The sequence below is a fragment of the Micrasema longulum genome, unplaced genomic scaffold (genome assembly GCF_059751315.1).
Source record: "Micrasema longulum isolate JH-2025_06_02 unplaced genomic scaffold, ASM5975131v1 h1tg001113l, whole genome shotgun sequence".
Lineage (NCBI taxonomy): Eukaryota > Metazoa > Arthropoda > Insecta > Trichoptera > Brachycentridae > Micrasema > Micrasema longulum.
In genome coordinates, this window is record NW_028278301.1 from 23653 (window position 1) to 167831 (window position 144179).

The following is a 144179-nucleotide window of genomic DNA, read 5'->3' on the forward strand; positions in this document are numbered from 1 at the left end:
AAATGTTTGTAGACAAAATACTGGTTTTTACCTCCTCGGGAGTCATAAAGTTCAACAAGTTACAACTACAGTGTGTGAAATAATTCAGTCAGGTGAATCTCTTCACAACAATTAAGGTTTAAGCTCTTTAACTTCACTAAAATCAACAGATACAAGAATTGAAGAAATATGGATGTTCAAACATAGGCAATATGGTAAATGTTACATACTGTGTTTAATGGTCACTTTAACTAGCTAATGACAGGTCATATGCCTTGTAAATGCCTAGACATTCATATCCCCTTATTTAAGGTATTTTCTGTCCCTGTTGTAATTTGTTAAATATAATATTACAAAATTTGTGCATATCATATTGATTAAAACGTTTTAATCAAACAAATTAATTAAATTCACTTAACAACACGCTAAATTGCTTTTATTGAAAGTAAAATCCGTTCTGTCTTGCCCTTGAACCTTTATTTCTTCAGGTGCAAGTTATCATAAATAAGGTTTGCTAAATTATTTTATTTATTTACTCTGATTTATTGTTCTAATAATAATAATAATAATAATTTTCATTCAAACACTCAACAAGTCATATAACCATTACAAAGTATAAATAATCAGAAGAAAAAAAACAAGATAAAGGATAGCATAATTCAGATAAGAGTTACACAAATAAAAACAATATAAAACAAACAAAATATTTAAGTTTACCAAAAAAGATTTAAAGATAAAATAACCAAAATGAAAAAAACAACAAATAAAGTACAATCAGCAACATAATTAAGAAGAACGGCAGCTAAGCGTCCAGCTCCAATACTGCTACAACCTCGATTCCCAGCAATGTTCCACCAATTGGCTGATTATGATGTTAGGGCTTTTCCCCAGTCGTTCCCTGAGGCCTGATATCCGATGCCGCAGAAGTCCATCCCAGCGGAGAAGTCTAGCAGTAGCAAACATTCCACTTACGCTACAATGTCGGGAAAGCTTGTTAAGGGCTTAGTGTTTATTGTTATAGCACAGTATAAAACTGGATATTGAGTATGTTTAATATGTATTTCATATAAAACTAACGGACCCGACAGACTTTGTCCTGCTCAAACGTTTGCTTGCCTGCTATAAGCTGGTTCAGCAAACGTTTTTTTTCGTAAATAAAGACACACGTTATTCTTTTTTACCTTTTTTGAGCCATTTATATATTTGTTATAAGGGTTTGTTTTTCGTTTTATCTCCAATTGGCTAAGAGGTTTCGTCGTGCTCAAATCAAAATTGTGCGAAAATCCTTACTCTAGTGCCATAATTCATGGAAAAATACAGGAATACGTGTCAGACCGCGTATTACCCTAAACATTCATAAATTATGACACTCAACTAATGTTCAACGCGAATCATGTCATTGTTTAACCGCCAGTCAAGTTTCATCGTGATCTTGACATTTAATTTGCAACCAAAAGAAAAGAAAAATAATTTTGTCGTAAATCCGTTCAAAAACTGTCCGGATAAAAGTAAAAAGAATTTTCATTGATAAATAGGTACCTTGGTACTTGTCCATGATCGAATTCAAAAAGTTAAAGTTATGAATATCTTAATATTTTATTTAATTAGGTATCTAATTACTTGTTTATGGTTGAATTAAAAAAAAAAAAACAATCCTTTTATCGTTTAATAATTTTATATAAAAAAATTCATACTTACAATTTACCCAAATATTACATTTAAGAGGCTATTTTTAACGAGTTGTAAATAACTCACCATTAGAAAATGAGAATCAAGTTGTAGTAGAGGGGAGTTTGAACCTCAGACCTCTGATTCCCTGAGACCACGTCACTATTCACAGAACTATAGTATTTAGTTATTATTGTTTTTTTGTTATTTTTTGTGTGTTTATAATATTTTTTTTGCACCTCAACAGGCTAGGAGGCCAATTAGACCGGTAAATAAAAGCACAGAATACCAGACATATATATATATATTCAAATGAACAATTGCCCCGAAATTCAAGTATAGCTTTTTTATGATAAATCCGAATATTTGAAGTTTTGGACAATTTTCAACGAATTTTGAATAACTAACCATTAAAAAATGGAAACCAAGTAAGAAAAGAGCAGGGTTTGAACTCGAACCTTTTATGAGTGAATTAACAACACCAGCCACGGGACTTTAACCCGACTGTTGTATGGTTTATGTGATGTTGAACCGTATGTAATGCATGTAAAAGTACTATTTTTTCTTTCTAGCCACAGCACCCAAATTCGAGTAAAACATGCCTTAATTTACCAAAATTATTGTAACAATATTAACGAAAAAGTTGACAATATTTATCGGGTAGATCACAAGTAAACAACTTATCGAACAGGACAGAACAATATAAAAAGTGCTAATGCACGTTGAATATGTATTTGTTCATGCATGTACATAAATTAAACATTCGTTTTTATTTTCTTAATAATTTCTGGATATTTATTTTATTTAATATCCGGTAACTATTTGGTATCTGGCCTAATTGTTGTATTCGGCCGGATACCGGCTAATAGTTTAATATCCAGCGGATATTATATTTTTATTTATTCATTCATATTTTTTTCCATTATTAACAATGATTATTAATAAAAATTATATGACCTCACTGAGATTACCCGTGCCGAGAACACTTAACAATATCCTTTTTTTTTAATAACTTTACATTTGAGAATGAAAAACCTTATAAACAGAGATAATTAACAAAATGTTTATATATTTATTAAACTTTAAAATTTCATGAAATCATCGGCACTAAATTGTTTCTTTGATATCAACCGTGTTTGGGAAAGGGTGTAACCCTAATTGAAAAATTTACTAAGTATGCATTAAAACATGTTTCAGCATTAATCTCTGATAAAGAAAATGTTTAATATTATTTTCTATTAACTAAAATGGTATTTTTATATTTTATACAAAAGAATATGTTTACTAAAAAAAATAAAAAATTTCACAAACAATAAATCCTGATGATAGACCCTGTTATGCTACTAATTATATATTATATATGTGATTATATATATATTATTTTTCTGTTGATTTCAGTGATACTCTTTTTTGTTTTTTTTTAATACTACTATATTTTACTATTATTTTGTTGATACCCTTATTTTGTATATTTGATTATGTGTTATTCTCAATTTTTTATAATTTATGTTTAAAAAATTATTTCTTATTATCTTTTTTGCATTGTATTCTTAAGAATTTTATCATTTATTACAGCTTATAGATATGATGTACTTGTATAATATTATTCACAATAATGTTGATTCAGTGTTTTGTGTTCAAAATGTGTCATTGTACATTCCCCGTAGGCGTCTGATATTACCTGATTCATTTTACCTTCCATTTTTTACAAACAATATGGCACATTTTAACCCTCTTGCAAGACTCTAAAACAAAATGGAAAAAAAGTTAACATTGACATTTATCATGATAGAGCAAATAATTATAAAAAAACATTACTTTTTATCTTATATCAAATGCCTTATCCTTATTTTCGTGCATGTAAATTAATTTAAGTCTGTTTTGTTTTTAATTTCTTATATGTTTTTAATTTCTCTTTTCTTTTCTTAAAAAAAAAAAGTAGATTTTTATGTTAAACTCAGTTTTATTTCTTTAACTCAATCTTTATTTTTATCTTTTATTTGATTTATGAAAGATGATGGAGTTCTATAATTGAAAATATATATAAAGAACGTTAGTAATGCTTACTTAAAAAATGTATGTATTTATGTATTCTTGTTGAACTTCCAAATAAATGAAAAATTTAAAAAATTACATTTGCCTTTTTTTATAGATTGTTATTCTTTGTCATTATAATTTGATCTAATTAATTTTACTACGTATTTTTATTGTTATTTATTGTGGCTTAACACGGACATAGCCTAAAAAGCCTTAATAAGTTCATTAATATTTAAACTAATGTAATTTTGAATGAATAAATAAATGCGATTTGAAACGTTGGAAAAGAGTGCGAATGACACACGGCATAGACCCCCATAAATAAAATTATTTAAACAAATTCAACAATTTGTTGGTGCCCATAATTAATAGACACAGCTTTAGAAAAACCACCATTAAACGAAATAAAAGAAGAGAGAAAACCGAAAAATATTAAACTACTAATATGGGTTTGTGATGTTTCCAAATGTGTAGAGGGTTGAATATGATAAAAAAAATCCTAATTTTATTTTGGAATCCATGAGTCTTATTTATATGAATATCCCCGGAGAGCATACAAACGTTTTGAAGTATTTCTTCTGATACATTATTCAATACAAGTGTCCTTCGTTATTGAATTTCCAAATAAATAAATACCCAATAGACAGATTGAAGCATACAGTATATAAATGATTTAACAGCTAGTACATTTAAATTAAAATAATAAAAATACTTCATAGTTTTATTCCACTTTTATTTATAAGTGACCAGTGACTGGGTTTCGTCGTGACCGACATCATCAGACTGGTGGGAGACTTAAAAAAATTATATGTTATATACAAGTGCAAGCAGGGGTTTAAAATCTTGTATATTATTATTATTATTTATTTTTTTTTTTTTTTTTTGCACCACAACAGGCCAGGAGGCCCAATTACAGTGGTGAATTACTTGACAGAACACCCAGGCTTGAGAAAATACACACTTTAATTTTTGTGTTCTCACTGGGAATCGAACCCGGAACCTTTCGTGTGTGAGTCAAGCGTCTTGACCACTACACCACGGAGGCCGCCATATAACATAGAAATAATCTTACTTGTATATAACATAGAAATATGTTTAGTCTCCCACCAGTCTGACGATGTCGGTCACAACGAAACCCGGTCACTGGTAAAAAAAATATAAAATAATTATAAATAAAAGTGGAATAAAACTATAAAGTATTTTTATTATTATAATTGAAATGCAGTTCCAACAAGAAATGTCAGTAGAAAAACTTAATATATTAAGCTAGTATATTTATTTATTAATGCTTTATTTGATAATTTGTTTATTTATTTATATACCACAGACAGAACACAGCTTGAATGATAAACTCTGTCACATCCGAAACTACAACGATCAGTGTGAGCAAGATGACATATTTAAAAAAATCATTTAGAAACGTTTCAAAACATTTTTCCTTAACTGTTTGATTACTTTTGCAGAGCGCAGAGTTGGCTAATTCCTCCACATCCTTATTTTCTCCACTTCAAAAGCAACCATTCAAAAAATATATGCTTATTATTTTGTAATCTAAAAATGATTCTAAATATCATACTGATCATTTTGGTTTTGACTGTGACAGGATTTATTTTATACGTTTTATGCAAAATTATAAACCCGTATTCTATTAATTATTATTTTTGAAGTTGGATAATTTATATTCCAACATTTTCGCGAAAATCACCAAAAGGGCGTTGTTCAATAAACAAATATCTCAGCACGTTTTGCAGCTACAGAGCGCATGGACGATTGGGATTCTAGTTTCTTGTTTCCAATTATGATTAATTTCAATTATAACAGATAGTAGCTAAATTACAGCATGTCTTGCAGGTTATCTAGACCTCATTTACATTACATTTTTATTTGATAGTTAAGTTTTGTTTTTGAAAGATATCAAAATAATTAAAAAACTTTTTTTTAAATAGGAGTTAGATTATGACAATTTTTGCAGCTACTGATCGTATAGACCGTTGAAATTCAACATCCCATTTACAAAATTAAAATATTTTATGACTGACAACTTTTTCCATTTTAAAGCAAGATAGCCATTTGGCTTGCAGCTACAACGCGCATTGACGAGTCGAATTCTAGCAAAATTAATTTATATCAAAAAAATTACAAAAAATAATAACTTAAGAACCAAGAATAATTCAAACAAGATACCAATACGTTGCAGCAAAAAAAATATATGCACGTATTTGCAAAATGTGTAAACATGAACTAACATGAGTAAATAAAAAAAATTAAAGTTTCTATTTTAAAATAAATTTGTATATTATATTAAAATATATGTGTGTAATATGTAACTACGTATAACTTTTTTTTAAAGTTATTTAATTGTTTATTCATGTAAAAATACATATTGCTCAAAAATGATAACGTTTCCCTAACTCTATGAGGCCAAAATTTATATGGGTAAGTATAAATAGATTATCTGTCAATAAAGTTACAATTGTTAAAAAATTTAAAGAAAGTTTTTTTCCTTGCTTTCCATGTCAGTCACCTATATTCTACTTCCGTAATTCCAGTTCATTGCTAATGTTAACTTATATTGACAACATTAAACGTCAAAAGTTGTCGACAACTTTTCCTTAAAGGCTTTCCATTTTGTTTACTGGTTACTCACTCAAGTAGCTGACGCATATTCATGTAAATATTTTTTTCAATTAAAAATTAAGATTATTTGATTTCAACAGAATAGGGCAATTAGAATAAAATACAAAGAAAAAATATTATCAATATATTACAACGGAGATAAAAAACATTCAAAGGAAGGAATAAAGAAGTCTGGGCATTGACAAAGCTTATGACCTGTCATTGGCTGGCTTTTAAAAATGTTTTTAAAATGGAAACATTTGCGTTCTTATTATTTACCCAATTATTTCTATTTTGGAGCCATTTTCAACAAGTCCGCAATACTAGCCACGGGACCACAACCCGATTTGGTTTAAATGGCTAACACTCACCATTTTGTATTTGAACATCTATATTCCTTTAATTTTTCCATCTGATTTCGGGGAAGTAAAAGAGCTTTAGCTATTATTAATTACTCCAAATTTATTAATATCATTTATTTTTATTATTTTTCCACTTTCAATAGTTTTATTTTATTTGTATCTTTGCAGTTACTGAAATTCCACCAAGCCGTTTTCTGTGGCTTGTTGGTGGAGATTTGTGTATGTACGAACTTTTATAATATTACCTTAATTTATAAAAACAATGAATTTAAGGAAACAATAAACAGCCGAAAAGAGCAGTTACGAATTAACTGTTTATTTTTTCAAATCCAAAAAAATACAAAAAAATTTACGAATACGCTAGTTTAATAGCTACTCATTCATCAAGTTGCCACTCTCTTATTTTGCTCTTGTTACATTGTGTGTCAATTTTTTGGGAAACTTTATCACTGCTTTATCCGTAAATCTCTGCTGGTACTATTATCTTATCAATAACTCGTATATTAAAAAAACTAAAACTAATATAAAACCATTTATTAATATTAATAACTCCCAAAGGGCTTATATCCAGTTCATATCAAAAAAAAATTGGACAAACTCAAAATATGATTAGTAAAACTAACTGGTTCAAGGAGCAATAAAGATTTCGGCATTTCAACTTTATGAAAATTTACAGATGAAAAAATCAAAGAAACAATGTAGATATTCAAATATGAAAGACCAACGTCTATGTTTAAACACCCGTTTGAAAGATTTAAAATTAAAGACTCCCTACATAATGAAATCGGAACTTCGTCTAACATTCAAACATTCGGATAAACGCAAAATATTGTTGATAAACTAAATATTGATTATAATTTTAAAGTTGTAATAAACCAACTTAATCATGCATAGTTACAACTTTGATTCATATTTAGCTTTAAAAATGGCAAATGTGTTTTTAAATTCACCAAAACTTTCCGTTTTCATGTGACGTAAAGAGAATTCACAGTCCAGTTTTTCAACTCTTTATTCCTTCTCTCCCCACCTCCTCGCCACTCCACCGCCCTCTCCGTGACCACCCTTAGACAGGATCCATCAGTGGGACCATAAATCACTCTCCACTCTGGCATATGATGTCTACAAGATTTGGGTGGTGCGTACCAATCCGGCCCTGCCCAGCGTTTATCTCCGAATAATATCTAGCTTTACTATTCCCGAAAGTGAACTGAACGAATCGCCTTTTTAGCATTTCAGAAATGGCAATAAATACAAGTGTAAAAAAGGCGCATCACTTTCCTGGATAACGTGAAAAACCTTTTTTTTAATATAGTATTATGCTTTTTATTACATTTACAAATAGACGTATATATTTTCAAACTGGGTCGTGGTCTTGTGGTAGAATTGTGAACTCGTGGACTAAAGGTCCGAGGTTCCAATCCCCCTCAATAACAACTCTATTTCCATTTTTCTACCAAGTTATATACGACTTTTAGGAAATGGTCTGAAAATTGAATAAGAACTTAAAAAAAAAATATCCGTATACACGGAGCCCTGACCTCAGTTGGAGATGTCAAAATGAAACGACATTATGTTTTTACGTATATTTATCAACAAATTACAACAGGGATGGAGAATACCTCAAATAAGGGAATATGGAATACAAGGCATTCACAGGGCTTATGACCTGTCATTGGCTGGTTTAAATGGCCATTTTACACACTGTGTAACAGTCGTATTCATTCGTATTTATTACATCTCGAATAATATTAAACAGAGTCGGTAATGGAGCGCGAGAATTAAGGACTAAACTAAGCAATTGCTGGGACCTCAGGTTCAACTGCTGATATGGTAATTGTCCGTAGTGTTTTAATCACTTTTTAGTGAGGAATTGGGGTAATTTTCTATTTCCCTGTCAGCAATTTGACATCCGCTCTAGGTTATCAGCAATTTGGTCTTTTTTATTATTTATTGTGTGCAAACTGGAAATGTGTGATTTCCTCCTGCCCTACCCTTAAGGCGATAGTCGGTCAAATGACAGTGAGCATTAATTTCTGGGTGAGTGACATCTTTATATATATAACTTCTCTATACGTGTGATGTCACTGAACTCCTCCTAAATGGCTTAACTGATTTACGTGCCGTTTTCAGAGAAACATAGATTTTTGCGCTGTGCGTGTTCGTAGATATTAAAATATTTAATCTTATATGTAAAAAAGAAGTAAGGAGCATAAATGTCTTATTCATCGATCTACCACGGTTGCATTCGAGGAGACTGCATTTACAAAAAAAATGGAAAGATGTTGTTTTTTGTGTATAAAAACGTTTGTTTTTGAATGCATACATACAAGATTTGTTTTTTGTGGATCTCAATCAGATTCATTCCTTATAATTTCTACCCATTTATTTCTTTTTACTGGATTTTTGAAAATACTAAAATAATATTAAATTTAATACATTTTAAAAAATCGTATTCCCACATAAGTACACCCTTCTGTTGGTTAGAAGACCGGAGTTTGACGTTTTCAAAAAGATTGCCATATTTGAAAAAATATTTAATTAATGTTTTGGAATTCAACCATAAACAAGTACTTAGGTACCTACTTATTAAATTAAAGTCTTTTTCCAAGCTAACAGCAAGCCAACCAACATTTGGGAAGGACCACATCCATCAGGTCCGCTAGTATATGTATATATTTTGATAGACGCTTTCGAAATATAGTGCTAGCGTAGAATGATGCGGATACCATAGATAGCCTATGAGACAAATTTTTCCATAATTCCAGAATTAGGTATTGAACAGTGTCTTTTTTCTGCCGTGCAAATCCGTGTTCTCAGGTACTTTTGCCACGTTACGAGGTAAAGATATATCATAGAATAATTGGTGGTACACGGACAAGTAGAAAAAATTCAACCTCGTGGAAGAAGTTCTTCAAATGGACATACTTGGTGACAGAAACACTAATAGCGTATAATTCAAATTTTGAGGAAAGTTGATCTGAAAATAACATTTTGTCAGTTGATTTTACCTCTTCACAATTTACCGTTAATAAATTCAACTCTAACGAAGTGACATGGAGGCGAATTCTAACGCTAACTTGACCATGACTGTTCAACCAAACAACTAAGAAGACAGAAGAAGAATTACACCCTTGTCCACAGCAGATGGATGAAGAATACATTGTTTGATATTTTATGTGCACAAATTATTTCAGATTCTTTTTACGTTTAAAGGCATGAGCCATTGTGAATTCTTTTTTGAATTATTTTCAATGTTACTGTTTCTTTACTATTTTTATTCCTTGTAAATTTATTGTTTAACTTGTTTATTTTTATCAAAATGTCACAAACAAATAATAAAGGCATCTTTTTTTTTTTGTTGTGATTTTTTCGACATCTATTTATTGTATTGACAATATATTTATGAAATATTAAATAGCGAAACAAATTTTTACTCCATGGAATTAAAGTTCTGTGTTGAGTTGGGACAAATATATGTATTAAACTTTAACAATCAATATCACCATATATATTGTACCGAACAAAAGCATCATTAAATATACATGGCATATCAACATTTAAAAGAAACATGCAATAAAAAAAAGATTTGAAGTACATAAAATTTTTATAATATTACTTTATATAGCAAACAAACATTTAATAAAAAATAATAAAAATTTTCAGAGTTTTCACTGTATTTTTGAGGTAGAAACGTTATTATTTATTATGTTCGTACCAATTATTTTGTAATTTTAAACTTGTTTTTTTCAAGATTTTTTAATAAATATAATGAAAACAATAGCCAGTGCGTGGGGATACATGATTTTATCAGTTTTACATTACAGCACGTATACAATAAAAATACACAGTATCAAAATTTAACATCAGAAACAAAAAATAAACCCAAAAAATAAACAAAAAATCTATGTGTCCAAAAAAACAGTATCTGTAATGAATTATTGTAATTTTTATATAAAAACTTTACTATCTAGATATGGTAGACGAGCTATAGTGAGGGTTGTACATATTTTTTTATTTTAGTAAAACGGGTTGTATATATTTTTTCATTTTTCGGCATTGGGTTTTTTTTAAACTTTACTTTTTAAGACAATACTGCGGTCACTTTTTACTTCATGTCAACCCTTTTCAACTCAAAATGAGAGATAAGATAAATCTGTAGTTTTTTGCATCCGGAGGCCCAAGACTAAAAATCAAAAGTTTCAGTGGAAAAAATGACTTTTTGTGACCTCTCAGTTTTCATAAGTTTTTCCCTTTGCCGATTGAAAGTTCTATTTTACTTGTTGGAAAAGCTTTATATTTTTACACTTTAACAACCTAAAAGCTCGTCTTTATTTGAAAAGCAGTAAAATTTATAGACAATTTACTTGGAATACAAATATTTTACAGAAAATGAAGAATTCATGACCGTTTTCGCCAAATCAAATGTTATTTTATCTAAAAAAAATGGAAAAATTTAAAAATGATTTGTTTTTGTCTTTTCACCAAAAATTCATTTTCAGTTGACTTCAAATATTTATTTAACTTTTATTTGAAATCATTAAATTATCGCCTTAAATAAATGATTATGTATTTTTAATATACATAATAACTACGTAGATGTCATAAATTTAGTAACTTCCTTTCATATCCTTTCTTTCCCAACTGCTGACAAGCTTTTGAAGTATACGATTATCAAATTATCGTTTTTAAAATATAAATTATGTATTATTGTTTTCAAAATATAAAATATATATTATTTTATAAATATATGTAATAATGTATGTATGAGACTTTTGAGTAGGAAACAATTATATTTGTAGGCCAGTCTTCAATATTTTATTTTGAAAAATGGTGACAAATAAAAGCATTAAATTACAAATGGTTTGTACACACATAATTAATTATAAAGTTTTTACCTCTGAAATAAAGTGTTTATATTATTTTCATAGTATTTTAGTTTATTTTAACTACATCAAATGTTTTTATCCGTTTGTTCTTTTGATATTGATGTGCCATGTGTAATTTTAAACGTTATGTTTTAACATCGGACTTTGATCCTATGGAGTTGGGACTTATTTCTCAATAACTGAAAATTTATTTATCGATTTTAATTTTTAAAAAAACACAGTATTGAACTAGTCGATAAATTGTAATTAACTGGATTTTTTTAAATGTATCTCCATTTTCGTAATAAAACAAAAAACAATGCGAATTCTTGATGGTTAATTTTTTATCGTAATGACAAAAGAAATTCTTAGCTAGTCAGAACCAGTAATGTATTTACTATGAATCCAAAAAATATCAATATGTATGTAAATTAACACAAATTTATTTATTTACTAGACGTTATTTCTCTAAAAATACTTATTTGATGCATTACTCTTAAGGCGATTCGTTTGAAATTTTTAATTTATTAATTACTCATTTGAAATTATCTCAATCGGAAATTGTCGAATTACGATCATTGGGCTTCCTATATGCCGACTTAACCAATCTGCATGCTTATTCTGTCACAATTTCGTCTCGTAAGTGTGTTCGTTCGTCATATATCCATCTCACTCTGACAAAATCGAAACCGAGTCTCGTTCTCGTTCTCTATCATACGATACAAATGGATTTGCGGAACGAATTATTTACAGAATAAGACCACATCTCTGACGGTCAAGTATCGCGGACACATTACTTCATTATTTGTTGTTTTGTTTAGTTCCATATTTTTTAATCAGCATCCGTAAACATGGTTAATTCTTATTTAATAATACTCCCAGTTCTTCATAATGAGCTAAAACACTTTCAATATTTATTTATTTAAAAAACCTTTTTTATTCCCAAAAATGTATTTTTCTTTTCTCTGATATCATTCTCTTTTTATAAACTGAACGATTCTTACCCCATACCGAATAGTTAATATTAAATTGTAAGTTAAGTCCTTTTTTGTGATCGTATAGTTTATACACTGATACATGTCTGTTTTTTTCACAACAATTTTTGATATCATGAGCCTCAGCACATTTGTAACATAAGTAGGTAGTTATTATTGCAAAACTAAAATAATTCATTAAAAAGTCAACGTTTTTACCTGCCACATTGTAAATGTATGTGACTTTTAAATATTTTTTTGTAATATTAATTGCCTAAAATACTTAAATATTGAAGCACGAAATGGATAAATAATTATGTGTTTCAAGAATTTCGATACGTAGCTGATACTGAAATAAATGGAAAATAAATAATTTAAAATCTCTATTCGATCTCTCGTAAAATGAAGTGTGATTTATGTAAGTCGGTCCTAAATAGTATTATTTACGTAAAGTAGAAACGTGTCAAGTGTACGAATTTGCTCTGCAATATAAGGTAGTATATGTTTGTAGTTTTACGAAGGGATGTTTACCCAGAAATCTATAAATAATACAACCTGCGGGTGGTATCTCACATTTATATACTTATAATTTTTTTTTCAAAACTTTTTTTGGTAAAAAAAAAACGTACCTTTTTCTAAGAGATAAAAATCTACAAAATTTTGAAAATCTGGATTACTTAAGGTTTATCGTTTAAAAAGTCAGACAATATTTTGGATTGCATAACTTTACATTAATACTTACAAAAAAGTGTCTTTTTTTTACTGTTTTTTGTATGCTTCATAAACAGTTTTATATAGTTTTGCACTAATATTTTGAATATTTAACTTTTATAAATTATGCCAAATAATTTCGTTTTTATTGTTCCAACTATTAAGTTATCGCAACGTCAATAACTGTAACACTAACAATAAAAAAATAGTTTTTTCACAACATTTTTTCCCAAAATTATTTTTTAACACTTAAGTTTCCATTGAATTAATTCAACTAAACGGTATTAAATATTTGTATTTCGAATTTGATAATCGAATATTTTTATGTGTAAAAGTTTTTATTAAATATAATTTATACTTGAAGCATTGACTTTGTGGTCACACATTTTATTAAATGTCATTAAATATTTATATATGACCACTTACCTACTTTTCTATGTCTACCGGTTTTGAAACGTACCCGTCTTTTCGTTAGGACACCGATTCCCCTACCTTTATCCCCTTCCTCATTTGTAACAATTTCTCTCACAACATCAAACTTTTTTCAAATTTTCTTTTTTTCAAATCAGTGTATATAAGGGTTACCAATAAGAAGTATGGCTCGTTCATTTCATATTTCTGTGCTACAACTATGGTAAAGGCGTTTCATATGTTTTGCATGTTGGTTTAATTGGTGCCCGGACTAAGGAAAGGGTATGTCCCGAAACCGGTAGACATTGAAAAATCGGTATGTGGTTATATTCAAATATTTAATAACATTTAAGATCAACAAAATACAACAGGGATGTAAAACATTTTAGAGAAGAGAATATGGAAGTCTAGGCATTTACAGGGCTTATGATTTGTCATTAGAAGAATCTTTTCATCATTATAAAGGTTTCAGTTCTTTTATTTACAAATACTATTAGTAAATCAACAGAAGAAGAATTGAAGAAATATGAATTTTCAAACATAAGCAAAATGGTGAAAATTACACAATGTGTAAAATGGCTACTTAAACCAGCCAATGACAACTCATAAGCCCTGTGAGTGCATAGACTTCCATATTTCCCGCTCTTAAATGTTCTACATTCCTTTTGTAATTTGTTAATCTTAATGACTCCCTAGGGTGTGAAATCCAATATTTTGTCTACAAACATTTGGACAAACTCAAAATATGGTAATTTCATTTAATATAAAACTTCGGTAGTAAAAATAATATTCTTATTACAGTAAAAACACAAAACAAAAATTTTGAATTTCGTGAGAGGTAAGAATTTGACCAAAGACATGTATTCGTCGGCAGCGCTAAAGTAAAACTCAATACAAAAGGAGATTATTCTTCTTTTTGTTTAAACTTCGTCTAGCGTCAGAGTATTGAGTTTGCGCCTTCCGAGTAGAGAAATGTAATATAAGGCCATATCAGGGTGAGGAGAACTTTCTTATTGATAAGGGTAGTGTTCTTGTATCGAGGATGTGACCCTTAGTCCGAGGGAAAAATATAAGGGCCTCGGGGTTCAAATAGGCAGCGGTGTTTAGGAAAGGGAAGGCAGGTAGGATTTATTGACTCGTTGGGTATTTATTACCAGAAAGATGTTCAATTTAGTATCAGAAAAAAAAAGATCCGAATTTTGAGACGCCTTATATATATTAAAAAATTCCAAATCGTCAAAAATGTATATCATCAAAATACTTTAAATGGACATGGTGGAAAAAATACGTAGCATATGAGTAATTTGAAACAAAAATTATTTGCATATTATTTGTTTTTAACCTCGCGAATTGAAACTATTTTATTTTAATACTATTGTAAGTACATAAACAAAACTCTTTTGACACGTTTCTAATTGTGTAAAAAAAATATTTAAAAAAATAACGTAGCTTGATGGGCTATCTATCGGGCTATGGGCAACTGGTATATAAAATGCAATGTACAAATGTGTGTCCTCGATGAACTGAATAATTACTGGACTGATTTACGTTCGGTTTTCAGTGAACTGTAGATCTTCGCTACGAGCATATTTATATTTATTAAAATCTTTTTTTGCGTATATGCGTATATATACTAGTAATTCGCGTAAAATTATTATTACTTATTAATTCACAATATTGTGGACAATGCGCGCGTAAACACACTTCACGGCACTTGAGGAAATATCTGATTATACACATTAAATACATTTAAAAATAAGTATTTCCGTAGAATTTACGGAGTTTGAAATTGTCAATCTGTTTAACATATCCGGACGTACGCACGATATTATTAGCGGGAAAGTACTCGAAAATCTGCCCAAAAATCTGAGTACAATTTTAAGTTATTCATTATTATGTGAACAGAGTAATAATTTTAGCACGACAAAAGGTGTGGTAAGAAAAAACGTTAAAATTAATTAAGCACGTGTAATCAAGGACTTTGCGACTGGCAACTGATATCTTAGATACTTATTCGTCGTAATATCTAAATCTAATGCATAACGGAAAGTTTTGAAAGAAAACACTTGTTCTGATCTCAACGGATTTTAACAATACTAAGGTCGTTCAAATATTATGTCTCTTCTAAAAAATATAGAGGTTCAGGATAATAATATATATTATAGTTACAAATAGTTAGGTACCAGCCTAGTAAGTTAAAGAGCGCTGAAAAATAAAAAATAGTATGACTATGTTACTATTACGCATTGTTGAATTAATATTTAAATATTTTTTATTATATTATTTTTCTACCATGTTATTTCGGAACTTTTAAGAAAGATGTTCCGGTGTATTTGCAATACTTAATATATTTTCAACGGGAAATTAAATTTATAAAAAAAATAATTTCCCGTTTAAAATATAAAAATACATTATTGAGTTTCCTCTTTTTATTTGATAATTTTCAGAAGCGATAAAAACAGAACTTCAATTTTTATATTAACATTTATGTGTGAATATAGTTGGTTTAATAATGTTTTTAATAAGTGTTTTTTCAAGAATAATTTGGGATAAGTCATTACATACTTAAACCCATAGAATTAAGAATAGTCCAGAAACCGCATACGCACATCAAACAGAAGGCGACTAAACTACTCATAAATTAGTAGGTTTACGTTTTGACCCATTAGCATAGACTTAAGAGTAGTACAGAAAACGCATACGCACATCAAACAGAAGGGAATTAAACTACTCATAAATTAGTAGGTTTACGTTTTGACCCATTGGCATAGAATTAAGAATAGTTCAGACACCACATACGCACATCAAACAATAATGCTAGGATCATAAAGAAACAGGATGCAATCACATTTCATGTGTAATTAGCAAATAAATGTGTATGTAACAAATGCATTACTTAAAAATTAAATTATTTTTCCATCTGTCGGATGGTCGAAAAAACAAAATGAACACTTCGTTAGTGTTGACAGGGTAGGAAATTTTCATGCCCTACTTTACTCATCTTATGAGAGAACTAATGAAATTTGATCTCGGATTAAACAACTCTATCGTGGACATTATTTAACCGACATTATCTTTAAAACATAAAATATTATTTAACATGATATAAAAATATCCGTTTTATGTAAAAAAAATAAATTGTTTTATATTTTTAGTTTAAAGTTGATTATTTAAATTACTCTTATTAAGTGACCCTTTACTGATCTACTTTGTTGTGTCAATTAATAGTTCCGCGTGCACAATAAAACTTTAGAGAAATGAACAGATTAGTTTTTTTTTTGCCTTACATTTGTGTTATAATTACATTTTTTCCCATCGTGCAACATTACGCGGTGGCATCATGAATGCGCGCGGCGTACTCAAGGCATAATGGGGGAATTATTGGACACAGTTTGATGTATTCAAACACGATTCTACGCTTCTTCTGGACTATTCTTAATTCTATTCTTAAACCATACGTTGTTATTACAATTACAATTACAATTTACACTTTTAATTGCGCGTTTTCATTCCATATTAAAAATAATGATTTTACTAAAATATTTGTTATTTATGAGATGTATTCATCCATATATAGATGGCGTAACGGAAGTATTTCGTATTTTTAATAACTTTTGGATAATCGTTTTTCTGTAAATAATTTATTAAGTTATGCTCTGTGTGTATAAATATCATAGACTTATTTTTGCTCCAGAGAAAAATGTCGGTTTATATTTAATATATTTATTGGAATCCCGCCGAATTTTGCTCAGAAATGTATCGTAGAAACCGTTTTTTGCCAATACGTAAAAGCAGTTGGCTACCTGTGATAGTTGTTATTACTTACGTGAACAGCGTTGAAAACGGAAAAAGGGAAAATACATTTCGTGACCTTAAGACCTCCATGAATAGGACAAACGTGACGTATAGATTTACTGCCGCCATTTTTTATGTCGTTTCTACCATTCCGCCACGACCATAGACAATGGGAAGCCTAGGGAATGTCTAGGAATGTCTAGAAATCATGCCTGGGGAAGTTGCTTGGAAATATTTTTTGGTTCCTGTAAAATAAACTGGTCTTAAAAATTTGAGAAAAAAAACACTTTAATCGTAAAGATTTACTTTATAAAATGAGTTAAAATATATATTAGAAGTTAACATAAGTTGTGTCCATTTAGTCCTAAATTTAAAAATGAATATCAAAAACGTTTAATGTTAAAAGTTATTCCAAAGAAATTTTTTAACTCTTCCGTACATTGATTTTAGTTATACGGGGTATTAATTAAACCCCTGTCACATCCGAAACCACGATGATCAGTATGAGCAAGATGACGTATTGGCACATTAAAATATATTTTTTAGAACGAACAAAATTTTTAAAAATAAAATATCAAAAAAAGCAAATGGTTGTTTCTTCTGCTGCGGAAAAACGAAGAGGGGGGAAAAGGAAGTCTGATACTGCGCCGCGCTCCCCTTACTTTTTCCCTGCAGAAGTAAGCAACCATTTGTATTTTTAAATAATTTTATTTAATTTTTTTTTCTTTGTTCTAAATATTTTTATAAATATGCTTATATGTCTTATTGCCCATACTGATCATCGTAGTTTTGGATGTGAAAGGTTTCAATAACATCTTCTATATGTTAGATTTAATGTTTTATTTTATCACAATTCTTCAAAATCTAATGTCAAAGAGACAAAATTGTTAATTTTCAACACATCCTTTTGTTCGCGTTTAATTAAGGGAGTTAAGCTGCCAAAGTTTCTGGTGATATTTGCGCAGTGAACGGTGAAGATGCTTTGAATTATTGAGTATTTTTTTGATAAAATAATGCACCAGAATACATTATTAACTAATTGTAAGTAATGCACTTTTTAACGCAGTTTTTTTTTTGATTTTTTGGCTTATACTATTCACTTGGCAAAAATTTTTTGTCACATATTTCTGAAAGTGACTGACCTGTACACTATTTTATTGAAAGCAATTTTTCCATATTACAACAGGGAAGAAGAACGTTTAAGAGAAGCGAATGTAGAAGTCTTGGCATCCACAGGGCTTATGACCTGTCATTGGCTGGTTAGAGTGGTCACATTACACAATGTGTAACATTTACCATTCTGCCTATATTTAAACATTCATATTCCTTCAATTCATCCATCTATTGACGTTTGTGGAGTTAAAAAGCTGAAACCTTTATTGTGGTGGGTTCTCTAAAATGTTCTTCATCTCTGTTTTTATATGGTAATATTAACAGATCACTAAGAGGTTGAATCCAGTTCTTGTCTACAGAAATTTGGACAAACTCAAAACATTGTTGAAAGCTATGTTATTTGGAAATATGTACATTATGTTTTAAGTAAAATAATGTGAGTGGGGAAATTTTTTTTTCGCATATTCAAACGCATAACCCCTAATTTTTTCTAACTACTTTAGCTTATGTATAAAAAAAAAATTGTCCCTTAAGCGCTTTTTAACCTGTGCGTTTTTGTTTTTACAGTTTTTATAAAGTGCTTATTTTTTTTTTTTTTTCATAATATAATAAGTTACTTTATCGTTGTAATTTTTTGTAATAAAAACAATTTAAAATTGTATTTAAATACACTAAAAATCTTAAATTATAAAAAATCAGTAAAGATACATTTTTTCCATGGTCTATTTTTGTTTAACTGAAAACAGTTTTCTATAAAAACTTATAATATTAGAAAACAAACACTGATTTGAGTCTACTGAACACTTTATTTTATTTTTTAAAATATAAATAATATGAAAACAAAAATTTCGTGACAATTGTTTCGTTGACATTCGTTTGAAAATGCCCTAACAAGGCGAAACAATTGTCACGAAATTTTTGTTTTTAAATTTGTAAAAATAAAATAAAGTGTTAAGTAAACTCAAATCAGTGTTCGATTTGTAATATTATAAGTTTAAATATGGGGTTCTACGAAATAAACACCAAATCAATAAATACAGTTTTCTTTGTTTTTGCGCACAAAGTTAAAGTAACTGCTTTTTTGTATTTCCAGTAATTAACCTATAAAAGTCTTGCTTGAGTTTAAGAGACCTTTTATCTGTAAAAAAAATATTGAACCTTTCGTTAGGTTTAGACGAAATCAACTTTTTCTTCCGGCGAAGTAACGCTTTCCTGAACAAGTCAGTTTTTTAATTTTATACCAAAAAAACAGATGTTTGCTCTTCTTGAACATGAAATCAGTTCAAGTTTTCTGAAAAACAATAATGAGCTTCATTCTTCAATAAGATAAAATCAAAATACAAAACTAAGTAATTAATTTTACGTACATTACAAAGAGCTGGAAATTATTTATTTTGGTGGAACATAATATCTTGAGATGAACTCTCCGTTTAAAAGTTTGCTAGAATTTTCATCTTAGTTTATTCGTTGACCAAATGACCTAATAGTGCTAATATAGCCGTTTTCTCAGATAAATGCAACAAGCGTTGGAAAAATTTGCTCGAAGCTGCTAAAAATATAATTTTAATAACATGACATAAACTGTTGCATTAAGCAAGCGTACTCGTATTTCTTTTAAAGCTGATTTCTCCTTAGTGCTCATTTTGAATAGGGAGCACGATATTTTTCAGTAGCAGTTTCCGCAGGCTAACTTCATATTGTTTTTTCTCTTTATCTCCTTCCAAAAATATTTTCAATAACTTGATTATTTCACTGTTGTAATCTCTCATCATAGATTTATGCAGTTTCGTCAAATCGTTCAATACCAGTCAAATAATGATTTCAAAAATCAGTGATCATTTGTATATTTGTAGAATCCATGTTTTTCTGAGAGTCTTAAATAGCAAAATATCTGGGCTTCATATAAAGTAACTTAATGAATTTCAATATCAAACACATTTTCAAGAAGTAGTTCGTAAATATGATGGTAAAAAGGAGTAAAAGTTCTTTATCTTTTTAATTTATTTTTATTTATTCGGGATATCAACAGTAATACATGTAACAAAAATATAACAAATAAAATATACAAAGAATAAAACCAATAACAGATATCCATAGAAATACATTAAATACACGTTCAATACATACTTGTGTGTTTGTGTGAGTTTAAGTGTGTGAGAGGGTGAGTGAGTGGGTGTTATATTGGAAAATATTTTCTAGCTTTTGTTATAAAAACACACCTGCTCCATTCAAGCAGGCTGTATTTGAGCTGTGTTTTCACAACACAACACATTTTTGGCATATTTTCATCGAGGCCCCAACTAAGGAGTGTGTTTAAAAAGACTTTGGCTTGGTCTTTGCTAGTTTCCAGTATTGGTACTGCAAAAACTTGTTTCTTATATTCAAATGAAATTAGAATCGGTAGTCACGGTTCTATTGAAATTTTGACGTTCAATCCAGGTAAATAATATGCTATCCCAAAAAAGGAAGTTTATTCATCAAGATTATCCCGAAAATCAGATCATAATTAAAACTTTAACACTTTTAATGTGCATTTATATGTATATATATATATATATATATACTAATGTAAAACTTAACCAAGGTTTTTTTTTATGTCCAAATCCTTAACATACAGAAAAGTCACATTTTCTTGCGAATGTAATATTCAATCACATTGCACTTATTAATATTTCATCTCTTTAATTATGTGTATTTGTTTATGACATTTCTATTCATCCAATTTGAAAAAAACATGTTCATTTATTGTTTAAGTATATTATTTTAGTGTTTATGTTCTAAAAATATTGTTTATGACCTAGTTCCAGAGTGCATTAAATTGATGAAGTTTCCATAATTTTGTGGTAAATGTTATACCGAAAATGTAATAACTTTTGAACTAAACGTGTTAGCTTAATAACGTCACATTTCCAGGAGAGTTAATTGTTTGAAGAGCTATGAAGATACCACATATGTTTATTACTTTTGGTTACGTCATTTTTCAAAGAAATCAACACTCTAAAACATATCCAAAAAATCACGCATTTACAACATATCTATCAATGCGACTAGCAAATAGTGCAAACAAACTTTTGTATGTCATACTTTGTCTTGTAACCGTTGATTTCAATATTTTGGTAGTGTATGAAATGCAATCAAAAGTTTTTCAAAACTGAAAATAAACCTGTCTACTAAGAATTTTACTTTTAAATATATATCACAAATTAAACAAAAAACATGAAAAATTTCATTCTTTTTTTGTTGTGACGATTTTTTACTTCCCAAAATCTAAAAAAAAAAGAAATATGGCTTAATTTTCCTTGAATAATCAATGGCCTAATAAAATGGCTCAATCTACCCACTTACGTAAGAACTGAATAATTACAGTTGGAAGATAATCGAAGATTTCATTATTAATAATTCCGTCTGTATGATGAAATTATTTGCACATGTATTCTGGTGCCCAATTCTCAGACTTGATTTATTTACTAAGCCACTTGGTAGCGAAATATCTCGTAACGGGTTGGATTCCCGCTTGGTTATATTATTCTACGTACAGTATGTAATCGTAGCTACGTACTGCAATAATTTTCGATGTCTCTTTGGTACAACTGCGAGCTTAGTATTTGTTGAAACTATCTAGTGCAGAAACTGGCATGCATTACGTCATGCAATCTGGAAATAAGTCACCCTGAGATTTGAGTACACTATGTTATATATTATATAACAAAAGCTTGCAACTATTCGGTGACAATATTTTGTTTTTTGTTTATTTTTACTATCTTATTATCATATTTCAACTTGCAGAGAATATTAGGTGGATCGATTTTATAACTTACAATTTAGTCCGAAAAAGTACTCAGCAGCCTCCTATAGCGGCGTTTGGGGGGTGTGGCGGTGGATCTGGTATGAACACGTGCCAAGAGCCTTAAACCATGTGTCATTTTCTTTACACCTTTGTATTTATTTATTTTTTTATTAACAGTTACTAATACGTGTACAATTTATATACATACTCGTATAAGGGCGGGCATATTGCGTTACGGTTTTTTCTTTCTTCCTATTCAAACTATTCAATTTGAGGAAATGAAATAACAAAGACATGAACATATACTAGATGCAGAAACACACACCGAATTTTATATTTTTTTACGAAATTTAAACCAAAAATTAACCAAAAATTAATATTATACTACCTCTGTTAATAAAAATTAAAAATAAAATGCATACTGCAAATAAATCCTGTTTTCATAATATCAGCATATGTAAGATTCAGACTTATTTATTTATTACAGAATACAAGGTTTTTAAACTTCACATATTACATTACATTACATATTTTATTTGTACGAAATATTCCCAATCAGCAAAAGTGCTGGTATGAGGGTCGATTTTGTTTTTCTTTTCTTTTTCTTTTCTTTTCTTTTCTTTTCTATTTATGGTCATGTCATATTTATATGCTATGAACGTATTAATAATTAAAAAAGGAAAAGCCCACGCTCAGACGCTGAAGTCTTTGTATATTAATAAATTTTATCCTTTTTATGTTATCGCTTAACTTCAAGGTGTATTTTTTAAATTTGTATTTTTGTAATAAAAATTCTATGTATAGAAAAACAAACAAATAAAAAAAGAAAAAAAAGAATTAAAAAAAGAAAAGGAAATAAAAAAAAGAGTGGAATGGGGATGGGAAAGAAAGAAGAAATAGAAAGGAACAACTGAATTTGTGACATTTCAATATTGATTCAATTTCAACCTTCAGGATTGCAGGAAGTTATAGGATAAACCTATATGTAAATAAAATTTACTTAGCAGGATATAAATGTTACTTTTGCAGAGCATTGTCTTTCTCGCAAAAATAAATAGTCATTCATTTAATTATGCAATTGTGAAATCTTTATCTTTACTGATTTTATATAAATACATTTCGTTTTAAGGTTAAGATACATGCCTAGAAGACGTGAAAGCGATAAAACCAGGTTATTCCAAATTTGTTAATTCAAGTCTCACCAGTCTTTTGTTCCTTTGATAAATCGAACTTTCTAATTACACAATATGTTTTTAGACAAAAACCGTATCGCTTAATGAAATCGACAAAAGAGGTGAATATATAAAAAGCTCCGATAGCTTTTAGTTCACCTTACAATTTTCAAAAGATTTAAAAACAATTATAAGGTAAAGAAGCTTCTAGAATATCAAACATTTACTTCACACTTTAAATTTTCTTTTAAGGGCATAGATAAAATGGGTTGAAATCGAAAATATTTTCGTCATTTTAAAAAGGGGATCACTTACTTAAAGTAGCTTAAAGTTTCATTTAAAGCTCATTTTTACATTAAGCATTCTGGAATAAAAACTAAAAGAAGAATTAAAATCAATATCAGTATTCAGCAGTTTTCTTATTAAACCTGTTTTCAAATGAGGTAGTCGTTTTATTATCAATTAGTAAGGTTGCTTTAGTGGAAAATAAAAATACTCATTCATACGAAAATTTCAAATTCAAGCCATTAAAGAAATTATTAATTTACACAAAAAGTTTTGTTTTTTTACAATTTTTTGTCAATCTTCAGTTCAATTAACTATCGGAATAAAATACATCTCATTCCTTTTCCGTACGCAGTGGTGTATAGGGCACTCGATTGTTAAACCAAATCCATCATATTTTGATCATCTGTTGCATAAAAGTAATGTGCTCAGTTCTACACTTTAGGTGCCAGTCCAAGAACAGTAAAATTTTGAGTTTAAACAAACTTCAAAACCAATATCTCAAGTTTACCCTGCTAGGAATCGAACATCAGAACATCAAAAATGGTATATAAACACGCAAACCTTTATTTAATGGGGTGGACTTATCTTCACGATTTCCTCGTTCAGGATTTTAACTTGAGAGCAGCCAGCAAGTCAAAAACACTCGTCCAGAATTCAAGTTCTGTTACACACACTGAAAAATATTTTTTATCCATGTTGACGTAAAAAATGATAGTTTTCTTGAAATTATAAATATTTTTTTTCATCGAACCCAGTTTATTCACCAATTTTAATATTTAATTTTTAATGAAACCTTATAACTTCAGTATAAAATTAGATAAAGATGTATACATTGTATACATAGCTCGTACGCCTTAAACGGATTTCATTTCTAAGAAAGTTTTGTAATAAATACCCTTATACAACGTAACTGTCTGCTTCAGAACATAATTCCATTTATTCTCCTTCATACCTGAAGATTCTGAAAAACAAATGTTTATTACATTAATTATTTTACAAAACAGACTTAACGTTTTTCGTAACCAAACTTGATTCAAAACCTGTTATCATAGGTTACAAAATATATATACATACATATTACAAAAGAGATGAAGAACATTGAAAAATGGATTAAGAGTCTAGGCATCGCGGAAATTATGACCTATCATTGGCTCATTTGTGTGGCCACTTTCAAATTAAATTTATTTATTTTCCTAAATAACATAACAAATAACAACAATATTTTGAGTTTGTCCACATTTTTGTAGACAAGGACTGGATTCAACTCCCTGGGGAGCTGTTTATATTAACATATTACAACAAAGATGAAGAACACTTAAGAGAAGGTAGTTTAAAAGTCTAGGCATCTACAAGGCTTATGACCTGTCAATGGCTGGTTTAAGTGGCCATTTTACACACTGTGTAACATTCACCATTCTGCCTATATTTGAACATCTATATTCCTTCAATTCTTTCATCTGTTGATGTTTGTGAAGTTAAAGAGCTGAAACCTTTCAATTAGATGAATCTCAACCGCATAAATAAAGGTTTCAGCTCTTTAACTTCACAAACATCAACAGATGAAAGAATTGAAGGAATATAGATGTTCAAATATAGGCAAAATGGTGAATGTTACACAGTGTGGAAAGTGGCCACTTAAACCAGCCATTGACAGGTCATAAGCCCTGTAGATGCCTAGACTTTAAACTACCTTATCTTAAATGTTTTTTATCTTTGTTGTAATATGTTAACAAATAACAACATTTTTAAGCCGTTATATGAGGAAAATATATCAAACCAGGAACCCTTGAGCAATAATTTAACATTATTCAGGTATAATATTTTTCAATGGCAAAAGTATTTGCCTGTGATGTAAAATGTGTCCATCTCCAAAGTGATAAAGTTCAGCTGCCCGGCTGCTCTTCTAATCGCCATAAGCAGCGACAGGTTAATTCTGGAAGCCAGGAGGAAAAACAGTCTGTGCTGACACTGTCGGAGATAACCACCATTCAAAATTGATACTGATATATCTCTAAAGTTGATATATCTCTAAAATGGCTGAGTTCTTGACAAAATCACTTGTCAGTCTGAAAAAATGAGTCAGTGTAAACCCATCTCTTCTTAGTTGCAAACTTTACTCAATTTAACATTCTTCTTCTTCTTCTTCTTTTTTTTCGTCTGCATTTAATTCGTGCATCTTTTGATTTTTGTAAAGTGTTTGTTTACAATGCACTTTGTATTTTTTTTTTCATGAAAAAAAACAATAATACCCCAAATATACACATATATTTATGGTGACGTTTTCCATTACGTAAAGGAAAAAAAACATTTTTGCATAAGTAAAGGGGAGAGACGTCTTACAATAGCGTGTTTTCATAATTTTATTAGTTGATATTTTCGATCAGAAATATGAATTACAAAAAATATATATCTATGAATGTTACATAAATGTTCACGTCGTTAAAAACACTTATTCCTTCGTAAGTATGATGATGTTATGCTAATATTTTCTTTTAAATTAAGATGTTACCAATATTGTTCTCTTCTTATTCTTAGAGGTGAGAGTCAGTGCTATTCAAGCTTCTAACGTCACTGCGACCTGTGAAGATCTAAAGTGATAATGTTGTTCTAGATCTTGTACATACGTTTTGTGACGAAAAAACACTACTGTGTATGCTATCCCAATAGATTTATAGTAAACAATTCTTTTTAAACGATGATTTTATATCTAGAACCATATATATAGAACATAAGGCGTGCATATTGTCTAAATGCAATTTCTGCCAACCTACTTAAACCGTTAATAAGTAGTAGGCAAATGGATTAATTCTTGGTATATTAGTACTGAATTACAATTTTAATATAAAGTTTAATATTATCTGACATGTCTTAAATATGCATAGACTAATAAACGTTTTACTTAATATAATAAGTGCACATATTATTTATATTTTTGTGTTACATTACTTTATATAGGGACGAGATTGTCAATTTTGTACAGTTCGAGGTAAGCAATTATTAAAAATTTACAAATCTGGTTTCATTCCATACTTTTACTTTTATTTCCTTTTTATATATCTTGATATTTGTATGTTTTTTCATGTATTTTTGTATTATTTATTGAAGTTCTTATTTGGCATATTATTTATTACTCCCATTTCTTATATTTCTTACTAAAGTATCGAGTGAGTTTCAAGAAAACATTTCTTTGAATTGTGTTTTTATATATATGTATATTTATTTTCTATTGATTTCAACGATACTATTATTTTGTTTTTTTTCAATACTCCTATATTTTACTTTAATTTCGTTAATTGTAATGATACCATTAAAATTATTTTGTATATTTGATTATGTGTGAATCTAAAATTGTATAATTTATATTTTAAAAATTATTTCTGATTATCTTTTTTTGCATTGTATTCTTTGTAATTTTATTATTTATTATTAATACATTTACATATATTATTTTATCATTTATGTTTAAGAGACATTTTGTTTTCCTAATACATACATATATTTTATGCTGTCCATATTTAATTAGTTGTGCATAAATAATGAAGTAATTTTAGTTTTTTTGTTGTGGTTGTTATTGTTGTATTATTATAGACCTATTTATAATTTCAAACATAAAAAATATTGATCTTAAGACAGGTTGCGCCATACAATATGGAGACTTCCAATCAGAGGATGCTCAGTATTAATTTTCTAATTCACTAGTTTTATATAGATTCCGTGGTATTAAATATGTATACTTATTTATAAAATTATAAATAAAATTAATATATCATGTGCTTTTTAGATAGAAATAAAAAGTAATTGTAAGTAAATTCATACTGTTATTTAAATAATGAAGAAGAGAGGACAGGGAATGGTAAGAAAAGAAGATAAAGGAGACTTGACACCTCAATTGATGCGGGTGACAACTATCCGACTGAAATATTTCATAAACTAGAAATGCCTGAAAATATTTCTTGATTTTTGTACTTCTCCTTGAACCAGTTGCACTAATCAACAATAATTTGAGTTTGTCAACAATTTTACTTTATTTCCCTCTTAAAAAACTCTTTATCTCTCGATATATTTATCGAGCTTTCTAAATGTTCTATAGGGTAAAATTTCAGTAACTTTTAAGCAGGTTCTCATTACCTACGCATACTTCAACAATTTCTGCCTTAATTACGTCTTAACCCATTCAACCCTGAAGATCCTCAGAATAGATCTAGGAACACAATCTTAAATATTATTTAACTAGTCAACCGTTAACTACTCTAGTCCCATAAAGCTCTCTTCCTTAAACAAAGCCCGTCCTTCAGGTGTTAGGAGCTTACAGCAATAAGCTTTCATGCGAACACAAATGTGTGTTTATGTATATGCCGATGTATGTGTAAAGGTGTTTCTAGAACCTATATTACAGATTCGGATTAAGCCCCCATTAGCATGACAACCAATTCGGTTTAAGAGGAATACAGTATGTCTCGAATCCAGTGGCGTATTCGTAATAATTATATTAATCCCTTTTAATACATCACGTAAATGCATAAACTTACTAGTCCACTAGACTCAGGCATATTTTATAAATTTAAATAATAATGATTATAAAATCTGTGAATGATATTTGTTCAGGTGGATAAAAAATATAATCCTGGATGTTAAATAGAACTGGAACCCTCGACAAGCGATTTCGACTCGATAATGCCTCTTAACATGGGAACTACTGTGCACAAATAATAAAAGAGGCCATCGAAATACACTTACCCAGATAATATAAATAAAGATAAGGGCTTTAAATTAAACGCAACATAGTTTCCAGCACTACACCTGACAAAAATTACACTGAATGTACCTATTGTCGACTGAAATACGGTACAAATTACTAATATGTCAACACATATATTTTTCTACATTCCTGCATGTTGTCAACCCTAAAGATACCTCCTGCAATGGTAGTCGAAATAAATCCAATCTACACGGGATTTTTAAAAAAGACAAAACATATTGGTGACCATGAAAATTTACGCACCTAAAAAGACCTCATTTCATTGCTGAAATGTAGTAAAACTGAAGTTAGTTCCAATTTCTCGTTTTTGAGTATTAAATGCAAAACAATTTGATTTGTCAAAAGATTTAAAGTGTAAAGGGAAAGTATATTTAAATTCAAACATTTAAAAAAGTAATTAAACACTCCTTAAAAACCAAATTTTTTCAAGCAATGTGAGGTTTCAAACTCCCTAAACTGTATTTTTACTAACTACTATTTTACACTCAGAGCGATTAATGTAAACTTCGTGACATATGAAAAAAGTTACTTTTAGATAAGATATTCTTATGTCCATTTAATTGAACATATGAACCTTGTTAATATATCTTTGGTGGGTGCACAGATGGGCAATTTCAAAAGTTGATACCTTAAATAATTAAATGTTTAATAAATACTCATAAATAATATAATATTATTAATAATGTTTTATGTTTAGGATTTTATTTGTTAATTTAAATCCTTGTTTTAAGTATACATCGGGGGTTAAGGGTCATAAGGGCGAAACTACAAAAACACAGTTTTGAGATAAATGATAAAATAGTTTTCAAAAAATAATACTGTCTTTTAAGGGTAACAAATAAAGAAAATAAAAAATACAGTTAATAGAGCATAAAATGTTGTAGAGACAAAAATATGAAACTACGCTTTCGTCTATATGACCCTAACTTGCGCTTACATTATTGAATTAACAAAATGATGTAAAAGGTGTTTTATTCTTCTGACTTTAAACAAAACGCTTCATTTGTAATTTCACACAAATTTATCTAGGTAACTACTTATCGGATGAGTTTCATATTTTTGTCACTAACAGGAAATTTTGTTTGGATATCAGATTAGTACTTAACACAAAACAGCATTTTTTGTAGTTTCGTCCTTATGACCCTAAGCTCCCGTCATCACAATGTCACAAATTAAAGTTATATAATTTTACAATGAATATCGACAGCCATTTAAGCTTTCCAAATTCTGTAGTGCAACAGAAATGTCTAGGTAAGGTAACGTTCTTTCTTGAGATTTTTCACAGAAATGCATGCACTGTAAGTTTTACGCAAGATTCGGATAAACAAGGAACCTAATGAATTTCGCAGTCCAACTACACATAAATTTTCAAATTAATCTAAATTGGTTGAATCGGTTAAAATCCTCCCGATGGATTTTTATGGATAAAAAAAGTGTTTATATGGAAACTGGCAACACTTAGTATCAGACCCAACAACACACCAAACTAAAACGTCCCTAACTGCAGCGAAACGGAAACTTAAATCAAACTCTTTCCGCTCAGCGCTGGCACCGGTTAACCGACACGACACGGCTAACAACATTCAACGCAAACAATAATTCAAATTCGCTATCATGAACACGGCTTAATTCAATCAGCATTTTTTCCAATATTGAAACCATTTTATAGTTAACTAAGAATCAAAATCAATAGTAAACTCTTCATAATTGAATATGTAAGTGATTCTATTATTTCAATATACGCCACCTATGTAACAAAACTTCAGATAAGTTTTATTCAAAGTAATCATCCATTCATCGACAATGATCACTGGACATTTAATTTTACTCTTGTTTTCTGGGATTACTTGCTTTCTGGAACGAATTTATATTACTTTAAAAAAACAAAAAAATCGTCACTGTAACGTCTACCATTTAATCATACTGAAAAAGTGTAAGACATTTTATCAATTCATTTATTTAAACAGTTTCTATTATAAAAATTACGTTTTTGACACTAGTGCCCAAATACGCCCCTGTATTAAAAGTCAATCCAGTCTGCTGCGGCTGAAGTGTCACCTCCAAGGGCCGGCCCTCCGTCAATCTAGATCTAGGGACCCTTCACCAGGGGTGGACTCGACGACAATTATTGCCCTATTTACCAATACCAGAGCCAAATCGACTTCCATATTTCCATATTTGACACGAAAAGGGTAGAGAGACGCGCTATTGAATATTTAAGTTGCGTGATTGGGTTATGTCAGGACCAACATATTAGCGGGAAAATTTATTTTTAGATTGCTGGTTCGATCAATTTAATTAAAATTTTATTCGTTCTGCAAACCAATTGTACTAATATCAATTATTCACTGCTTGCAAATTGTTTTTGAACTTTTATTTGATCAACCAATAAAAACAGAGTGATTCTGAAAATTTCTGTGGCGACCCAAGTGGAATAATAAATAAGACGCTTGCCGTACCCACAAAAGAGTAACAGATTTGATTTCTGGAGTAAATTAAATGTGTTTTTGAAGCTGAAGTATTCTATGCCATAATTTCCCAAGTTATTTGGGCTCTTAGCTTGTTCTAGTGCAAAAAACACAAACAATGAAAAACACAACTCTTTTTTATTTTATTTTGTATGGCGAACTCATAAAATTAACAACGATAGTGTTGTTATAATATACCGTATTTCAGCTTCAGTGCTGCAGAACAGCGTTTATTTGGTATTTTTAAACTCCTATCTTAACAAGTTACCCATTTAGTCCTAAGACTTTTCGGTCGGACACTTTTTTTTAACTCTTGTGTGGCTGTGATGTCACACTAGTTGACATAGGACACAAGACTTGATAAATCTCTCTTATTTTTTAAAATTATGAATTCGTATTTTTTCTAATCTTTGGATGGACATCTTTACACTCAATTTGGAAAGTAAAATTTTTATAACTATGCTAAATGTTGATACGAAAAATATTTATCCTTGCTACGCAAATAATAAATGTCCGCTAATTCAGCGACACATCAATACAGATACCCTATACAAAAGAGAGCACGAAGATATAAGTCATAACAAGGAAGACAGAGACGCTGTTCTGCTGCGGGTGTCGTCTAAAACACATTTAGTCTTCAGTCGGTTGATGACAATGATGGGGGACGCACGCGCGTAACATAAGCGGCGTATTAGTGATTTTTGATTTATTTTGCTATAACAGGGTTAAATTATATGTTAATTCGCATTAATTATGGAAAAGGAATTATTCAGCAGTATGTCTCCATGTTTTCATTTTTTTTAATGTCTGAATTTTAGAATATTGCGTCTTTTACTAGTGGTAACATGACGTTACATCACCGCGCGCAAAAGGATTTTTTACCACAGTCTTTTATATATTTTACATATTTTTTTATTACCTTTTAACAGACACTTCTTCTTGCAGTGCCTTATCAGGTCCCCCTGACGTTGGCGATCACTACAGCGAAAGCATCTCGGTCCTGCGCTACTTCGAGGCCGGGACATTTGCCTGATGGGTATACTCGCCATAGTGATTCCTGGGAAAAGATGACCTGAGTAGTTTTCCGTTGCCTTCTCTGAAACAAACAGACACTATAAAGCATTAAAAAGGAGAGAGTGCTGGCTGGCGATAGGATCTCCTGGATGCAATTGATGATGTCCACATTCTCCACTTAGGAGCTGATGCGAAAAAAAGAAAGAATAATAAAGTATTTAGCAGATATTTTTCATTCTAATGATGGTGTGCGGAAGATCTTTGAACATCCTCGGAATAGCGCAATTTAATGTTCGTTCTCCGAAGTAATTTGTAATTCGGGAAATAACCAGTATTCAATAACCCATATCAAATTTGACATTACTTAAACAGCAATCTGCAAAAAGCCCATTTCATACGATCGTTAAAACCCACATGGCATGAAAAAACAACAAAAAGTGGATAGATCCAAATTTGTACTGTAATTATCTAATTTATTTAATGGCGGGAATGCTCACTAACAAGTTCACAAATTAGGCCAACTTATCTCCACTCAATTTTATTTTGCATTATTTAAATCTGAGTATTGCCGCTGAATTAATTTTAAATTAATACAGAATAAAATATTGGGAACTTGAATTAGTTCTTCTTGTTTTTGTTTGACGCCTCTCCGCTTTAATTCATACGGAATCCAATTTTTATGCTTTGGAATCATTCCGTATGCTTTGAAACGTTTAGCAACTGTTATGTGATCAACTTTTAATAACTCAGCAAGTCTGAAATGAGTCTTCATGGAAAAAAGCTTCCAATTTTTATTCTTTAAACTTTTTTGGTGCGCCGAAGCGTTTTTTATCTTCAACTTAGAAATTATTTGTTGTTAGCGTCTTTACCAATCTTTGTAAGTGGTTTCCGACAAAAAATGGTCACTGTTAGTCTCATCGAGAATTCTATGTGCTTTAGCTGCATATTTAAAAAATAAGTACAGTAAAATTCGTCACAAATATTCCCTTTTTGGCACGAAATTTGACATGTTCAACGCTATGAAATAATATGTTGTTTACACCTCGATGAAATAACACATGCTGTCATTTTAAGTCTCATAGTGGAGCTTCACGATGAAGTTTGATGTAGTATTATCCGACGTAAAAAGGATAAGATGACACCATATATCGAAAAAAAGCGATAATTTATTCAAATGCCTATTAATAAATTTGAATCCATCTTGTTGTGTAGATTTGGACGATACGTGTGAAATGAACTAAAGGGACGCATGATTAACTGATCCTTTATGTCACTTTACAATCTTTTGTATTATTTTTAATATGGCATTGTTCCTAAAAACTGACACTAATCCAACAATTTAATTAATGGAGTTAATTTGAAGCTACTATATATTTTTCCATTTATTAAGTCAATCCATGTCCTTTCGCTATATGTAGCATATGATATATTAAAGTAAACAAATTGTCATAGAGATTAAGAACATTTCAAAGCTTAGGTTAATGACCTTTCATTGGGTTGTTCAAGTGGTTACTTTACACGCTGTGTAACATTTACTATTTTACCTATTTTTGAACATCTATATTCCTTTAATTGTTTCATCTGTTAATCTTTGTAAATTTAAAGAGTAAAAACAATATGCCTGTGAGATTCTGACCGAATTATTTAATTTATATACTAGGTATTACCTAAATGTTTTACTATAAACACTAATATATAGAATATTTAATAATAAAAGAAAAGTGGTCTTAAAAAATATCGTAGGTAAAAATATATTAAAATAATTGTTAAATAAACCCCTATCCGCACTTGATGGTGCCTATGGCATTTTACTATTAAACTAAATGCAACGTATTTTTGATCATCTGTTACAGAAATGTAAAATAATCAGTTTTACGCTTCAGATGCTAGTCAGGAGACAATGAAATATTTTGGCGTAAAACAACTTTTAAAAATAAATATTTCACGTAAACGTTCCCAGGAATCAAATACGATATCTCAAGTATGGTTGGCAAACATTCCAGCATCTAGGTTCACTACGAGGCGGACTTTTCTCTACTTATTTATTGGGTGAAATCTCGAAAACACTAGTCTAAGATCTGGTTCTATTTTACATGCAGAACTGTATTGTTCATCCGCCCGGACACAAAAAAAAAGTTAGATAAATGTTAGTTTATATCTATTTTGTACATAACCACTTACCGAGTTTTTTATATGTCTACGGGTTTCAAAAAGTATCTATAATGCAAAAAATAGGCATTTGCATGTTAGTATAAATGGTGTCCTGATAAAGAGATGAATACGTCTTGAAACCGGAAGACATAGAAAAGTCAGTAAGTTGATAAGTTGAAATAATTGCAGAATGTTTGTACACGTTATATCTTAACATAATCTTCGCAAATTTTACCACATAACCGAAAATCGCACGCAACTATACTGGCTTAGTATCAGGCATAGAAGAAAAATTTACATTTTATCACTTCTTCACATTTTGAATATTCTCACTTCGCAGCATGGGCTATCTCTTCGTTCTACTAACGAAAAGACCCTTTTAATACCCACTCACCGCTCCATCTCTTTTGCTTTCTTTTTAATATTTGTAGCTGGTCGATAGTGGAACTATCAACCCAATAATGTCTGAGACTACTTTATTTGATTAAATATAACTTCCTAAATACTTTACTTTTTTCCTTTTTCCCCTTTATCCTTCTGTCTTTACCCCCTCCTATTTTTATTGTAAAGTGTAGATATTAACTAAATTTTTATTTCTTAAAAAATATGTTTATTTCAATGTTCTGTTATATGATGAATTTTTTAAAAAAAATTTTTCATCGTATTATACAAAGTATAATACATATGAATTACATTCCCGGGAGTTACTCCAATTTAATTCGGGACAGATATTAATATTTATAAGATATTTTTTTTTTTTATAAAAAGCATACCTATAAAATGTTCATATACCACTGATTTTCACAAAATGAACGGTTCGGGAAGGTCAGAAGAAATTGCCTTAAGGCAACTTGCCCGCCTTTTTGCATATGTATGTAAATTGTTTATGAATATTACGTTTTTAATTAAGTAAGTTGTTATGTACAAATATTTACTATCATTTATTTCAATGTTTGACCACAAAGTAAAATTATGAAACTGCTACAAAATAACATTCCGATAGTGTGTACTATTTTTTTGTTATATTATTTATTTAGCTATGGATTACCCCCTTGATACCAACTATAGCTCTTTAAGAACAGGGCCTTTGGTCTTTAGTATGGAAGATAATTAGAGTAACGGTCAGTAGGAATGTGCCGGCCATTCGGGTCCCACGTATTTCGACGGTCATGATAAATTTCTGTGTCGTGTTAGGGTCTCTTGAAAGACACAAAACAAATACATTATTCATGACGAGAAACAGCCGCGGCATATACTTTTGACCACATCGACTGTCCGCTAATAACAGACCTTCCCAACCCTTGCGATGTCTGGCCGGGTAGATAGAATGTACACGAACACGGGCGGTATAAAGCGGACGGACAGGGAAAGGCTATATAAACAGATAATTAATGCCAAAGGGTTAATTGAAAAATGTTCTCTGTGGATGTAACGGTTTTATAATACATTTTAAGACAAGTTTTCTGGAAACTTCTAATTATCTTTAGCCTATGTAAAACAAGGATAGCACAAATAAACTAGAAATGTATGTCTTACTTGAGTATATGCTTTAAGACATTTAGATGCTTCAAAACAACGACACGCGTTAATTATAAAAAACAGAAATATCAACAAAAAAATAGCAAACTTATCTTGTATTTTGAAAATATTGTTTGTTTTTTTGGAATACTCTAGTTCTTGATTTACGTGGAAAACAAAAAAAAATAATTTGGAAAAAACAATTTAGGGTGACATATCACTTAAGACATGCAAAGGAAAGTTTAATCATCTTCAAAGAAAAACATAATATCACATATGCTGCCATCGTAAGAAAAATGCAGCTCTTCGGCAAAAATGACAAAATTAATCAAACATGAGAAAGTAAAAACATTCATCTTGTTAATTAAAAATGAGTGTTGTTTAATTTATTTATTATTTTAACTAACGGCCGTGGCCAATTTGTACAAAATTAAAGTTAAATTGAAATTAAAATAGATTAAAATTTAGATTGAAAAGTTGATGTGCAATAAAATGAATGTTCTATAAGAAATTTCGAAGTATTCAATATAAAACAAAAAGCAGTAAAACAAATCATTTCATAAATATAAATTTTATATTTGAAGCACTAACTTTGTGTGTATTCATTTTAATAAAATAAAAAAAACAAATTTGTTTTAACCATTAATTTAGTGGTTAAATTAGTGGGTAAAAACAAAGTTTTTTTTTAAATTGTATTCAAATCATTTCAGTTTGAAAAACAATATAGGGCCTAACTTATAAACCTGGCATAAAATTACACCTAGGCATTGTGATAGAATAAGGATGGTGTAGATTTTTTTTAAAATTATATACCACGCATAAAATTATATCTGGGATAGCGACCATAGAAATTTATTCCACGCTTATACTTGAATCCAACCTAGTATAACGCAGGAATAAGCCTGCGATCATCTGTCATCTGTCACATTTTTCAGTACTAAAATGGATCGCATTTATCTCGAATTTAAACTGTAGAAGTATATTTATTATACTCTACTAGATAGTAGCTATTTGTTAGTTCATGTAAAACATATTATTGAATCGATTTAATGGATTCAACGGATTTAACCTCAAGGAATAAATAAATAAAATAATTTAAGTTTCTCACAACTTTTGGTTTATTATACACAAAAATACAGAGAATATTTAAAAATGAATTTGAATACTGGTGAAGACAGAAAAGGGCGAGTGACGTGTCACGTGCCTTTATATAGATCCATTAGGCACTGCGGCCATAGACAACAGCACATTTTTGTCTCTCACTTTCTGGTCCCCACTAAAGTATTTAGAAAACATGCTGTCCTTTAAGAGATTTCAAAATAAAATTACGTTTTTTGGTGTAAAAATGATCATCAAATTTAAATAACATTCAGATTTTTTATTTGGTATTTATTTTGAAAATGATTCACTTTATATTTTGCAGTATTTATACATGGCAGATTGATTATATTACATATTTAAATGTAATAATTTGGTAATTTGCGAATTCGGTGAAATTGTTATTGTGAAGACACCTCTTTTTTAACACAAACATCAAAATTACTTGATGTTTTTCCAATGTAAACTGAAAATGCATTTTTGTCGTTTAAAAATCTTGATTCCAGAGCTTCTAGTTTTTACTGCCATAAAAAAGCATGACAATGTTTTTTTTATTTACAATTTATTATTGATTCTTTTTGCAATGTTATAAAAAACGTCACTTTAAAAAAAAAAAATTAACTTAACAATATCATACATAACAATAAAAAAAATGTGTCCCCATTTTATGGAGAAAACATGCTTAAATTTAAATGTCATTATCCATGCATTATGTAAGGCTTCAGACAAGTAGACAGAATCAAGAAAGAGTTCTGCGTTGGTTTGGACATGTAGAGCAAATGGATAGTGGAAAAACGACTAAAAAGACTTCAGATGCGAAAGTTGATTGATGCGGAAAACGAGGAAGACCGAGAAAGACATGTATAACGAATTCAACATATACTTGAAGATGGATGTCAAATAATCAGTGCGCGTGCATAAGAAGATGAATGAATGCAAAGTCATAGTGATATAGCGTTCTACCCTTTTGCCTATCCCAAGGATTAATGGTTTGTGTGTTCATGCTATAATACTCAAACTTGCTTGAAACAAAACAGTAAATTTATTTGAGCTTTTACGTTCACAAGAAAAAATTTTAGTGTTTGAAAACAATGAATCAACGCAAAAAAATACTAAAAGTTTTTTTGTTATGAATAAAATTCTTTCGGCGCAGTTTTTCGTTAATACTACAATCAATTTGAAAGAAAGCCTTTTTAGTAATGTAATTCAAAATAAATTATGAGCACTAAATAAGCGGAGGAAGGTCGAAGGTTGACGAACTGCCTAAAATGAGGTTAAACGCCCCTTAACAACTATAAAATAATAATTTCAGCGATGAAAAATTTGTTTTCAGGAAACTGTTTTCGTGATAATATACATTAGTTTGAAAATGAGTGTTGTTCGTTTGCAAATTACAGTGTGTCTTACGGGCGGCAATATATCGGCAGCCAACTTCCCACACAGACTTTGCCGTCCCACTACTGCTGAACGCTCTATGCGCCCATACATTGGGTTGTGTTTCCTTCGCCGGGAACACATTATCCAAAAATGGACTCTCTAATGGACAAATTATTCAGATTTGCTTCCAAAGCGATAAACCAGCAATTTACATGGCCTATTTGTTGCGCCGTTTTTCACGAGATGTGTCAACATTTTTGTTCAAACTGAAATATAAACACTGACGTTTTGGTAAAAAAAAACATTATCACTGAATTTCTCCCTCTTTCTTTTTATCTCTCTTTCTCTCTCTATCTCTTTAAATACCGACGGATTGGTAAAAAAATGTTATTTAACTTTTAGCGTATATTTCGTTTTTCTCTAGTGTCTTCCTCTATGAAATGTTTTTCTCTCTTTCTTTCTCTTTATCTATCTTCCTATTTGATATGATTATTACTAAATTTCTAGGGTTTTATTTAGGTTTCTCTCTTTATTACACACCACACAATATATTTTGTTTTCACTTTTACTTGTTCTTTTTCTATCGTGTAATATTTTGCTAGTTACAAAAAAAATTATAATGGATCAGTTTTTAATTTTCAAATCCCTATTTAAATAGATTAATTTTACGTTTTCCATGGAAAATATTGTCTGAAACCAGTACGCATATTTCAATTTATTGGGTGATTTTACTATGTTAACTATTATTTACATATATCTAAATTTAATTTTCGTGTTTCTATTTCATTGCTTTTATTAATTAATGCTCGTCTATTTTTGAAAAAAAACATTTTTTTCACTCTCTATGGTTTTATTATCAGTATTTAGTATCGCATAAACCAGTATACCAAAAACGCGAAAGACTTTCGCTCAGAGAAAATTATTTTTTGTTTCCTCAAGAGTATTCAATGTCCTGGATGAACATATGAAGTTCACCAAAACGAAAGTCATGTTTAGGAGAAGTGCACATTATGTACAAGTCTAGGTTTTGTTAACGGGAAGAGACCATTGCAGGAGACTGTTACGAGACATTGCATAGATTTATACTGTAGAACCATTAAGCGTGTTGTACAGATCTTTATTGAAATTTATGTTTATTTAATAATTTTTCTTTAAGGTATTCTTTTATGATATACATGCTTTTACTTTTCATTTTGTTGTATCCCAACTCAACACTGAGTTCTTGGTTTCATAGAATAAGGGATACGTTTTTTTTGTATGTATCTTTATATTAATAAATATGAATAGTAGTGTAATATATATTTTTTTTAAATACTACACTGAAAAGCCATAAAAATTGTATTGTTATCATTATTTTAATAATGTTAATTGTAAGTTTGTTTGTTTGGAGTAAATAAAAAAAGGTTGAAAAAACCTATGACGAACCAGATGATTTTTAAATATGCTCCATTATTTACAATAATGTTGAGTTTAACCAATTTTTTACTCATACAATTTAACCTGGATTACTTTCGAGATTTTTTTAAAAAAAAAACCTTGGATAGAATGTAAATATAAATATATACCCTATTTTTGTTGAGATCTATAAATCCATATTTAGGGCTCATATTTATGGTTTTATTGAGAGTTAAAAAAATGAATCGCTCATTTGAGAAACCCCAGGATAAAGATTTTGGGCGGATGTGATTTTGACTTAAAATGCTCTTAATTCCGTTAAGGAACCAATGTTTTATTAAAAAACAAAAGTTCATCATAAAATAATACACTTTAAGCAACTTCTTTAATTTAAGTTAGATTACGAACATTTTATTTTAAATTTCATAACGAACTAAAGTTTTTGTGCGAGTTTTGAACACTGACGAACTTATGGAGTTTCTTAAATGACCGATTCAAATAATCATCAACATCACCATTCCGTGTGCCCTCCCTAGTTGGAGCACATAAAGTCCACTAAGAGCCTCTGTGCATCTCTGTGCATCCTCCCAAGGTTTGCGTCTCGTAATTCTAACTTAAACTGCCGACAAACAGTCAGCAACACGGCATCCAGTACGTCAACAAACTGATGTCTTGTAAAGAAGGCAAGTGTGGGTAAGGCTCTGAGGAGGCATCCGAAGTATATGGCCCAGCCAACCGCATCTCCTCCGCTTGGTTACTGTAGTCACTGGAATTTGCTGCGACCGTTCTCTCATAACGTCATTCCTTACAAAGTCAATCCACCGCACACTCAAGATTCTTCTCAGAAACAAAACATGTTCTAAAAACTCAAAATTTTGCTGTTTTGGGCCCTACTGAGGTGCCACGTTTTTTTCTCGGTGCGGCATTTTGTTTTAACTGAGTAAATATCTGATCTCTGGACAGCTTTCATACTGTTGAATGTGGCGCCTCCTACTCGCAGCCGCACTCCCAATTATTTTTGAAACCTGTTATTTTCTGTTACACTCTATTAGTAATTCATATAATTTAAAACGTTTAACAAAAAGTTTTTTTTTTATTTTACATTAGATTCTCCTGTTACCAAATTAATGTAAACAGTGAACCTTTACAAATCAGCAATAATTTTATTGTATTTGTTAATCAGTTGGCATAAACATTAGTTTATTAGCTGAATAAACCCAAGAATAATGTATAAATCATTAAATGAGCTTTACGTTTCACATTATTTTGAATTTGTAAAAATCTTTATAGACAAACCCGATACGTAAAATATACTTAAATTTAAGTGAAACCTAAATTAATTGTAATCATCTAGAGTTCTGTTATTTTTTACATTATTTTTTTTACGTGCATCTATAATTTGTTTGTGTTTTATTATATTTTTTTATAGAATCATTTGCATTTGCGCCAACAGAACCGCTGTTCTCTTTTACGGACGTGAATCGGCACATCTGACAAAAACACAAAATAGAAAAATATTTCGCTTTGATGCTGCTTATAACTCCAAAGCCCATATTAAAATACAAAGTTAACCAAGCTTTACTAATTTGTCTTCAAAACAAAATTATGTTTTCTAACAAAAATGATAATAATAAAAAATCATACAAATATTCACATCATAACAGAAAAATGGAAAGAAAGATTAATTACAATATGCTTTATAATTTTTCTTATTTACTTCAACAACCAACTGTTTTTCATTCTTCTTTTTTTATGCATATTTTTATACCTTACATGTTACATTAAATCTATATTTTTAACTTATTTACTACGCAAAGTTTTTACTTTTGTATTGCATTATGCTTTTTTGGTTTCAACGTGTCTTTAAAAAAAAAAAATGTGTTTTTTTATTTTATTTGTATTAACCTGTATTATTTTTTAAATACCATCTGGTTGTATTGTAAAATAAAATAAACGAATAAAAAAAAAATACCATTCAGTAAATTCTTTTTTCACTTTAAAGACAAATGAAGATAACTTTTTATTTGCAGCACTGACTTTGTAGTAATCATGTAGGTTGAATCAAAATCATTTAAATTTTATAGGTTTATGCTACTCGTAGATTAATTATATTTAGTGACTTTGTCTCCGTAATTTTAAAATGTTCCCATATCATTAATTGTTCAGAATACAGATTTAATTTTTGACGGTATATATAACAAATCTGGCATATACCAACTAAAAAAACTTTAGTATAAGGGTAAAAAAACACTTAAGGTGTCCAAATGATAAAAATATTTTTTTCTGAATTCGCAATCCATCAGATATAAAATAATTATTTTAATAAAACAGTGGATTAAAAAATCTTCATAATGGCAATAAATATTAAAATAAGACAACCTGAATTTTTTTTTATTAAAAAAAAGCAATTAATTACAATAAAAAAAAGGAAATAAACAATATTTCCATGAGACCACTCTTGTCTAGTTTTAAAGATTGTATTCATCTCATTTCACACTTCCCATCTTGACAAGATTAACACAGAAAATGTAATATTATGTAATCACTGTTTGATGAAAATAAGATTTGATTCATTAGATAAGATTCATTAGTTAATTATACCTGGATAAAAAAGCTAAAAGCTTTATGCAGCTTTGAAAACGGTCGGCAGAAAAAACGAACAATAAGTGGTTATATTATTTTATTATTATATTAACTTTCCTTGACTTTTTTTATTTCTTATATCTGGACCCCTGTATTTAGTAGCCTTACGTGTCATGTACAACGCTAAGGTACTCGGAAAAAATCTTTTTTGTTTGTCTTTGAAATGGGATGTTCGGTCATTGATTTTGGTTTATTGCCTTTATGAGTCCAATAACCATTATTGCAAAGTTCAAAAACAATGGCGCGTGATAACTACTTTTAACTACAGTGTTGATATAACTGAAAAATGGGCACTGAAATAACAGATGTTTGATACTCTGTGAAGAAATATCATCGCATGGACAATAGTCATCATTCCCTACTTTAAACTTATATGGATAACTTCTCATAGCTCCGTGTCCGGTAATTTTCTTTAACTTGACTTCAGGTGATTTAAAAAAAAAAAGGAACTACATATTTTTTTTTTTTTATTATTTATTTATTATTATCTAACTATATATATATATGATTGGGGCCCAAGGCCCCAACGAACGGACAGAAAATTTAGTTCCTATTATAATCGAAACCCTATAAACCTTAATCACACTTGTCTGTTTTACAAGGCATCAGATTGTCGACACCCTGGACGTCTACGGCAGACAGTTTCATGTCGGAACTAAAGGATGCAGACGTGTATGGACGCCCAGGCTTTGAGGCTTTTTATAAACTTTATATTATCTACGAAGAGCGGGCATGAAATGATAAAATACATTCAATTTCATAGAAAAGCTCTTTTTTGTATCAAATAATACTTCTTGTATTTCTAATAAAATTTAAACAATATATGTATAGATAATTTCTGAGTTCGGTTCCAAAGCTCGTTAAAATGAAATTCTCCCATCATTAGTATTTTCCTTCTTCTCTCTCTGAGTCTTTAATCATCTACAAACTACAATTACTTTCATCAATACATCTTTAGATCAGATCAATTGTCAAAGGAATTGTAACAAGAGTACTTTCAAATAACAGGGTTCTTATAACCACATTGATTCAATTATTAAAGAAAATTTGGCAATTAAATAACATAACAATTTTAATTTACATTCATAGATAAACCATGTTTAAGAAACTAAAACTCATTTTAGGTATTTCAGTTTCCCTACTTACGTTTTTTTAAATTTTGAATTATGTAAAATATGAATCATTAAAAAAAATTGTCTTCTCTGGGGTAACCCGTGACGTGGACACATAACAATGTACTGTTTTTTTTTCATGTGAGAATTTACATAGAAAACACAACACACAGGGAGAAAATTATGAAATTTCAAAATAGCATTGCCAATAGTTCAAAGGACAAATACATTTTTTTTCTGTATTCTTCTTTTTCTTTCCACGCCTAATGGTGCATATGGCACTGCATTGATACACCAATCGCAGCGTATCTTAATCAATTTCCATATTTTTATTATATTTTATTTATTTATTTGTGTACATAATTTTAATTGTAGATTGGTGATTTTCTTTCAACCTAACAATTGAATAAAAGTTTTTTTTTATAAAATTTAAGTTTCAAAACATATTCAATGGAAAACAAAAAATACAAAAGCTAAAGAAATATAAAAATAGAAATAATTGGAAATGTTTATAAATTACTATCACTCAATAGGAAAAGGGAAAAAATAAGAATAAAAAAGAGATTAAGGAAGAAAAAAAAGTCTTTTTTAAGATTTTTCTTACATGAAGTTAAGATACGCTTACGCTTCAGGAGCCAGTCCTAGTATTATAAAATATTCATGCGTTAAAACACCGCATTAAATAAATATTTCAACCATGGCGGGAATCGAACCCGACACCTCTTGTATAGCAGGCACTACATCGCAAGGCCGACAAATCATTCTGTATACTTATTTATATTTTATATTACAAGACGTAAGCCATACATTCACTTATGTATTGCAGTGGAGCAGATATTTCGAAATTCATTTGGTCGAATTAAACAATCTATTTTATTTCTACGTACGACCACTATTTATTATTTACAGCATTTTTAAACATTTGCTTTTAACTGATTATTATATTTCTTATTTCAATTCAATTTTTAATTTAAAATCATCAAAACTAGTGAGCATTTTTTATTTATAAGTTATGTGAGACAATATTTTTGTTTTTTTTTTTATTTTTATTTTCAATGGTTAATTATAAAGTTATCATTGGGTATTGCATTGATAAACTAAACAAAGTTTATCTCAAAGTTCTGTTACAATCTTCCTTTGTTATCAATACTTATTAAAGTATTCGTAAAAAAAAAGTTCAGGTCATTTATTACCTTAGAACAGATCAAAACGTCACCCTATAGTGAAGTGCACTTTTGTATTATTGTTTACACGGTCTTAGCATTTTGCAGGGGTGGGGGTTATTAAACCATCCCCTCCACTCGTCCGCTAAATCCAATCAGACAGATTCCAAAGGCTCGTTCCAATTTCAAACTTAATCTGCTCTCTTAAATCTTCTTCGATTTTCTTCTACTTCATTGCTCCGCTGGACGGTGAAGGATGCTAAATTTTGACTCCATTTTATTTCATCTCACTTAATAAAATATTACATTCATTTTGAAATCAAATCAAGAAGTATTTATAAAGACTTACAAATTAAAAAAAATATTTATTCATATTTATTCATATTTATTTTACAGAAAAAAAAACCATCAACAATGATATAAAAACATAAAAAATATACAGTTTAAAGGCAGACCAGCGAAGATTTTGAATAAAAATCATACATTTTAAATTGTGGTACAACAAAAGGGTGGGTGTGTTTGAGTGTATTTGTATGAGAGTAATTGTAGAAGTGTGTATTTGTGTGGGAGTAAGTATTCAGGTATGTGTAAGCGTGCGAATCATTAAATAGCAAGTGGAAGCGTATCGCAGCCAAAAAAAATGAGTCTGAATTTATTTTTAATTAAACTAAGGGGCATGTTGTATATATTAATAGATGAAAAAAAAAAGCATTGTAGTTTTAGCCAGAAAGGAAGAAAAAAGAGTAGTGTGCATATTTAGTGCTTAAACATACTTTGAATACGTATTTTAAATACGGGCTTTGCATGATATTAGTATTCTGTATTTTTCTGTGTAAAGGAAAGTGATGAAACAAATAAATGCATAGATTTATATATTCCGTTTTAATTAACATATTACAACAGAGAAGAAGAACATTTAAGAGAAAGTAATATGGAAGTCTAGGCATCTACAGGGCTTATGACCTGTCAATGGCTGGTTTAAGTGGCCACATTACACACTGTGTAACATTCACCATTCTTCCCACATTTGAACATCTATATTCCTTTGATTCTCTCATCTGTTGATGTTTGTTGAAGCTGAAACCTTTATTAATGCGGGTGAGATGCCTAGACTTCTATATTACCTTCCCTTAAATGATCTTCGTCGCTGTTGTAATATGGTGATATAAACAGCTCCCCAGGGAGTTGAATCCAGTCCTTGTCTACAAAAATTTGGACAAACTCAAAATATTGTTGATATTCTTTTTTCGCTTAGGTTCCTCATCTTTATTGAAAGGTGAATAATTTATTATAGTCCTTCTAACTAGCTTAATCTATTTTTAGTAATCAAAATATTTTTTAATAAACAAAATATCCTCATAAGTACAAAAATTATTTTTAGAAGTTTTTTCTGTTGGGTGAAATTCGATTGAATTTTACCCACTTTATTAAACAGATGGGAGAATTTAAGCTACATATAGATATTCAAATATAGGCAAAAAAGATTTTTACGGCCCTTCAAATGCACGATTAATGTTTCTGGGTGATTGTAAATGTGGTTCGATATCTTTTTTGACATTTGAAGCAAATCATAGCGTCTATCATCAGCATTGATGTAATTTGGGTGAGTATTTTTGTAATCATGTGGACGTGTTTTGTAACCATGCGTAGGTTTTTAAAATGTTTTGTGACCATTTCAGGAAATTGATCAAGGCCAATCAATTTAATCCCAACCGGGGAAGAGTTTACCTCCCACTTTTCTTTAATCCGTTGAATGACATATTTCGTCCTTCTGATTTTAGAACTTTCCACACAAAATTGCCAAGGCTACAAAATTACAAAGGGTTTCTGTGAACACCTTTTCTGTTTCACCAACGAGCAATGTTTTCTTGTATGCAGGCACTGCCAAGGAGACGTAAGTTCTCAAATGCGGAGTGCGGCGGCAAGCTGTGTACCTACTTTGGTTTTTTACGACTTGGAATCCGTACTAAAAAATATTTTTAATAAGTTAAGTAAATTTTTTTATATTTTTAATTAAAAAACACTTTGTTTTTAATATAAAAGACAGTTCATTTAAAAGTTAATAATAATAAAAATAATATGGTTTTTTAACAAAAATAACAATTTCTTTATCTACTACATACACATTTAGGTAATAGATTTTTCTGAATCATGTCTAGTCTGCCTAACTTGGTACAATCTGTTTTAAGGCAGACATTTTCATGCCAAATAAACAATAACAATACTCAATATATTAAAATAAAATCACTTTGTTTCTATGTACCACTTATATTTTTATAATTTGACAACTAACTAGTTTCATTCATCAACATAACACCTTTAAAATTTTCACAGTGAGGGTAGAGTAGGCGTGGCTACGAAAGTGGGGAGAAGAGGGGGTTTGTGAGTGGATTTAGGGAGAGGAAACATATTTAAAATAGGACGATTACTAAGATTTATTTAATTTTAAGAATATTAAATTTCTTACATTTTATAAATGTTATGTTAGTTTGTAATTAACCCTAAAGAAGGCATAGTATTTCCGAAACTAATTGGTTGTCAAATAATAAAAATATAAGTGGTACATTAAAACAAAGTGATTTGATTTACATATATTAAATAAAAATGTTCCACAAAGTAAATGCATCAAACATAAAAAATATAAAAACAATACTACCTACTAATTAATTATTTAAATATACAGTTTTACAATCTTAATTTATACCATTTCTTATTTAAGAATGTTTTTGAGTAAATTTTCCGATTTTCTCTACCTAAACCCGGTAACCTAATGTTAGTTACTTAATTTTATTAAATATTTGTAAATAACCACTTGCCGACTTTTCTATGTCTACCGGTTTCAAGATGTACCCGTCTCTTTGTCAAGTCACTAATCAAACCAACATGCAAAACCCACTATACACCTTCACCATAGTTTTTTTTTACCATAGTTGTTATTATGTAAAATTTAATTATAATGATTATTTTCAAAAAAAAAATTCCTAGTAGGTAAAATCCATGTCGTAAAAAACTATTGGGTAAAATGTACTAATACTTAACATATGAGTTTAAATATTGTTTAATGCACTTTTATACAAAAAAATATTTTCTCTTGTTTCTGGTCTTGATACTTAGAAGCTTCCATTGTTAGTTATTCTTTTAAGACCTGAATTTATTATTGTAAATATATAAAGTACATTTTTATTGTTTGTGTTCTATCGAAATTATTTGAAATGTTTTTATTTTAATTCTTAATGTTTTCTTTATATTTTACACTTCGAAAATTATTTAATGTTCATCTTTTATTATTCGTAGATATCAAACTGTTTATCAACCGACAAAATTCATTTAAAATATGTTTTTATCATGCAATATATGTTACTTATATTTATGTATTCATGTATTTCATAATATACACAGTCTTGTGTTCACTTTGCCCAGCTGTATGAAACAGTATTTATGATTTTCTTGTTGTATTACTGTAGAATGTTTTTTTTATTTTAACTTTCCACTGAATATTCTGTATTATTTTTAGGTTGATTTTATAAATATAAATCTTGTGTAATTTTAAAGTTTAATTTTTTTAAGATAAATCTTGGGTATAAGGAAATTTATGATTTAAAAAAAAAAACTAAGCCAAATATGTAGTATTATAAATGTTTGTTAAAGGCAGATTTTCCGTTTATGTTAATAAAATAAAATAAATAAATTCAATGAAATTAGTTTATTCAAACTAAAATACGGTAAAAACTTGATTTACGTAATATTTTTAAGGATGAAGGTAATTTGTTTCAAAACAAACAAAAACAAGAATGAAAATTTCGAAAACTTCGTGTATATTTTAATAAACACCCGGGTTCAAAGAGTTCCGTAGGTTTTGTTTGTGGCAACGTTTATAAATGTACATGTTTAATTAAAATAAATAAAAAAACAATCATAAAAAGAATGTATCGACTTACCCTCCTCGACGCATTATCCATTTATCGATTATAAGTTAGTAAAAATAAATTCGCCCTCTCATTTATAGGTTTCAGTAAAGTATATATCTGTATAGTTCTGGTGAGAAAATTATTAATGATATACTTTACACAGGCCTAGGAAACTTTGCAAACGACAGATGTTGCAAAGTTTCTTGGTGAATTGATCGAGTTTCTATTATACGCTTCAAATAATGAACTTCCAGTACAATAACGCTTCTTGTGACCAATAGAGACTTCTCGCACAGACATCTTAATATCTGCCAAAATAAATTCACGGTTTAAACTCAGAGCCATGAGTTAACGTTAACGAACGTTTTTCGCGCGATTTTAAATTCAATAAAGTAAAAAATTTTAAATTCGAAAATTTTAGTTTTTTGTAATTTCTTACTTTTTAACTTAATTCGTTAATTATCAGCCATTAAGCTTTGCATATTATTATCATACTCATTTCTCTATCCACACGCATAAAGTTCTGTATTGATACTCCAATAGGACCTTTCTTGTGTTTTTATTTTTGAATAAGCAAAAATTACGATGGTTACGGTGTAAATATTATTTTTTGTTTAACTTCGTATATATTTTTTAAATTGTTTAAATGACCCAAAAACGGGACTTTTTGTGCCCTACTGGACAAACGGCACGTATGACGTTTTGCCGCTGAAGTTGTATGCAAGGTATATTAGAATCGCAGCCGGCAGCGCTGCGGCGGTCAAAACGCGTGACGTCAAAATGACGTGATGCTAACTGCAAGCCTTTTTTATGTGATCATTTTTTAACCCAAAAATTATAAATGAGAACTTCTTTAAAAATACATTGATAATTGTAAAAATCAGTTTTAAATACGTTATTTTTTTGACATTATTCCCGGCTTGTGAAAATATCCTATTGCAGCGTAACTGGATATTTTTTATACGTGAAAAGCTTGGTTCAATTCATGGCTGGGTAGATGTGAAATGTTAGTTTTAAAGGTAGTTCTACCTTCCAATGTTTAATTGTTCCTTAACTGGCACCAAAACCGTAGGACTGAAATAAAAAATAATCCGAATATACAGTGACTTATGCACCATAATATTCGGATAGGGGTACGATGCTGACTTGTACCAATAGTTTTTTTTAAATTTTTTTAAAATATATTTTTTAAAAAACTTTCCACAAATTCATTTTTTATTTAAATTAAAAACATAAATTACATAATTGAATATAATATTCTCAAGGAGTTTTTGTAAAAAAAATTCTTTAAAAACACGCAGATAACAATATTTACTTACACACGTTTTTTTTTTTAAACTTAAACATTATTTACTGAAGCAGAATAAAAATTATGATACACTACAAAATAAAATAAATGAACCAACGCTATTTTTTTGTACTTCAAATATAAAATGTATTTTTTTTTTGGTTTACCATTCAATATACCGTGCAAAAAATATCCTTCAAGTTACTTGTGGTAACCTGTGGTTACGTTAGGTTAACCTTAGGTGGTAACCTAAGGTTGGGAGATGATCGCCCTTTAATCACTGTCTCTTTTTATTTTATTAAAATTATATGTGTGTCATGCTTAGTGATTCAACAAGATTTCACCTCTTTCTTTCAAATAAATATTTTTTATTATTTATCTCAGGGTATTCTATATTCTGTCATTTTTGTAGATCTTAATGGACAAAATATTTATATAATATCTAATTTACCTAATAACGTTTTTTTCTGGTGTGTTAAGGTTTACTTAAAGATTACAAAAAAATTCGTGGATAGTAAAAAAGTTGTCGAGATATATATATTTATAGGTCCAATTTGCAACACCGCACCGGTTACATCCACAGGAACGGGCGGGTTAAACAAATAAAAAAAAAATAAACGAAGTGTTTCGAATGACAAATAATAACATATATAGATTCATTTAAAAAAATAAATTCAGTGGTTTAAGAATTATTTTATTTAAAAACGTTAATAAAAAAATCAAAATCACAGCTGTTATCACGTTTACTGTTAAGCTCCTGGGGTACTTAAACCCTTTAAAACTTAAACCTTACTTAAACCTCGTTAAACCCCTTTCTTTTAAACATTCAATAGCATCAATAAAATTCCTAGAGCATTTAAGATTCATCTTGTCTTCAAAAAATGGAAAACTCCAAAAACATAAAATAACTCAAATAAAGAAATTTGGAAGTCAAGGCATTTACAGGGCTTATGACCTATCATTGGCTGGTTTAAGTGGCTACTTTACACACTGTGTAACATTCACCATTTTGCTTATGTTTGAACATCCATATTTCTTCAATTCTTCTTTTAATTTAAGGTATTCTCCATCCCTGTTGTAATTTGTTAATCTTAATGACTCCCGAGGGGGTGAAATCCAGTCTTTTGTCTACGAACATTTGGACAAACTCAAATATTGTAATAAAATAACTCGTTTGTGGCTAAGGACGTCGTACAATATAATGATATTATTATTCTTAAGATTTTGGTTGACAAGAAAAAGGAGGTGACTCTTTAACATAAAACGGCTCAAAAACTAGTAAATGCGACATAAAAAAATATTATTTTTTATCTTAAAATGGTTGTATTTCTTAAAACATCCTTTCAATTCATTTTTTTATGCCTGTGTTCAAGCGAATGACGAATAAAGTTCTGTGTGTGAAACAGAACCACTGTGGACGAGATTTTTCCACTCGCTGAGTACCTAGGTAAAAATCCAGAAATAGGAAATCAAGTGGAAAAAAGTCTTCATCACTGTGTAGTTATTGGCGCATTTGCTAACTAAGCTTGAGATTTGAGTTCGACTTCTAACAGGGTCGATGTAAAAATGTTTGTTTAAAAAGCAGAGCAATATTTCACTGTCCCTGGACTGGGCACTGACTGACACAAGACTGATCACCTTGCCATCGCGTAAAGGATAATCAAGGTACGCTTCATTTGATGATCTGATTAAGTGCCCTATGACCATTGTGCAAAAAGGGGAATGATGATCGAAAAAAACAAAATTTGTTTTTTTTCGTGATAAAGAATTGTAGACCTTAATTTTGATATTTATAAATAAGTAAATACGTGATGCCTCAGTTAGTCATTATTTTTTATCGCACCACTTTTGTGTTATGGAAAACAAATTATTTTGAACGTAACGGCCATACATTTTTAAAAAGGAGGCGTATGTTAATGGTTTTCTGGCATGAAATTCTGCAGTAAACTGAAATTAGAATAGATAAGCAAATTGCTTTTTTGTTTCCAAAATTTTAATTCTTTTTCCCTTATTTCATACGTAATTTGTAACAACAGGAATAAATTTCTGGCTTTAAACTTGTTCAGATAAAAGATAATGTTTCATTCTCTCATTTCTTTTTTGTCATTTTTCTCTTTTTGAATATATCAAAATGATTTGTTTTCAGCGGCCCGTGTCGCATTCTCGTACGAAATAAAACGAATAATTAACGCACACAAAAAAAAAACAAATGACTGTTTGATTACTTCCAAATTTTTGTTATTATTTTCATAGTAAACTTATAATAACTACAATAGTTACTATTTTCGTAATATTTTTGGGATCCATTTTAATTATTCGTATTCAGCGGCCCGGCCCATATGTCCGCATATTTTGTACCATATAAACAAAAACTTAAACAAAATAAACAATCTATTCTTATCGTTATAGTTGGCTTTTAAGTGAATTGTAATATTTATTTATTTTACGTACGAAATTATAAAAATATCAGACTGAATTAACAAATAAAAACATGAGTTTATCCGTTTTTTTTTATTGTGCGCAATTTTCGATTTACTTAATTTTTTAAAGTTTGAAATTATGAAAATCACCCAGGCAAAATATGCAAATGGAAATATGAGTACATCCGTTTTTTAACTGATGCGCTATTTTTGTAATATACTTTTTTACTACCCAAAATCATAAAAATAATGCAGACAAAAAAATAAAATAACAAAAAAAGTAAATCCATTTTTTAACTTATGCGCTATTTCCGTAATATTCCCATTTTTATTGTTCGAAATTATAAATAAACAAAGTCAAAATAAACAAACAGCATTTAAAAATACAACATTTTTTTATTAAGGTTGACTCTTAAGGTCAAACAGCAGTACGGCAGAGATGCACTTCAGCAGGGCTGCGCGACAACATTTTGTAATAAGTAACCAGCAGTATTGCACAGCTGTAGTACATTTTATTTATTTAGCTACCCCGACGTGCTGCGCAATGCCGCGCATTACCGTTCTAGTACAGTTTGCTCTATTTTTGTAAAATTAATATTTTTAAATAAGTACTCACCTATCAAAATGTATACCTAAACTAGCGTACCTGACAGACGTTGTCCTGCCCGAACGTTGGCTTGCCTGCTATCAGCTTAAAAAATACTTGATAAGAAGGTATACCTAGGTACTTGTTTGTGATTGAATTCCAAAATTTAAAGTTATTTATATTCAAATATTGTATTTAAGTAAGTACCTGGGTATTTTTTTTATGGTTGAGTTCCAAAACAAAAAAAAACATTTTTTAACCAAAGAATCGTTTTTGCAAACGTCACACTACGCTCTTTCAACAACAGGAGTGCACTTTATTTAGGATTGCAATTTTCAAAAATGTATTGAATGTCAGTTAATATCATTTTAGTTTTACCAAAATACAGAAAAATAAAAAAATGGGTAGAAATCATAAGGAGTTTAATGAAAGGATCTGATTAGGATCCATAAAAAGTGAATGTTGTTTGTTAACATTAAAAAATAATCCTTTTTCAAACACAAAAAAACAAAATCTTTACATTTTTTTTGTATATGCATTCTCGTCGAGTGCAACCCTAGTAGATGAAAAATAAATTAATGCTGCTAACTTTTTTTTTGCAGATTGGATTAATATTTTTAATATCTACGAACACGCGCAGCGCAAAAAAATCATAGATACATATATGTATGTCAGCATACAATAAAAAAAGAAGTTGTATTATAAACTACGTTCGCAGTCGCCTTGAATGTGCCTCCTCTGTGTGGTTTCCTCAGTATTCCACACACAAGGTAAGGCTTGAAAATATTCAACAAACATTTTTGAGACATCTCAATTGGAGATCCAGATTCACGGACCTTAACCATAAAACTTCTTGTCATAAACATAATATACTTATTCTTAAGTATCGTCGTTTGGTATTAGATATTTTTTATATTTTATATTTTACATGACATTCTTAGTGGACGTCTTGATAGTCCTGTTCAGGTTTCTGAGTTGGTCCCTAATGTACCTGGCTACCGCACCCGTCACACGAATCTATCTCTTTTCCATGTACAGTTCCCACCATCTATGCACAAAACTCTCCACTGATTCGCTTGGCGCGTAATTACAATGTATTTTACAATAGCACAGATATATTCAACTGCAGTTAACTCACTTTTAAAATAAGAATGAAAAAACTATTATTTGATAAAAATTATGTTAAAAAATATTTTTACATTAAAAATTTATGGTGTTACTATTCACGCATATCAAACACACTCACCTTGTCCATAAACCAGTCCTCACACACATTTACACTCACATACATATTCACATACCTACAAAACCACACTTAACTCACTTCCCACGCATCCTCTCACACAAAAACTCGCACACATGAACTTCTACGTTTATTAATATCGAACTGAACTGGATTTATTTTAAATTTTATTTTTTTATATTTTTGATTTATTAATAACAAATTAAAATACAATTTTAAAATTAAATATAATTTTTTACATTAATCAAATACATATATTTACATTAACGTTTCCCATTACGTAAAAGAAACAAACAATTCTTGTGTACATAATGGGGAGTGACGTCTTACAAGAGATTATTTTATTTTAATCAATAATATTTTTAGAATAACATAAATAAATTACAAAAAAGATATTAACGATGTTTCCAATCAGTGTTACATAAAAAAGAATTACCGATGTAAATTTTTACTTCTTTCTTAAATAAACAAATAATAATTTATATTTGTATTTATGTGGAAAACTGATATGCCTTTATTTTATGTTTTTTTATAATGTTGTGTATATTTTTTGTATTGCTGTTGTTTTTTTAAATAAACAAAATTCAAATTAAACATAAAATGAGTTAACAGTAGAATATTAGCGTAAGAAGCTTTTGCAAATTAATCGATAATCGTTACTCATCATCAAATATTGTAGAGAGTTGATTTGAATTCACAGAGACTCGAGTTAAAAATGTCGATATGAGAGGTGCATTCATTTCCTAGTCTTTGTATATGCGGTATAGGTGAGTGACAAAGAAAGTTGGTTTGATAGTTTGGTTAGTTTGTTAATACTATATCAATTTGGTTGAGCATCAATGGGTTGTACACAAATAGTACACCTTAACCCATTTAGGCACTTTTACGCGTGGAGTCCTCTTCATTTATACACGTCCTTTCATTAAAATACCGAGACGTGGCTGTCCCTTTTTCTCCGAATTCACGAAGTTTATTTTTGCAAAACTCGGGACCTCAAACCAGTGGGACACTTACTATCCAAAGTAAAAACACAGTAACCCGGAAATGGATAATTGTTAGAAAGAAGCATTAACATGTTTGGTGTTGCTAGTTTATGCTTAGATATATTAACATATTACAACAGAGATGAAGAACATTTAAGAGAAGGTTATATAGAAGTCTAGGCATCTACAGGGCTTATGATCTGTCAATGGCTGGTTTAAGTGGCCACTTTACACACTGTGTCACATTCACCATTCTGCCTATATTTGAACATCTATATTCCTTCAATTTTTTCAACTGTTGATGTTTGTGAAGTTAAAGAGCTGAAACCTTTATTTATGCGGGTGAGATTCATCTAATTGAATTATTTCACCTACATACTAGGCAACGCCTGAAAATATTATTTTTTCAATTTCTATACTTCTTCATGGACCAGGTAATTTACTAACAATATTTTGAGTTTGTCCAAATTTTTTAACAATTAACATATTACAACAGAGATGAAAAACATTTAAGAGAAGGTAATATAGAAGTCTAGGCATCTACAGGGCTAATGACCTCTCAATGGCTAGTTTAAGTGGCCACTTTACAAACTGTGTAACTATATTACCTTCTCTGAAATGTTCTTCATCTCTGTTGTAATATGTTAATATAAATAGTTCCCCAGGGAGTTGAATCCAGTCCTTGTCTACAAAAATTTGGATAAACTCAAAATATTGTTTCTTAGATATATGTTGCAATTTTATTGTTGCGGTGATCAGTTTTTAAATCAAAAGCGAATTCCCGTGTTTATGAAGCATCAAGCGTACAAGAGAAAGCTTAGTGTTTTTGTTGAATATCAATTAATATAAATTTCAAACAAAGCCAAAAAAAATATATATATATTTACGTATCATATTATCATCAGCGCTATGATTATGATTGATTTATTGATGATATAATTACGTGATTTTTAAACTACCCCGCCTAGGCACCTGTGACCTCTCAAGTTGTCTACGGAGAGTTGTCGTGATTGATAGGTTGGCTTCTCGGGAACCGGAAATGCATCACAACACTGTTAATGGTTGATTTCGGAAAACTAGTGACGAACAAAGTAGTTGATTTTTATCCAAATCAATTTTTTTCATACATTTTCAAGAAACTAAATGCTCTTATTTTTACTGCGCGTAAAAAAGATTTTTCAAATCTTATTTCCTGTTGCACTGAACTTTTTGTATCTGCATGCGAATTCATTTATTTTTTACATTTATTACTATTGAGCAATAGCTTCCAACCAGCCAAGTAACGAATAAATCATTTACAGACCTTGATTTATATTTTAACTACAGGGAAAACAAGTAAAATCATCAAATTTTGAATAAAACAAATAATATTAAGGAAGAGAAATGTAGGAACTAAAAGGGAGGGGCCGGGCCGACTTTAGATTTTGTGTTATTTAAAAAAAAAATCACATGTTTTAAACAAATCGAGGATGCAGATATTATGGAGATTTTTTTTAGTTTATTCAGATAAAAAGTACCAGAATTCAATATTACCACTTAATACAATTTTTATATAAATTTAATACGTATATATACATTATCGTTTCCCATTACACAAAAAAAAAACAATGCTTGTGCAATGGGGAGTGAATTCTTACAATAATTTGTTTATTTCATTTTTAAATATTAATATCTTTAGATTAACTTGTTTTTTTTTTAATGAAATAAACGGTTTTTAAATCAGTGCTACACAAAAAAAAACTTTTCTCCTCTTTCTTAAATTTTTTTTTAATCTTGGCTGCACTTTTTATTTCCTTTATTTATTTCACTAAAGAAAAATATTCCTCTGTAAATAAGTAATGTTGTTGTGCTGTAGTTGTTTTTAGATTTGTTTTAAAAACACCACCCCATCCGAATTGTTCCGCAGTGTAATGCAGATTGGGTTAATGCAAAGTAAACTGATTTTAATTTTTCGATGGTCAATATATTTCTTAATCTGATAAAAGCATAAATAGGTTCTCACATTATTTACAATAATATTTATTTGTTCTTTCTATTTTATATTTGTTTGGTAATTACTCTGGCTACGTTTTATTTATTTATACATCAACGGATTAAAAAACCTTTTATAAAAAAAATATTTTACAGAAATAATCACAGCAGTAAACCACCAGAATGTAGAACCAGTGAATCCACAGAGGGTGGAATACAAACTCTGTTGTTTTATGTAAAAGTCACTGCACAACTCTGCTCCAGAATATCTAATAAAACTTCGCCTTCCAGATGAACTAGCTGACAGACGTCAATGCTTAGATCAGCTACATCTATGTCGAGAGGAAAAGTTATTATACCTCAACAGCGAACTAAATTCGGCAAACGCACATTTGCGGTCGCGGGCTCTACAGCATGGAATGTTCTCCTAGCAGAAGTGCAAAACTCTGAAAATGAAGTGATGTTTCGGGAAAAGCTTCAAACCCACTTTTTCTCTTCTTCTTGCGGTGCTTAGTCAGGTCCCTCCAACGGTGACGTTGGTGACTTGACGAGCAGCCAGGACAACTGCTTATTGGATATACTAGCCATAGTGATTCCTGGGAAAAGATGACCAGAGTGGTTTCCCGTTGCCTTCACTGGTGGATTTTTGTCGGGGTTACTTTCAGTTTGCTGATTGGTTCTGGTTTTGAGGCTCCAAAATCTCGCCTTTCATCCTCTCGTTATCCGCTGTGATTACACCGTTTCGAGTGTGATCCCATTGCCCAGGGTTCTCGACGTGGACACTAACGAGTAGGACTAGTCAGTAGTGTTGCCGTCGGAATGCAACTGGGCGTTTGCAACATTTTATAGAATCACACCTTCCAGCAAGATGTGACTCACTACGACTCTACTGACAGTTTGAACACTCTTTCTCTAAATCATTTGAATAAATTCGTAGCATGTGATACCAAAATAAATTGTTTTGCTTAAATTACAAATTAAAAAAAGGTTACGTATATAAACACTTTTTTGTGATCTACTACTACTACCATCAGGCCATTTCCCCGTAGAGGTAGGCAGAGAGAATGGACGGCCACACACGTCAATTCTGGCATACATTCCTAGCTTCTTCCACATTCATACATCTTGTCATACATACACTTGGTTCTGTCTACTTTTGACATGACCAGACTTAAGATTTTGGTTTATCTGATCATGCCACGTCCTCTTTGGTCGTCTTCGTCTCATGTTGCCGTTCATTTTCGCCATATTTACTTGTTTTACCATTCTTTCGTCGTCCATTCATTCTACGTGACCAAACCATCTCAGAGACCCTTTCTTAATCTTATCAATTATACTTGACTCAGATTTACACTCTCGCCTGATTTCATCATTTGTAACCCTGTCATATATTGATTTTCTACACATTCGTCTAAGATATCGCATTTCAACCACGTTCACTCGGTTTTCATCCTTCCTCTGCCAGTTCTATTTTTCACTTCCATACATAAGTGTTGGGACTAAAACTCCGTTGTGCACTGCCAGTTTAGCTTCTATGAATTAAAAATTAAATTACTGTGCTAGTGCTCCGTTCATTTTGTTGCCCGCAATCACTCTTCTTTCAACATCTTTTTCTACTCTTCCATCTCTTAAAAACATGCTTCCTAGATACACAAATTCTTCTACTTGCTCGAAACATTCTTTGTTTACCTCACTATCCCTTTCAAATACCATCATTTTCGACTTACTTTCGTTCATCACCAATTTGCTCTCCAGGCATACATCATACATTCTAGAGACTATTTGCTGCAAATCATCCTTGCTGCTTGCTAACAGAACTGCATCATCAGCATACAACAAGCAGCTTACTAAAAAATTATCAATTTTTCACTATCCCTTTCAAATACCATCATTTTTGACTTACTTTCGTTCATCACCAATATGCTCTCCAGGCATACATCATACATTCTAGAGACTATTTGCTGCAAATCATCCTTGCTGCTTGCTAACAGAACTGCATCATCAGCATTCAACAAGCAGCTTACTGAAAAATTACCAATTTTTGCTTTAATATCCATACATTATATCTCTTTCATACAGTTGTCCATGTATAGATTAAACAAACATGGTGACATTACACATTCGTGTTGTTAGAGTTAATTGTTGTGAAAATAGTGCTACATAAGTTATCCATAATTTTAACAATGATAATGCAAAAAACCGTGTTTTGAAAAAATGGTGGGTTATCGTGTTTTTACTTTAGACAGCGAATCGGGACAGTGGAACACGTCCAAGTTCATGTAATGTGTGGTACTGGGGGCCACAGAACTACGTGATTATTTTATTTTTTCCTCAGAGGTCCTTTATCTTTGAGAGAATCGTGAGTTGCATATTATCTAGCCTCCAGCTTTAGCCTCTAGCCTCTAGCCAGTTGCTTTGTAGACTCATTTTAAGTACTCAATACTATTACTGTCCGCTAAGGAAATAAATTCACTTGTAGTTTTGTGTTAATATTCTTATTGCACACCCTGTTTTTACATTTTCAAGTGTACAGAGAAGTAACAAAAATTACATTTTGTAATTTGCTCACAGCTGTTAACATATTTTTGGGATATGTTTCTGTTCTTATTTTTGGTTCTAAATGTTGTTAAAAATACAAAAATTCCACCAAGCTTAAATATGTAAATGCATAGAATTAAGAATAGTCTAGATACCACATACACACATCAAACAGAAGATGACTAAACTACTCACAAATGAGTATGTTTACATTTTGACCCATTAGTATATTTGTAGACGTTGCTCAGTACGCAACTCCTGATTTGAATTCAACTATGCCGTGTTGTGTCCTTTTAAAGTGTAGAAATACTGCTTAGATCTTAAAGAAACAGAATGCAATCACATCTCATGTGTAATTAGCAAATAAATGTGTCTGTAACAAATGCATTATTTAAAAATTTAATTATTTTTCCATCTGTCAGATTGTCGAAGAAACAAAATGAAGATTTTGTTAGTGTTGCCTGGGAAGTAAATTGTTTTACCCTACTTTGCTCTTCTAATGAGAGAACTAATAAAAATTTGATCTGGATTAAACATCTCTATCGGAAACATTTGACCAACATTATCTCTAAAACATCAAATATCATTTAACATGATATAAAAATATCCGTTTTATGTAAAATAAAATTTGTTTTATATTTTTAGTTAAAAGTTCATTAACTCAATGACTCTTATTAAATGACCCTTTACGTATCTACTTTGTTGTGTCAATCAATATTTTCGTGTGCACAATAAAATTTTATAAAAATAAACAGATTGCTTTTTTTACCTTGCATTTGTGTTATAATTATATTTTCTCCCGTCGTGCAACATTACGCGACCGCATCACGAATGCGCGCGGCGAAAATGAAGTATGGTGGGGGAATTATTGGACTCAGTCCGATGTATTCAAATAAGATTCTTCGCTCCTTCTGGACTATTCTTAATTTTATGTTTAAATATTAGATTCTTAAATGTTTTATATTCTTTATTATGATAATGTCACCAATTGTTAATTTATTTTAAAAACTTAAATAAAATTACGCTTGAAAATTGCAAAACATTCACTGAGTAGGCGTATGCTGAGGATTTGGCTTGCAAAACGTGGATTAAAAAAAAAAAAAAATATATATATTTATTTATTTTTTTACCAGAACACATCAATAATTGAATTAAACGTATATTTATCACTGGAAAAACCGATGCCGAGGGTTACATTTTATAATTTTAGTTTAATTTGATTTTAAAAATTATTTTTAAGAAAATATTTTTTTTAGACAAGATTCAGAAAGACTAATAATTAATAATGGGTTTTAAATTCAAATTTATTGTTAAAACCCACAACTTAGTATAGATAACTCGGATTATAGTGTGACCATAGTTTCGAGGTTAATTGCATTTCCGTCTACTAATTTACTTTTTACTTCCGGTTTTTTATTTGGAGCATTTCAATATGTCCCGACCATTTTTGGAAAATTTTTAAAGGAAGTGTTTTGTTCAATTATGATTCGGGATTATGAATGGAAAAAACCGCGCACAAGATATTGATATTTTGTTTTAGGTTTGGAGAACTGTCATTGACATACGTGCCAAGTAGCGCGATCTGTTGTGATGTTTTTTTGTGATGACTGGGTAAATTCGCAGAACACACCTTTCTGCGAAGATTGTTTAATTTTCCTTATAAATATCAACGCAAATCTGTCGCTGAAGAGATGCTTTATACAGACAACACTACCATTTAGCGCATCTTTACGGATGATGAGACATGGATGTATTTTATTTTTTTAAAATCATTTCATGATTTTTATTTTATTTTATTGAGGAATCATACAATTAATTACATAGTATTATGGTTTATACAGTTAGACTTATTTCCAATGGACCAGTAAAGTTTCCATATTAGGTATATAATTATTATATCCAATCTTAATTCTATGATCAAAGGTTATCAATTAACTATTTTTAGTGAAAAACAGAAAGAAAAAGAACATAAATGAAAGTAGTTTAAAAATTAAAATCAAAGTAAAAAGGTTATTTTAAAATTTTGTTTATCTACTACTAGCGTTTTTACATCAATTGAAATAATTTAAAAGTATTTGAAAGGTCAGAATTAAAATACATAAACACGATCAAATTTTAAAAAAAAACATTTTCAAAAAGGAAAAACATAAATATATACATACACACTTTAAGGGATTAAAAAAAACAATGACAAGAAACTTTAAAAGACAATAAATTAAAGGTCATTTAAAAAACATCTTCATAAACAATGACATCTTATATTAAAAAAAGACAAAAATAATTTTTAAAGCAACTCTAAAAGTAATTAAAAGTAGTTTTAAAGTATGAAAACATGTCAAGCACAGCATGAGAGGTAAATCAAGTATCTTTTAAAATTTGATAAAACAATATTAACAGTAAATTTTAAACCAAAGGTAGTTCTTTTTCTTCTTCTAGTGCCTTGCTGGGTCCCCCTGACGTTGGCAATCACTATAGCGAAAGCAAGTGTATCGGTCCTGCGCTTATTTTACATTTCGCAGCCAGGACAACTGCTTATAGGTGTACTCGCCGTAGAGATTCCTGGAAAAAGATGAAAACGACTAAGATAAGAGTACATAGGTGTGTAAGGAAACACGAGACGAACAATAACCTCTTGACTACATTTTGGGGATTTTTCCTAAGAGCAGCCATCGAGTCAAAAACACTCGCCCAGAATTAAAGTTATATCTCACACAGAAAAACTGTATCTTTTATTATATGGACAGAAACCAAATAAAGCATCATGTGTGCTTAAGAATATTTTTAATATTTAGAGGTCGGCTTTTTTGCCTACCATGCTTGAGGTCCTGGATTCGTTTTCTGGTAGGGTAGATATAAAATATTGGTTTAAAAAATACTTCTTTACTCCAATATTTCATTGTTTCTGGAAGCAGAAGCGTTAGACTAATTACATAACCTTCATGTAACAGATTAAATATAGGGCCGTAGGAACATTTGTGTTTGGATTTGGGAAATAATAAAGATGAATTTCATTTAACGGAAAAAAATAAAATAAATTCTACGAAATGAATTATGAAATTTTAAATGCACATTTTACCACCGGAACATGTATATTTTTCTTCCCAAAAAGGTTATCCAATAAAGACTAAACCACCTTTTAATCAGTTGAAAAAAAAATGGATTCGGTTAAACTTTTAACAAATACGGTTCCAATAACGAGGCATGTTTTACCCACTAATTTTAACGTAAGGGTGCCGACATTTTGACACTACCCTTATCATTCACCCCCTCCGCATTCACCCCACACCACCTTCCTATCACAAGGGTAGACTTGTTGGCTAGGCAGCTAGCAAGGGTCACATCTGATCTCATACCCCAATACTCGAAAAACCTTCCAAATGCCTACCCAAAGTCACATTAGTAAAAAATGTGTATAATGACTTTCAAATTTAAAAAAAAACCTTATGTCAAGCTGAGGTTATCGCACCCTTGATTATCTAAGTGCTTTTAATTGTATTATTTATATTAACAGTTTTAGCATTGTGGTCAAACATTACAGCAAATTTAAGTAAATATTTTGCATATAATCACTTTTTAATGTCTATTAGTTTTAAGAAATACCTACTAGTCTTCATCGGGGCACTTACTTGATAATTTAGTAAAAGCTAAATATACCTTCACCTTCTTCTTAAATATTCGAATACATGACACGTTTGTAAAAAACTAGTTAATCCCTAAAACTTTTCATTTTATAAAATACTTCTAAACATATTTTGTATTATATATTGTGGAATGTAATATCAAAATCAAACTATTTATTTACTTGTCAAGGCAATAAAAAATCCAACACTAAATATTGTCAATCTTACCAAAGATTTCACCAAATTACACGAGCCTTAAATATATATTGAATCGGGTTGTGGTCCCGTGGCTAGTATCTCGGACTCACGGATCAAAGGTCCGTGGTTCGAACCCCACTCTACCCCAACTTGATTCCCATTTTCTAATAATGAGTTATTTACAACTCGTTGAAAATGGCCCTCAAAATTTATTATTTGCGTAAATTATAAGAACGCAAATAATTCCTTTTTATTTAAAAAAAAAAAATTCAAAAAAAAATTAAAAACATTAAATCTAAAATGTCTTTGTTTACTTTCAATTTCTCAATAATTTTTATTTTTCAATAATTTTTCGATAATAGTTCCAAGTCCCGGGTTCGATTCCTGAGAAGGTTGTCATGAAATGTCAGCTTTAAATGTGGTTTTACATTATAGACACAATCATAATTGATAAAATTTGATTTAGGGTGACAGACAAATTGTCTTTTTATACGTAAATGCTCTGACGGCGATCGGGGCATTGAAAGCAGTAAATATACATTTTTAAAAAATAAAATAACACGCGAATCTTTTAAAAACAAAGATTTGTATTACAGCTAAAAAAAATGTTTTTGCAATGCGCTGATCTGTAAATATACCACAAGACCTTGAAAAACAGATTCGTGTTAATAAGTGGAGCTTTCAATGTAAACTTCATTTGGTTAATACCCTTTGTTGCTTTATGCATAATTATATAATTCGTCTTTTGATGATTTGTGTGTAGGGCATCGGAGAAAGGTAATTTTTAAAAGAATTTTAAAAATAATCCAAATTTAATTTATTCCATTTGTAATAGGTCGCGGCTTCGTGGTGTAGTAGTCAGCGCATTTGCCTACCATGCTAGAGGTCTTGGGTTCGATTCCCGACATGGTTGATATGAAATATTTATTTAAAAGGGTGTTTTTACACTAGAATATTTTATAGTCCCTGGACTGGTACCTGAAACGTGAGACTGATATCCTTACCTTTATGTAACAAACATGATTAAGATACGCTGTGATTTACCAATGCAGTGCCCTTGGCACCATTGAGTGCGGAAAAGAAACGATGATGATGTTATAATACTGTCATAAACAAAGACTTTTGTAACTAGATTTGACACAAGTAAACACAGTTTTTGCTACTCTTCGTGGTTGCAATGAAGAAAAGTGACAATACCCGACAAAGGCTTTATATATAATTTGCCAAAATCATAGTGAAAGTGGGAGTGAAAGTAATTGAGCTAATTCAATTAAAATCGTTATATACGAAATTAATTTTTTTTTTTTTGGAACGGTTTTTAATTTTTTTTAATAATGACTTTTATTGAAATGTACTACTTACATTTTACAACGGAGATGAAGAACATTTAAGAGAAGGTAATATGGAAGTGTAGGCATCTACAGGGCTTATGACCTGTCAATGGCTGGTTTAAGTGGCCACTTTACACACTGTGTAACATTCACCCTTCTGCCTATATTTGAACATCTATATTCCTTCAATTCCTTCATCTGTTGATTTTGTGAAGTTAAAGAGCTGAAACCTTTATTTATGCGGGTGAGATTCATTTAATTGAATTATTTCACCTACATACTAGGCAACGCCTGAAAATATTATTTTTTCAATTTCTATACTTCTTCATGAACCAGGTAATTTATCAACAATATTTTGAGTTTGTCCAAATTTTTGTAGACAAGGACTGGATTCAACTCCCTGGGGAGCTGTTTATATTAACATTTTACAACAGAGATGAAGAACATTTAAGAGAAGGTAATATGGAAGTGAAGGCATCTACAAGGCTTATGACCTGTCAATGGCTGGTTTAAGTGGCCACTTTACACACTGTGTATGTAGGTGAAATAATTCAATTAGATGAATCTCACCCGCAAAAATAAAGGTTTCAGCTCTTTAACTTCACAAACATCAACAGATGAAGGAATCGAAGGAATATAGATGTTATTGGCAGAATGGTGAATGTTACACAGTGTGTAAAGTGACCACTTAAACCAGCCATTGACAGGTCCTAAGCCCTGTAGATGCCTACACTTCCATATTACCTTCTCTTAAATGTTCTTCATCTCTGTTGTAAAATGTTAATATAAACAGCTCCCCAGGGAGTTGAATCCAGTCCTTGTCTACAAAAATTTGGACAAACTCAAAATATAGTTGAAATATACTACTGTTTTTTGTTGCTAATTGTATTTGTTTTTTTTATATTTTTTATAGTTTTTATTTAAAAACAATATTTTTTTCGTTGGCTTGACACAATGGCCATTTTTATAGAGTGAGGCCTTTTCATATTCAATTTCTTATCATCCCCGCACCCTTGTTAGGTGTTTTTTCTTCTCCACTGCCTATAAGCGTAATCTATTATATCCTTCATCCCTTAAATGTACACCTCGCGACCATAGGTCAGTGAACCAGAGCGATGATAAATGGCCAAACACATTACACAGCAGTTCTTAGACGTTAAGAGAATTAGGTGTAACCCAAGTATATAGCACAAAGATCTATTATTTTCGGATATCATGTTATTAAACATATAAGCAATTTCTCGTTATTTACCAACCCGGAAAAGCAATTTATAGGCCTGTTTCATTATATTATACCTTTTTCCTTTCTTTGGCATCTTCTAGAAATCATTTATAGAATATCGTTTGCTTTTGTTTATTTTTTTTTAATTACTAAATTAGGACTTTGCAAATAATTGAAAGACAAAACTTCTTTTTTAATAAACAATTATGAAGGCTGTAGTATGTCACATAAAAAGTCATAAAATCATAAGACGACGGCATTTTAAAATGCATTTTTTTTAAATTTTGCAATAAAAATTAAAAATATTTGTGCCTTCGATAAAAACAGACATTTTCTAAAATATTTATGTAAAAATATACTGAAAAGTTTTATAAAACTACCGTAAAATTACACCTCTTTAAAATTTAGACCAAAACTTTGTGTATTTATTATTTTATAAAGATTTGTCATTAAAGTAAAATTTATTCAAATGATTTTTAAAAAATTAATATGTTCAACAAAAGAACAGCAGCAACAAAATCATATATTTTGTTTTTGAAAAGAAATATAAGCATTTCAAATAAAATAACTTTTCCCTTTTATTTCTTGAATTTTTCGTAAATTCGTGTTTTCAATATTCATACTCTTTTTATGGAAACTTCAAATGCTTAGAAAATGCACAAAGCCATTTAATAAACTGTAGTGAAGTAGTTTTGAAGTGGAATTTTGGATTTGTGATCAGAATAACAATGCTATGTCACCATATACTAACGAATCGACGTTTATCTTTCAAAGCAATAGTTGAAAGATCAAGCAACTTTTAATACCGATAAAATGTATTTCGTTCAATCAGGAAAATTCTTTTTAATAAACAAAAATTCCAATTGATAAACGACCCAACTAATTAATTATCAAAATAATCTCTCCGGAATATTACATTTGCGAAGCCGCGGGAAAAGGCTACTATATATCATAAATACGAGTATCAATATGTGCTACATATTTTTTGTGATATTTTTTTATTGTTATTCGAAAACAGGCCAGGAGGCCCAATCAATTGCAGTGATGAATAACGGCACAGTTGGCTTGAGAAAACCACATTTTATTTTTTTGTGTGGTCATCGAAAATCGAACCCGGAACCTTCCGTATGTTAGTCAACCTTCTTTACTATTACATACAAAGGCCGATGTTAATATTTATTAATGGTTTCCCGTTTTAGTTTAGATTTTTTTAAATTATTTTACTTCCATAAATAAAAAATGGTTATAACTTACATCAAAATATTTATACCTATTACAAATAAACGAAATTCAATAATTTTGAAATCGGTCGTTGCTTAAATACTTTTATCATCGTCATCATCATTTATCAATCATCATGCTATCCACAACCAGTGGTGCAAAGGGTTCCGTAATGGTAGTCGAATTACAGCGTATTAATTACGTGAATGCAAAATTACGCTCAAGATACAATTTAGGAACGGTCATGGTGGAAATCATCCTTTAAAATCAATATTTCATATCCCAGAATCCTGGATCTTAAGCGTGGTAAGAGAGTTTCATATCTTTAGACGGACTTATTTTTACTCGATTTTTTTTTTTTAATAAATTTATTTTTCTTTGCATTTGGTACATTTTAGGTTGTTTGTGGCTATACATTTTATTTAATTGACAAATACAGGCATTGCTTGTTTGTGGATATACATTATATTTTATATTTTAAAATTCAATAAAGTATACTGGAAGAATAATCGAATTTCTTTTTCAGGATTTTTTACTTTACACTAGTCATTGAGTTAAAATTACTTGTCGAGATTTTTTATATTTTACATAAAAAACTGCATTTTTAAAGATAATTATCAAAAAAAAATCATTCAGTTTCCAATTGAGTAGAGTAGTTAACAAAAAAATTGACAAACTAAAACAAATCGCTAATTGATCTTTGAAATTGGCTCTTCTATTCAAACTTGATAAATCTATCCATGTAAAAAAATGCTTTCAAGAAATGTATGCTTTCAAGAACGAGAGGTATAGAGATTATAAAAGAAATGTTTAAGGAAATGATGCTAGAATCCTAAAAGGAAATGTAGAGCTAACGATAATACATAAATGGAAGCATGTTTCAGTGCGGCCAAGAAAATGTAAATCCCTTTACATCATCTATTTTGCTCTCCTTCCCGAGGAAACAGATTGAGATAGTTATCTTGCCAGTATGCTGCGGCTATCCGGATACATATTATATTATCTTTATCCATGGAGTTTCAGGAGAAAGGGGTATTAAACATTTGGAGAAATTGAATTAATTAGCTTAATTAAAACTCGTTGAATTTCCCTTCTGTTTCAATGTCAAAAACCATGCTTTCGATTCACGAAACTAATATCAAAATATATTGGATTCTACGAAAACGTCCAGATTCATAATCAAATGAGATATCCCAATATTATTTGAGTTAATTAAAAAATATTTCAATTAAATTTCAGAATGGATGGAAACTTTTTAAAGATGAGTCGATCATAATCGAATGACTTTATGAATGAAACACAGTACCGCATTTTTCTAAAAAAATTAACAGTTTAATATGAAATTTTCAAACTGTCTAGGTGGTTTCCATGGTGTAGCGGTTAAGACATTTTACTCACGCACGGAAGATTCTGTGTACGATTCCCAGTGAAAAGAAACATATTTCAAGGTGATTTTTCTCGGGCCTGTGTGTTATGTGCTGTAACTTACAGCTGGAATTGGGCCTCCTGGTGGAAAAAACAAATATAAAAAAAAGAGTGTTACTTGATATTTGTATAAAATCACTTACCTGCCGATTTGTTTATGTCTACCGGTTTTGAGACGTATCCGTCTTTTAGTTAATACACTAATTAAACTACCAGCAAATCCGACTATACACCATCACTATAGTTTTTGCACAAAAATATAAAACCAGGTTGCTGATAGGACCCAAATTACCACTTTGTTTCCCCGTGGAGATAGGCAATGAGGATAGAATGCCATATCACTCTGTCTTTAAAACAAACCTCGGATCCTGAACATTCAAGCATGTTCCCATGCACGCGCGCCGATTATTCCAACTTTCGACATCTCTATGTTTATGTATTTGTTGGATTTCGTCATGTCATGTCATGTCTTTTTCGGTCTTTTTCGTTTCTTGCATCCTTCAACATTTGCATCGTCAATCTTTTCAGCCGCTTCTTACCGTCCATTCGCTGCATGTCCAAACTAAGGCAGAATTATTTTCTTGATTTTGTTTATGTTTTAAATAATTCAACTATGTTTTTTACAATGAAATAATTTCATGTTAATGCAGGCATAATATCAGACTCTTAAATATGTTTAAAAAGATGCTTATCATAAAAAGTCTGATTCACAATGATAAGGAATATTTTAAATTCATATCGGCAAGTTGTGTTTGTGCTAAAATAATTATTTGAAATAACAATTATTAATATTATTACAATTATTAATAACAATTATTTTGAAAATTCCATCTAACTATTTCCTTCAATACGTTTTATATCATCTAGTAACCTTGAAAAATGTGTGGTAGAGAACCAACGATCAATTTATTAAAAATAGATAAAGAAACTTGCGTTATATGGAAGGTAGAAGAAGGTATAAGGCAACTAATATAATGCGTTTGTTACCATCTTTACGATAAAAAGAGATAAGTTTTCTGTTTTCTTGTTTAAGGAGGAAAAATTTTTTTTTTATCAATACTTCTTGATTAGAAATCACGTGCTTTAAATTTCAACTTTAAGTGTATTATTATTGTAAAAAAGGTTTTCTAAAAACGTTATCTCATTTTTTTTCTAAAATGTGTGAAAGCAATGATTTAAGCTCGTGAAAGGGTTTTCTCTTTCTTTTATCATTCGTTTTACCTCTTCTATCTCTGCGACCATATTTGATATCTATACACTTTGTATACGAACATATATAAACACATTATTTTTGGTACTTAAACAGGGTAACCAACATCCAATTTGCGTGTGTACATAAGGTTTAACCAATTGCTTATATCAAAGTAAATTGGTCCAAAAAATGGTCCCAAAATAATAATATTCAGTTTAGTAATAACGGTAATAACGCAAATATTGCATTTTTTCTTTACGATAATGTTAATTTAAGCAAAAAAATTATGATTATAGCTAGTTGAATGTGCCTTATGTCATAAAAAAAATTTTGAAAATACTTTTGGATATAAAAGTTTCATTGAACTAATTTTTCCATTAAACAAAAAAAAATATGTGTAAAAATAAAATTGTGTACTATAAAAGAGTTTTTTTTTAAAAGTTGGATTTTCAGCTTCAAGTCTATTAACTGTTGCGTGAGGATCAGGCAAAAAAGTTGGGTGTGGTCTTGTTAAGAAACTTTTCCGCATTTGCTTAATGAAGACCTCAGAAAAATAATTCAGGAAATGCCGGACTTTTGACAAACATCAACAGTCTTTCCGTTTTACTTTTATAGTGTTTGACATTTTGCGTCTTATTTTTATTTATTAACCTATTGTTTTTTCTTATTCAACCGTGTATAATTTTACCTCACGCGATAAGTCTTTATGACTTATTACGGTTTTGATGTCTCCTAGGTCAGGTCATTCAGATTTTTTCGCGTCTCTAGTTGCATTCGCTCTGAGCTGTAACATGGTCAATGCAATCTAAATAAGGAACATCTTGGGATGTTTCATCATCACATAGATTGAGAATAGCCTATTTCACACATATCATCTTAATCTTAACGGCACAATAAAACTTAAGTGGATTGCCATTTATTAGATTCGTTAATACCTATTAAATTTTATAATATTTTTATTTTTTACAAAACTCCAAAGTCAATATTTTTTTTTTTAGCGGCAAAAACGCCTCGATTAAAATAGTATTTTATTTACATAACTTGTAGCTTTTTTAAAATTTACCTAAATATTTCAATTTTGGTGACCACTTTCAACGAATTGTAAATAACTCACGAATAGAAAATGGAAATCAAGTTGGAGTAGAGTGGGGTTCGAACATCGAACCTCTGATCCGTGAGTCCGCAACACTAGCAACGGAACCACAACCTGATTCAAATGTCAATATATTCATAAATATATATTTATATATATAATCAAATGATTCAACTGTATGACCAATATTCAAAAGTAGATATATTTTTTAAAATATGTATTACTATTAACAAATTAAAACAGGAATGGAGAATACCTTAAATAAGGGAATAAAGAAGTCTAGGCATTTACAGAGCTTGTGACCTGTCATCGGCCCTTTAAATGCTTAGACTTCCATATTCCCTAATTGAAGGTATTTTCCATTCCTGTTGTAATTTGTTCATCTTAATGACTCCCGAGGGGGTGAAAACCAGTCTCTTGTCTACGAACATTTGGGAAAACTCAAATATTGTAATGTGTATTACATTTACATTTACATTTCTAGTAATATTATAAGTTTCGTATGCTGAGTTAGTTTCTGTTTTATATCATTTTTATGTGACAACATTTACAATAACAATATTATGTGGAAGCCTCTAATTGGACTTTATGATATGTATTTAAGTATAATTTTTTCTTATAAATTTAGAAATGTGTGTTAACTTTCCAATGAAATAAAAAAATAAAAATAAATGACCAAATAAATTATATGGTTAAACTTTACAAAGGAGATCTTAATGATAATTTTATCAAAATCATTATTTAAATTTAGCGAGTACTCTCGGGTCAAAATCCTGCAAAAAAAATCGAGTGAAGATTAGTCGGTTTTATGATGTCCTGGTTATTGCGTTTGCCAGGCATTAAATAAGCAAATAATTAAAAAACAAAAATATATCGATCCACCGCATTGTATTTTATCATTTCATGTAGATTTTTGCCGTGGTGTTAAATGGGCCAATCATGGGATATCACGCAGTGGGCTTATGGTTTGCACGTGTATAGCGGTCCAGTCTCCGTAAATGTACGGTAGAGCCTTCTTATCTGCTTTTTTCTTTGAATTCCGTAGCGTCTTATCTGATATACACATTCAAGTATCAAAATAAATGTCTAATATAATAATATTGACTAAATTTGATCAGCTATTGCATGAAACGTCGATTTCCAATCTGTCAAAATCGTTAAAGGTTCTAATCTGTTTGGTGGTTTCTTAATGACGTTACCCAGAATTTCTCTGATTGCAAATATTTTCACCTAAATCACAGAGCAGAAATCATCAGTTTCAGTTTTCTTTCTATCGAGCAATATCAGAGCGTACAAATGCTGTTTCCACCTTACCGCTTAAGAGACGGTCTTCAGTCAATTTTATTAACTCCCCTGCACCATCTCTGGAAAAGTTTTTTCTTCGTTCACACACACAATGGTCACTTTAGCCAGCTTATAAGTACCGTAAATACCCCGACTTTAATATTATTATTCTAAAAAAGTTTTCAATTTCTGCTCTAAATATTTTCAGACCTTGAAAAAATATCAAGTGGATTTATTTAAGCACACGTATAGAAACATGTAACAAACCCAAAAACATTATAATATAAAATACTGTACAGAATTAAATATTTTACTATTATCATGTATTTTTTATGAAAACGCAGAATATTTGGTCACCCTATACTACGTCATATAACTACACATGTGGTTCACTATGGGTGCGGCTAGGGACCCTTTTTTCACGTAGATTTATCGCCCTTACTTTGTGTTTGGCGAAAAAAGTATAAATACCATGCTCGTAAACGCTGCTTGCCAACATTGGCTATCAACAAAATGGTGGGATTTTTATTTTTATTTTCATTTTCACTAAAGATACTTTCATTTTACGCAAATAAATAGTTTAACGTTCATTAGAACGGGAGTAAATAAATAAATTTGTGGCTGACACAAGGAGGGCGTGCGTCGAGAGCTTTTTTTTTCCACAAATGAATATATCGTAGTATTAATTTTTATCAATCAAATTCTTAAAAAAAAAAAAACATTCTTTTTATTCCCTTTTCGCACCTCATGGTGTATAGGGCACTTTATTGGTATACTCACCGCAGCGGTTATTAACTGATTTTTATTCGAGAAATAGAAGACATTCACGATCCCAAGTACAACGGGAATACGTAAGTTTAACATTTCCTTCCACATAGGCATCATCAGTCAGTACCAGTTTCTCATTCCCTCTTCTTATTAGTTCTTTATTTATTACATTTATATCTTGAACCATTTACAACACTTACATCAGAAAAAATATATACAAGTAATTTGAACAAGAGAGAAAGTAATATAATGGGATAAAGCATATTTAAAATTATGTAGGATTTTGATTGTTGACTGTTGCTGGAGCTCCTACCCCGGTTAGAGGTTGAGAGGAGACACGAGATTTCTATTTAATGCGTATTTATCACATGGCAAATAAGAAACAGCAATGTTGTGTAGTACGAGCATAGTGGCGATGATGGGTTGAAGAGACTGCACTTGAACTACATGCTGGAACTGTGTGACTGCGTTGAACTGGTCTGACTGACCAATTTAAACTACATGCTCTGACTAAATGAACTGGACTGAACTAAACTGAACTGCTGAGCGTTACCACCCCCTGTGGTTTTTTTATAGGCCACATTCCTTTGTTGTTCATATCTTCATAGTAGGGACGATGTTCATGTACTGCTGAACGTTGATATCGTGTTTCGTAGAATGCAATGAATTTAATTGAATAAAAAACGCTGGTTTGCTTCTTTGAGTCATGACTATATTTCTGGTGAAATTATTTAGCACGTGTGGGTGTGTCATCAATCATGTATTATGAACCCTACAAATATGATCTACTTGTAAGACTTTGAGCTAAGCCATCCTAATCCGTCGTCATCTAACACTATGTTTAGTGAAAAAGTCATCTACGAAAAACGAGAATGAATTCCTAGTTGTGCAACGAATCAACGAATCTACACTCTCCAAACAAGTGTCATTTGCATCATTGGGTGAAAAAGTTATTAATTATGAATAAATGTCAACTTTAACACTGAAGTGCCTGTTAGCATTAACATTGTTCAAATCAAGGTAATCAGTCAAAATAAATAACATGAAAAATACAAAAACTTAAAAATAAAAAGAAATACTAAGTTATCTGTCAATGTTTAATAAACAATATTTTAAGTGCGTTTTAATGTTTATAGATAAACACTGGAAGCAAAAATTTAGATTTGGTTATTTTTTAAAATATAAATCTTTTATAAATTTTTGGTTCAATTTTTTTTTATAAATCTTGGGTATGAGGAAATTTACGTTTTTTTAAATATATATATATGTATATATATATATATTAAACCAAATACAATAGTATTACAAATGTTTATAAAAGGAAGATTTGCCATTTATGTTAATAAAATAAAATAAATTGATCCATATAAAAATAAAGAAATTTCACAACGGGATGAAAAATATTTAAGAGAGGACTACTATTTGAATTTACAGGGTTTATGACTTTTTACTGGCTTGTTTAAATGACCACTATTTATTTACAACATGTTTAAGGTCTTTGAAATAAAACTAGTATAAATGGTGAATTTGCTCCTTAAATTTTCACTGGACTGGTGTCTGAAACGTTAGACTGATCATCGCCCCCACCTTCATGTATGTTACAAATAATCGCTGATGCTCTGCAATATGGAAATATCACACACAGCGAAATACAATAAAAATATATGAAATGGATTTGGAATAATTAATCGTGTTTTCGAAATCAATATGAATATTGTGGAGAAATGTTTTCATATATAAAAGTAAAAAATAAATTCAAGAAAAATACGTTCGTAGAAAAACGCGACGTGTTTGGTCTTGGTTGTTATGACGTCAAGATTTGTGATATTGTTCTACACAAATATCAACGGCCACGAACAAATTAACATAAATCGTGACTTATAAGGGGCGCGGCCAATGGAATCACCGTTTTTGCGGGAATTCAAATTTCAATTATAAGGAATGCCGCTGTTTTCTAATTTATTTTTTATTCTATAAACGTACTATTTAACTAAGCAAAAATAAACACATATATTTTTTTTGTGCGTTATTTACAAAGATAGGATTTTTTTAAGTTACATTTATCAAATACTGCGCCAAATGACTGTAATCAGTGTGTCACTTTTCAGTAGTGACGTCATGAAACGGTTGGCGTTCTTACTTTCACTGACCGCGGTAAGTTGTATTTCTCCATCCAATAACAAAACTGACAAGAATCTATGGAATATTGCTTTTATTACTTCATTTAGTTGATCGTAATTTGCTCATTTCTATGTTATGGTTGTTTTTATGAACGGTAGATCTGGCAACGCTGTTGAAATGTCAAAACTTTTCAATCACAAATTATACTATTTTTGTTCTATGGTCAAAACGTTCCTTACAAGGTGCGGGAGCTTTAAAGCGGAAACCGGAAATACTAAACGATTTTTAAATGAATACTTTTTTTAACATTTTTTTTTAAATTTACTACAACTCCAAAATTTTTAAATATTCACGTGTACACGAAAACATTTTTAAAATTCAATTCCGGGTTGGGCTGGAATTCCTCATTTTGATGAAAATAATTTTTAGCTAATTCAATTTTTAACTTTGTAGAAAAATTAATAATGCTTTGCACTTATATCAATAAAATTAGAAACACCATTGATTTCACCTCTACACGTACGAAAATACTTAATTAAGATCGATCTTATATATACTAACGAACCTCTCGTTATAATTTTCCCACGGTGCCTCCGGTTGGTTAAAATATGTGGACACACGCTTCCCGGTAGCGTCCTCCATCCGTCATCATCCCTCATTTACATGCCAAATAATCTGCTGAGATAATAATAGCTGTGTTTAAAGTATTTTTTTACCCTTTTACGCCTGTTAGTATTTATTTTAAAAGCGTAAATACCTCGCCGACGATAAATTTAGCAAACGTTTTGCTTTTCACCAAATTTATTTCAAAAGGAATAAGTGCTTTTAAATAACGTATTTTTTAGATTAATAATAACAATTCCTTTGAAAAACTAGACAAATTTAACAATTGATTATTTTTTATTTTATTTATTATTTACATACAATATTACATTTTAGTTATTTTTAAAACATTTTTAAATTATTTATTTTTTTAACCACCAACGCAATTAATATGGCTTGTCGGTAAAGATTCTTTACAATTAATTATATGATAGTCCTACATAGTTGTATAATAAAAATTACTACTAACTTAAATATAAGGAGCAAAAAAAAGTGCATATAATTTATGCTTTCAAAAAAATATTAAGAAAGATGCAAAAAAAATATATGTATATAAAAAATAAAAAATACAGAACCGGAGCACCAAAATTAAAAACAGAAGTGTGTACGTATTTAATAGGCACAAAGTATTTTAAAAAAAATATTATTTATTAACATATCCATATATATATCTAAGTCTATATCTATATCACATCCTCATCCATATCCATACATATATATACCCGTACATGCACACATACATATCCATACATACACATATTTCCATATATACACATACATACATATGAACATACATATACACACATAAACATCCATGAGAATATTACTTAGTTATAAATTCTATTTTATATGTATCTTTATTTATTTATTATATATATACGGCCTAAGCCAATTACAACAGTTACATAAAGAAACATAAATGCAAGAAACTGGACAAAAAAAACATAAAACTATTTAGCAAAGACAAACAAGGGCAAAACAATCTTCTATATTTAAAAACAATCTATATTTAAAAAACGAAAGACCAAAAACTTTGAACTAAACCACGCCAATCCAACTTCATCCCACACTGTTTAGTCGCGAAGAGATCTACGAAAAGCCGAAAGATCTATCCCAAAAAATTCCAAGTCGTGTGATGAATTGACTAATCTACACATTCTGGACATTGGGTCATAAAAACCAAAGTTGCTCTTAGAAGATTTCATAAATATCAGATTTTGACTTCTGGTGACACGGTTGGGAACATGAAAAGAAATTGATTGCAACAGAGATGGGACATCACTTAAAGCATTAAATATTTTGAAAATGCATATAAGGTCCATCTCAGTTCTACGTCTCTCCAATGAAAACAGATAAGGAGATTGCTCTATTTCAAAATAAGAATAATTACTCCTTTGTAATCCGAGCAACCATGCCACTTTTCTTAAAAAACGGTGTTGGATAGACTCGATATGGTCAATATGAGTCCTGTAGAATGGAGACCAAATAAGAGAAGCGTATTCCAGATGGGATCAAACTAGTGAGCAATAAAGCGTTTTGATGGTATTAATATTTTTGAAGTCCGCCGTCACTCTATTGATAAAACCGAGAAGTTTGAAAGATTTGTTTACAATATTATCAATGTGTTCACGAAAGGAGAGTTTACCATCAAAAGTAATGCCAAGATCCTTTATTGACGAAACCATTGAAAAGGAAGTATTTTTTAGTTTGTCGTTGAATTGTATAGGTTTTTTTCGTCGCGAGAAAGATATTATTTTACATTTGTCAATGTTAAGTTGAAGACAATTGATGTCGCACCATTCATTAAAACAATTAATATCATGTTGAAAAAGAAGACAATCATTGGGAGATTTAATCAGTTTAATTACCTTGTTGTCATCAGCAAAAAACCAGAATTTTGTATTTAAAAAAAAAGTGATAATGTCATTTATAAAAATATTAAATAATAATAGAGCAAGGTGGGCTCCTTGAGGTACTCCAGAAGTAACAGTGATTGGAAAAGACAAGGAATTATTAATTTTAATCAACTGTTTTCTTTCACTTAGGTAAGACCTGAAAAATGATAATAAAAGATCTTTTATACCAATGGCTTGTAATTTAGCCAGAAAAATTGTGTGATTGACTTTATCAAAAGCTTTAGTAAAAGTCTGTATAAACCACATCAGCCTGAATATTGTCTTCGAGAGCACAAGTAATAGCAGTAGTATAAGCAAGCAGATTGGTTGTAGTGGATTTGGCAGCTCGAAATCTATGTTGTTGATCTATCAACACATTTTTGAATACAGGTGTTATTTTTTTTGTTATAATAGATTCAAATGTTTTCGCAACAATAGATAACATTAATATAGGTCTATAATTTTTGACATCAAACTTGTCACCTGACTTAAAAATTGGCCTGATATGTGAAGTTTTTCAAAAATCAGGAAATGTGCCACAGGAAAGAGACATAATAAACTGTATACAAATAGGCGAGGACAGTATAAATTTGCATTCATTTAACAACAGTTCAGGAATACCATCAGGACCGATTCAGTTTTTCCTGCCTTATCTTTTCAAACAATAAAACACTTCACCAATAGATATTTTACACTTACTAAGATCTACAGTATCTATATAATTCAGGGAAGAGTTATTTAAAGCGTAGGAAATATTGTTAACAGAATATACAGAAGAAAAATGATCAGCAAAAAGATTTGCAATATCTTGACTATCACTTATGTAAATAGCATTAGATTATTATTTACATATATTCATTTTTTTAAAATATATAAACTCCTAATCGAATAGCCAGTCTATTATTTTGCCCTTGTCACTTTTGTTAGTGCCATTTCTCAGATTGTTTGGTAACGAATTGAACATAACTGGTAACATGATATGCTCATGAGTAAAAAAATATTACCTTTATTAAAAAAAGTCTAAGCACTTACAGAGCTTATGACTTGGTGAAAAATTTACCGTCATAAGATATAATATATTTTGTTAAGAACAAAATGTTTTTAAACCTTATACTGATTACAAGGACGCGTAAATTTACAATTTATTTTAGGAGTAAATTAAAAAAAAAAAACAAAGAGCTACATTAATTGGTTAGCTAACTTAAAATTTTAATTGAAATATTTGCCGGTATATAGTACAATATTTTGATCATGCTTTAATACACGTGTTAACCACACAAAACACAAGAGATTGTCTCTTTTTTGGTGTGGTATTTCGTTTCGTTTTTTTCATTTTTTATTTTTGCCCTATACGTTTTTATTTTTGTAAAATTGAAAGAAAAATTACTTTAAATAATTTAAATCGGCTCAGTGTTAAGACACGCGTGCTACGTTTTTCACTTTTTTAAAAAATAATTGCAAAAAATTTGAGTTCTTATTATACACCCAAGTATTTTATTTTCAGACATGTCCTAAAAGTTGTAAATAATTTGTGCAGAAAAAAATAGTATCGAGTTGAAGTAAAGTGAGATTACTTATAATCCACTATCATTTTTTTTCTTCCGCGTATTCACCATTTTAGTTAAGAGACAGTCCATAATATATATTTTTCAAATCAGACCGCACACTGTTATCGAAATTTGGAGCTTTAAAGACGTGTATGAGAAATGTGTAATATATTTTTTTCCGATGTTTTCGCTTACCCGTTAAATGATATTTGACCAAATGGCGAACAAAGCATGGCCGACAAATCTTAAATTTGGAGACCCGAAAATAGCACACATCCGCCGTAGGACCATTTACTTGAAACGTTTAAAAAACTATACACATAATGGTCGGCCATTCATCTCCCGACGCCGCGAGCGTGGCGCCGTATATAAGGAATGTCGTAAATCCAATCCCGTACCATCTTCCTCCACCTCGAACTCCCCCTGCCTACTCTCTCGAGGGACAAGACACCCTCTTAAGGTAGATTCGATTACATTAAATTATTGTACACACGCGTATGTAGGTAGATTTGCCTACCGAATGACACAAAAGAAAGAAAAATATGCCTGTGACGCGTATGAAGACAGAGCGTTTCGTTGCTGAGAAAGTAGGCAAAACGTTTATGTATTTTTAAACATAAACACCTTGAAATTACATACAATATATCACTTTTTATTTGAGATGTGTCACTCTGACACTACGTATATTTATAAATATTACTTCGATTCATTTCCATTCGTCTATGAGTGTATATAAATATGTATACGCTTCATCACAAAAAGACATTTACATATTGTGATACATCACACATCTGATAAAATAGAGTCATAACTAAAAAAAAATAATCCAGGAGAGCTGAAATACAAAATAAACACCTTATGTTTAAAAAACCAAAAGAGGTTAAATACAAATATTTAATAACATTTATTAAACTGGTTGACCTCAAAGTTAATGCTGTAAATATCAATAGTCGGAATAAATTAGAACACAGCTATCTAACAAGATTTACATCTGTTGATGGCCTAGTAGTACCAAAATTTAAAAATAAATATGAACAACGTACGAGTACGTTGGATTATATTGTTCCAAAAGTATTTAATTTGTTGACACTTGACATGAAAACATGTCATAGTAAAAATAAAATTATATAAAACTTTGCTATATTGATTTATTATTTATGTAATACATTTTTAAAATTATTTTAATATTTTTTATTTATTATTATTTTTTTACATATACATATTTCTTTTTAATTTTTTTTTTATCCCTCATTGAATACATTCTTGTTATTTTCTTGGGTTAACTTTTTCTTTTATTTTATTACTTTCTTACTTTCTTATTTCATTTACATTTTTTAGATCTTAATTTGATTATGTACTCTTAATTTTCCTACAATTTTTAATTTTTTTGTAGATATGAATTGAAATTCTCGATTTACTTTACTTTGTTTAATTTATTTTTTTATCTTGTTTTGATTACATTTATGAGCACACACTATTTATATATGTGTCTATTATTTTGTTTTTCTCATATTTAAAATATATTTAAGTAAATTACTATTCTTTAATTTTAATTATATTATTCCACTCTATTTTCTTACTTAAAAAAAAAATACATCTTTAAACTATTTTTATGTTTATTATTTTATACGTATACAGTATTATGTCTGTACTCTTCTTATTTGATTATTAATTAAAACTAATGTCTGAGCACCCGATGACAAACTATTATTGAATAGTTTATCGGGACAAAATATATCTTAATACTTTGTTTTCTTTATAATGTATTAATATTGTAATAACATGTATATTTTATTGAATAAAGACTCTATAAAAAATAAATTTAAAAAAATGTTTATTTTATCTTTATAATTAAATGTATCCAGTGCTATTGTTTTTGGTTCACCGGATACAAGCAATTCCATTTATATTGTTCAGAATTTATGGACATTTTGATTCCTGTAGTTATAATTTATAAGGATGCCTCTATTATTTACCGTTAATATTAAGCAATAAATTATGTCTATGTCCTTGGGTAATAAATACTCGATTACTTGGACAAAATTATACCATAGCATGTATTAACTCGTAATAAAAAGACACGCAATTTTCTTACCCAATGCATCTCTGTTTTGGCGAATGCAATGCCCTTAACATTTTTTAACAACAATATTAAGGCGAGAAAAAAATGCAAGAAAGAAAACTACCTAGGAAATATAATTCCATATATTTAATTATAACATTAACATGTTTTATTGATTGTGTATGCAGATAATTGATAGAATTTATATTTAAAATTTATCCAAATCCAATATCCAAAATAAAATACTCTGATTTAATTAAATTCTTGTTTTATTTTTGAAATATACAAGAGTGTGTAATTGTTAGGTCTTTATCAAATTAACTTAAATATTCACAAAGTTTTCTTACACACTTAACAAATTGCTGTTTCATGATATATGTGCATAATAGTCCTGATAGTTTTATAGGGGGGGGGGGTATTTAACAAGTAATCCTCAATACTTGTTTTTACCTCAATACTGTTTACTTAAAATTTGTATCAAAAATACCAAATGTGGTGAAATCTTGGCTAGAGCGAGACACACTATGCTACATAACGGTAAATCATGCTTTGGGGGCAGAAAACAATATACAGTGCTAGCATTTGCGCAGATAATTCGTTTTTATTTTTTTTTTAAAGATATGCTTATTTTATTTTTTGCCTTACTTGATAACGTTTTACATCGGAAGATTTTTCCCAACCCACGAAGTTCATTCTAATCTTCTTTGATTTTTTTTTTACATATATGAGTTCATATTATGAACCTTTATAAATAACTGAGCTAGAGATAGGAATCAAACTGTTTCATCAAGAACGGAATTCGACATCTCTGGGCCGCGATTATGAACGGCTATCTTCATCGGTATATACTGAGAAGGTATAAACTTATATCAATATTTATGTACAAAAAGGTGTATATTTGTATGAAAATTCAAAATATCCTCGTCGGTAACCGGTAATTGAACATTGCAAAAAAAAAAGTAAACATACGAGTATTATATTTTTCATAGAGAAAGTTGAAGATAACTATTCACTTCAATTCAATTAATTAATTTAAATAAAACATATACATTAAAAACATACATTCAATACGCATATATTATAAAAAAGAAAAGAAATACATGAAACAGGTTCATGTCAAAGTAGTCGGAGAATTCTGCTCCGGAAAACCCCTTTAGATACATGAAACGGATCGATATCCAGAGCGATGTTGTTCAGCAAGGCGGTAGCCCTTTCAACAGGCATAACCATCGGCAGAAACTAACTAACATAAATTGGAAGAAACCCTAAAAAACTCATTCAGGAGAAGCTGGACTATTGAAAGACATCAACAGACCACTTTGAGAGCGTTCGGCGTTTTGTGTCCTATTTTTGTTTATTTCAACAATTACTTTTACTATTTTTACCATAATAAGTCATTAGGACTTATCGCATACTTCGTCATGCGATAAGTCCTAATGACTTATTACTGTTACGATATCTTCTAGGTCCTTGCCCAGACTTCTACATCGCGCTTCTAGCTGCAATCGCTCTAAGTTGAAAATGGGACAATACTTCAACAAATGGGGAACTTCTTGATAATTCATATGTAACCTCACTTTGAGAACATGTCAAGTTGTGTACAAGTTTGTTTTCAAAAATAGTATTTTCCTTTAGTGGTTAAATTCAGCGTGCGTCTACAAGAATATACCCAAGACCTATGAAGAACCGATATAGGAATATGAATACCAAGGATGGAGTCCCTACTTCACCAAAGATATCAAGCTTCAGAAAAACTTCATCAAAGAAATGCCTAACCACATTCAGATTATAAGCACTAGGATAAGGATGAAAGGAAACTTGATAGAAACATGCAATATACTAAACGATTACTATGACAGCCCCCTGCACAAGACGTATCAATCTAACATAGTTATGCAGAAAACAGACCGTCCAAAATTTAGATAACACAAAAGATATTGGTGTTACCGAATTTAAGAAGGTCAATTCTATGTTATGTTTACAACAACCGAGCCACTTTCATACAAAAAACTGTAATAGTCACCTTCTGAAAATTTCGTGATGTCAAAATGCCATAAAAATGAATATCACCTCATACATTCTGAGTTTGTATGAAATTTCGTTCAATATTTGATCTGACTGTAATTAAAATCATTATATCTGGTCAAATACATAATAAGTTTTTTATCTGTATTATAAAAATAACAAATTCACTATTTTTTTATCATTTTTTAAAGTAAAAAACATTCCAGCCTCTGTGTAGATTTGATTTCTCACTCTTTTTAGAAAAGTGGTATTTTCTTAGTTTCACTTTTATGGCTGGCTGCTTTCTGCATAACTACGTTAAATTAAATCCAAACTTACACTTATTTACGTGGTCATAACCGGAAGTTTTATAATCTCTAATCCCAAGAAAATTTTATTTTCCAGCAGAGTGGTTATGGAGTGGAATAAACTACCAAGCCCAGTTATCTATTCCATTTTGGACAATCAGTAAAAAAAAACCTTCGGATGCTTTTTTAAAGAAAAATTAGGCGTAGACGTAGGCTTAAAACGTAGCGATTAGACGTAGGCTGCCTGTTTTTAGCAAAATTAATTATTCCAAATATTTTGGAGGTAAAATAATGTAAAAGTATAAACTTATTTTGTGCTGTATCCAGGCGGGTGAAAAATACAGATTAGTTTGTGAAATACAAGTTGATATCGAAGCCAGGGACGAATGTTTTCGACTCCGTTCCTCTTTGAAAGGACATCGAATAAAGAAAAGTCCGCCTCGTGTTGTAATAGTTAAGGCGTTTGTCTACCAAGCTCGAGGTTCTTAGTTCGATTTCTAGTAAGAACGAGAAACATTGGTTTTAAAGGTGGTTCTACGCACCCAAATTTCATTGTTTCTACGCCGACATACTGATATTTATCTCTCTTCAATCCGTGCCTCATGTCTGAGGATGGTGATTGCGCCTGATTCCAAGCATGGCTCGTCTGCGGACAGTCTTTTTCCATCTGGAACAGTTTTGTGCTATTCTATAGGCATTCGTCAGTGGTGATTCTGATAACTCAGTGACTGTGCCGCTCTACCTTGTCGGTTGACGTCCACGCGACCTTGTCCCTTCGACACTTCCAAGGAGAATAGTTTTCTTCAAACTATCAGAATCTCCCCTGGAAATACGCCCAAAGAACTGCAGAATTCTTTTCTCGCACATGAATATCAGTCTTTTTCCTTTGTCCAGTTCCTGGAGAATAGATAGAACTGATATTTAACCTTGCATTTTTAAAAAATATCAAGATACGATGAAATTAAAGTACTTATGCACTGCCTTGTGAACTACTAGTTGCAGTTAGGAAACAAGTAAATAATAAATTTTAGTCAGCAAACTCTCATTCCCTTCCCGCACCTAATTGCGCTTAGGGCACTGCATTGGTACACCAATCACAGCGTATCAGTCTTACGCTTCAGGTACCAGCCCAGGGACTATGAAATGTTCTGGTGTGAAAACACCCTTTTTAATCAATAATTCGTGTCAACCATGTCGGGAATCGAACCCGAAACCTCTTGCTTGATAGACAAACGTGCTGACAATTACACCACAAGGCCGACATAGTTAACTCTAGTTTGGTACAAACTGAATCAGAGACCTTCTGATTTAGTTTCAGTTTCCCTCAGAATGGTTAGAAAATATAATAACGATAACCACTGCTGAACAAAATATTTTTAAAATCGAGTCAAACTTTATTTATTTATTACAAAATAATATATTTTTCATAAATTAGTCACGTATCCCAAAATCCATGAGCCAAAAGCGCTGTGTTGATTTGAATTAACCTACTTAACGCTGTTCAAAATGTGGCAACCTTACCGTGGCCGTGGGTGACATTACCTTCTTTCTGCGGCAATGAGGTACCGATTATTTCCGCGTGTGCATGTTATGTGTATCATCGTGTAACCTTCTTCTTGTTGCGGTGCCTTATCAGGTGCCCTCGACGCTGGCGATCACTACAACGAAAGTATCTCAGTCTTGCGCTACTCCAAGGTCAGGACAACTGCTTGTTGGATGTACTCGCCATAGTGATTCCTGAGAAAAGATGACCAGAGTAGTTTAGTTGGTTGGATTGAAAAATTTTAATCCTTTCACCGCACGATTGGCTATTAGTTTTTAAGTTATTAAAACCCATCGTGTCGTTGCGCGTGACTGTTTTAACTCAAGTACTCCGTTCAACCTATTATCTCGTTGAACTTGCATTCGCAACATGAAGTTCGAGAGGATTATGGTGGATGCCGTGCAACCTCCCCAGCCCACTTTACCATAGGTGTTAAAAATTTAAACTTATAAACTATTAGCTTGTCTTTAATGTAAAACTACATATTCGTTGAATATTATTTTGAAACTTGGCTTGTTAATTAGCCCGCATTGAGTGAATGCAATTTCCATAAGACATCCCAAGTAAGAAGTTGGTTAAAGCATGAGAAATTTAGTTTCTTTCGAAGTTTCAGTTTGCTATCGTGGGGGCCAATTACAAACGCTACCTTCATCGGTAGGTAAATATTGAGACCATATACTTTTTTCATTCATTTAGAAGTTTTATGCATAATTTCATATAATATTCTCAGGGAGTTTTTTCCACATACGCTCCTAAATAATAAATGAAATAAACTACCCCTAATTTTTGGACTTCAAGCGCTAGATGTTACTGTCATGTGTCTCAAACTTTACTCCGCTCAAAGTGTCAAATCTAAATTGACTTATTTATCATTTGTATTTTTAATAGACTATTGCGATTAAAGAAGCCACTTTAAAACGATTTAAAATTCAAATAAACCGCAATCAATGCAAAAATTACTTGCTCGAACATGACTTTTGGTACTTCTAGTGCATAGATAAACATATTGTATGATGTTTTCGATAGCTATCAATGTTTATACTTTATCCTACTTCCAAAACTTGAAGACACAGGATCAATGATGTATTTTCATAATCACTTGGGATAATTTGTCTTCAACTGTTTCCGCATTGTGAAGATATGACTTCCGTATATTTCAATTGTAATCACCCACTGCCGGTGTTTTGATAGAATTTTAAGTTTAAGTTGGTAAAATTTATGAAAGGGGCAGAAAATTATTTTTAATGCAGACATATATTATGCCCAGTTGCCTATGTTTAAAAATCCATAATTCTTTCTTTCATATTTTTTTTTTATTCTTCATCATCTTTTCTCGATTCGTATCTTGTGTTGCCTGAGTCACTGCATTGTCACTTTTTTTACTCACAATTTTCGTTACTTGGGAGGTTATGTGATTAGTATGACGCTTCACGACCGTCCATAAACAATAAAATATTCTAGTGGAAAACTACCTTTAACAATATATTTCGTCCATTCTGCTAGGAATAAAACCCAGAATCTCAAGTTTGGTAGACAATTACACTAATTACTACACTTCTACTAGGCTTACTTGTCTCTGCCTTATTTTCCTTTTCCGAATCTTCGCTTTAGAGTAGCTATCGAGTCACAAACAATTTTCTAAAATTTTTGTTCTATTTCACACTCAAAGCTGTATACTTAATCTACTCGAACACAATAAAACCTCTTGTCTTTGTGCAACAAAACAATATCGAGAGGAAAAAACTAAAAAAGTACTTTATGCATCATTATCTGTTTTAGAAAGGCATGATGGTGGTAGTAGTTAACTTTAAGACATTGATAGTCACTTTTTATCTACGTTCTCTATCTCTGTTCTCATAAAATATCTAATGCGCTTTTTTTTGAGTTGTAAATTTCAAAGGAACGCTGACTCTTTGGCATCATTTCGTAGGATGGCGATTACTTTCGTTAAGAACAAACATCCATATAGGTAGCTAGAGTGTCATCAGAAATAGAGAATTGATCTTATTTTTTGTGTGTCATGTTTAGTCCCGCTGACGTCAACTATCACTTGAGAGTATGTGTCCCTATCTTAAGCAGCTCTAAACAGCGCCTCGACTGTCCAAATCCTTATCCAATCTCGTATGTTCCAGAGCCCGGTGTTTTTTCTTCACACCTTGTTGACCATCTTTTTTGCTTTTATAATTTGGTGCAGTGGTATATACTTTTCTTTTTTAAACAAATGATTCAGATCGGATAACTTTCGGGCTTTGATATCAGTCAGCAATTATCTATTTACTCTTGCTCTTTGGAGCACATTTGCTATATCGGTCCATGGAATGCGTAGACTTCTACGATGCATCCACATTTCAAATGCCTTTATCCGGTGATATTGAGGGTACATAATTCAACACCGTACGAAAGCACTCACCGAACACAGGAATTATCCATTATTTTCCAAGATTTTATATTAAGACTTAACATAAAGGAAATTATATGTTTTTGTTTCATTATTTTTTTATAATATGTATTAGATTAGTAATAACAAGTTGTTTAAATTTGTCTTGTACAACTTTCTAAAACAAAACATTATCTCATAAAAGAAAGCTTTCTGATCCAAATCTCAGAGGTAAACATTTAATAGAAACGGGATTTAAAGAAATATATGTATTTTTTTAAAGGTTTTGCAGAAACATTCTGTGGGGAATTCGCCATCACTTGAAAGTTTGACATATTTCTATTCCTTTAGCGGATAAAGTAAAATAACGTATGGTAAATGCCAAATACGTCCAATTTTATCCCTTATTTATACAAACATCCCCACCTTGTTTAAGGGCGGATAAAGAAAACAGGGCGTAAAGAAAAACAATAATATTTTGTGTTTATTTTAAAAAATCAATTATACCGCCCTACAATAATTCTGTGAATAGAGAAATATAACATACTACAAATACCAATAAAAATATATAAAATTGATTTTAAATCCATTTTATAAATTCGAAATCAATATGGATATTGTGGAGAAATATTTTCGTACAGAAATGTAAAAATACCTTCCTAGAAAAACGCAACGTGTTTGGCCTTGGCAGTTGTGACGTCAATATTTGTGACAATGTTCGAAACAAATTCGAATAAGAGGAACAAATAAACATAAATCGTGACGTATTACAAGCGGGGCCAATGGAATGTCTGTTTTTGCGAGAGTTCAAAATTACAAATTTAAAAATACTTTTTATGCTACTAATAATTAGCAAAAAAATATTTTTAATAGACTGTATTTCATAGACCCTTTACTTAAATGTATTTTAAAAAAAGGTGATTTTTCCTATTGCACCTAAAAAAGCCAATATCAGATTTCATTTATATTTCACCAACATTTTGGAGAGGGTTCTTAAAAAAAATATTTTTTTACTCAAAACATTTCAAAATAAACACAAAATAAGAATTTTAATCATCAATAATACAATCAACCTTTAAAATTCAAGAATCAAATGATTTGGGCTCAAGACAAACTGGATGTTTTATAATTAATCTTAGTAAATATTAGTATTTAACCACTTACTGACTTTTTATGTCTACCGGTTTTGATACGGACCCGTCTTTGCGTCAGGATACCAACATGCAAATACTAAAATACACTTTTACCTTGACTTATTTTAGTATTTGCATGTTGGTGTAGTTGTCCTGACGAAGGGACGGGTACGTCTTGAAAAAGTCGGTTAGTAGTTTAATACTTGCCGGTTAGTGGCAAAGTCAATGCTTTAAACATAAAAAATAGGATGTATTATAATGAATGAGCTTTTTACTCATTGTTATTCATCAGATGATTGAGTTTATTGTGTGCATGAATTGAAAAGGGGATCAAAAGTGTTTTTATATAAGATTTCCAACAACATTTTGAGTCTATCGTTTAGACTTTTGACATGTCCGTCTTCAATATTTAAAATAATGATTGCAGTCAATCATGTTTTTCAACTATTTATACTCAAACAACCTAATGTTTGATGTGGCGAGCCAATTTCTTACAACAAAAGAACACGCATATCCTTAAACTAACTTTAATTCGTAAACTTCCTAAAACTGAAATTTATAAAATAACAGACTAATATATGTACTATTACAAACGATATTTTTAAACACATTTAAATACATTTGGGCAGAAATTTGATAAAGGACGCTCCAATTACTATGAAAGTTACGATTCAGTGCCACTGACAATAATTATAACGAATGGCGCAGTTAAATATATAATTAAAATCTATCAGGAACCGGCCACGATCGGCAAATGGGATAATTACCACGTCCCCAATTTCGCCGTTATGCAAATATCTCCCGCCATGCGTTTAAAATTTAAAATATCCCGCGTTCAATGGGCCGCGAAAAATCTAAATAATAGCGCCCTGATGAATTGAGTGAGACAGCCGCCTTTAATACCCTAGACCTCACTTTTATCGCCGAACTTTCAACCTCAAGAAGATTCACAATAAATCCCGCGGCCGGATTAACATTCAACTTCTGCGAGGATTGTGGATGCGGTTAACTGCGCAAGTTGGATCCGCCATTTTAAGTTTAATCCGCCATTTTAAATTATCCGAAATCATGGCGTGGAAGTGACAGTTGGGCGGGCGCGGTGTTGCCAGGTGTGGCGGTGGTAGGGGCGCTGTAAGTACCTACCCACGGAGAAATATGTCTCCCACGGGTGTAGTGAAGGCTTCCCTGTCCATTGTCGGGAACAACTTAGGAATCGCTCGCAGTACCTACATAATATACACAATACACACGGTACGATGGTACTTTATCCGTCTTACATTTACAGTTAAGAAAGATTTACTTTCTAAACTTACGGACTTCCTAAAACAGAGCGACTATCACCCCACACTCCATGTCCAGCTGTCAATCGACAAAATTTTAAAGGGCGTACCTATCTATGTCACTTATTTTTGTGTTTATTATCTGTGCGCTAAATCTAAAAACAAAATCATTCTACTAAAGCGCTCCACGTGTTATTTTTTTAAAACTTCAACTAATCAAGAAAAGTGCAAGTTGAACGGTAACATCATGACATTCAGGCAAACGTACAAATGTGCAACTTCAAATATGGGAAGTACAGATTTTAACATTTTTAACAAAATCCTCAAAAACGCTTTTAAAATAGTCAGCTGAAAATTTTAAAAACGCCAGCATTCTTAAATCTCTTATTTTTCTAGTGTATTAGTGTAGTGTATTTGGCGGCCTCCGTGGTATAGTAGTCAAGACGCTTGACTCACACACGGAAGGCTCCGGGTTCGATTCCCGCTGAGAAAACAAAAAATAAATGCGAGTTTTCTTAAGTCTGGGTATTCTGTGTTGTAATTCACTACTGTATTTGGGCTTTTGGCTTGTTGTGGTGCTAAAAAAATTAATAAAATATATTTAAAGTAAACCAGATATAATTTCCTTAAAGAAGTTTTTTTTTGTTTTTTTTTTTCAATTTATTTGGAAGTTCAACAAGGATACATAAAATATATACAATTTGTAAGTAAGCATTTCCTCAATAATAGAATTCCACAATCTTTCATAAATAATATGAAACTAGTGCGTAGCTTAATTAAAACAAAACTTCTAATCAAAGAAATCAAACACTGATTTGAGTTTACTTAACCTTGAGTGTTTAATATGGAGTTCTACAAAATAAACATCAGATCAATCAATAAATTAATTAAATCGGTTTGAGTAATAATAAAGATTCAGTTAAAGAAATAAAAATAAATCAAATTGAGATAAAATTAAGACAATAATTGTTTTTAAAGAAAATTAAAGAGAAAAAAGAAGATAAAAGAAGTAATAAAATAACTTGTGAATATTGTTTTTTGTTTTTAAAAAAATGTGTTTTTTTTATGTATTATAAAAACTTAAGAGTATTCAATGGGTTACTAGAAAGTTCAAGACCGAGAAACATCTCTGCATTAAGAAAATAATACAATTGTAAAACAAGTATTTTTTCTTTTCTGTATTTAGAAAACATACAAAACTATTAAGAAATCTAAAAATATATGACAAACTTAATTCTAGTCTACCTGGAAAGTTTCCAGTTGAATTAACCTGCTTGACTTACAAATTAATTATACAGTGAAATATCAACTACGCCTTTTAAAAAAAAAATTAAATTATAATATTTTTAGAAAACAACCAATACTTAAAGTAACTACCCAAAAGAAAAACTTATTTCAAATTAATTTTAGAAAACAATATTAAAGATATTACAAAGATGTGTGATTCTTTAACATATATAAACCTGGTGTATAAAAATAAAATATTCATATTTTTAACGACTATTATAGGAAACGCTACGATATGTACAATATAATTCAATACAATACAACACAGTACAATATATGAGGGTACGTGAAGCATACTTAGAAATCTCCACTAAAGCGGATGAGTTATTGATGCCAAAATAAAGTATACATAAAAACCTACTTACTGAAATAATTGTGTAATTAAAACCGTCTCTAATTCTTGTAAAAACAGATTTCAATTATACTACTTGACTTCGCGAACTAAGCATTTTCCATTGAATAAGTAAAGCATAATTAGAAATTTCACAGTTCATTTTTTTTTAATTTTTCTCAAATATCTTAGAAACTCGTTTAATGGTTATTTCTTAGTTTGCTTCTAATACCCTCATTTATGTCTTTTAAATAATCGTAGAAAATAGAATGTTGTTATAATAAAAATTATTTGGACAAATCATAATATTTATGAACCACAACAAAATGGCAATAAATGGGCGCGGCTCAGAAAATGAACAAAAGAAAGGAGATCATAAAAACGAGTTTTTTTACATTAGCAAATAAACTAACAGGAATTGGTTTTTCTTTTTGAAGAAACCAGCAAACGTTGTTTTAAAAATAAATAAAGTGGTAATTAGTTTGTTAAGTGTATTAAATTTACCATGAACCCTTTAATAAAAACTTTTTTTCGGTCTGGAACGATGTAAAGAGAACAAGTTTTATTGGGAAATGGGATGTATATAACCAACAAAATTCAAGAAACTTTAACAAATTTATTCAGTTTATCTTAGAATTACTTTTTACGGCTTTTAGGTTTAAAATAAAATTCTTGAATTTTTCGTTTTTCCAATCAAAATTTTTGGCTGCAATTAAAAAAATAGCTCATCTCATGGAAAGGTTTTTCCCCGTATGGGCGACTTTATTAGCCTAGGCATGTTATTACTCTAAGAAATTAACGCTATGGGAAGAATTATGAATTCAGCTAAAGACCTGACAAACAGGACTGTGTTTATCGCCAAGGAGCGAATCAAGTACCTGTCAACTAACAACTTAATTTTTTCTATCACTACTATTTTTGATTTGGAATACCTTGTAAAAAAATCAATTTACTTATTTATAAATGCTAACAACAGCTTGCACACTACATACTGCACACCGCATCGCAAGTCTCATGAGTGGTGCCCACATACACGGAAAAAAAATCTTGTTGTCGAACCAGAAAAGCTACCCGAAAAAACTCTCTGTAATATGATGGCCTTAACATCTTAATGCTGAAAAAAGGTAATCCAGAAGTACATAATATGCACTTTGTTGAATTGAGAAAAAAAAGTGAATTTTTCACTGACTGGGATTAAATTGATTGCACATGATCATTTTGCCGAAATGAATACAAAACTTGTTAAAAGCCTTGATATTTGTTTGAAAGCTACTAGATGTGTGTATCCGACATGACCTATAACAGGGCCACAGATAGTAGCAAGAAGCTCCATTCGGTAATCATAGAGCAGGAGAAGGTAAAGAGACCACAGTACGTGTACAAAATATTGATTAGGATATCCGCAGCAGCACAAAGGGGAATCAACAATATTAAAAACCAATCATTTTTAAATTAATTTACCATGACACGATAAAAACTGCGTAATCCAGTGATCAAGGATTTGAGACTTATTAAAAATAACAATGCATTATTGAGCTGGGTTGTGGTCCCGAGACTCTTGTCTCGGACTCGCGGCTCAAAGGTCCGTGGTTCGAGTCCCACTCTACCCCAACTTGATTCCCAGTTTCTAATAGTGATTTACAACTCAACCTGAAAATGGCATTTAAAATTAAATTTTTGGGGAAATCATATATCAAATACTATTTTTTACAAAACCAATAAATAAATATACGTATATGTTTATTATATAAAGTACCAATAATACTTGTATCTCCTAAAAAACCCAGTGTAAGTCCCTCTCTAATCACAAGTTTTTTTTTTTTTTGGATAGGAATAGCATTAAAATAACGAAATACTAAAATTTATTAATATTTTAATAAAAATGTTCGTAATATATTCAAATTAAATTAAATTAGGAGACAGTTAATATGAGCCATAGATTTAGTTTTAATTTGTCGACGACTTACAGTTTGGTTTACAGATAAATGATGTGAGTATGCAAAAGGATTTCCTGTTTGTCTAAGAATAATTGCAGTCCTGCTCTCAGATACTTGTTACTACGCTACACCACAACCAAGATTAATTATATGTTATAAATGTGCGAACCTTGATGGTAGGCACATAGTTTTTTGGAATTAATATGATTTTTTTATTTTTTTTAATCACACTGAAATAATTTATGAAATACAAAAACATCCGGCCATTTTTTGTTCATTTTTTGTCTTAGAATACAAAAATTAAGTGCACTCAGCGGTCCATGAAAAGACATATTATGTTGAGCTTCTCCTTAAGAAACCGAATAAGGAATAAAGAAACACGACCAATATCGTAGTATGAGTGGGAAGAGAAAAATGGCAGTGGGAGGGTCTTGCGGAGGAACAAGAAATTGATAGGTGGACCCCCAGAACACTGAATTGAAGACATTACGAAAATAAAAGGAAGGTCGGGAGACCACAGAGGAGATGGATTGATGACAGCGTTGGACTCGTAGAACATGGGTGGAAACAGAGTACCCCGGATAGAGAGACATGGAAAAAATTGAAAGAAACGGGCTGATAAGAAGAAGAAAAAAATACACCTTTAATTACACAATCAGTAGTGACTTATGCATGTAAACTTACTTAGACGCCCTAAAAGTTTTGTGTTGAGTCGGTGTAGGTACTTGTTTTTCACTAATAAATGTTTTTTTATTTTTTTAACCCCATAATATAAAGTAGGTTACAAAGTATTGGACAAACCTATTATTTTCCCAGGAGTTACTACAAATCAATTAAGGACTGAAGTCATTCTAAATTTATATTTTTTAATTATCTCATCAGAACAACAAAAAAACAAAGCAAGTTTAACATATTTATAACGAAATATTTTGAAACAAAACATAAATCTTAAAACCTTGAACATTTTCTTACACAAACAAAATGAATAAATAAAAAAGCTTTCAAAGATGAAGGAAGCGGCAAATCTAGGACTTAAAGAAATACGGTCGTTAACATTATATGTTACGCAGACGATGTAACCATAGTGACAGAATTAGAAGATGGTTTACGACGAACGTTATACAAATGTCTTCTAGCATCTCAGAAAATTTAACATGGCTCATCTAGATTGTTTTCTTTCAATATTTCATATTCTAAATAATGACACCAGTTTTTATAAATACAAAGTATAATTCCTGACAGTAACATCCATCTCGGTTAGTAAAACAAATACCTACACATACATTCACATATACGCACATGCATACACAAATATGCATACACAAATATGCATATTTACATACGACATGTATTTATACATTCATGAAATAGATGTATTTTTTAATTTTCACCCTAAACATTTTCAAATTCACCTCTGTTACTCCATAATCTTTTTCCATTTAAACAAACCAATTAGTTGATCAAACCAGATTTATATTTTAAAATAAATACGTATATAACCCTTTGTCACCTGATCCAGCACGTTCAAAATCCTTTGATCCGCACCACTAAGAAATGCCTCTTAGCTTAAATTGTTTTATTCTTCGCTTACTAACCTAACTTTTTGTGTGGATATTGGATATACCTATCTGATATAGTTTGTGTGGTGCTGGAAGCATTATTTTTGGTATACAAGAAATGAATTTTACAAACTAGACAGTAATTAAAAATAACACATAACAACAGTGACATGAAACATTTTAGAAAAAAAATCAGCTTTTTTCAACTTTACGAAAATCAAATCAAAGAAATCTAAGGGTTTCGTAAAGTATGACCTTACCAAAAAGTTTAAATTATACTTTATATTATAATGATTAATAATGATGCACTGCAATTGGAGTAACAATCCAGTGTGCTAAGCGCCATCAAATGTAAATTGGTAAATAAATTATGACTATATTTATATTTTTTTTTAATTTTATTAATAACAAATAAAAATACAATATTACAACAAAATACATTTTTTTTAGATTAATCAAATACATATATTTACATTAACGTTTCCCATTACGTAAAATAAATAAACAATTCTTGTGAACATAATGGGGAGTGACGTCTTACAAAAGATTATTTTATTTTAATCAATAATATTTTTAGAATAACAAAAATAAATTACAAAAAAGATATAAACGATGTTTTCAATCAGTGGTACATAAAGAAGAATTGTAAATGTCTTTTTTTCCTTCTTTCTTAAATATATTGTTTTTCTGACTGTACTTTTTACTATCTTTGTTCATTTCGTTAAATAAAAATATTCCTCTGTAAGTATAATGATGCTGTGCAGTAGTTGTTTTTAATTTAGGAATTAAGATATTACCACCTGTTCTAGGTTGCGTACTTACGTTTTGAGACCTATACTTTTAAACTTTCAAAGCTCATAGCGATAGGTTTATAAAGAAGAAGTTTTTTAAATCAAATTCAAACTGATATAAAAAGTTCAATTTTATGTTCAACCAAAGAGTGGTATATAAACTTGCTTACGTTGCTTAAAAATCTAGATTTATTACTGATTAGAAAAACTGATTTCAAACAACGTATGTTGGTTTTTCATGAAACAAAGTTTTAACTGCTTAGTTTAATTTTTTTTAGGAAACCTTCGGTAAATGAAGGAGTTAGAATAATAAATTCCGTTGGGTACCGTACATCAGGAAGTTTGACAAATGCCACCGTTACATTACCCACATTTCCTCACTCCTGTTTAAAAGCCATAATTTTATACGCAAGATTTCAACAATGATATATTACCGTTGTACGGATTAATGTTGCGAAACTTTGTATTTCTGCTTCTGCGACAGGGGGTAAATTTGAAGAAGGTTAAAATCCATTACTTGTTTTCGAAATCATGTTGATGTTTTTTTTATTTTTGTTGATTAAAAACGCCAGTAGTAAGGATTTTTTTTTCATTAATGCTTTTTACATATTAGTTGCAAATACAATAACATACATACATTATCGTACTCGACAGACGTTGTCCTGCCCGAACGTTGGCTTCCCTCTACATATATATATATATATTTGGATAATTTACATAGCGCCGTTTTTGTGGAAATCACCTCAAGGGCGCTGTACAATAAATAAATATCCGACCACGTCTTGCAGCTACAGGGCGCATAGACCGTTGGGATTCTTGTTTCTCGTCTCCAATTATGATATACAGAAGCTAGATTACAGCACGTCTTGCAGCTATAGAGCGCATAGACAATAAGAAATCTAGCCCCCATTCACTTTTTTTTTTGTTTGGCAATAAAGTCTAAACGTTAAGATTAAGATAAGAAACTCTAAAGATTTAGTGATATTTAAAAAAAAAAAAACAAATGTATAAAAATAGAAGTTAGATTACAACAAGTCTTGCAGCTACTGAGCGCATGTACGGTTGGAATTCTAGACCTCATTTACTAAATTTGGATATTTGATAGTTGATAACATTTACCTATTGCTGCTAGATTACTAATCGTCTTGCAGCTACAAAGTGCATGGACGAGTTAAATTCTGGTAACTTAAAATTATCAATAAATTTACAAAAACAAACATTGAGCATAATAGTAAATTTGTAAAGTGTTCGTACTAAAAAGTAAACAATTAAAAACTTAACAGATAAAACATTTCGACACTATGAATAAAATTACAGATAAAAATATCCGAAGGGTAGCTTTCATAGATTTTAGGTAGTCACTAGTTCCTTGTTATTAGTTGGTTCAGCAAACCCAAAATCTTTTAAAAAATTGACTTTTCGGTAAACTGCATGCTAAGTTTGTTTATTTTTTTTATTTTTTTTATTTTAATAGTATAATTATACATTTCTACAATTTAAAAAAAAATCACTTGTTGTATTTTTACTAAAACTAAAATCCCACCAAGCCACTTTTTGTAGCTTGTTGGTGTGAACGTAGTTATGCAGAAAGCAGCCAGTCCACAATTTCGAAAACACTATATATTAGTGTTATCGGGTGCAGTAAGATCAAATCTGTTCTCTGCTAAAAACAGCCAGACCATTTTTTATACAAAAAACTGTAAAAATCACCTTATGAAAATATTGCCGATCACAAAAACAAAATTTCTCAATTTGCAGAAAACACCCACAGGACTAGAAAAATCTTACGGTATTTTAAAATTCATTTACACTGTTCAAACACATAATAAGTTTTTTGTTTGTTATACCAAAAAAACTGATGCATTCATTGTTAATCATTTGTCAAAGTCTAAAACATTCCAACTGTTGTAAAGATTTGATAACTCACTCTTCTCACAAAGGTACTATTATCTCAGTTTCACTTTTCTATGGCTGGCTGCTTTCTGCATTACTACGTTCAAGTGACATTTAAATTGAGACCGCAACGCCACCTACCGGGTTCAATTATAAATCTAAACCATCCAGGGACCCAATTAAATACGCATTTTTTAAAATCGAAATCGGTCTAGCCGTTTACGAGTTCAGTGACAGAAACGCGAACAGAAGAATTATATGTTTAACCAGATTACATATTAAATTAGAAAACACGTTTTTTATTTTTTACTATTTATGAGCTAATAACATATTCGTAATTAGGATTAATTTTCCGTTTTACCCCCTTATGCAATTGGATAAGAGTCCTTGTCGTGTTTTAATCAAAATTGTACTAAAATCACGTCTCAGGTGCCATAATTAAAGGAGAAAATACGGGTTTACGTGTTAATGAAGAAAAATCAGACCATGTCTAACCGTGAGGCTTCTAAAATTATGTCACTCAACTCATGTTCAACGCAAATTTTTATCATTTTTTAACCGCCAGCTGGGTTTTGACGCGGGCTTAACATTTAATTTGAAACCAAAAGAAATGAGGAGAAAATTGCCTGAATGTTATAAAAGCGTTCAAAAACTGTTAGGATTAAAGAAAAAAATATTTTTATCGATAAGTAGGTACTTAAGTACTTGTTTATGATTGAATTCCAGGATAAAAATAATTAATATTCAAATATTTAATTTTAGTAGGTACCTACTTGTTTATGGTCGAATTCCAAAACATAAAATAATTCATTTTCAAATATAGATTGATTTTGCAAATGTCAAACTCTGCTCGTTCACCAGAGGTGCACTTTATTCATGAATGTGATTTTCAAAAATGTTTTGAATGTGAGTTAATATTATTTTAGTATTACCAAAAATCCAGTGAAAATAAATAAATGGGAAGAAATTATAAGGAATGTAAGGAAAGAATCTGATTGCTATCCATAAAAAGAGAATGTTGTTTGTAAACATTAAATAAACAAACTTTTTTAAAACACAATAAAACAACATCCTTCCATTTTTTGTACATGCATTTCCGTCGAATGTAACCTTAGTAGGTTGATGAAAAAAAGATTTATGCTGCCAACTTTTTTTTTACAGATTAGATTGAAAAAATTTATATTTGAAAACATGCACAGTGCAAAGATCTACATTTTGCCGGAAACCGCACTTAAATCGCACAGTTAAGGAGGAGTTCAATGACATCATATTTACAGAAAAATTATATGTATATTTTTTTTAATTTTAATTTTTAATTTAATTTAATTTATTTTATTTGGAATTTTAACAGCTATAACATAAACAAAAAAAGTATAAAAATATTAACAATACTAGAGCCAATCAAAACAATCCACTGTAAATCTAATGACACATAATATATAAGAAAAGAGTTTATGTATTTGTATGTGTGTAACGTTTGTATTCATGTGTATATGCGTGAATGAATCAGGGAGAGGGTACATGTGCGTGTGGGAATGAATGAGGGAGAGGGTGCGTGTGTGTGGGTGCGTATGTATAAAAAAATAATTGTTTAAAACTTGTAATTATATTAAAAATGGTACAAGAAAAAGCTTGGTAAAAAGTTTTAAACCTTTTTGCTAAAATTTAAATCAAGAAATGTTAAATTTCAAAACCGTATTCTGAAAAAAAGCATTTTATTTTGAAATTTAACTGATACACACTAAATAATCAATGTTCGACGAGTCCCATACAATACGGTAGGTAACCACAAAATGCAGTAAATACGATATAATGTCAACAATAAAACGCGAATAAAATTTGACAATACGCGAACGTTGATTCAAAACGAACATACAAATACATATTATATGCACCTACATAATATATAAATAAGGATAACATAATATAAGTTTGATAGAAATGATTTGAATGATAAAAATCAGGTGTCACAAACAGTTGGCCCGCAGTACGGGGATACATAATTATATAAAAAGATCTTCTCACTATAAAACTTATATTTATTCAGGGAAAGAGAGCAACGGAGAGAAGGATGCGGACAAAGACAATTTGTTACCTATGGCAGTTTTGATAAATGTAATATTTTTGCTAAATATATCTATGTCGTTAAATTTCCTGTTTAACGCATCCATAATACGGTAAATCGCAGCGTTTTTAGATAATTTTTTTCTGCATTTCGGTATGTGAAAAAGTTGTGTATAACACGTTTGTCTCTGTGGTACATTAATATGAATACGAGTAACCAATTCGGGGGAACCTATTTTATCAGATTTTATGTTAGTCAGTAACACTATATAAGCCGTGGTTCGTCTATCAGCGAGAGTTTGAATATTATGAAAAATGCACGCTTGGCGATAATCTAGGAAATTAAGATGTAGTCTACGGTTTAAGTTTTTTATAAACATTTTTTGGATTCTTTCAATTTTGCAGGAATGAATTTTATAAAAAGGAGTCCAGACAGGCGAAGAAAATTCAAGTAAACTACAAACATATATATATTTTATTTTTTTAAGAGTATCGGTATTTTGAAATGGTTTGCCTGTGCGTATTATAAATCTTAGTGTTTTAAAACATTTTTCAGTGATACTATTGATGTGACGATTAAAAGTTAATTGTTAATCTAAAGGGATCCCTAAATCACGTACCGTTTCAACAGATTTAATATTCGTAGTATTTAATTTGTCATTTAAATCGATGGCACGGGTCATCCTTTTGAATGTTATTTTTAGGCATTTTTCAGGGTTAAGCGGTAGTTTATGATTTTTACAATAAACCGACAGCCTAGTGAGGTTCTCCTGTATTTTATGACAGTCATTGGAATTTTTAATATTTAAGTATACCTTCATGTCGTCTGCATACATAATGTATTGAGAGTTATTAAAACAATCGCCTATATCATGAACATGGACATTGAATAAAAGGGATCCTAAGTTGCTACCTTTAGAGACGCCAGATGGAAGCAAGGATAAATCAGATGAGTGCCCGCCAACGATGACTGCCTGACTCCTTTTACTAATGTAAGAAGCAAGCCAACATAAAAAATCTCTATTAATTCCGATTGCTATTAATTTTTTAAGAGGATTAAATTATTAACACGATCAAACGCCTTCGAATAATCAGTGTAAATAACGACAAATTGTAATCCCTTGGCCATATACTCAGCAATATTGGTTGTAAAGAGCGTTAAATTAGAAACTACTGATCGTTTCCGCATAAACCCGTGCTGTTCATTTGGAATATGTGAAGCAACTTCAGATAAAAAGTCATTATAAACTAACATTTCAAATATTTTGCCAAACACTGGTAAGATTGAGACCGGTCGATAATTCTCAACTTTATTTTTGAGGCCACTTTTATGAATGGGAATGATGAGTACTCTTTTAATGAGACAAAGACTCCACATTTTAATGAGCGATTAAATATAATTGTTAGAGGTTTGGTGAGTTGATTTGCACATTTGATTGCGAATAATAGAGGAATGTCATCGCTTCCAGCACCTTTGCTAGAATCTAATTTAGTAAGAATTTTACAAACATCGTCGTAGGAAAAGTTAAATGAAGATGTAGCAATACTGTTTGTGCTTTGATGGAGCGGAGAGGTAATGCAGGCTTCATCGATCAAATTACTTTGAGTATAGACCGAATTAAAATAATTAGAGAAGTGGTCGACTACCTCTTGGGCATTATTGGATACTCGGTTTTTACACTGCATATTCAAGGGAATGTTGTTAGAGTTACGTTTACTTTTAATGAAAGACCAAACACATTTAGGATCGTTCACAATAGCTTTCTCACTTTCGAGAATAAATGTTTTAAAACATTCTTTTTGTATTTTCTTTTGCCTGGCCCGGAGCAAAACAAATGTATCATAATCACGTGGATTATTCTATGTTTTCCATTTTTTTATGATATTTGGATTTCTCCTTAATAATTTATATGAGAGATGAGCTGTACCAGCGAGGATATGAGTTTTTTTCAGTGTTTTTAGAGGTGCAAACTTACTTTAAATTAAATTCTTCTGGTACAGAGTTCACACAATCGCAATTAGAAAATTTTTATCAAATAAAGACGTAAGTAGAATTATAAGTCAAAATAGCATTTGAAACAAATTAATACTGAACAGTTATTTACGAATCAAGAAGTCCGAAAAGATAAACAGTATTAAAATTGTGTAAAACAGTTGTAAAAATATTTATAAAAAAAAAATTTGTAGTAGAAATATTTTGGAATTGTAAAAACAAAAAAAAAAAATACAGTAAATATTTTATCAATTAAAATTACCTTTTAGGTTATTAATATGTATATGTATACATAAAAATATATTCCCAAAAAAAAAATTCCAAAAAAAAATAATTTGTACCTACAAAAAAAATTAAGAGAAGAAAGGAAAACGAAAACATTAATTATTTTATTGCCAGCGCAATAATTTTATGTCAGCGCATTTGCCTACCATGCAAGAGGTCTTGTGTTCGATTTCCAAAATGGTTGATATGAAATATCAATTAATGGGATGTTTTTACACAAGGATATTTCATAATCCCTAGACTGGTACCCGAAGCGTAAGACTGATCATCTTGCCTTCATGTTACAAAAAAAAACAATATACGCTGCGATTGGTGAACCAATGTAATGCTCTATGCACCGCGTAATAGATATCTCTGGATTATGAGTAGTCTGCCTAACTAGGGACAACAGTTTTTAAGGCAGACTTTTTATTTTGATGAACTAATTAAATAAATAAACTTTATTTAAGATTACTTTTAATTAATACGAACATTATTTTTAATGAATTACCTGATTTGACATATTTTATTGTTTTTAATAAAGACTCACACTGAATCGTTTCAAAGGTAATTTCTTTAATAATACTTTCACCAATAAGAATACCGAAATTGATTTTAAGATTTAGATATTAGTACATAATTGGAGACTTGTTTCTATGGAACGATATACAATATGGACGGGCATGACATACCGATATTTAGGGGGAGTATTTTTCAGGTATTTTTATCGACAAATCCACTCCCCTACAATGACCTACCTCACCCCCCTTTAAATGGCCGCCATTTTTATTTTTACGTTACGATTACGCTAGTGCATGTACAAAAATATCAATAACTGAGTACGTAAATATCGCAGAACAATAAATTTGGTGTTATTCGCACGATAACATATTGTTCTAGCGCCTATTAAACAATTTTTATTGATACTAACTATCAAACATAACTAAAAACATTCAAACACCGAAAAAAGTATGCGAACAATTGATTTTTTTTGTGCATTTCCGCACATCATTCAAAAACTAGTCAGTTAAGTGGTAATTTTTTTGTGTTATTTCTACAGCTAATTATGTTATCTACAAAATGACACTAAAATTGTTACCACAATTTTTTTACTTTAAGTACTAAATGTTATCTAATACAACTCTAACATGGGTCGAAATGGAGGTAATAAAATACAAATTGCTTTTATACTTTTAATACATCAAAATAACACAATCAATTGTTTTTCTAAAGATATAAGACATAACTGAAACTCAAAGATGCTGTTCAAAATGTCCTCCATTGTTTGTAATGCACATTGTTGTTCTTAAAACAATTTGTCGTGTTGAACGGCGGATCATATCTGTGGCAGCTCGTATTTCATTTGCGGCGGTACGGATCCTTTCCACGAGTTCTTTCCGAGTCGCGGACGCATGGAAGTAAACTTTTTGCTTCATTGTGCCCCAGAAGAAATAATCCAGGGGCGTTAAATCGGGTGATCTTTGTGGCCACGCGACAGTGCCTCCGCGTCCTATCCATGGAGAATGTTCCCCATCCAAATGACAACGTACACTTCGCGCAAAGTGTACGGGGGCTCCGTCGAGTTGCAACCACATATTGCGGCGGTTTATGAGAGGTAAATCAAAGAGTAAATCTGCAAACTCTGTTCTCAAAAACTCCAAAAATCCTTGCCCATTTAATCTTGGAGGTAGCTCAACTGGGCCGACTAAAACTCCGTCGATCATTCCGGCCCACATGTTCACACTGAATTCATGTTGAAAAGTACTCGGTCGATCTGCATGCGGGTTTTCAGAACACCACAAGTGGTCATTTCAATGGTTAATAATCCCCTGCCTCGTAAATGTTGCCTCGTCTGTCCATAGGACTTTTTTCCAAAAGTCGGTGTCCTGTCGTAGCTGCCGTTGAAACCAAGAGCAAAATGTAACCGGTGTTTGAATGTTTTTAGTTATGTTTGATAGTTAGTATCAATAAAAATTCTGTTCTGAAAACCCGCATGCAGTTCGACCGAGTACTTTTCAACATGAATTCAGTGTGAACATGTGGGCCGGAATGATCGACGGAGTTTTAGTCGGCCCAGTTGAGCTACCTCCAAGATTAAATGGGCAAGGATTTTTGGAGTTTTTGAGAACAGAGTTTGCAGATTTACTCTTTGATTTACCTCTCATAAACCGCCGCAATATGTGGTTGCAACTCGACGGAGCCCCCGTACACTTTGCGCGAAGTGTACGTTGTCATTTGGATGGGGAACATTCTCCATGGATAGGACGCGGAGGCACTGTCGCGTGGCCACCAAGATCACCCGATTTAACGCCCCTGGATTATTTCTTCTGGGGCACAATGAAGCAAAAAGTTTACTTCCATGCGTCCGCGACTCGGAAAGAACTCGTGGAAAGGATCCGTACCGCCGCAAATGAAATACGAGCTGCCACAGATATGATCCGCCGTTCAACACGACAAATTGTTTTAAGAACAACAATGTGCATTACAAACAATGGAGGACATTTTGAACAGCATCTTTGAGTTTCAGTTATGTCTTATATCTTTAGAAAAACAATTGATTGTGTTATTTTGATGTATTAAAAGTATAAAAGCAATTTGTATTTTATTACCTCCATTTCGACCCATGTTAGAGTTGTATTAGATAACATTTAGTACTTAAAGTAAAAAAATTGTGGTAACAATTTTAGTGTCATTTTGTAGATAACATAATTAGCTGTAGAAATAACATAAAAAAATTACCACTTAACTGACTAGTTTTTGAATGATGTGCGGAAATGCACAAAAAAAATCAATTGTTCGCATACTTTTTTCGGTGTTTGAATGTTTTTAGTTATGTTTGATAGTTAGTATCAATAAAAATTGTTTAATAGGCGCTAGAACAATATGTTATCGTGCGAATAACACCAAATTTATTGTTCTGCGATATTTACGTACTCAGTTATTGATATTTTTGTACATGCACTAGCGTAATCGTAACGTAAAAATAAAAATGGCGGCCATTTAAAGGGGGGTGAGGTAGGTCATTGTAGGGGAGTGGATTTGTCGATAAAAATACCTGAAAAATACTCTCCCTAAATATCGGTATGTCATGCCCGTCCATATTGTATAATAACACTTTTTTCATTACATTAAAAGAGTTTACAGAGTGGGAATAATTCTGCGTACTGATAAGTATAGTGATGGCGTATTCGCTTACCATTTTCAAAGTCCCGGGTTCGATTTGTAACAATATTGACGTAAAATATTTTTCATTAATCGTAATTTAACATTGCAATATTTTACTGTATCTGAAGCATGAGACTGATCAGTTTACGTTACATATATAAAAAAAATGATCTAGATACGCAGCTATTTAAGTGACGACGCAGTGTTCTATGCAGCACTAAGTGCGGATAAAGAAAAGGAAAGTATTTAAAATTTAAAAAAATTTAAAACTGCTTTGTATTTTGCACTACTGGATAGGATACAAAAATAATGATGCTTAAATTAAAATAATTAACTGATAACCGGATTCTGGATTTTGAATTGAAATAGGCTCTTAAAAAATTAGTGAAACTGATTTTCGGAGCCTTTATAAAAGTTATTTTACAGACGCTGGAAAACATTAGAAACACGTTGAACAATGATAGCTTTTTCTGGTGATTTTATTATGATCTCAATTGACCTGAATTAAAAAAGGTTCATTGAAATATTTTGCTCCAAAATGTATGCTTATTTATTCTGGCTGTGGGAAATTTGTAAACACATAAAGTCAACAAAATGAATGAGGGAAGTGGGTAGAAAAAGAATGAATAGAAATACGGAGACAACAAGTCAGCAATGAAAGCTTTTGCGTGTAAGGTATCTAAGTTCAGAAGAATATAAGTATTCAAAATAAGCTCATGCTATTTTAGGTACAGTTGTTTACTTTTTATTTTATTTTTATTTCGGAAAAACAACAGTTGTTTTATAAAAATGTAAAAAAAATTACCTACATCCAGTTAAAGTTTTTCACAAATATAATGAAATAACATGTTACACAGTAAAAAGCAAAAATAATGTAACATAAGGCAAGTTAATAAAACAGCAAAAAGGTTCAATGATGAGGAAATAAAATGAAGGAGAAGGATTTTTATAATAGCAGGTTCAGGTTCGGTGCCAAAATGAGGCGTTTATTTTCAAAAAATAAAAGTAAATACATGCAATACAAAATAAAACAAAATAAGTTTTTGATATCGAATTGAATTGCAAGAAAATAATCATAGCAACTTCACTAAATACAAAACTACCTGTTCTAAAGCTAAATTTATAATTTACATATAATAAAAATTGTAGCACTTCATTGTTATAAAAATAAAGGAATAACAAAAATAAAACATTTAAAATATTTATGAACAACTTCAAACATCAAAAAAAATATTTTTTTTAAATATATTTGACCAGTTCAAATTTTGATATAATAAAACAATTGTTTTATTTAAGGGTACTTATTACACACTGACAAATAGATTGTGTCTTTGACATGTATTGTTGTCTGTTGTCTTTAAATCATAAAATATGTTTAACTGAAACACATTATATTTTTAGGGATTATTTTTATTCCAGTAAGTATTTTGGAACGAGTCTTTTTAACCCTATGGCTACTTCTAGCTGAAAATCATGTAGGATAAAATAGAGGAAATATAGGTCATAATTGGCGTATTCTATTACCCTGTTTGAGATCATAGGTTTGATTCCTGGTGACGTGAAATATGTTTTAATGTGTTTTTATACGATAGTATTTTACTGTCCCCAGACTGGTTAGTTTTTATAAGAGTTAGACAATTCGCTTTAATTTCATGTAACAAAAACGATGAATTTGGATTTCTATGTAATCTCATTTACTCGCAAAATCGGCTCTAGTGGATGATTTTCTCATCTTGTCTGCGCATGCGCAATCCCCCAATGCATATTTTGTTTTATACATTATTTTACCCCGAATTTGTATGAAATATACCATATCTCCGAAAATCGTAATTTGAGCGAGACAGACAATGCTTCATACCAATGAATTAAGCGTTAGATAGAGAAGATAATATACATATTCCAGGCATTGCCAACGCATGCGCAGTTTTGTTTGAATTTTGTTTCTAATGTCACATTGAAAATGATATTAGTACAAATTCAGTTACCTATAACGTGCGTATTATGTTGGGCGCATTTAGCGTTTCTGGTTCCGATGCTATGGCTGTCATACGTCATACTATTGCTCGTTTATTACGTCAGACCTATCATATTATTATAATGTAAAATTTAATATACAGGTTGACAAAATATAAAAAAATGCACTGCCAATTTTTTCGGTCAGGAGCCGCCAGTGATTGATGAATATCAATATATGTTAAACGTTCATTTTCAATGAACACTGGGTCTCAAAGTGATAATGATTCAATAGAATTCATGTAACATGTTTAATATTGTTTAATGTGTGCGGGTGTTGGGCCACCGGGAACTGACAGTAGTTTGTTACTAGAGCTAATGTCTGCACAGCAGTGCAGTATATGAGCTGTACTAATAATATTATTTTGTTTTTTTCTTCTTTTTTCTTTTTTTTACAATTATTTATTTATATATCTGTATGGATCTAAATATGAATATGTTTTATTTTATGTTTATTTTTTAGACACCATTAGTATATATATAAAATTATGTTAATAAATGCCTCGACACGGATTGTGCCTAATAAGGTATCCATATTTTTAAGTGTTATCTAAAACGTGAAATAGAATAAATTATCTTAGAAAATATTATTTATCAATTATACAATTGTAGTCAACATAACTTTTCCCTGTCGCATAATGTAGACTGTGAATGTCTGGTAGAATATCAGGAATGAAAAGTTTATGAATAAAAAGCAGATAGCTGCTTAGCTGCCAATAACTGCAGAAAAATATGTTTATATTACTTATTTATTTATAAGGAAAAAAAAGTAACTGTTTTACATATATAACATTTAAAAAATCAGAATACAAACTAAAAACTAAAATTGTAAAAACAGTCAATATTAATTTTCCAGTCACCTAAGCTATTGATAAAGTACGATATAGGTATTAAAATAAAAGTACCGTAGAACTCCTCAACTATGTCCTGCGGACACAACTATGTACCACCCCAGAATCAGATACATTTTATTAAATATTTTGCATTTACGAAGACGCACCTGGTTTTTTGCTTATCTTTGGTACAGTAGAGAGTTGGCGCCAATTTCTCATGTCATTTCATCGCAGCTCGCTATTGGTCGTTTTACGCGGTGATAATTTTTAATTTAGTTGATTTTTTGCCACATTTTTATTTTTGTCAAACTTTCTTGCATCTAGAAAACTGATAAGTAGGATATTTCTTTGCAATTATTTAGATTCTATGTAGTCTATGATACTGTTTGGGGTTATCTTGATATTTACGAAAATGTCGAAAAGAACACTTTGTCACCCAACTATTTAAAGGAAAAATCTGATGAAAGTAGTGAGTCTGTAGAGGAAAAACCACCGTTATTGTCTGAAACTAACTCAAATTTTAATCTGAAAAGTAGTGATGAATGTACAAATGAACATCATCGAATGAATAACAATGAAATATTACAAGTGAATGACTATGTTCTTGTGCTGTTCGAGGGAGAGAATTAGCCAGGGCAAATAAAAAAATATATGATTAGGGGAATTATAGGAATTACGGTAAATAGCATGTCCAGATGCGGAATAAATCATCATTGGGTTTGGCCAGCCAAGAAAGACTTCAATTTATAAAAGCAAAAATGTTATTATACAGAAAACACCAACCCCAGAAAAGATTTATTCTACCAGGGCAGCATACAAAATTCCTTGATTGGAATTCTTGTTTGGATTTTTTTTTACTGTCTTTAATTCTTTACTACCAACGTACTTTTTTTCAGTTTAATTTAGGTTTAATAAGGTTATATAATTTCTCAACTTTTCTGTTGTTTTGCAAATTAGACTTTATTGTCTTGTCGAAATAAATTACTTTTTTTTATAAAGCTGTGTTTCTATTTTCAATAATATTTGAAACTTGAATACAGTGTTGACATTCAGCGTTACAATTATCAACAAGACTTTTTTTTGTGAAATAAAGTGATAATTTCCCAGGTGGTACATAGTTGGGAACTTCGATGCCTATCTATATACCTCTTTTAGAAAAATATTAAAAAATACATTTCAATTTCAGAATATTTCGTTGATAGTCTTTTATTAAAAAAATACAAAACAAAATTGATTAATTCATAAACAAGGTAGTTATTTGTCAAAATATACCCAAATTGGTACATAGTCGGGGAGTTTTACGGTAATTAAAAAAATGGAGAAGTGTTAGAAATTCAGAAATTGCAAACAAAAATAAAATTGTTTACGTTTGTATTTATATATAGTACATAATAATAATAAAGTAAATAAAAGTTACAAATTAACTAAAACATGAAAGCAATAAATTAAAAATATTTTTAAAAAAATCAAAATATATAAAAATATTAACAATATTTTGAGTTTGTCCAAATCTTTGTAGACAAGGAATGGATACAACTCTCTTGTCGTTAATAAATACATTATATTAAATAGTAGGGGATATAAAATAAATCATTGGGGTTCGCCATATACAACAAGAAAGCAGATAGATTTGTATCCAACAATTACTATAGCTTGTGATCTATTATTAATATAAGAAATTACGTTTAGAAACTGTATTTAGGAAGCTAATAGGTGAATCTCACATACTACTAAATAAATTTTAAATTTGGAATTAAAAATTACAAATTTAATTTTTTTTTTAAACTACTGATAATTAGCAAAAAAATATTTAACTTAACAGTATTTCATAGACTTTTATTACTTCAAAAATGTTTCTTTCAAAAAGTTATATTTCCTTATTCTCCTGTTAATTGGCGAATTCTGACTTTCATTTGTACGGCTTCTAAGTGCGTAAAATATATTGATTCATAAAAAGTTAGTTGAATTTTAAACAAATATATTTATAAGTTGGTTCAAATGTAATTTATAAGGACGACAGAAGTTTGCTCCAAAACAAAAAGCCATATGCCGGCTATCAAAATTAAAAACTGTTTTGTTTATGTGTCAAACTGACCGCTAACATAGGCAGAAAAAAAAACGTACTTCTGTATACCAGTTATCAAAAAGTAAACTCGCTGCTTTTGCATTTCCGTAGTAAAAAAAATGTTCAGGAGTAGAAAATATTTCATTTCTTAAATATTTTCAATAAAATTCGGGATAAACGGGTTAACTCCTTATCAAAAATGTATTTTTTTTTTACTAAAAGTCTTAATAAATTTGACCTATTTTAATTTTTTTTTTAACTATTACAATTTTCATGTACATTTTACAAAGAAAGATAATTATTTTACAAAATATGATTGAAGTCTGGGTATTTACATATTTTATGACCACTGTAATTAGCTGGTTTGAGCGATCACTTTTTTTCCGCTTATTTTGTCTGCGTTTTAATGTGAGCTTATAATTCCTTAACCCTTTCACAAACTTTTTTTAGAATAATAGTTTTAATCCGTCACGACTTAGTTCATAAAGTGATGAGAATATTTGGGGTAAGAATCTTAACCCAAATTATTCGGGATTAGAAGGAATTAGTCACAAATTATTTGACGCCCATTCCATTCTACACTTAAACTTGTTCTAGTTTCTGACTGTGTTTTATGGTAATTCTCGGCTAGTGACAACTTCTTGTGGGATTCTATTCAGAAACAGAGTGACAACATTTTGACTTGAGGCTAAACATTCGACGTAAAACCTTGACCTTGACTACAACCCCCATTTTACCAAAATATATAATAAACACGCAAACATGAAGTTAATAGAAATATTTTTCGTGACCAGCGGTGGTGGTATTCTGAATCTTCTCTACCCCTAGAAAGTGATTATTTTAAAATTATATTTAGTTTGAATAGGTTTTGCTCCACACAATGGCCACACTGATGATTAAACGTCAAAAATATAAACACGTGTTATCAAACATTATATTTTTTATTTAGAACATTATTGCAACCTTGAGTATTACCCAAAACACTAAATAAGTTGAATTGACCAAACCGTATAAGTTTTATTTAACATATTACAACAGAGATGAAGAACATTTAAGAGAAGGTTATATAGAAATCTAGGCATCTACAGGGCTTATGACCTGTCAATGGCTGGTTTAAGTGGCTACTTTACACACTGTGTAACATTCACCATTCTGCCCATATTCAAACATCTATATTTATTCAATTCTTTAATTTGTTGATGTTTGTGAAATGAAAGAACTGAAACCTTTATTTATGCTGGTGAGATTCATCTAATTGAATTATTTCACCTACATACTAGGCAACGCCTAAAAATCTTATTTTTTCTATTTCAATACTTCTTCATGGACCAGGTAGATTTATCAACAATATTTTGAGTTTGTCCTAATTTTTGTTAACAAAAACTGGATTCAACTCTTTGGGAAGCTGTTAATATTAACATATTACAACAGAGATGAAGAACATTTAAGAGAAGGTAATATAGAAACTTGTATATATTTCAATATTACCTTCTCTTAAATGTTTTTCATGTCTGTTGTAATATGTTCATATAAACAGCTTCCCAGGAAGTTGAATCCAATCCTTGTCTACAAAAATTTGGACAAACTCAATATATCGTATTAATTTTGTTTCCGTTTTTACAGCAGTTTTATGCACCATTTGACGTTAAATCACCAGTGTGGCAATTATGGGAATCAATGTCTCGTCACTTTAAAAGAATAAAATTATTTAAATTAATCACTCTCTAGGGGTTAAAATATCCAGAATACCACCCCAGGCGGTTGAAGAATACTGTTCTAAATCTGAAATGGAACCTGAATCCTAGACGTGTGTTTTTGACTCGATAGCTATTCCAGATGATAAAAATCCAAAAAAGGGTAATCGACTGGAAATACTATCGCCTTGTAGTGTAGTGTATGGCGCATTCGCTAACCATGGTTGAGGGTTCTGGGTTTGATTCCTAGGAGGATTGACATGAAATATGTATTTATGAGGTGGTTAAACAGTGCAATATTTTTTTAAATTTCCAATCAATTAAATCCTTGTCAGCGAAGAATTCACTTCCCTCTTTTCTTCAATCCAATGAGGTACAAATCTATTTTTATTTTTTATATTATTGAAACAAACGGCACTTAGTGCCTTTTACATATTTGTTACAAATACAGTTAAAATATACATTCATGTAAGTGTAATTATAAGTAATACGACTTTTAAATGTTCAATTGAAGGTCTTAGACTATAAAAAAATTTTAAACATATTCTAAAATAAAAACTATTTTTTAACAGCTGATCAACAGCTGTCAGCTGTCAGTCAGCGGCAAAAGTATCAAAAAGCAATGAAAAAAAAAACTGTTTTACCAAAATTAATATAAACATTGTATCTGTCATTTGAAACAAAAAAAAAAGTTTATGTCGATCTTATAAGGTATTATGGGGAAAAAAAATTCTTATTCGTTGAAAAAAAAACTGTTTTACCTAAATTAATATAAATATTTTAACTGTTAATTGAAACATAAAAAAAACATTTTCACGGGTGAGGATTTGAACGATATACACCTTATAAATACAAAGTTTTCGGCAGTGTCATCGTCTGAAAGCGTGACGACTTCTGTAATCCGGCTCCTCGTCGGTCGGGTGAGGTGGAGGCCAGAGGTCGGTTGTCTTGCAGCTGAGTTTTGCGGACAGAATGGGCCCGTACGGAGGACAGACGCAATCAATCATTTCTAGTCTTAGAGTAATAATAATATGATGTTCAATTATTCGTTCTTTACTTATATATATATCCGCTTAACAGGGGTTTACACCGAAAGAGCTGAAACTCAATCTCAATAAAATGTTTTATTTTTACATGCACATTTTTATTAATATGTACCTGGATTTTTATACCTGGAAAACTTAATTGGCTTAGTTTTATATTTTTCTTATGATGTTGTTAATATTTTTTTCTGTATTGCTGTTGTTTTTCTAAATAAACAAAATAAATGAATAAAACAGTGCTGGAGAGCCAATGATTATTCATAGCACTATATATGCCCAAACTTCCATGTAACATTCTAAAATATGTTCATCGTCTCTGTTGTGGGGTATATTAAATACGAAAATAAAGTTAACAATTTTTTTTCATTGGAATAAAAAAATATATATTAGGTGATGTAGAGTTTTTTTAGGTAATATAAAAACAAAATTGAGAGGACTATCAAAAGGAAAATAAAAAGATATAAATAAAAGATAAGGAATTTCAAAAACTATACGGATTTCTTTTAAGAGTTTATTCAGTAAGAAATTCAAAAGAAAATCTTTGAAATGCCGAAAGCCAACTACAAACAAATCCACCTACTTATTTTTTTCTCTTTACATTTGTGAGCAGGGTATACAAGGAAATAAGGGAAGTAATTATGGCGGCTTTTGTAATTAGATTTATTGTTTTATATAATTTAATCAATGAAATAATAAAAATGCAATAATAGAAAAATTTAATATTCATATTGATACTGCTCGTATTTTCGAACCGTTACAAAATGGCCGGTGGAGAAATGTTACCAGCTCTAGTTTTTCCGATCGAACTTGTTTCTACCGGTTTACTAACGCGCTAATAAACTAATTGAGGATATCGAATTGGAAAAATTAGATTGAGGGTCAAAAACAAAAAAGTCATAAACCGCTCATTAAAGCTTAAAATTTGGTTTTTGCAAATTGTGGATCTGAAAAAGGGCCACAATACTTTTCAAATACGGATCCAGCTCCGGTGTTGTTTTTTGAAAAAGCTGTTTTTGGGATAAATTATCAAAGTTTTTGTCATGTTGTTATATTCCTCGCAAACTAATGGTAGGAATAATTTTTAATTTCGTGACTTATATCGATCGAATATAAATTAATAATTCAATAGAATTCACAAAAACGTGTTCTGACGAAACTTTTTAACAAAATGTTTTTGATTTACAAAAGCAACATGCTCACCTCACACATTTTATGCGCCGCGCACTTTACCATGGTCCACGCGCAACGGCGTTGTAATGGCTAAACTGCGTATTTGTGAGGTTGCCCTAACAAATTGCCGTATGCTGTCGACATAGTATTCTGTCATTGCAGAAGTTCTTTTTTGCGCTTGCAGCATATTGTCAACGTTAATTCCTCGGGAAGTAACAACTCGCCGAATGCAGTTGATTGAGAGTTGTTAAGACAAAATTATGTATCTATAGATTAAGCGTTTTACCACTATACGGGCACCGGGAAAGTGGGTGAGGTGGGGTTTTAATGCAAAATTTTATCTCATTTTATGTAAAATTTGAAATAAAATACTTAACCATGAAAAAAAAATATTGTTATTAGTTTTTGGCAAAAAGTCAGAAACTATTCTGCGCATTTGTCGATTTGCAAAAAGCGTATGATAAAGTAAATAGAATGAAATTGAGGAGCGTGTTGGAAAAGTATGGAGTAAACAAACAATAAACTTGTACGTGCAGTATCGTCTCTCTATGATGAGAGTTCAGCATGTGTAAGAGTTAATGGGGGATTTAAATCTTGGTTTGCGATCTCAAAAGGCGTGAAACAGGGATGTGTAATGTCACCATGGTTGTTTAATCTATACATGGACAACGGTATGAAAGAGATAGAATGTATGGGTATTGGAGCAAAAATGAATAATTTCTCAGTAAGCTGTTTGTTGTAAGCTGATGATGCAGTTTTGTTAGCAAGCAGCAAGGATGATTTGCAACAGATAGTCTCTTGAATTTATGATGTGTGCCTGAAGAGCGAATTGGCGATGAACGAAAGTAAGTCAAAAGTGATGGTATTTGAAAGGAATATTCAGGTTACTGACTGCACAATAAATGTAAACAACTAATGTTTCAAGCAAGTAGAAGAATTTGTGTATCTAGAAAGCATGTTTTCAAGAGATGGAAGAGTAGAAAAAGATGTTGAAAGAAGAGTGAATGTGGGCAACAAAATGAACGGAGCACTAAGCACAGTAATTTCTAATAAAAATATGTCAATCGAAGCTAAACTGGCAGTGCACAACGGAGTTTTAGTCCCAACACTTATGTATGGAAGTGAAACATGGAACTGGCAGAAGAAGGATGAAAGCCGAGTGAACGCGTTTGAAATGCGATCTCTTAGACGAATGTGTGGGAAATCAATGTATGACAGGGTTACGAATGATGAAATCAGGCGAGAGTGTAAATCTGAGTCAAGTATAATTGATATGATTAAGAATGGGTCTCTGAGATGGTTTGGTCACGTAGAACAAATGGACAACGGAAAAATGGTAAAACAAGTATATACGGCAAAAATGAACGGTAACGTAAGACGAAGACGACCAAGGAAGACGTGGCATGATCAGATAAACCAAAATCTTAAGTCTGGTCATGTCAAAAGCAGACAGAACCAAAGGGCATGTATGACAAGATGTATGAATGTGGAGGAAGTTAGGAATGTATGCCAGGATAGACGTGTGTGGCGGTCTATTCTCTCTGCCTACCCCTACGGGGAAATGGCGTGATGGTAGTAGTAGTAGTAGTAGTAGTAAAAGCTGAAATCAAAAATGGCAAAAAAATATTCATCGGTGAAAATAACAAGTTTTCTTAAGAAACCTGTCGTAAAGTAAAAAATAAAATAAAATATAATATTTATATTTTTTTTAACTTTTCCGGCACAATGTATACTGTGCATCAAAGTACCACATCCAATGTATCAAAGTGGTACTCTGTAGAACAAGAGTGATACAAAAATCATTTTATACTGGTCATTCTCGATATTTTCCCATTTTAATGGTGTGTTTGATTACTAGTAGTACAATTTTTTTTTTAATGTAACCTTTCCCCTACAATATGTATCAAAGTACCACATTCAATGAATCAAAGTGATAGCCTGTAGAACAAGAATGATACAAAAATCATTTTAATCTAGTCATTCTCAATAATTTTCCATTTTAATGGTGTGTTTGATCGCTAGTCGTACAAAAAATATTTTTTTAAATTTAACCTTTCCCCTACAATATGCATCAAAGTATCACATCTAATGTATCAAAGTGGTACCCTGTAGAACAAGAATGATACAAAAATCATTTTTTACTAGTCATTCTCATTGTTTTCCCATTTATTGGTTCCTCAAATTATCAGTTATGTCATGCATATGGAAAAAATAAAAAAAAACGTTTTTTTTTTGTTATATAAAATATAAGATTGAATTTCTTTGTATCAATCTGTCCTACTTACTACTACCCCCAACAAAATATAAGCTCTGTTTCTGCCCTCAAATTAACGGTGTAAATACTTTCCAAGACAATTTATAATTTATCAGCGAAGTGAACCGTGTAAAGCACCTTTATTTATACCAAATATCTTAACAGCCGTTATTAATTTAACAAGAGTAAAACTTCTTTGTTACCCTAATGAAGCACACAACTTGATTTGAACTCCCTAAGCCCAATTCTGCTTAACAGCGTTATATTGCTAGCAAAAATGGTTCCTACCTTATTACCAAAGCTTGCTTCGCATTACGTGACCGAGATAATTTCATATATTCCAAGCCCTGATAAACCTTATTGTTATAACTGAGTTTTAGTAATAAGTAATATTGGTTACCTCAGAAACAACCGAACAGTATATTAAACTTGGTTAGTTCTCAAGGAAGTATATAATAGGGTATTTTACTAACGAGGGATATTGATTTTTAATAAGAGTAAGTAGTACTTAGGTCTCTTTTCCGCTTTGCTTCTTTATCAGAAAAATGTACAACGTAAATTACAGATCTTGTTTAACTAAAGTTTTTTGCTCCTTCATTCTGACAGAGTTCAATTCTACCATTATGATATTAAATAAAATAAAATGGAAAAGCTTAAAAAAGAACAAAAAAAAATACATAGGAAACATCAGACAAATTATAATAGTAACATACGTATAGTAAAAGCACAAATTCATAAGACAGATCTTTGAGTTATTTGATGAAAAATAGTAGCCCTACTCCTAAATATTCAAGATAATGAAATGATTTTAGTTACGCTACATTGAATCTATGTGCACATTGTATATAGTATATATATAGCACATTTGCTAAAATGAGGCAATCGGATTTGTTTACTACCGACGGGACCCTGGTTAAGATGTTGCACTTTTCCTACCACGGGTACCTATATGGTTCCGGCGCCAGAACAACAACTTAACCGACCGTGTGTACATGTGATTTGTTATATTCTCACCGCGATCGCAAAAAATATATTTTGCGATCAATAACTATTCAATCTACTGTGTTGTGTAATTTGTCAAGTGCCCTTCCTTCATGACAACCAGATTAGATCTGATCCAGACTGCCACGCGACAGAAGTACCAGCAATAAAAATGCCAGAACCCGGAATAAGGTAAGCTTTGCAATTGTTGTATTTAGGGTTCTGTAGCAAAGTGAATAAAGGATAACGCATCCCGCGAACCAGCATTTTTTGAGCGTGCATCTGCTAACGGACAAGTGGCGCGATCAGTTTTCATTATCTTAATCATTCCGGTAAAAGGCGTTTGAATGTCGTATATACATATTTATATATTTAATTTGTTGTCTTAAAAGAAACGCCAGTCTAAAAGGAACAAGGAATCTTTGAAACTAACAAAGCTTTTTTTTAATAAACATTTCTAAAAAAACATTTTTTGGGTTTTTACTGTATAAACTTATTTTACTGTATAAACAAACATCAGGGTATAGTTTGCTTTGTGGGTACTACATCAATGCTTTGCTTTTGCTTTATTTGAGTACATACTCGTATAAAGATTAAATGAACACAATCAGAAGTTTAATATCAATTATTGTATTTAAGATAGGTCAAATTAGATACGCACATGTACATAGTTATTTTTTTGTTTCGGATAACATAAATCGTGAGGACATGCGGTGACAGAGAATTTTGATAAATAGGTATTTGAACATTGTTTTCCTATCACTGTCTTGCAGATGCCTCCCGATACCGTGTTAAAAAGACAATTGCATGTCAGACCTTTGGTCAAAATAGACAAAATTGATGTTTTGTTGTCCAGTTTTTCCCCTTCAAAACTGAGCTGATTTTATTATTTTTTAGACAGAACAGAATTTTTTTTTTGTAATAGTACTTTTTGCGTTTTTAATAAATAGTTACATTTGTTTACCCGAAGACGATTCTAGTTTCAATTATAAACAATTTATCAAAAAAACAAAAATAAAAGGACACGCCAATGGTAAATATATATGCTGTCTACAAAAATAGTGCTCTAGTGCCATAATTCAAAGAGGGAATACAAGAATACGTTTGTACGAAAAAAAACCAGATCGCATATCCTCTTAAGATTAAACATTATTAAACATACTTGCAAAACTTTATATTGCTTTTACGAAACCATAGAAACAGATTCGGTGTTCTTAAATACAAGCATAGACCTATTAATACATATAGACGCACCCGGAACCCTCTAAACTAAGTACACTTAACTCGTGCCCAAATGCTCAGTCATGCCCAATGTGAATTTAGTCATTTTTTAACCGCCAGCCGGGCTTAAACGTAAGCTTGAAATTTAATTCGAAACCGGAAATGCCTGGTTGTGTCATGAAACCATGTAAAAACCATTTGGATAAACTTTAAAAAAGTTTAACTTTTTATTTGTAAGTAGTACCTAGGTACTTATTAATGATAGAATTCCACAACTAAAAATAATGAATATTCAAATACAGAATTATTTTTGTCAATTTCAAACTCTGCTCTTTTACCAACTGGGGTGCGCTTAGTGTAGGAATGAAATTTTCAAAAATCTATAAAATGTCAATTAATATTATTTCAGCATTACCAAAAATTCAGTTACAAGAAATAAACGTGTGGCAATTTTCCGAAATTTAATAAAAGAATCTGATAAAGATCCACAAAAAATGAATATGGTTTGTAAACATTCTAATACATTTTTTTTTAATGCTTAAAAATAACATCCTCCCAATTTTTTAGTATGTGCATTCTCGTAGAATGCAACCCTGGTGATGGATGAATAAAATATTTACGCTCCTAGCTCCTAATTTAAGTGAAGATATTAAGAGCTATCAATATGCCCAGTAAAATGCTCATCATTTTGCAAAACACTGCTCGTAAATTGGTACAGTATGTTGTTTCAGTCTATCGAGGTCATCGATGATACATATACAAACATTGCCTTTTATATATATAGATATGTAGATGTATAGGTAGCACGAGGCCTATTATCAATCTTTTTTTTTTCTCCTTGACCATAATCAGACGATCGTCACAGATTATCAATATTAGTTCGCTTTATGGAATAAATATACTTATTACAGTTCACTTATTTTTATTATTAAAAAGACCATCCTGGCTCTTCGATTCATTAAAGTCTTGATATTAAAGGAGTTATCCACGAGAGCAATAGTTATTTTTGTATTACTCTGTACCTCACGTTTCCAGGGTGTTCAATGTTCTGTTATACAGGATGTTCTTTAAACCCTGTCACATCTGAAACCACGATGATCAGTATGAGCAAGAAGACATATTGGCACATCAAAATAAATTTTTAGAAGGAGTAAAATTTTTAAACATAAAATATTTAAAAAAAGAAAAGGTTTCTTACTTCTGCTAGGGAAAAACGAGGAGGGGGGAGAGTGGAGTCTGATAACCGCGCAGCCGCACCCCCCTCGCTTCTCTCCTGCAGAAGTAAGCAGCCATTTGTTTTTTTTATATATTTTATGTTTAAAAATTTTATTCGTTCTAAATATATTTTTAATATGCTAATATGTCTTCTTGCCCATACTGATCATCGTGGTTTTGGATATGACAGGGTTTAAAAAACATCCTATATATATTCACGTTAACAGTATTTAGTTTACATGTTTTGAAAAAGGAAATTGTGTGAGAAAACGTCCACATTGTCGTAAAGTGGTGGTTGGCACGTTCACTTTCGTTGTTTGAGGTCTGAGGTTTGATTCTTGCTCGGTAGACGAGAAATATTGATTTCAAATATAGTTTTACATTGCAATATTACAAATATTACAATATGGTGAGGTTTCCAAAATAAAATTCATTTATTGAATCGAATTCTTCTTTTATTTTTTAAATATACAAAGTATATAAAGTGACGCGTTTTGTCTCGTTAGGACATTGTCAAACTAACTTAAATATTTACAAAGTTCTTCGAAAACCGAAAAAAATATATGAAACGGATTAAAAATATTATTTGTACTTTCGAAATCAATATGAATATTGTAGAAGAGTTTTCTTATATAACTTTTTTTTTAAAAAGAAAAAAAAAATGTCACTAGAAAAACGTGACATGTTTGGCATTGATAGTTGTGACGTCAAGATTCGTGACGAGGTCTATAAAAATTATAACGATTTGAAATAAAGTTGATAGTGAACATGAATCGTGACGTATTAGTGGCGTGGGTAATGCAATGACCGGTTTTGCTGGAATTCAGACAGTATTTCATTATGCACCTACTTATATCATTAAACAGCAATTGTTGTTAGTAAATAAGGAAACTTTGTAAACATTTAAGTTGGTTTGATAATGTGCTAACAAGACAAAACGCGTCACATTATACCCTGTTGTATATTCAAAAGTAGAGTTAAATCCAATATAGTGTTTTATTTTGGATACTTTACCAAATTTTAATATGAAATTCTACCAATTATCTGCACACAGAATAAATAAATTTCTCCCCTGGACCTGCCCTTGAAGCGTATGAAGCTGCATTAACTTTTACAATTCAGTGCCCTATGTACAATCAACATTTTTTTGATACCAAAGTTGAACATTTATTTTTTTTTATAATTTTCCTTGCATTAAAATTCATATATTTGGAAACAAACACACGAAAAGTTAAATTAAAAACATAAAAACTTTTGCTTTTGACCCTCTTCCGGATCCAATATTGTAAAACTTTTGATTTGTTTTAAAGATTTGCATCGCTTTGCACAAAGCTTAGTTTGGTTGCAGGATATTCGAATTGAGTTGGGATCCCTTGGTAGAAGACCGGACCCTGGTTTCAAGTTCCTAGATTCAATTCAAACATTTATCACAATGGATTCTCAAAAATTAAAAAATTCAAACTTCCAACATATTGCAACAGAGATGAAAAACTGTTTTGGATCGGAAATTGTAATGTATATTTTTTAAGATTCCGGTCTTGACTTATTATTTACGATTATAGTGCAATACTATCGATGTATTTCTACAGCGATAGCAAGCATTAAAAATAAAGACGTGTTATCACATCTGACTTAAGACGATACACTTGCAATGTTTGCCTAGATCATGCATCACTATATATATTGGGCCTTACTCATAAACTCGGTATAAAGTTACGCTCAGGCATGGTGATAGAATACGTATGGAAATACCATAATTATTATGTTTGTAGACCACTATAGCCGTATACCAGATTTATAAGTAAGACCGGTTGTACATTAAAACAGATTCTAATATTTTGTATGTTCCTTTTTTACGCAAATCAATAGGCTAATTAAAGTTCTAATAGATTGACATCAATCATCAAAAGGTAGTCATGACATTATCTAGGCATGGCATTATCTAGGTATTATCAAAAGTGAAGGAGAACCCTTTTACTACCCTTTCATCACTCCAATTTTCGTGCCTCCTCTTTCACAGTAGAAGCTTCTCAATTGTGGAATAATCTACCCACTTATGTTAAAGTCACCTCTTCTTTATTTACATTTAAGTCAAGATTGAAATCTCACTATCTAAATACTTAAGTGGGTCCTTTATCTTCCTTCTTTTCTTCACATCCCTTCTCCTCTCTTCATAGTATGGTGTTAATTTTTTTTGTATTTTTATTTTCTTAATCTTTGTTTTTAATTTTTGTATAAAATTGCAAGATTCAATTTATCCACGTACTTGTAATTTTTTCAAACTGAACGGTTTGGGTAGGTAGGAAAAAATTGCTTTAAGGCAATATACCCGCCCTTATATGTATATAATAAATATTTAGTGTTAAATAAATAAATAAAAAAATATTTATGAATAGCATGACATGCAACAATAATAAGAAATTCAAATTGACTGTTTTGGTGTGGTGACCATCTCAAGGCAGTTCTCCGGACCCAAATCATGCTATACTTTAATTATCGAAATATTAACCTATTAGTTCAAAAGACGTTCTGAACAGTTTATGTATGTAGAGAGGATGAGGCGACTTGAACAGACAGTTAGTAAGGGCTGGATATTTGTTTTGGCCAACCACCGGCTGCGAACTGCGAACCTCTCCGCCATTCTCTCAACTTGTAATGAGTTTGGCGACCACAATGCGACGGTGGAGGAGTCGTCCTATGCCGTGTGAAGTATCTTCTGAGCTGGATTCTAAACTAAAACTCTAACACGTGAGTCAAGTTTACCTTTCAGATCACAATTCTTGTGATTTATTTATTTATTCACTTTATTAAATTATAAACAATTGTAAATAATACAAATAATATGACCTCACTCAAAATTTAACAAAATAGTGACGTATTAGGGTCGTGGCTAATACAATGAACCGTTTTTGGGGTTACCCACGCCAAGATTTAATTATTTATTTATTAACGGACACCATGTATACAATTTATAGGGTTTTAATATTACAATAAAATAATAGTTTAAAACATTTTTAAAAAAGAAAAGAAGCATTGACAAATAAAAGGGACATCAAGACAAGATCTGGACTATTTTATTTAGTGCTCGTTTAAATCGTTGTAAACCTAAACCAAAAAAGTCCAGATCTTATCTTGAGTTAACAATACGACAAAGACGGGTCATTGTAGAATTAAGGCCATACTTTGTTCTATGCTAATCAATGAATAGTACTTCATTGTTTGCCAACCTACGAGTCAGAATATGGAATTTTACCTGTCCCAGTAATGATGGAGCATCGATTATACTGTTTAGTATGTCGAACTTATTTATGGAATCAATATTAGTTCTACGTTTTTGTAGACTAGAAATATTTAACATTGATTCAATATCAGTATAAGAATAATTACTTCTTTCTAGTCCAAGCCTCCACGCTACTTTTCGAAGCAAGCGATGTTGGACTGATTCAATGTGATTTATGCGATTGACATAGAATGGAGATCAGACCACGGAGGCATATTCTAATATAAATACTAGACTAATAATTTCAAAAATTGTTAAGTGTCCTCGGCACAAGAAACCCCAGTGAGGCCACATTATTTTCATTTTTAATTATTGTTTGTAAGTGAAAAATATGAATAAATAAATAAATAAGATAAAATACTAAACCAAAGAAAAAATCAATTAATGAATACAAAACTTAAATTCGTAACATTTTATTTATTTACACACTTTGTGTACATATTTATTTATTTTATTTTACATGAAACTTTTTTTATTATTATCTATGTAAACCTCACTGGGCACAACCCGTGTCGAGGCATTCATGAACGTTATTTTGTATAGTCCTCCTAGTTATAACAGTACTCCTAGTTATAATAGTTGGTATTTCAGTACTACGTGCATTTATAAATGTTTACATACATCCTTGTTCTCAACTACCGAACTGTTCAAAGAATTTAATGTTTTAAGAGTGGAGAATATCTACGGAAAGTGCTGTATGCTCCAGGTGCATAAGGAGAGCCTCCCATCGGACCGTATTACGGGAAGGTTGAGAACAGGATGCCTCGCTCTGCCGAGAATTAAAACTACCACGGCCTAACATCATTATACTTACATAGGACGGAAGGTTTTCAATAATTTACCACAAAATCTACGTCAAGAAATAAATTACGGAAAATTTAAGGATAAATTAAAGAAAAGCTTGAATCAAAAGAAGATCTAAATACTGCTACCACAAAAACGTATTTATGTATGCATAACATGGCGAGTATTGTCCTTAAACAATGTTTTCCTACCTTCCTTAACCTTTTAATTTAAGAAAATACATTGTCAATATGAATGGAGTGAATTTGTTGCAACAGAGAGGGAAAACATTTTTGAGAAAGGAATATGAAAATTTAAGCATTTACAGGATTTAAAACATATCATTGGCTGATTTAAGTGACCACTTTACACACTATGTAACATTTTCGTGTGCATGCACCTTGACTAGTGTATTCCAGTGTTTATATGAAAAATACTTATGGGAATTTGATGGAAAGTAAAATTAAAAATACTCAGAAGTTAAAATTAGGAAGTGATTTAATAGTCCTTAATTCCGAATCCTATGAAACGTCCCCATCTCCAACACGACCAAGAATAATATTTGGCTGCGCGTAGGTATATGTTCATTGGTGTCGATTGTTATTGTCGCAAATTCACAAACGTTCGTGACTCACCTACATTATGTATGCCCTTCTAACCCGCGTCAGTCGTTTTGCAAACACCGCTGAATCAAGTTTTTTGACAATCGCCACCGAATCTATAACTAGAACCGTCGCGATAAATGTTCATCCACTCGCGCCTGTTCCGTGTTTCTGCCAAAAACCTCACGCGTTTACGTTCAGTCATCAGATCCGCCGCGCCATTATATATATTTAAGTGTCAGGATCAATTATTGGGAAAGTGTTGCAGTAAGGAGAAAGAAGTCAGAATCAGGTAAGTGGCAATCCAAACTCAGCCCATCTTCCCCAGTCAAATTTGTGAACGACTATTGAACGTAGTTATACAGAAAGCATCCAGATTGCTTTCGTACAAAAATCTGTAACAATCACCTTTTGAAAATAGTGTCGATCACAAAAACGGCATTTCTCAATTTGCTGAAAACACTCACAGCACTAGAATAATCTTACGGTATTTTAAAAATCATAGAAACTGGTCAAATACGTAATTAAATTCTTGTTCGTTACATTAAAAAACTAATGTATTCATTGTTCATCATTTGTCAAAAGTCAAAAACATTCAAACTGTTGTGTAAATTCGATTATTCACGCTTTTCACAAAAGTGCTATTATTTCAGTTTCACTTTTCTATGGCTGGCTGCTTTCTGTATAACTACGTTCAATTGAGAACCGTTTTAACAAAGTGAAATAGCTAAAAAATGAAAAAATTTCAGGAGAAGGTTTTTTCATCTTAAAAATAAAACTATTACGGTTTTAAATGAAATAAAAATTAAATTTTTAGAAATATAAAATTATTACACATGCACTAAAAATCAACAATGTAGAATCAGTAAAATTATTTATAAAAATGTTGGGCTATGTATAGCGTGTGAGCTCGCCAATATATGACAGTAAAAAATTTATTGTCTTTGAATTTCCTAGAGTTTTAACCATCGAAAAAAAAATAAAATTGCAAATAAAATCAACAGACAATGGAAATTTGATATGTTTTATTTTAATAGATTGTTCATAACAGAAAAATACATAGAGAAATATGCATTTTTATTTTTTGTAATAAAAACAGTCTAGGAAATTCGAATAAATAAAAACACGCTTTATATTAACAATATTAATTAAAATGCAAAAATAACATTGAATACTTGAAAAATAAATATTATTGAGTGTTACAAACATAATTTAAAAAACGGATAGCGATTAAAAGTAAAAACTATCTTTAGTTTAATTCTTATAGCGATAAATACATAAACATTATAAAACAGGAGTTATACAAATACAAAAATAATATTGTAACTAGGTGGCTACCTACACGGTTAAATTTCGATTTTCTTATCTCGGCTACGCTATGTAAAATGAAAAAAAATATTTAAATTAATAATTTCATCACGTCATGAAGTCGCCCCTGGGTAGCGCCTGCTAACGTCAATCAACAAAAACATCCTCGTTTTAATTACAATATTTCGGCTACGCCATAAATCTCTTTTTTTAAATAATTTCTCACGTCACAAAGTCACCCCTGGGTAGCGCCTGCTAACGTCAATCAACAAAAACATCCTCGTTTTAATTACAATATTTCGGCTACGCCATGAATCTCTTTTTAAAAATAATTTCTCACGTCACAAAGTCGCCCCTGGGTAGCGCCTGCTAACGTCAATCAACAAAAACATCCTCGTTTTAATTACAATATTTCGGCTACGCCATGAATCTCTTTTTTAAAATAATTTCTCACGTCACAAAGTCACCCCTGGGTAGCGCCTGCTAACGTCAATCAACGAAAACATCCTCGTTTTAATTACAATATTTCGGCTACGCCATGAATCTCTTTTTAAAAATAATTTCTCACGTCACAAAGTCGCCCCTGGGTAGCGCCTGCTAACGTCAATCAACAAAAACATCCTCGTTTTAATTACAATATTTCGGCTACGCCATGAATCTCTTTTTTAAAATAATTTCTCACGTCACAAAGTCGTCCCTGGGTAGCGCCTGCTAACGTCAATCAACAAAAACATCCTCGTTTTTATAACAGTATTTCGGCTACGCCATGAATTTCTTATAAAAAATGTCAAAACGTCACAAAGCCACTCTCTGAGTGTCGCTACTGACATCATTTACAAAAACATAATTATTTGTGCTTTTTTCAGGTACGCAACATTTTTTTTAAATACACCTACCTAACCGATAAAATACTATTAGTAATTAAACCAAGGTGTGCTTTAAAGTTCCGTATGGCCAAATAATATTATTTATTATTAGAATATTATTGACATGTAGTTCAAGCATTGCTGCATTCACGTTGCTTTACTTCTAAGAGCTCAACTGCTATGTTTTTCTATGGTTATGTTAATGTCATCTGTCATGTATTGGCGAGCTCACAGGCTATACTTACGCCAAAATGTTCTAAATTCACAAATTTTCACAAAAAAGAAATATCTACATATTTTTGTGATAGGAATGTGTAGAAAATTGATTTTTTTAGGAATTAAATACGATTTTTTTTTGTATGAAACCATTTTAAACTGATTTTTTGTACAATTATCTGTCTACTGACATATCTAAGTACCAATGTTAATAAACACATTTATGTTTTTACCACCTATATATTTTTTACTTTGTGAAAACGGTTCTCAATTGGCACTGGTGTGATTAATCACCGCCATTGCAAATTGCACAACATTAATTAATAATAGAAATCGATAAATGACGTACATTCACATATATCTCGTTATCGCGCTAGCCGCCAGGCTTCACATCTGAGGAAAATCGTTTTCTGATCTTATCCCCGCCGATGCTTCTTTATTAATCGATAAACTTCATCGTTTATTATTTTCTTCATACGTTAAATAGTCTTACTGTAATTTTAAATAAATTCGAAAATGGCACTTAAAGATAGGTAAAACACATTTTGGTCGATACGCGTTACATGTGAATACCTCACTCCATCTAGAAATACCTCACTCCTATACTCCTGTTACCTTCCGACCTTTCAAAGTACTGATTTACGAGAAACATCGTAAATATTGTTTATCGCTTAATCGTTTTACATACCGGTAACATGTTTATATACAAACATAAATGTTTTAAAGTATCTACCCACTTATGTACGAAAAATGTTTTCGGGAATGTGAGAGATGAATTTATTCAAGAAACAAATTTAAAGTTTTTTTGTTTAACGACGTTCTGATGCGTATGTTTTTTGTTGTTTTATACAATTTTTGCTTCTATTTAGTATAATCAGTATTTCAAAACGAATTACAATGTTATATTTGGAGTTTTTTTACAAAGAAACATTATGGTATTAAAAAATCAACTTTACGTTGGTTATTTCAATTATTAATATTTAAAACTAAAAAATCACCACACATTTTCATCATAGTTGTTGCACAAAAATACAAAACCAACACGACATGCATTATAAGCAACACTTACATGCACTGATTAAGCTATGAAAATATTTCATGTTGTAGAGGAAAAAGTTGAGAATTGAGGGAGGAGATGAAAGGAGGGGCATGAGTTTGTCTTACCAAAGGCTGCCCTACTTAGCCTTGCTATTGAATTTCTACCACTTAATTCTTTTTTCAGGAGGTTTATTTTATGTCCTTTGTATCTAATTGCTAATATTTTATGCAGCCCGTCCATTTATCAAAATGTCACATGATTGGTAAACATTACTCATTACTTTAGAAACATTCATATTCAAGCTTATTTTCAGGGATTCTGTATTGGCTTTGTATACAATGTTTTCAGACTTTTTGTCATCTTTGGCAAATACGACTATAGTTTTTATTGAATTTATTAGTTTTTTCTATTTTAAATAGTTGAAAAATACAGTTTTGTAGATTTGTGTTTAAAATGAAACCGAAACTCTAGACGAGTGTTTTAATCTCAATGGCTAATTTCGTACATAAATCCTGATAAATGAAATCGAGTGGAGATAAATCTGACCCGTCGTGTCACGATTAGTGAGTTTGCGTGTGTTTTATATCCAATTGAACATGAACAAAAGGTAATAGTCTTACAAAAACAGTGATGACAGTCATCAATAGGCTTCCTTTACCTCATCTCTTGAATTATACTGCGCTAACCACTACAGTAATTAAATAGATACTAATTCTTGTTAATAAAATACCAAGAAAGGCCAAGTGGCTGCGAAGAGAAATGAGGTTATGTGAGAATAGATTAAACGACCGAGTTTAAGGATCCCAGAAGATAAGTTGAAATATGCTATCTTCCGAATCGATCCTGGTTAATTGACTTAAGAGCAGAAAGCTGAATTCTGGTACCCACAAATGAGATTGACGCAGCAAATAGCGGCTTAGCGTAGGTTGTTGTAGTAGTTGGCGGTAAGGCAGTTCTCTGATCGAAGGTCAGAATTTCACTGATTTTTCTGGGTAAATGAGGTAGGTAATTGCAATTTCAAGGCTGAAATGTGTGTCTAAATAAATTTGGTTAATATTGGCGCTACCAGTAAGTACCTTTGAAGTAATTCGCTAAGCAATCTCCCCCAAAATGATTCAATGCTCCGGAGTCTCAATGACAGAAGCAGATATAAACGTCTCCTACACTTGTGGGGTGAGTAATTGGAATTAGTAGTGTAAAGAAGAGAGAACAATAAGAGAAGCAGGTAGAACAGAAACGCAATAAAGTCTACAACACTTTCTCGTAATGCTGTTCTATTTCCATTTTGATGTTAAATTCTTCCACTCTGGTTGGTTTTTCAATATCCACCTGATAGAATTTTACAAAAATATATGTCTTTATTATAATTCACATATTTACAAATTACATTTTTTTAAAAGGAATAACCCGCCTAATTTAAAGGTTTGTCAGCAGGTGGAATAGAGGTAATATAGAAAGAGGTAACGAAAAATACACCACAACACCCACCCTTCCACATGCACACACATACACTTACCCTCATACACCCACCCATATTGAGATTTTTAAAAAAATATTATTTAAAAATATAGATAGATGACGTTTTAATGCAAGAAATACGAAAGTCTAAGCATTTACCTGTCATTGACTGGTGTAAGTGACATAATGTTGTATTTTACTTTAATTAGTAAAAGTAATTTACACACTGTGTAAAGTGAGAGTTCATAATCCATGTAAATGACTGTACACCCATATTTTCTTTTGTAAAAATGGTCCCCATCTATGTTGTAATGTGTTTTTCTTAATAACCTCTGAGCAGTGAAATCCTGTTCTCATCTAAAAGCATTTAGATAAACTCAAAGTAATGTTTATTTAGCCTATTACAACAAGAATAGAATTTCGAGAAAGGAATATAGTCTAGTCTATGATATTTACAGGGCATATAACCTATTATCAGCCTGGTTTAACTTTTTGTTCCCTGAACATAGATTTATAAGAGTTTTTGAACTTTTTATATTTTAATTATGTTATTTGTATTATTTATGAGTATATTCAAAGCAATAACCTAGAGGTCTTACATATAAATTCATGTTAGTAAATATTAGTATTAAACCACTTACCAACTTTTTATGTGTACCGGTTTCGATACGTACCCGTCTCTTCGTCAGGACACTCACTACACCAACAGTTAAATACTAAAATACACTTTCATATTTACCAGAGTATTTAGGAAAAAATACATTGATTACAAGCAGAGTTTAATGGATCGGAGTTAAGGGTAAAAGTTAAAGTGTCCATCAAGGTGTATTGGGAGAACGTCACGTTGCTTTAATATTTGCATTTAAGAACAGATGAGAAATTTAAATAATAATCATTTTTCAGAGTTTGCCAATCATCTCTCAAATTCAAATCACGATTTTAATAAGGATACAGGCGTTAAAATTTTACATTCAAATAATAAAAAAGAGCTTTAATTTAACAACATGGAGATATTTCACTTTAAAAAGGATTAATAAATAATATTCCACTCACAAATATATTTTTAATGTAGCTTACTTTTTAACGTTCAACTTCTTAGCTCCTCCCATTTCTTATCCCTACCACCACACATTCTGCAACATATTGCTGAATATTATTTAACTAATTTTATTGCATGTTCGGACATAGTGGTATTTGCATCCCCTTTAACTCTGCACGTAATAAATGTATTTTTTCGTAAATACTATGTACTAATACAGCGATGGTGAAGGTGAAAGTGTATTTTAGTATTTGCATGTTGGTGTAGTGAGTGTCCTGACAAAGACACGGGGTCGTCTCAAAACCGGTCGACATAAAAATTCGGTATGTGGTTAAATACTTATATTTACTAACATTGATTTATATGTTATTTATTGCTTTAAAACAATTTCGTACTTTTCTTGTTTTTTAAACTCGTATAAAAACAATTGTGGTACTAATTTGTACCGCTAGGGAATCGCAATACAAAATCTCGTTTTTTCCGATTCAATATATTCATAAAAATAAATGAAACCCCGCAAAAAACACATTTTTTTAAAAAAAAATTACTTGTTTGATTAATTATAAAATTGCGGTTTGTGGAGGATTAGTAATTTTACACAACCAAACGGGTCAACAGCACTACGCAAAACTGATCCGCAGTAGTAATTTTTTGGAACTAATTACTTCAAATAGTCAAAACTACTTAAAAATATTAAAACATGTACCGACTGTGATAAGTAACATCAAATGTATTCTCATATAAAAGAGATAAGTTATTTTACATCTGGAAAAATTTGTCTATCGGGGAGCAAAGGGTTAAGTTCCGCGTCATTGGATGTTTTATGTTTTTTTTTACAGTTTGGAATCTGATTGCTTAAATAAGGGACTCTAAAAGTTGCTTAATATAATTTAATTGTCAGAAAGCTGATTTTTTAAAAATGAAATGATAAAGAATTTGATCGCTAAAATAGGTTGGTCTAAATGTCCATTGAGAAAATGTGTTGACTGGGAAGTTTGTTGCCATAAGATGGCCTGGAAATTGTTTGCCAAAGTAAGATGGCTTTGAAGTTAATTCCTTTGAGCTGGTTACCGGAGTGAAATAAACTATAAGTTAATTAACAAATTACAACAGGGATGGAGACCATTTTAGAGAAGAGAATATGGAAGTAAGCAAAAATAAGATTTCCTTGTTAATCGCTAAAATGAGATCTCCTAGAAGTTCATTGCCGTAATATGTAAGTTGATTGCAAAGAAGAGTTTGGAATTAAACTATCTCTAATTTTCATTTTCTATTAATAACCAAATAGTAATTTTAAGACAGAGAACTACAATCAAAACGATATGCGTTTGTAGAGCGGTTTGATAAAAAGATATTTGAATACAGTTTTTTTCTGACACTCTTTTGCATATGCCTCTATAATCTTCTGTAGTCCCGTTTTCCGCAACCCAAAACTGTACCGATTAAAAATTTAAAAAAATAATAAGTACCATAAAGATTTTTTTTTGTATCGGCAGGTTTTTTTTTTCAAAGTAGTTAACATATTTGTATGCCATACGTCTGAAGACGGCAGATCAAACTAGACACTTATAAGGGTTATTAAATGGTTTACACTGATATTATTGGCAAATTATCAATATGAGTGTTTTATGCTATGTATATGTGCCGCATGTAATGTATATGTTTGGGTATGTTTTATATGTGCGTTCATGTGTGTGCGTGGATGGCTCGGAGTGTACATTCGGTATTTTTATTTATTTTAATTTATTACCTCCATGGAAAACGCAAATGTTAACAATTATTATTTTCTCACTTAAAATTCTTATTTATTTATTTTGTTGTCACATTTAATGTTTATATCCTTTGCACAATTAACGAAAACTTAATTGGTCTTTTTATGTTTAAAAATTGTTGTTTTTAATACTTATTACGCATGACTGTATGTTTTCTGAATAAAATAAAATAAAATAAAAATAATAAAAATGTAAAAAAATTAACTATAGGGTCACGCCAGGGGTAGATATTATCCTTAGGATGTTAAAAAATCATCACTCCTCCACATCGGTCCCATAATCAAGGGGAAAAAAGCAAAAATACGTTTGTGTGAAAAAAAGTCAGACCGCGTATCCTCTTAACCCATTTTCCCTCTTGCTTAGATACAATTTATGATGTTTTATGTACAGTGTCCTTGACCTATAAAAACAACAATTATCTTATTCAAATTATATTTCAACATATTACAACAGAGATGAAGAACACTTTCGAGAAGGCCATATGACCTTCTATAGAAGTCTAGGCAACTACAGGGCTTATGACCTGTCATTTATGACCTGTATTTTTTTTTTGTCTTATACTTAGTTTCAATAATAAAGTTTTATTTTATTTTATTAAATTTTATCTCTAATTCTTAATATTTTATATATATTTATATTTTCGATACCTGACACCCTCTTTCCAATATAACACCCACACACCCACCCTCTCACTCACTTACACTCACACTCACACAAACACACTAGTATTTATTGTACGTGTATTTAATGTATTTCTGTGGATATCTGTCATTGGTTTTATTCTCTGTATATGTTATTTGTTATATTTTTATTACATGTATTACTGTTGATATCCCCAATAAATAAAATAAAAAATAAATAAAAAAATTGGCTGGCTTAAGTGGCCACTTTACACACTGTATAATTTTCAGCAGTCTACCCATATTTGAACATCTATATCCCTTCAATTCTTTCACTTGTTGATGTTTGTGAAGTTAAAGAGCTGAAACCTTTTATTTTGCAGGTGAGATTCGTCTAATTGAATTATTTCATTTACATACTAGGCAACGCCTAAAATTTGTTTTTTTCAATTTTTATACTTTTTATGAACCAGGTGAACTTTTCGCGTTCAATCGAAGGAATAAATTACCTGTAAAAAAATTACAACATTGCATTGTCATATTTTTCGAAAATAAAACGTTTTTGTAAACTTTGAGTTACAAACCGATCTCGTTGGAACTGGTTTACCTGAGAGGCTATCTGCTAAGACTGGTGTTATCTTGTCTGGCTGCGCAAGATTAAAAATGATTGCATACCCATACACACCCCCTCCCTAGCGGCCACCCCCGCCCCTACTCTGAGTAGGTACTCCCATTACGTACAAAGTAAGAATCCACGTGGAATCTCAAAGGAGGTAACACAACAAAGATTTTCCACAAGAATGGAATGCTTTATAATCTTGTTCGCAAGACTTCTTTAGGAATATCTTTAAGGATTAATTATGCAACGATGCGTGATATTTTCAAAACGAGGCAAAAATTATCTTTTGTTTATTATTTTACCTAGGATTATTATAATTTTAAAATATTTAAGCCGAATATTGCTGGTTAACTCTCCTTTCTCGGTGATGTGTAGCTAGTACATATAACATCTCAAAACTGGAATATCTCCATAAATATAATAAATTCTGCATTAAGATTTTGAGCATTTCTGCGTTGTTTATTTACGTATTGATAAAATAATATTTCTTTATAATTTAATACTCATTAGGAATACAAGAAGCATTTTATCAGAAATCACAGACTAATCACTAATAAAATAAAAAATTACCTATGTGTCGCATGTCGCAAAAAATGTAAAAAAGAACCGAATATATAGTTGTCTTACACATTCTTTGCATCTCACTTTTAATAATACAGATAAACTTGAGAGGTAGAGAGACACGCGCAAGCAGCAAAGTTGCCAGTACTTCTGCCTGACGCTATTTAGTAGTTTACGAATTTCGTCAGGGGTGATTCTCTCGTTCACGTTGCGAGCATTAGCTGATACTTTATTCAGGATTTTAGCAATTACATTAAAAATATTATTGTCTATAAATATTTATTTTTTTTCCATTCAAAATCTCTCATATTTTACATGTGAACTGACTATGTAACACCGTAACGCGCGAACGTTTTGGGCACACTGAGGAAAAGATTAAATAATATACCAACGCTAAAAAAACGCTTTTAACAACTTTTACAACATTCAGCACAACATCAATGAATTATCAAATCTCTAGTATGAAAATCAATAGGTCATCATCAATGCCTTTTCCGCACCCAGTGGTGCATAGGGCACTGCATTTGTAAATCAAATATAGCGTCTTTCAGACATATGTTAGATTATATTGTTAAAATTACATTCGTCGATGTGTTTTGTAGCTGCAAGACTTTTTGTGATGTTAGCTATCATATTATTTTTATCATATTATGTGAATGTTATCAACCATCAAATATCTAAATTTAGTAAATGGGGTCTAAAATTTCAACCGTCCATGCCCTCAGTAGCTGCAAGGCTTGTTGTACTCTAACTTCTATTTTTATAAATTTGCTTCTTATTTCGTTTTTCAAAATATCACTTAAACTCTAAACTTCATTGTCAAATAAAATGTTTAAAAATAAAAATGTAAATTGGGGCTAGATTTCTCACTGTCCATGCGCTCTGTAGCTGCAAGACGTGCTGGGATATTTATTTATTGAACAGCGCCCTTGAGGTAGTTTTCACAAAAATGCCGCTATATAAATTATCCAAACATTATTATTATTATTAAGGTACGGTGATCAGTCCTACATTTCAGGTGCCAGTCAAGTAACAATGAAATATTGCAATCTACCCTGTTTAGAATCGAATTTAGAACATCAAGAATGGTAGACAAATTCATTAACTACTAAACAACATGTTACACAGCCTAATTAATTAAATTTAGTTATCCATCAATCATCTTTACTCACCTTTGTGAATAAGTTTTTATAGACATTGTATGAGCGTACAGAACTACTTACCAAGTTGTTTGAAGTTTCGAAATAAATTATTACTATTAATAATCGGTAAAGCTTAACTTTAATATGGCGGGAAACAGATGTCAGTCATTTCTCCAAAACTCTTGCCACATTCTTGAGTTACATTAGTTTCTAAACCATTGTTAAACTCCCATACATCGTTACAATGATACACATCCCTTAAGCTTATAAAGACAAAAATAATGTTGACGCAGCATGATGCGACAACGCTTCCTGCCCCGTCTCCGCTCACCTTGGCGTTTGATGATTTTTAGAACATAATTTGAACCTGGCGTTATATTTATTTATAAATTTATTGCATAAAAATAATATACATACTTAATAACAGGGAATCTATATAAAACCAATTAATCTTAAATGAAAACGGAGTGTTCTCTGTTTATGATAGTCTCCATCTAACATGGCACAGCCTGTTCTAAGATGGAGATTTTCTATCTTTAGAGTGTAAGTAGTCCTATACTAATAAAACAATAAAATAAAAAAGAAAAATTAAAACTACTTACTTATAAATGCCTACTTAATCATACAAATATAATGTATAACTACATGTGCCAAGAATACATGTTACTTAAACATAAATAGTATAGTATAATATATAATAAAACAAATATAAAGTAATGAAATACACAAATATATTAATATATAAATAATGTACCAATTATATAAAGAACTACGTTTATTAATTTACACATATTTTTCAAAAAATCTCTCGCTACTCTATTTATATGTGCAGTTATTTTTATTTTAAAATATGAAGCATCATCTCTGTTTCATTAAATTTAAGTGATTCTGATCACAAACGACAACATTCTTTTGCAGCATATTGCACCAATTGAACGTAGTTATGCAGAAAGCAGCCAGCCATAGAAAAGTGAAACTGGGCTAATAGCACTTTTGTGAGGAGAGTTAATTATCAAATCTACACAACAGTTGGAATGTTTTTGACTTTGACAAATGATTAACAATACATACATTCGTTTTTTTGGATTACAACACAAGATTCATATTATGTGTTTGAACAGTGTAAATGAATTTTAAATTACCGTAAGATGTTTCTACTCCTGTGGGTGTTTTCTGCAAATTGAAAAATTACGTTTTTGAGATCGATACTATTTTTAGAAGGGGATTTTTACAGCTTTTTATATGAAAGCGGTCCGGCTGTTTTTAGCAGAACATAAAATTGACCTTACTGCAGCCGTTAACATCAATACCTCATTTTTTTCAAAATTGTGGACTAGCTGCTTTCTGCATAACTACATTCAATTTATGATCATCATTCTCTTATCTCCATATTAGGATAAAAAATACGGTTTTCCTCATGCATTTATGCAAACGCGCTAACCACTGTACCAAAATGTTGGTTGGTGGTGTTTTCGTATCTACTGATTTAAAAAAATAAATTTAAACCTACCGACAGATTATTAAATACACCCTTATGGATTGGTATGTAAACAGTTCATTAATTTACGATATGAAAAGTATGTTCAAAAGAACATTAGTTGCATATTGTAAACTTTGTTATGTGATAAAAAAAATGTACAAAGAAATACTTAATATATTAGAGAGACAAGAGACAAGACATCCAGCTGTCGGTAAGTTTTATCTTTCGAAAAGTGAGCTAATTATTGCTCTTCTGAATAACTCCCTTTGCTGTTGGAATACATCAACCGAGTTGTCTTCGGACACTTAATTTTAAAGCCTGAGCATTTTGGTATTGGTGAAAAGAAGCCTTTGTTGGTTCTGTAATTTTCCAAAGAAAATAAAATGTGAGTACGAGTGGCGCGATTTGAAACATTTATGTTAATTTGAGATAAAATATCTTAAGCATCCATCTTACCGGATAAAACTTTGTTTAACACTAATAATGAAGCTTAAGTTCTCCTGAATTCCAGCATTAAAGTATAGAATTCAATTAAATATGAATAAGTACACATTAGGCAACTGTCTGGCATGAGTTAGGAGCCACCTGACAAATCAAACACAAATGGTACAAGTAAATGGAATTTTCAGTCACTAATTACCAATTACATTTGGAGTACCTCAAGGTAGCGTTTTGGTACCAATTCTTTTCTTACGGTATATAAATGTCCTCAATCCTCGAGAACAAAATGTGAAAATAATAAGCTTTGCCAATGACCCTGTTATTTGATGTCTTATGCCTTAAAAAAAGTATGAAATAATAATAATAAAATACAATTATAATGAAACTAAAAACAAAACAGCTGTACACAAGTAAAAAAAAAATATCGATACATAAAGTCAACAGATACAGCAAATAAACAATCAAAAAAATAATTTGAGTATGTCCATTTTTACGAAGGAACTATTTAAGTCTAGGCATTTACAGGGCTTACGACCTGTTATTGGCTGGTTTAAGTGGCCACTTTACACTCCGTAACATTCACCATTCTGCTTATGTTTGAACATCCACATTTCATCAACTCTTCCATCTGTTTTACATTTACTTTAATTTCATATCTATTTGCAAAATCTTACAGAAAACGTGACATTTATTTTTAAGCTCATTGGTTTTTTTTAAAATTCTTTTCATTTATTCTCTTCATACGTTTTTAAACATTTATACATTATGTATTTTTGGAATTGTGTTACCTATTTTAACTATCACAACAAATCTATTACAACTCTCTTATCATTGGTTGATTTGAAAGAACTAGTGAACTCATAAAAATGCTTTAATCTTTACTGCCCGCTAAAAAACATTTTTATATTAAATTTGCTTAAGTACTGAACTTCTTCTTGAATGGTTTGTACCAAAAAACATTTCAATAAAAGTTATAGTTTTTATTATACAAGACAACTTTGAAACTAAATCACAAAGGATTTAGAGAAATTTACCAGTTGATAATGCTCAAAAAATGACATATTTAAAAATAAAAAAAATGCTTTATGGGTCATTTATTAGTCATCAATTACATTTATTAGAAATACATTTTAGTGTAGCAGTGTAATATTAGTATTTAAATGAAGTTTAAACGTTGGGTTGCCTGCTATTAACTTGGAAAAAAAATGCATTGATAAGTAGGTACAATAGGTACTTGTTTATGGTTGAATTCCAAAATATATATTTTTTTTCATATATGGCATTCTTTTTGCAAACGTCAAACTCCGGTCTTCTCAACAACAGAGGTGTGTTCTTATGTAGGAATAAGATTTTTTTAATGTATTGAATTTAATTTTATTTGAGTATTACCAACAACCCAGTAGAAAGAAATAAAAAGGTAGAAATTATAAGGAAAAGAATCTGATTGAGATCCACAAAAAACAAATGCTGTTTGTGAAAACAAACTTTTTTTGGTAGATCGATGAATAAAACATTTATGCTTCTTACTTATTTTTTACATATAACATTGAAGATTTTAGTATTTACGCACAACGCAAAGATCTATATTTCTCAAAAACCGCACAAAAATCGGTTAAGCCGTTTAGAAAAAGTACGATGACATCACACGTACAGAGGAATTATATAAATAAAGAAGGTACGAAATATATCAATTTCAATTTAATGCATTTTTAATATTATCATTTAGAAGGTTTTATCAGTTACAATGAATACATTATAGGAAATATTCTTAATTTTAATATTCTTACCAATTACAAAAAAATTGGGAAACTCCTTACTTACAAATATTAACATTTATATTTCCTTTCACAAATATTTACTTTATTTGCATAAAAGGTTTTGCTATAGAACATACATTGATATGTGATAATAATCAATTTTGGTTAAATATCACACTTTTTGTGTTTAAAAATAATTTCAAATTAAATATATTAAACGTATTGAAATTACGTCTTTCTTAATTATAATTAAGGTAGAATAAACATTTCAAAAACAAAATTACTGAACAAAGAAAAATTAACTGTTGAAATTGAAAATCTTAAAAATGGCTTCCAGCGTTTTCTGGGTAGGTTTGATTTTTAATGGATTTTTCCGAGATCACATTTTCCGCGTTGAAAAATTCAAAGCCACTAGGTATAAGACATAACACGCTGGAGGCATTTAGTTCAAAAACAGACGGTGCCTAAGTTTTCTAAAGATAATTTCCTCTAAAAAAAGAAAACACACCCAATCGACTGTGAAATTCCCACCCTGGTCGGCAGATCTCCCCACCCCGGGTTGAAAGGGGAGGTTTTCAGGATTTTCACGGATTTTAGGGGAGCTAGTTTGGACGTGACGGAGACAAAATTCGAGGTGATTACAGCACGTAACACGTGGACCACGTGCACTAGTTAGCACCAGACGCATGTGAAAGGAATACTTTAGTGGGGCGCTCATTTTGTTCATCTTATTAGTTTTTTTTTTAATTTTGCTGTAATACTTGAAAGATTAATTGCATTTTGTTATTACATACATTACAAAATTCCTTAATTACTTTTATGAAATGTAAGCAAAAATAAAAATAAAAAATGTAACAAATTTTGACCAGTACCAATAGTACTGTGTAACAGATTTTGATGATAGAGCTTTCGATACAAATTTTATTATTAAATCTATTTATCATTATTTAAGACTTTTTATTTGATTCGTATACCCACCTATTATTTTAAAATCTAATGATAATATTTTCAAAAATATGAAAACAGGAACATTTAAAGTTATTCTAATTTATTTAAATTTATTTAGGTATTATAGGAAATTCTTATCGAATAAAATGAAAATATGACATACTACGATTACCGCTAAAAATACACGAAACGGCATTAGAATCATAAATTGTATTTTTAAAATCAATAAGGATATTGTGGAGAAATGTTTTCATATATTATTTTTTTTAAATATATATTAAAAAATATGTCTACAAAAACGTGACAAATTTGGCCTTGATATTTGTGACGTCAAGGTTCATGACGATGTTATATTTAAATTTAAACAAAGTTCAAAACTTACACGAATCGTGGCGTATTAACTAATAAATAGTAATAAATATTTTTTTTACTCGACGGTAATTCATAGAAACTTAATTATTTAAAATTGTAAAAAAGTGATATTTCTATATTTACGATAACCGAATAATTTGGTTTTTCAACAAAATTTTGAGAATGCTAAAATGTTCGCAAACAATTATTGCATTTTCATTGTATAAATGTGTGAATAGATATGTATGAAGTAGTTTTATGAATGCATTGTAAGTGCCTCGACTCAACACAGATTTTCCAACAAGTCGAGGCAAGTTCACAGCCATGGGTCGTTCCTGATTGTGTCACTTTAAAATGTGTCTCTGTCCCCAATAAATGTGTATACAAGGTTACTAAAAATGAAAATAACTAAAAATAATTCCATTCGGGCTTATCAAGAATAATCATAACAGAGGTAGGGATCTTTTTCCTGAAAAGACTCGGTCTTATATCAGTAAAAACACTTTAAACGGAAGGGTTACAAAGCATATTAATGTTCTTACATAGACACAATTGTGAGTTGCTGGTACCTAGTAGGTAGGTTGACAAATTTTCTTGTTGATTCTTATTTGTTTATTTAAAAATTTATTGCAGAAAAATTATATACATACTTACTAACAGGGAATCTATATAAACCAATTAATGTAAAATGAAAACAGAGTGTTCTCTGTTTATGATAGTCTTCATCTAACATGGCACAGCCTGTTCTAAGATGGAGATTTTCTATCTTTGGAGCATAGTAGTTAATATACTAATAAAACAATAATATAAAAAAGAAAAACTAAAACTACTTACTTATAAATGCCTAGCTAATCAAATGTAAGAAATTTAAAACCGTTGTTATACAAATATAAAGTATATATTAAGCCAAGAATACATGTTACTTAAAAATAAATAATAAAGTATAATAAATAATAAAACAAATATAAAGCAATGAAATTCATAAAAATATTAATAATATGTGTACCAATTATATAAAGTAATATTTTTTTTTTAAATCTCTCGCTACACTATTTATATGTGCAGTTATTTTTATTTTAAAATTTGTTTTACATTTTGAGTCTTTTATATTTGGCAATAAATCATTAAATATTTTTGTAGCAATTACATTGTATTACTTTTTACCAAAGGTGGTTGATACGAATGGGACAATACAGTTAATTTGTGTTGCTGAACGAGTGTTTATATTTTGTTGGATTCTTTTGACCTCACTTAATTCATTATACCATTTATTTACCATTTCTTGTTTTATTTCGTATAAAACATCCTGTATAAAACCGTTGCATCTTCATCCTTCAAACTCATACATAGATAATCTGATTCTTCGATTGTTATTTCAACACGTCCCGTTCCAAGTATCTAGTTGACCTGGTTTAGGAGGCAGTTCCTTTATTCGCGACACATTATTTCCTTCTTATTTTTCCTTTCCTTCTCCCTTGTCGTAATGGCCCACCCGTTAATAATCGCATATTATTGCGTAAGTTTGAATCCGTCTAGCAAACTTCCGCCTTAAATAATGACTATTAAGTGTAATTATTGAAAGTGTTTTCTGTAATCTCTTTTTTTTTAATAAATTTCATCGTGATTTTGCTTCATAATAAAATAATATTGATTTATTATTCACGTATTCATCTAAAATTTATAGACTTTTTATTTCAGTAGTTCTGTGCTGAAATTACATAATTAATGAATTCCAGTAAATTAAACGAACTACCTAGAAATAAAGATGGAATGTCGGTTCTTTTTTACAATTTGAAATTAATGTAAAATTATTAATTTTTTGCCAAATATAAAAGACTCAAAATAGAAAACAAATTTTAAAACAAAAATAACTGCACATATAAATAGTGAACGAGAGATTTTTTTGAAAAACATATGTAGATCCAAAAACGTAGTATTTTATGTAATTGGGACACATATTATTTCAATTTATATGTTTTTCATTACTTTATATTTGTTTCATATTATACAATATACTTTATTATTTATCTTTAAGTAACATTTATTCTTGGCACATATATATATACTTTATATGTGTATAATAAAGATGTAAATTTTTTACATTTGACTAGCTAGGCATTTATAATTAAGCAGTTTTAGTTTTTTTGTTATATAAGTATAGAACTATCTATGCTTTAAAAGATAAAAAATCTCCATCTTAGAACAGGCTAAGCCATGTTAGACTGAGACTATCATAAACAGAAAACACTCCGTTTTCATTTTCTATTCATTAGTTTTATATGGATTCCCTGTTATTAAATATGTATAATATTTTTTATGCAATAAGTTTATAAAATAAATAAATAAATGTTTATACAAGGTTACTAAAAAAAAAATATTATAAATAATTCCATTGGGATATTGGCACTTATAGAATTGTGTACTTTGCTCTGTTTAAATCCACTGCAACCTATGGGAAAGCTGGCTGGGGGGGTTGTGCGGCATCCATTTTAAAGCCTCTTATAATTTCATAAAAATTATTATTGAGAATAACATTCCAGTGCCTTCCAACATACCCGTCAGAACAGTTGTTCCAATACATGAAGGTGCTGGATATGTGACAACTGTACCTAAAAGAAGCACTTACACACTTTTGGTCGAACAATAAGCAGAAGTCACAGCAAAATGTCCGTACGAAGTTTTCCCTGAGCATGAATTATGTCATACCCAAAACCCATACGAGTTATGCTCAGAGACATCTCTCATTTACCGCACCGAGTGTGTTCAGTATTTTTGAAGAGCGTATTAAGCTCTCAAAGACAAATAGTATTTTCAAGAAAGGAGTTAACGACTGGATTTTCCTTAGTGGGAGGGATTTGAGTAAAAAACTTTTTGATGATTTTCCGAATGTTTTTAAAAATAAAATAAAAATATGTTTCTGATCCTATATTTATGGTGATATACTCATGTGGCTGTGTCAACTTATATCTCGTCTCATCTCAGAAAAGGGTTTTTAGTCTCATGGAGTTGGGACTTATATCTCAAATAATGTATAATAAACTTATGTATGTAAATAAATAAATAAAATAAATAAATGAAATGCTGTCAAGTAAAAAAATATATACATAAAAAATATTTTTAAATGTATAATTTTGAATACACACGAAAACGGTCCATTGCATTGGCCACGCCCTTAATACGTCACGATTCGTGTGAAGTTCAAACTTCGTTGAACGTATACATTTAAATTGAACATTGTCACGAATCTTAGCGTCATAATTATCAAGGCTAAACATATTGCGTTTTTGTAGACATATATTGTTTTTTTTTTGTACATTTTGAATGAAAACATTTCTCCACAATATTCATGCTGATTTTGGAAAAAGAATTAATTTTTCATGATTAATTTTATATATTTTTATCAGTATTTGTAGTATGTGATATTTGAAATATCTCTACCTATATTTATTTATTAAGGGTTACATATTTATTATAGCGATTTGCAATTAGTTACATGTATTTATTTAAACACTTTATATACATACACAGTTTATATACGTATGCATAATGGCCGGCATATTGCATTAAGGCAATTTCTTCTTCAATGTTTGAGAATGTCCAAATACTTGCAGACTGGCTGAATTTCCTCTCTAGGGAGTTGTTTATATTCAAATTTATTTTAACATGGAGAGAAAACATTTTTGAGAAGGGAATATGGAACTCTAGGCGTTTACAGGGCTTATGACCTGTCATTGGCTGGTTTAAGTGGCCATTTTACACATTCACCATTCTTCCCATGTTTAAACATCCACATTTCCTCAACTCTTCCGTCTGATGACTTTTGTGAAGTAAAAGATCTGAAACCTTTATCTCGTGGGTGAGATTCATCCGGCTGAACCAAATCACTTACTAGGCAACGCCTGAAAACAATTTTCCAATTTTATACTTCTTTTTTTACCAGGTAGTAATTCAACAATGTTTGAGTATGTCCAAATGCTTGCAGACTGGCTGAATTTCCTCTTTGGGGAGTTGTTCATTTTTAAATTTAATTTAACAGAAAAGGGAAAACATTTTTGAGAAGGGAATGTGGAAGTCAATGCATTTACAGGTTACACAGTGTGTAAATAGCCACTTAAACCAGCCAATGACAGGCCATAAGCCCTGTAAATGCTTAGACTTCCATATTCTCTTCTCAAAAATGTTTTCCTTCTCTGCTGAAATAAATTTAAACAATTTCTTCTTACCAACCCAAACCGTTCAATTTGAGAAAATCAGTATGAACAAATTGTTGGTATGTTTTAATTTTTTCATGTAGCCTCCGTGGTGTAGTAGTCAAGACGCTTGACTCACACACGGAAGGTTCTGGGTTTGATTCTGTCGGTGTTCTGTGGTGTAATTCTCAACTGTTATTTCACATAACATCCCCATTAATCCCATGTATTCTCCCCTTCCAAACTTTTCCAATAAGGCGAGTTCTCATCGATTCGAATTACCGTCCAATCTCG